Raw genomic sequence first — 144,179 nt, 5'->3', positions numbered from 1 at the left:
CAGCCGCTGCAGATCTCTTGCAGGCGAACAAATTGAAGATCGAGGGGAACAGAAGCAGTCCAGATCCTCCCCCCCAACACACACACACACACACACACACATTCCTTGTATCCCACAAGTCCCGCTCCCTAAAGGTGTGGGGCTCTTTCCCAACCAAAACGGAAAACAATAAATATTTACCAGTAGCAGAGCAGAGAGGCTCCTCGACGTGAAGAGTCGTTAATATCAGCCAATGAGGGCTGCGGAAAGTCACCTACAGCCTGATGGATTTGGCTAATTAAATTGGTGGAAATTGACAGGATAAGACTCGGGGAGTTCAGTTGGTAGCATGCAAATGGAAACCCCAAGCTTGGAAAAATCTCTCAGGGAGTCTGTCTGCCTGCCTGCCTGCCTGCCTGCCTGCCTGTCTACCTACTGCCTCCATCCATCCAAGACACAGAAAAAGAAAGATCAACGCTATCTATGCCGACGTACACATGTTTGTTATTAAAATCTCCATACAGATCTCGCCGGAGCTGTGTTTGTCTATAGGAAAATCTGTGTATGTTAACAAGAGAAACGGAACCCTAATAGCTTCACAAAAGTCTCAATGAAAACAACGTGTCTGTCTTGACATAAGAGATTCGTGATTACAGCCACGCTGGATGGTTCACCTTGTTGCTGTAGTGGTGGTCCCAAAGAAGCACAGAATAGGGGTTACAAAATAGTTAGAGTGATCTCTTTTATTGGGACAGTTTCTCCGCAGGAGTGTGGGTATGCAAGCTTTCCAGCCGCACTGAGTTCTACTGCCTCATGAAGAATCTTGAGGCAGAAAAACTCGTAAGTTGGCATAGTTCTATGTCATTTGAAGTTGGGACCAATAAAAGAGATCATCTCTCTCTGTGTGTGATGTGTGGTGTGTGTGTGTGGTGTATGTGTCTATTAGGTCAGTGATGAAACAGAACAGGTAAAGGATATACATCTTGCAGAACATTTTAAACAAATACAGTTCAATTCAAAACAGGCGGATGAATATATTTATAGAAACGATAATTCTATACACATTTCCATATAGCGATTGGTTCACATAGATATTACAGACTCGCAAAGAAAGAAAGAAAGAAAGAAAGAAAGAAAGAAAGAAAAGAAAGAAAGAAAGAAAGAAAGAAAGAAAGAAAGAAAGAAAGAAAGAAAGAAAGAAAGAAAGAAAGAAAGAAAGAAAGAAAGAAAGAAAGAAAGAAAGAAAGAAAGAAGGGGGACAACAGTTTATCGACCAATATGTTTTGCTTATGGGTCTAGCAGCCCCTTCCCCCACCCCACTCCATGCCCTCATTTCTCTCCTCAGTTTAATTTCCTTGCAAACATCGGTTGACAAATGTCACTGTCAGATCACCTGCTTTGAAAGACTCCAGGTTTGTCTGGCAAGACGTATATAAACCCGGCCTGATTGTGTGCATATTTTACTCCGAATTAAGTGCCAGTGAGTTCAGGTAAGACGTACTCCCGGATAAGTGTGCATAGGAACTATAGTCCTAGGAATGCACAAAACAGAGAGCTTGAGAGAGCTTGAGAGAGAGAGAGAGAGAGAGAGAGAGAGAGAGAGAGAGAGAGAGACAACTGGAATTCTCCCTAACCCATCGTTACTTCGCTTTCGGGTTCTGCACTTCCCAAGCAAAGCGAACGCGGGCTGTTCCTGGCACCTGCAGAAAACCGCTTTCCGGTTATCGTTAACAAGAATCTGGAGGGTATAAAGCAATAAACCTGCCAAATGTACCTGTGCGTTAGATACACCCTAGAAATAAAGTCTCTTAAGAAAGTGGCAGAAGGACGGTAGATGGACCTTGCTTAACTTTCTCAGGCGCGCGCACACTCGCCAGAAACACCTCTCTCCCCCTCCCCAGCTCTTCCATATGACTAGGAATATAAAAGGGTTTTTTGGGGGTATATTTGTAAGTGCCTTTCTCGGGTTACTCTTTTCTCGTGTTAGAGTGGAACTCTTGTTAAAACTAGATGAACAAGGCAAGACACTTACAGCGGCATTCGGAGTTGCTGAACCGACTCCAGAAGCTCAAGAAGTTAAACGCTGAGAAATTAAGCCCGGGTGAGGGGTGGGGGGGGAAGAGAGGGGGGGGAAGGAACCCATCAGCTTCGAAAGAGGCACCCAGCCCGCCCCTGCCCCACAAACAGGTTGCCCTACAACAGAGCGGGCGTCTCTTGCCTTACCAATCTCAAAGCGGAACCCAGCCCTGTGCTTGCTTACAAAGCTCAACGTGTAAAATGGCAAAATCACGGGGATTCTTAACTATTTCCAACTATTTTCTTAAGGTTTATCGTGACCTGGCGAGAAACAAACGGAGGTGGAGTGAGGGGGGAACCCAAAGAGGGAGTCGGGAAAAATGACTTCTTCTTGATCCTTCTCAATGGAAGGCCTTATTTAAAAAAAATACTTGCCAGATATGGAAAAAAATATTCTCATAGTAATGTCATGCCACACGTTCTCTGGGTCTGCATAGGATCCCCCCCTCCACCAGGGAAAGTTGCTGAAATATTGAAAGCCAGTACGTTTCTCAGCGTCCCCAACTTTCTGTACCCCCCGCAAGAGGTCTCTTTTCCTACCTGACTCCTCTTCCGCAGATCTCCAAAGATCCTAATGTTTCTCTTCTCAGTGGACGCCAGATTTTAAAATATATATATTTTAAAAGAAAAGATAGGCTGACTTCCCGCCCCAAAGAGAATACGATAGATCCGCGGCAGTGTTGGTTCCACCTTAATGTCTTTCCCCAGTCCATCTTTGCGAGAGATGTGGCGATACCACCTGGATGTTCAGCTATAAATCCCCTTGCAAATAATAAATGGATTAATAATAACAAGGTATGAAGTTCTTTTTATAGAAAAAATGGGAGAGAATTGAAACTAAATGCGGCAGTTAGACAACCATTTTGATAAGAGGATAATTGAGGCGACACTGGTGTATAATTAGAGGATAATTTATGCTATATCCACTTTTATTCCACCTCCCAAAATAAACCCAGTCCATAATCATTACAGGCAAATTGTTCTGAATTTTATAGCTGCAATTTGAACAAAGTAGTGCAGTTAATCACGGGAGATTTTCCCCCCTTTTTGTGTATTCCTGATTAGAAGTCTAATTGCCTCCTTTCGGAAAGTAAAAATAACTACGAAGCGACTCTATTTTTATCATTAACAATGTTGACAATAAAATAAAATCAACTGGAATTGTAATCGAAAGGCAAATTTAGGGCAAAGGCACTTTTTCCTCTGGTAGTTTATATTGCAATCAAGATTTGCCAAACCACTAACCGCATGTCTCATTTGCATATATTTGAAAGCATTACAGGAGCTTCTGTTTTCAATAGGGGGGATGTATTACTGACAGATCTCTGAGGATTCGCCCTCGGAGCAGGATGCTTAAAGCAGACACCATGTCCTGATCCAAGGACGATGCTCCTACGACTGAGTTTTTACTGAATCCTTTCCATGGGCACATCCCATCGCCTGGAAATGTCTCAGGAAAGAAAACTGCTGATTTTGTTCAGAAGAACTCTGGGTTATTATCCAGAATTCTGGATGATAATCCACAGTCATCTTTACCGGGCAAGCGGTTAGGCTTTGGCTCTGAACAGGACGGCTGGACGGTGTTGTGGATCCTAATGGACACGTGTGAAGCAGACGGAGCGTTAGCTTGTGATGGAATGACAGTATGGAAAATAAATATATTCCTTTTTTAAAAAAGAAAAAGTCTGACAATTTGCGGCATATCTAATTGAATGGGTGCCTGGATCTGTGAGGGTGCTGCTTCAGAGAGCATCTTTGTTGTGGTGTGGTGTGGTGTGGTGTGGTGCAGCACAGCACAGCACAGCACACACACACACACAAACGCCTGCCTAGCTGGTTGGCTGGCTGGCTGCTTCTCGCCCGCTCCAAGCTCTGGAGTTGTGCAGAAGGTGGGCGCGCGCAGACGCCAGTAGAAGTGCCCGGGCTTGGTGACGTCAGGGGTTGAGTGACCAATGGGAAGGCGCTGCCCTTTGGAGACAAACCATTCGACTTGTGGCGTTGTTGTTGTGTGTGTTGTTGTGTTTTCCCCTCCCCCCTTTTCTCCTCCTGCCTCAAGTCTAAAAGCAGAAGCTCAACTTTAAGAGAATCCACCTTAAAAGGGGGGGGGAGGGAAAAAATCTCTGCCTTAAACTCCACCAGCATTTGAAAAAACTAACCAAACCAAAACCCTAATAACAAACCCCAACCAGAGAGACAGGGAGGAGGGAGAGAAAGCGAGGAGGAGAGAGAAGCCCCCAAATGGAGGGGGAGAAGAGAGAGGCAAAAAGCCCCAGGAAGGACTAAGTCTCTTGCTCTCTCTTCTCTCTTCCTGGCCCCCCTCCTTTCTCTTCTCTTCCCTTCCTTCCCTCTCCTCTCCTCTCCTCTCCCTCCCCAGCGCCTCTCACACTCCTCCCCTCCACCCCTCCCTCAGTTAACAAGGCCCCTCTCCCCCTATTGCTCTCGCGCGCTCTCCCTCTTTTCTCCCACCTCCCCCCTTTCGCTTAAAAAAAAAAAGAGGGGGAAAAATAGCGCGCGAGCCCCGTCGCTAATTCCCGCCCGGCGCAGGCTAATAGGCTCCCTCGAAGGTGGCGGGAGCGCGAGGGGGGCGACAAGCCGGGCAGAGGCGCTCGTCGCTGGCTGCCCAACTTGGATGATGACCATGACTACGATGGCTGACGGGCTGGAAGCGCAGGACTCGTCCAAATCTGCCTTCATGGAGTTCGGGCAGCAGCAGCAGCAGCAGCCGCCGCCGCCGGCGCCCCAGCAGCCTCCTCAGCCGCCGCCGCCGCCGCCGCCGCCTCCAGTGGCACAGGCGCCCGGCGGCTCCTCGCACTCGGCGCAGCAGCAGCAGCAGCAGCAGCAGCAGAGCTCGCCGGCGGCGGCCATGGCGGGCGCCCACTACCCGCTCCACTGCCTGCACTCGGCGGCGCCCGCCTCGCACTCCCACCCGCACCACCAGCACCCGCACCACCATCACCACCACCACCACCACCACCACGCCGCACCCTACCCGGCCGGCCCCGCCGGCGCCAACTCCTACAGCCACCGCTCGCTCGCCGCCGCCGCGGCCGCTGCCGCCGCCTACCCCTACGTGAGCCACTCGCAGCACAGCCCGTACCTCCAGTCCTACCACGGGGGAGGCGGCGGAGGAGGGGGAGGCGGCGGCGGCGGCGGCGGAGCGGGCAGCCAAACGCGGCCGGACGACGCAGGTGGGTGACACGGATACGCGCGCGGATCCCACGCCGAGGCCCCCTGCCACGCCCCGGCCCCGGCCACCCTACCGGCTCCCCTGCCTGCCTGCCTGCCTGCTTCCCCTTTGTCTCCTGCATTCCCTTTCCTCTCCACTCCCTTCTTTTTCTGCTTTCCTTCTGTCACTTTCCTCCTGGCTCTCTCTCGCCATCGCCTTCATCTTTCTTTCTTTCTTTCTTTCTTTCTTTCTTTCTTTCTTTCTTTCTTTCTTTCTTTCTGCCCATCCCGCTGAACGTTTCCTTGGAAGTAAGTTCCCAAATCAGTCAGCGGGACTTTGCTTTCAAGTAAAGGCTTCGGGCTCAGTGTTTGGATGGCGGGCTCCAGCCACCCCCGACTCTTCCCCCTTGAGGAGCTCCTTGCGGAATGACATTTCCGCAACCCGGTCCGGTGCGTGCTTAATTCGCCCCGTCAGCCCCACTCGGTTCAATAAAGGGGCTTGCTCTCAAGGAAGCGCGCCGAAGATTTGCCAGCCTCCTTCCCGCTCTTCTCTTTGCTTGTCCCGGATCCCCAGTTCACGGTCTTTCGCTCCCGGATCCACTCGCGGGCCGGCGCCGATGTGTGTATGGGGATGCTCAGGCATGTGTGCTATGTTTCAGGGACTCCGAGGCGCTTCCCTTCGCTTGGACGCTGCCAGTGGACTGTGGATTCCAAGACAGGGTTCTGATGGACGCCTTAAGCAAAGACCGTAGAGGCCTTCTGCGATTTAGCCATCGGGAAGGAATGTTGGCGGTGGTTTTTTTTAGGATGTTTGTTCGCATAGCCCACGGATACCCTCTCCATGGCGGTGGCCTGTGTGGGCAGCAATGCTCTGATTAAAAGAGCGACTGGGCCATTCCCCTTCTCCTGCCACGGCAGGCTGCTGCAGCAGTTTTGGGGCAGCCATGCCAGGCTACTTTTGAGAAAGAATTCCTCAGCAGCTCAAGGGCGAAGGGCCACGATCGTCGCTTCTTTGTTGCTTTACGCAAGGTGATAAGAGAGCAAGAGAGCCTGAAACAGGGTTAGCGCCTGAGGGAGCAAGGTCAGACACAGTTGACTCTACTGTGTCCTGGTGCATCGCAGATACTACAGAGAAGAGGTGTTTCTTGCACAATTTCATCACGTATTAGTTCAGCCACTGTGTATAGGAAATAACATAGTAAATTCCATCCTTGCATCCATTGGCTAGCCATCTGTCTACTGGGCTGATCTGTAGCAAATTTATCTCAAGAAACAAATGAAAAGTTGCCAAAGGAAGGAGAAGGTGCATGTGTCTTCGTTAAATCTTTTGCGAGCTGTAGGTGGCTGTGGAGACAAGTCTGTCTAAGCAGATTCCAGCGATAAACGCTACCCTGCATTTATTTATTTATTGGGAAAATTTGAGATTGGAGATAAATATTTATCTCCTAGATATGAATCTATCTGAGATAAAGTACCCTCTGTGTGTGTGTGTGTAATCCATGCACACGTAAATATTAAACGAGACATTTAGATAGTACTATATGCGTGTCATTGTGTGTATAGGGAGAAAAATATTTTTGATCAGAGAGATCAATGCAGTAGCCACAAACAAGTTAACAGGGTGCATTTCAGGTTCTCCGTTGAAATTAATGAGATTTGCCATGGACGAAGGACTTCTGGAAATAGCAGTAATTTTTGTCTGAACAAAGTACTGCTTGTATGCCGTTTACTAGGCGTCACAAATTTCCTAGCATACCTAGGTAGCGAAACTGTCAGGAGAGCGATATGGCCAGGTAAAAGAATCCTTCACAACAGAAGACTGGTTGAATGACTTGTAGGCGGCCTGTTCCTCTTATAACCCCCCACCCCATGGATTTTAGCATTTAAATAACGGCATGGAGATGCCTTTGTTGCTGAATGCTCTTGATCTCCCTCCCCAATATAAAAGCTCCCGCACCACCACCTGGATGTCTCTCAGAAGGAATTTACTGTGTTGGGCATCTCCCTTCAAATGTTCCTTCCTTTTTTATATTGCAGATCAGCAAAAAACCACAGTTATTGAAAACGGGGAGATCAGATTTAATGGGAAAGGGAAGAAGATTCGGAAGCCTCGAACCATTTACTCGAGTCTCCAGCTGCAGGCTTTAAACCACCGCTTCCAGCAGACCCAATACCTGGCGCTTCCCGAGAGAGCAGAGCTGGCAGCATCATTAGGACTAACTCAGACACAGGTAATTCCCGGGAAAGTCCAGATCGCTGCGATCCTGGACGAGACAAGGACAGGACAGGCCAAAAACAAACACACAAACCATTACTTCCGTTGGCCAAAAGACTAGAACTAAAAGTGGAACTCAACTCAGCATGTCAGCATATTGCAAAGACTTGGCCAAACATGCATAGGTGAAATATCCCTCGGAATTTTTCTCTGTTTTTTATCCAGTCTACTTTGATGGTGCGTTTAGCAAGGTTTGGGTCTACGAAATCAGAGTGTGGGCACGTATCTATTTTATTACAGCCCAAATGTGAAGGACAGAATAAATACTGAGATGGAAGGGTCAGAAGACAATTTATAAATAAAACCAAAAAACGGATGCTGGAGTGGGGGGGGGCAGAGAAACCTCTTATACAGTGGAAACATATTACATAAGATGCACAGCCTCTAGGCCCGAAGAAAGCGCACCTACCCTAGTAATATTCAGTAGTAAATTATCCTGGATGAGTAACTGGAATTCAGTGCTTGCCCTTAGGCAAAATGTACAAAAGATGATGATAGAGCTGACGATCAAAGGGAAGCGTGTACAAAATTAGAGCAAGTTAAGCCACAGTTAAATGTGGTTGGTGTGTTCTTGGTTTCCTGGCAAATTTAAGCCTGAATGACACACGAGGCACGAAGCGATTAATTGGATTCCTGAATGCAAAAAAAGAAAGAAAAAGAAAAACTGGCATTTGTAATCTTCAGAAAATAAAAATAAAAACAATAAGCCATAAGCATGAATCCACTGGTGGCTGAAAGGAATGTGAGCAAAAGAGAGAACAATATATGAATTTGGGATTTGGTGCGGTGTGGTGATAGGGGCAATCTTGATGGCAAAAGAAGGCAGGGAGGTGCATTTGAATAATCACACATTCACATGTTTAATGGGAATCCGGGTCTTTAGAGCACCTAAAGTGTGGCAAATAAAACTAGACCTGCCAGAGAAAGGATGTTGTTCTTTGCAAAACGCCCTTATTTGAATGGCACCGGGCTCCCCTTCCTTGTTGCAGAGGTTTAGTTGGGGTTAAAAAAATTAAGTTCATCTTGTGTTGATGTTTTGAAATTTTCCATTGTGTAAGGCTCCGTTTTGTTGGTTTTATGCCACTTAAAAGACGCTGGGATACAGATCATCATCAGGTTCAGAGAAGCAGATCAACTCTCCTGGCCTTTTCTGCACTCTACAAAATGGACTGTTGGAAGGGGCACCTTTCCCCCCCCTTTCCCTTTCTCTTTATTTTTTTACTCACATATTACTTCTTTATAGGCCAAGCTGGAATCCAACAAAACTGACGCGTTTGGGGATTTAAGCCAATTTAGACCCCTTGAAGCCAGCTGCAGACCGTTTTAGAGCCTGATCTTAAACTCGTTAAAGTGGAAGTGGCACCCCTTCCTAAGCACATTTACTTGGAAGTAAGTCCAACTGATTTCGGTGAAACTTCTGAGTATGTGTGGTTAGGATCGCGCCTTGGTCCCATTGAGATGAATGGCGCTGATGACCTCATCCTCAGGGGTTTAGCATCGGATTGGAGTGTAGGATTATTTTGAACCGTGCCATAGGATGGTTCAAGGGATGGAGGAATGGGCTGGGGCGGGGGAGGATTCAAAATACCAAGGGAGGTCGTAGGGAGATCACCTTCACTACACTGGTCTCCTCCCCTCCCCCACTCCAGATAATAAAACGGTAGTTGCGTACTTATAATTATGCAATACCTTGCAGGTCGATGGGCGTCATATCCGCCACGTACGCAGGTTGTCTGCGTGCGTAGTGCCCTAAATGGACGCGTAAAAAATGCAGGGGCGAAATGAACAAGGGCATTGTAGCTGCCCACAGAAGGAAATGGCCTTTTAAAACATTCTCAGCGCAGTTACCTACAGTAAATAAGTCCTAATTGTAGGTGATTTAAACAATGAAAATAAAAAAAGTGGGAGGGGAAGAAAGGGTGGGTTATAATGAAGTTTGTGGCATAGCGGTAGCTAGGCCATATTGCCACACAGAGGAGGAGGGGGGGGCAGGAGAGAAAGAAAGAAAGATTTCAAACTGCCTCTTCGTCTCCTTCTCTTAAGTTGGCCCTCTGCAGACCTCTCAAGTCTTCTGCCTTTTGATTGCAGGTGAAGATCTGGTTCCAGAACAAGCGCTCCAAGTTTAAGAAATTGCTCAAGCAAGGCAGCAACCCTCACGAGAGCGACCCCCTGCCGGGCTCTTCCACTCTGTCCCCGCGGTCTCCAGGTCTGCCTCCTGTCTGGGACGTTTCAGCCTCTGCCAAAGGAGTCAACATGCCTCCCAATAGCTACATGCCTGGTTATTCTCACTGGTACTCTTCTCCACATCAAGACACAATGCAGAGACCACAAATGATGTGAATGGGCCAAGAGAAACAGCTAGTCGGAGAAGCCGCGTCTCCAGAACGGCCTTGCCAAGGGGGAGGAGGAGGAGAGCGGCTCGCGGGGCTCTGGGCGAATCTGGAGCGTGTGGCAAGGAAGAGAGACTGGGGCGGCTTCGCCTTCTCCTTTCCTTTAACCTCAGCGATTGATCTTGAGCAGAAAGAGACCATTTGCGTTGTGGCCCACGTCAGATGCTCCTCTTTAGGATATTTCCATTGGGACTCGGAGGCACCAAACCTCTCTGGGAGTACAAGTCAAAGCAAAAAACAAAACAAAAACAAAACAAAAATTACAGACTTTTCCCACCAGTCCACGCAGCAACTTAAAAAACAAACACAACAACAAAAACAAAAGCAAAAAACCAACAAAACCCGTTTAATGGAAAAGAAGCGATGGAAACGATCTTATTTTTATTCACTAAACCGAGATTGACAGAATAGATTGGAAAGGGGGGCCGAGAAAGGGATTTATTATTATTATTATTAATATTATTATTATTACTTTTAAAGGGAGAAGAAAATACCGTTTGGGGCAGGGTGGCGGGGAGGAAAGCTTTTCTAGTTCAATTTGGACACTTCCGCGAAGTCAAATCTGCATGCTTTCTCGGAGTGGAACTGGCGGCTGCGAGGGCGGATCCATCATCTCTCCCGCGGTCAGAAAGTCACTTGGAACTAAGGCGCCTGAAACTGACCAGAAGGTCTCCTGCGCATGCCCCGTTGCAATGAACCGGAGCTGTGCCCTCATTCATTTCGGTGGCGCTTATAGAAGAAAACTCCACCGTGTGAATTATGCCGCAGGAGAAGGACTGGGGGAAAGTAACATACATAGGAAAACAAAACAAAACCACACCTGATCCTAAGGCTAAAATCTCTCCCAACGCCCCACCCCCTCGTCGGCAGTACTCTCTCGGTCTCTCAGCTGCCTACCCAGCAATCTTGTTGTACATATTGTTGAATTTTAGTTGTATATATACTTTGTATGTTTTGTCTCCTTTCATATATAGAGTAAAACCCATAAAACGTCAAAAGAGTCGTGCATTACTCTACGCTTTAAAAAGATTTTCTCTCCCCCCGCCTTCTCGCGCATCACCCAAATTTAAAGAGGGAGAAGGAGATATTAAGCACCTCGATCCTAAACACAGCAGCTCGGCATTTATTACTCCTCAGTAACTGTGCTTAGGATTTCAGCCTCATAGTTCACATACAGAGCACCACCTTCTTCAGCCCGGCTGCTCTAGAGTAAATGAGTTCTGCATCTGCTGTTTATCTAAGATTAATACACGCAGAATGAAACAGAAGTAATATATTAAGGGATGGAGAATAATGGACAGAGAGGTACACCCATATCCACGTAGCAAGTAGTCGTCAGTGACAGATAGGTGCGTATTATGTAACACACCACACACCAGTCATAAAGTCGACTCTATTTTGTGACTGTCTACCTACCTACCTAATCAGTAAAAAGATATTGTTTAAAGGAGACTGGTCTTGATCCATAAACCGGTGAGTTTAAGCGGATTTGCAACCTCTGTAGCCAATAGTACTAAAGTGGCTTCCCACTCTGTCTTAATGGGCTACAGTCCTCTCCGCTTTCTCTGCATTGTAAAAAGAATGCTGGCTTCCGAAAATCTCGCGGAATTTTATTTTCCGTTGAAACACTGGCTTCGTGAAAGCTATCCTCGACCTGTCTTTAGCAGATTCGGCAAAAGTCAAGGAGTTTGACTGTGTGAGTGGGGTGGTGCCCCCCCGCGCCCCCTTCCCAGCAGCAGACTACCTAATGTTCAACAGGGCTCTCTATGAGTGCTCCCTATTCCACAATGCAGAATCCAGGACGAATGATATCCTTCTTAGGGTTGCGCAAAGGCGAGAAATCATGAACCACGAAAAGCCCCTTTCGTCACACAAGCAGGATGCCCCATACTGCGAGAATTAATGGCTGGAGCCCTGGGCATCCTTCAAATTATGAACCTTGAAACCACTGAGCCATTTATCAGAAGTCAATGGAGATCCTCAGAGTGCTCCATATAATGACAGCTACATACAGTCGTGCAAAAGGACAGTCACTATAATTAGACACAAAAGCCAAGACTACTTACCAATATACCAGCGCCGTTTTTTTGTTGAGCAACTTCCACGCTCAGTCAGTCTTCAGAATGGCTTAAAACCGATCAAGTCTTGTCATTTTCTACCATTCGCATTGTTACATTAGGAGGAAAAAATGTTTTCTTTTCTTTTCCCCCCTTCTCATTCCTACTGTGAAACTTTGGGTTCAGCTCTCCCCAGGATCAATTGTGAACAAAGCCCCCAGCTGCAGTGCCATCCAATTTGAAGCAGACATTGGGGACAATTTAAGGTTTTTATCCATAAGAAGGTTTTTTCCCCCATTCTCTTAAATGCAGCCATAATTAGAGTAATTTTTCATGTAGCCCGCTGATTACAGCGTTTTTACCGTCAAAGATAATTACCTGTAATTTTCTTCCACTTTTAATACTAAAAAGCCATCTTTATTTAGATTCAGGAACAGGAAAGGCGAAACAAAAGAGGGAAATTATTCTGTTATTCATACACAAATTGCAGAGACGTAGGGCCTAAAATTGAAAATTAACCAAAATTATAATGCTAGGAAGAATGGAAGAGGCTTCTGAGGTACAGCTGGTTGTGGGGTTCGCTGAATTATTCAGATGCGGGTTAGAGAGAGAAAGCTATCATACATTTAAACCGAGGGTAGCCCTTCCTTTTGTAGAGGAGCCAGGCTATCCAGTCCCCATAGACTTCCTGATGAAGGATAATTCTCAAAACCAGTGAAACCACAGCAAAATGGGGATGCTGCAAGCGAAGCCACAAGCCAGTCAATAGGACTAAGATCCCAGCTCCCTGCACGCTTTTCTCAGAAGCATCACTGAGATGAATGGGCCTTGGTGCGAAGTGAGTAAATATCTTTAGGATCAGGGTAGTGTAGGGCTCACGCTACTGAAATCAAGGGCAAATCTTTCATGGTTTTCATGGTATTGGACTGCACACCGAAATCCGCTGAATGTCTAGTATATCGGCTTAACTGCTGGGTCCTGCAGGGGGGTGCTTGATATATCCAGCCTCAAACACTACCTCCCCCCATCAAGAGCAGCCCATCTCGAACAACCTTCCCTATCTCCCCTTCCAATGGAGCAGTGCATCCTGAATGACACATTAACCTTTTCTCGGTTACTTCATCTCATTTCACTAGAGCGCGATGACTTTGTCCTCATTAATTTGCCATCGATGCCCAGCTTGGATAAGATAGGCGGACGTGGAAGTTGACCGGGAGCGTCCTCGCCTTCTCTTCCGCACTCCCCTGCGCAATCCTCTACAGGTCTACTCAGCGGCCAGTCCCACTGGTTCAATGGGACTTCACTTTCAGGATTTGAAGTCACTGGTTCAACGGGACTTACTTTCGGCAGAATGGAACGCACTGCGTCCTGTTTAGAGGCTAAGATTTGGAAGGCGATGGACGCAGTTTTTGAAAGGGGCGATGCAGGAATGGGTAAACTGAACTTCTTGCAGAGGGCCTTTGTGGCGGCGAGCTGGTGAGCCAAAAAGCATTGCCTGACTACAGTTAAGGGGGGGGGGAGAGAAAGACTCGCGAAACAGCGTCATCTATAGATAGGAGTGGGATAATTGTGCCATAACGTAGAGCTTCTCAAAAAGGAGTTCCTTTTAGGGGTTCACCAACAACCTCTTTACAGTGAATTGGGTTAACAGAATACTCCCCTCCCAGTAAAGTTTCTGAAAGTCCTCGCGATTGTATAAATAATAATACCGATCCCACTTACAGAATTCTAGTAAACAGGAAGAGGGGGGTTCCTGGGAAGGTAATGACGGTGTGGGGAGGGGGACACACACAGAGACACAATGGCTTGTGTGTGTGGATAATCCACCTCCCATTGAAATCGAAGGCAAAACGCCCATCTGACCGGGATTGTTCCTGAGCAATCGGGACCTCAAAAACAAGCCACAAACCCACGCAGAAGTCGAGACGGGGCAAGAGGTTCTGAAGCAGAACATTGTAAGCAGCCCCCTTCAACTTAGTCAGGCCGGATTCACAACCCCTTAAAACCGAGAAGAGGTCTCCAGTCTCTTTAAGCAAGCAACCTGGATTTTTAGACCACTTCACACACACACACACACACACACACACACACACGATTGACAGTCAGCTTGTTTGGAAAGTGAGGTCAATTAGAAGGAACGGATCGCTTTCGGGATGATAACGGTGAAAAAGGCTCGCAGAGGGAGACGCAATACGCCGCTCCATTGAAATACACCGGATTTGTTTGGATGCATTTAGGCATCCAAGTTGCTGACTGGGTGTCCAGCTGATCATTTGGAAAGAGGCTGCTTGAAACGACCCCTCCCCCCAATAAACACACACACACACACACACACATATATATACGCAGAGCCTTGTCCTTGGGAAAATCGACCTAGGAGAAATCCCCAACTAAATTTCAACAGCCCGGTTCTTTGCCTGTCTGCTCCGAAGTGTTCCACTACACTCAATGGGACTTACTCGTGAGTAACCGTGCAATGTCATTTCAGCCTTAGGAAGATTCAATAGATACATACCAGCTAGCACAGTGGACTGAACCCCTTACAAGCAATGGGACCACTCTGTCTTAAACTTGGAAACCGATTGAGAATGACATGCTCCGCAGAGTATTTCTTTGTCATTCTGAATAGTGAGTCCTCAAATGACACCTCATTGATGTTGACATTCCCGGTCCGTTTTCAGACTACCCCCCCTTTCAATACATCCCCCCCATTTTTGATCCTGTGAGTCACTGAGCACGCGAAAATGTGGCATTCCGGTGCCACCCACCCAAACCCCAGAGCCTCCCCGAATAAGGCTAGAACGCAGGCAAACAAACAAACAAACACATGCTCATCCTCGGTTATCTAGAAAAGGTCTAGTAAGGAAAACTGAGAAATTATAAAGAGCAGGGTTTTCTTCTTTCTGTCTTTTTTTGCAAAAATAAAAAGTAATCATCATTAAAATGTGAAGAGGTACAGCTGAAGGGATATGCAGCAGTCAAGGAGGCTTAAAACCAAACCAGACAAAAACTTACCCCCGTGCAAAACCTGTTAAGCAGAGATGAGGGTCTAAGGAAATCTATAGTGAAGAGAAGCAGTGGAGAATATTTTTCTGAGACTCAGGGCAGAAGCTCTTTCTCTATATTCTTGGTTGACTGAGCATATCCAGGTGTGAAATTGTTTGCACACCCCGGCACCTCTTATATTGCCAGCAAAATTAGCTGTTATTACTGTCACTGTTTAGTGATGGTTAGCTTGATAAAAAAAACCCGCTGTAATCAAGACCTGGCGCATCTTTGCAAATTACAGATAATTGTAAACGTCCAGATTATGATAATAGCATCCTAATCCAGACTGCAATATAATTATTACAGAGTGTTACATCTGAAACTGTCCAGTAGGGCTAATTCGGCCATTATTTAGACCTTTCCCCCCCCCTCTAGCTCCTCCACTACAAATGGGTTGCTGAGCTGAAAATGTACGATTGTAATTTCACGGGGCACTCAATGACTAATGATAGAGGAAGAGGGGGGGAAATACAAAAGTGAAATGTGAACGGGAGCGATCAAATCAAAATCGGGAGAGGGAGGGGAAAAGAAGAGAGAGACTTTGGGTTGATTCGGGGGGGAATCAGAAGAGCGGTAAGGAAGAACAGAGCAAATCAGGGGGCTGCATCGTTACGTGTCCAAACCTGGGCAAGCGAAGGGAGGCTTTGGGGGCTATTCAAGGGCTGTAGTCCCCCCTCCTCTCCCTCTGTGTGTGTGTGTGTGTGTGTGGTAAGCGCACGCGTGTGCGTGAAATCATCATCCCAAGGCCCGCTCGTCTCTCTTTCGCCGCTGCCAGAGATTCCCGCCCACCCACCCCCGCTCGCTTGCTTTGCCCGGACCGGACTGGAAAGCGACATCGACAAGAAAGAGGCCAGTCCCAGGCTGGAAGTGCAACTGAATCATTCTTGGAATCAAACGCCATTGATTCCAGTTCAACCGTCATTGATTTTTTTTTTTTAAGTCAGAGCCCTGCAGGATCAGACTAAGTGTCCATTAAGTCCAGCACCCTGTTTCCAACAGCGGACGGCCAGTTGCCCCTCCGGAAAGCCCAGGAGGAAGGCATGGAGGCAATCTCACCTCCCGTTCCCCAGAGCTGCTTGACCCTAACTAAGCCCTGGTCTTCAGAGGTATAACTGGAGTTTCCAGTGAAGTATCAGGGTTTGCCATAGATCCCAAGAGAACGTTCCCCATTGCTTTTTTTAAATTTACAGCCAGATCCTAAGCACATCGGGTTGTGTGGACCCATCTATTTCATTCAAACGGGACTTACTTCCAAGAAACCACGCCTATGGAAATCTCAGGCTTACTCCTAAGTAAAGTGTTTAGGATCAATCTGTGAGCCTCAGAGGTTGTGCTCTTCATTTATTTTTATTTTTTAAATTAAGCTGCAGTATCCATTGACATTGCTGTTGATGCAATTCTGACAAGACTAAATTTAATTTCCTTTTGCATACTGTCTCTACATACCAAAGACTTCTTTTCCTCGTTCACATTTCCTCAGTGGACAAGCCCTTGGGAACCCCAAAGGCAATTAGCCGGGCAGGTTTTAATTGCAATTAATTAAACAAAGCAGCCTGTCGTAAGTTAAAGCTCTCATCTATTGTCTCTGGCGTCTGGTAAATACACAATGTGGGGACTCGCTTTGGCTGTTCGGTATTCCAACCGTCAAAGGAGGTCCTTGATATATAACCATTCATATTCACTTATGCATATTCACACATACACCTTGATCCTAAGCAGACACTCATACTTGGAAACAGCTCAATTGAAATAAATGGGGAAATTATTTATCACTTTAAAGTCAGGGTGGCGTCTAAACTCACGGTGAAATTTAACTTACTTACTGGGAAGTGAAATACGTTTGAAATCAACAGGGCCTTTAGAACGGCTACAGTCCTACACCTACTACCTTGGGAGTAAGCCCCTGTGAATCCAGTGGGGCCTACTTCTGAGGAGACATGTACAGGATTGCACTGTAGGCTGGTGGCGATAGACACTGGGCAGAAACGCAAGGCATATCACAACGGGGAATCGTGGAAATGATTTGTGGAGAGTCAAACGGGCCGGTTTGTGAACAGCGGACAGTTTCAGTAAAGGAATCGGTATGTCTCCCCTCCTCCCTCGCCTTCAAACCTGGTTTTGTACTGGCGTTCCCACCCACTAAACCAGGAGAGGAGGTGACCCACTAGTAACACAAAGAAAGTCCCAGCAATTCCTCGGGGGGCTTTTGTGCTTTGTGGACTCCCAGCTTCCCGGATCGAAGGGGATTTCTTTGTGTTCGTTCCCATCTGGGTGTTCTTTGAGCTGCCTTCTTTCTCGGATGGTTGGGAACAGGGTTCTTTGAATGTGTGGGTGTTTGTAGTCGAGAGGGAAGGGATCTCCCCCCAATCAGGGGGAAGAAGGTGTAGTCGAGAAGGAAGGGATCTCCCCCCCATTGGGGGGAAGAAGGAGAATTTCAGCTCCAGAAGGTGCAAGGGAGCACCGAGTAGTCCTGTGCATATCTACGCAGAAATAAGACGCACTGTGTTCAATAGGGAAACGAAGTCATCATGAACAGGATTGCAGCCTCAGGGAAGAACTCTTCAGGATGCAACTCAGGGAAGTCAGAAAAATCGGAGCTTCCACTGAATGGAGTTTCTGAAAACCAGAGCTGGTGTCCCCCCCCCCTCCAAAAAAAAATCCTGGCGATTTTTTTAAAGCACCTTTTCCCCATCCCCCATTCCTGAGATCAGGTTAGGGAGAATGAAGGGTTAAAAAAACACTACCCATCAAGGAACCCACGTATTGCAGGCCACGAACGCTGGAAGAAGCTGGCAGAGCTCAGCTTCTGCACAGGAACAACAAAAAGCCTACGGGCTGGTTGAGGTGTTTTCACTTGGTTAAAGGCCGTAATATATGGCATTTGGCGGCTGGCTGTAAACACAGCTCTTCGGGACGGGGAAAGAACCCCAGAAGACTTGGAGAGCTGGGGTAGACGTTTGATGCCATAATAAATAAATAAGTAAATAAATCGCAGCACCGGAAAATTTCTGAAAGCACACATGTACACACCCATCCATCTCTTCAATGTTCAGGAATGACTTACAAAGCAGGTTCCTGCGTTCATACAGGATGGGTTGCCTACAGCGAAGATGTCCCCCCCCGCCCCTCCTCTTCCTTTCTGTGAATGTACCAACGTGCTATAATTACGTTCATTCCACATACCTCACTACCACTACCATGTGCTAGGGATGTGGAGGGGGGAAGGAAGATGTGCCATATAGTTACATCGATTTCCCGGTAGGCCAGGAGGCCCGATTGTCCTTGCAAAAGGTAGAAGAACTAAAGCGGGGCGGAGGCGCAGCCTCTCCCAAGGCCTTATAGGTCGGTGGGAGAAGGAAGTTCCTGAGTGAAAGCAACTCTCCAAACCGCAGGCCAGCGAAAACGGACTCCCTTGGAGTTTAACCGATGCAGAGGTCCCCAAGTGAAGCAAGCCCGAGGGTAGCTCTGTTGCAACCAACCAGACTAAAGGGCTTTTGTTTCAGATGCGCTCCCGGGGCGAAAGTGCTTGCGTTTGTCTGGATGGGTTTGCGTGGAGCAGCTGTGCTTCAATGGACAAGAAATATTGGACTCGAGAGTCCGCTTTCACAGGTGGAATTCTAGAGGGTCCACCACGGAAGAGGAGGAGGGAAGTTGTGCAGAAAAGCCGAAGGAGAGTTTCTAAAGCTCTCTTGCGAGGGAGACGCAACAGAGCTGGTGTGTGTCACAGGGGGAGAGACAGAAAGACAGACAAACAGCTGTTCTCAGGATCCGGAGGAGAATTATGTCTCCTGAACTCTGGAGAGCCCTCCCCCCCAAATCCGAGCGCCTCGATCTTTCCTAGCTGCATGGTGGGCGGTGCAGACAGAGCGCGCCTGACCTTCCCTTGCCCAGAGGGAGAGCGAGCGAGCGAGCGCGCAGGGTGGATGCTCCTGTGGGTGGCTGGGTGGGTAAACTCCCGGGTGGAGCTCTAGCCCAGAGGAACCAGATCAAGGCCGGCAAAGTTAGCGGGCTGCTCACTCTCTCCAGTCTGGGTTCCTCTCGAAGGCCCTTGTGGCTGAGCCCTGGAGCCGTTCGGCACCCACAGGAATGCGTCTCCTCTCGGCTTTCTCTCCAACCTCCTCCCCGCCCCCCTGCGGCTCCCCAGCGGCTCCCCAGCTCCACTTGAAAAGGAGGGCGAGGAGAGAGGAAGAAAAACGTCTTCAAAGGTTAAGCCTACCAAGGACAGTAGATTATATCCTTTCCTTAGGAAAGGCACAATGCAGCGATTTCTCACCCCCCCCATATGTCTGTGCGTGTACGTGCGTGTAATGCGCGCGTGCACACACACACACACGTATGTCTGGGCACTTTGCCTTACATTTGATTACATTTATGTCACAGGAACAATACTTTATGGGGAGTCTGCGTGGAGACTTCCCTAGATAGGTACCAGCGCTTGGCGACTCGGAAGAGCTGAGTTTCTTCTAGATGATCGCACTGTCTGTCTTCAGGGAAAAAGGGGAGAGATCATGAGGGCTAGTGCCATTTTTAGACAGGAGGAGGCGAAAATGAACTCCCATGTAGAGGAAGAACCGTGGATGCCAATGAAACTGACCGGCGCTAAGCACACGGCGGTCTTGATGGAGAAATAACTCCTTTGCAACACAAACTCAAGAACCCCAGCCAAAGCAAGCATCAAGGGCAAGATGAACCAGATCAAAAAAGGGTGTGTGTTTTTCTATCACGCCATAAAAATCATTGCCCCCTACCCAGGAGACATAGCCCCATTTGTCTATAAGCTCCCTCCCCCACACACACTCCAAGGTTTCATGCATACAGGTTATATAAGGCAACTGATTGAGCAAAGACAAAAAGAGAGAAAATGACATTTGCAGGCGAATTTTCTGTTAGAGGAAAAAAAGAATCCCAAAGCATGGAAAGGGTTATTTTAATGGAAAGTAGGCCACAGAATAGGCCAGAGTTAAAGTTTTAGAATCAAGGAAATCCTCACAGCCCTCCACAACTCAGAATGCTTAACAGATCAAACGCTGCAGAAGATATCCCTGTTCTGCTAAATACCCGGGGAAACAACCACAAGAGCGAGAGAGCGCATATTGAAAGACATCTTTAGGGGGGGGGAATCCAGAACAGCCTCCCCTTCCCCTCCGCACATACACCCAGAAAGGGTAAATTCAGCCGTTGAGGGGGAAGGAACAATAGAGTGAGACATGTATGGCTTTGTCCATTTTTACACACACACACGTTTCAAAAGAGGAAAGATCTTATTTTAATTTTTATATAAATTTAAAAAATCAAATATTGTTCTCCCAAATCTCTTACAAAACAACCAGGCTCTCTCTCTCTTTTAGATTAAATTAAAATGGGAAACAAAAAGAGAAAGAAAGGAGGGGGGATGGGAGAGGAAAAGGGCTAGAGACAGGTAAATTTGCTGGAGGCTACAAAGCGTGCCTTTTCAGGTTTTGTCTCCAAACCCTGGAACATCTCTTACTGAAATCATCACATGACAGGATGTAAATTTTTATGGGCTTTAAAAAAAATGTTCTAACCCTCTTTTTTTTAATAAATAAATAAATAAATAAATCCTAACTAAAAAAAACCCACTGTTATTCTCCGCGGCTGTTTTTATCTCCCGTTTATGGCTCCTCGTCACAGACTGGATAGTGGTTTCCAACACAAACTATGAAAGGGGAATTTAAAAAGAAAGGATCACAAACTACTTCCCCCAGGCATGCTCTGAACCCTTTCTACATTTCCTCTTGCGAAGAGAACCAGACCGGCCAAAACGCGATCCAGAGAGACATAATTTTTTTGGGGGGGGGGAAAGGGCGGAGGGTTTTGTTCTGAGGTCGGCACAAAGAAAAAGACAGCAATCAGTAGGAGACGCCACGCCATATTCCCACGTCTCCCTGTCCATTTTGCACACCTCGTGCAGCTCCAGGATTGGAATGCCACGTGTGGATGACCTCCCGCGGGTGCCCTTTCTCTCGCCAGGTGCCCTCTCCATTGGCCTCTGGTGGTTCGTCCGGAATTGAATGGTGGGATTGGGTGGGTGGGGGGAGAGGGCGTCCTTAGGGAAAATATCCCGATCGCCGTTGCCTGCCCGTTTGCAAGGCTTGCTTGACTAACAACCCGAAGCCCCCGTTTAGCAGATCGCCTTTGTTCCCAACCCAGAGAAACGAGATGAGTGCTTGTGGATGGTCCACATTTTAGTCTTCTGCCTTATTTAGGAGCTTTTTTTTTCTTTTTTGAAGGAAGTGTAATTTGTATAATTAGATGATGGGATGCTTGCCTTTCTCCCGGATAATTGCCTTTTATCACAGAATGCAGAGAAAGAAGCACACAGAACGACACCCCCCCCCCGCTGCCCACCGCCCGTTTCTTTTCATCTCCAGGTCATTCTCGTTCGAGTGTTAGTCGCCGTTTGTAAAGCTTGCTAGCCTTACTGGGGGAGGGGGGGAGGGGGGAGAGAAAGCAGGCTGCCCTTTAGTTCATAGATGCTTTAAACTAGAGGGGTATCTTTAATACAGACCCTTTCTGTAAGGTCAGTACAGCTTTTCATTGGCTATCCGAGCCTGAAGGCAACCCCCCCCAATAAAATAAATCCAAAAGTTGGGGAAGGAACCTGAGATAACATCGCCCCCACCCTGGGTAGTCCCTTTTGACAAACAGAGGAGGGAACAGTCTCCTTTTCTTTTCCTGTTCTCATGGTGGAAATAATTTTATTTATTCAGAATATACAGTTTAATTCCTTCTATCTACACTTATGTACAGGGTTAAAATGATATCGGGGAGGAAAAAGTCACTGGAAAAAGGTTGAGGTCATCAGATTTCAAGGCACCATTGAAAGTGTCCACAATTGATGAAAAAAATGAAATAAATCACAATCCCACCCCCCCAAAAAACAACAACCCAGAAGTCCATCTGTCTTTTTTTTAAAAAAAGCAACAACCCCAAAACAAAAGAGGTTGAGAAATTTCCTTTGAAATGCAATAAGTTACATGCAAAAGCTTTACACATTTCATCCTGCAGAGTTCCCTTTCCTTTAAAAAACAGTCCCCTGTATGCATTTTTCCCTTTATCAACAAAATGACAAATGTCCAAAAGAAAGAAAGGAAAAAAAGTAAAGGGTTTAAAGCGAGGAACGGAGGGTCTAAAAAGGAATCCTATTCTAGTAGATTGTCCCAGAAGCCAAAGCCAAGGGGTGCTGTAGAGAAGTGTGGGGCTGCAGGTGGCCATTGAGAGCGTTACCACTGGGATACCAAGAAGAGGTGTTCTCCAGGTAGGTGGAGGCAGGCGAGGGGTTGGAGTTTGCCCCATGAGCATGAGGATGGTGGCTGAGAGACCTGGCGGCGCCCTGCGGTTCCCACACCGCGGGAGACTGGGGAGAGTTACAAGCCATGGGGTCGCTGGCGCTGGGACTGTGTTCCGGAGGCATCTCGCCATTCTTCATGATCTTCTTGATCTTGGATCTTTTATTCTGAAACCAGATTTTCACCTAAAGGAAGAAGAAAAGAGCGAGCAGAAGTGAAGAGGTGGGGATCCAGATCCAAGCAGGCGACAAGAAAGAAGGAAACGAAGCTAGCTAAAACAAAACGGAACATTGCCGTTCTAAAACCCGTGTAGTTGGAGGCCTTGATTTCAGTATCACTTGACTTCCTAAGTAAAAAGGGCCCAGGGCCTCAGCTGGGTACACCCTAAATCTTTGCATGTTCTCTGCCTGCAAGTCAACGTGGGGTCTAGCACGAGGGTGACTCCCAAGGAAGCGGTTTCCATGGAAACCAGTGGGATTTGCTCCCGAGTAAACGCGTTTGTGGATAAAGGTGAGGAGGAGAAAAAAATTCAAATGACCCTTGCAGAGAGATCCTGTAGCGTGTGATATGCAGGGAAGCCTTCAGCAATGAAATCCAGAGGACTGCCCAGACCCCAGTGTTCAGTTATACGATATATATATATATTTATAGTAGCGACCATCGTGCTCACGTGCTAGATCTGGTCTCCCTTGAGCCACCAGATGTTAGAGGGGCAGGATCGGGGCTCTGATGATGCCACTCCCACTTCTCTTATTTTTGGACAGGAGGCCTGACTTTTCCCACCCTGCGGTATTTTTTAAAAAAAGGGATTTAAAAAAACCCTATTTTAATGAAAGAAAAGCAAGCAGAAACAAAGGCTAGAAGGGGGTGGGGGAGTCCCGTTGACACCACTCGTTGCATGATTATGTCTGCCAAGGAAAAGGAGCCGATTCTAGCTACAATACACCCTCCCTCCCTTGCTTTTGTTCCTGCTGCAGCCGGTTTTGTGCTTCCAACACAACAGCACCCCCAGCGCCCCCAGTACCAGCCCGATACCGGGGACACAAAGTAATATTTCCCCATGAGCCGAAATTGCCTGACAAGCAGCCCCTCCCTCGACCAGCTGCACTTCGCCAGCTCCTAACGCAGAAGATCCACCCACGTGCACTCGCTTTCCCTCCCCCCCCTTCTTTTGTGCAACAAGGCCGAAAAGCCTCCAACTACAGTTAAGAAACCAAAACCAAAACCTCCTGCGCTCTGGAAACAAGACGGATTTGGAGTGAAGACCGAGTGCCCAGATCCCCAGCATTCAGTCACCCGCCAGTCAGTGTAGTTTCAACAATCCACGAGGCACGTTTCAAACTCTCGCCGGATCCTCAGCAAACCCCTCCCCCATTTCGGCTGGTGGCGTTCAGTTGTATTGATTTTGAAAACGTAAGCGCTCTCTCCCCCCCCTCTTTTTTGTTTGTTTGTTTACATGTTAAATGTCACTACAGTCTCGCAAACCAATACAAGCAGGATTCGGGGATCTAGAGTAAAGCGAAGGAGAGAAGCACAAGGAAGAAGAAAAAGAAAAACCTCCTTCATCGTGTGCCCTTTTGACCCTAAGGCATACCGCGATCTCCAAATGAGAAATCATCTGAATGTGAGATTTTAATTTTTTTAAAAAAATAACCAGGGAAATCAGCTCCCTCACTGCAGAACGAGGCCCTTAAAATACGACTGACTGCAAAAGGAGCTGGGTCTATTTATACTTAGGACAGAGAAAAAGACAGCGCCCCAGGCCCTTGGCCTTACCTGTGTCTGTGTCAGGCCTAACGAAGCGGCCAGCTCGGCTCTTTCGGGCAGGGCTAAATACTGGGTTTTCTGGAACCTCCTCTGCAAGGCCGCCAGCTGAAAACTGGAGTAAATAGTCCTTGGTTTGCGAACTTTCTTTGGTTTGCCGTTCACCATCCTCACCTCCGGCTCAGCTACCTCTTTTTCTGAACAATGGCAGAAAAGGAAAAACAGAAAGAAGGCTTAGAATTGGGTAAGAGGACGCCAGCCGCAGAAGACAGGAAGACCCCAAGGCAGGTGGGTGGATAGGCCGGGAGCTAAACCGCTGACCCCGACGTGGCAGCAGCCAAGTTTACAAACAAACGCGAGATGTTTTGGCTGCAGAGAAAGACCCCTAGAACATTGGGAGAGGGAGGGCAATGGACAAGATAGGAACAGCCGTCCTGGCTATTACTTGCCAAGGGTGTGTGTGTGTGTGTGTGTGGTGTGTGTGTGTGTGTGAGAGAGAGAGAGAGAGAGAGAGAGAGAAGAGAGAGAGAGAGAATTTAAGCGGCGAATTTCCTTTCCACCGAAATATTGTTTTATGCTTTATTCCCTAAAGGGGGGTGTTTGGCTAATCGGTTTATAGTAAAAGAGGCTTATGGAGAGACAGATTAGATATTACAGTTTGGTCTTCTAGCAATTAAAAACAAAACAAGCAAGCAACAAAGTTCCCAGGCGTTTTTTATTTTTAAGTCCCAAACCAGCGTCTATTGATTTTTCAGGCATAGAGGCAGACACACAGTCGCGCTCTCTCTCTGTGAATTGAAGGTTCATGAATTCAGCCTAACCCAGACTCTGTAGACTAAGGACACGCAATGTCGAGGTCTAGGGAGTTCAAGACCCCCCCCCCAACGGTTCTCCTCGGTTTCAGCCGAAAGTAGCCAAATCCGGTCCAAACAGAGAGACGATTATTCAGAATAATCTCGCCGCCGATCGGCCGCGGGGAAGGGGGGGAGGAGGAGAGAGAGAGAGAAGGCGGCACAGATGCGTCTGGTTCCTTTTACAAATACTAAACGCGCCACTGGCATTTTTCCTCCCCTTTGATGAGAGCGACAAACTACGCATCTCAAGCACTGCACGCTCACACTCAAATTGCAGAAGTGCTGCTGCTGGTGTGATGGAACCAATCTTTAATACCTTTAAAAAAACAAAGTCTGCGAAATTGGAGAGTTTGCAACAAAACAAAATATGTCAGAAAAGGCTTCCCTGCCTTAAGCTGAAATTGCTCCAGTATCGCATCGGATGGGCGACGAGTCTGTTTCACAAAGGTTGTGTGTGTGCGCGAGGGGGAGGGAAGACTTGCTGCTCCAGCCTGGATCTGGATTTCCCTGAGTTTGCTTCTTGAACCCACAAGGAAACAGTTTAACCGCGCTTCTCGGTGTGTGGGATTCATCCCTCATCCGACCTTGGAAGCTAATATTAGTCCCACACTTCAGGAGAGTTTTAAAAAAAGTGGGGGTGGGGAGAAAGAAGGCGTATGAAATCATATCCTTCCTCTGCCTCTCCCTACAACGTTTGTTCTCCCACCCAAATCGCCGAGTGAAGATAGGGGCGATTTTTTAGGGGCGGGGAGAGAGACACCCCACCGAGTTTTCAAGTCCTTTGCAATAAAATCTTCGCGGGGAGGGGGAGGGAATGTTTAGATATCTGGCTACTTAGAAATCCCAACGACTTATCACGCTTTTCTACTACTGCAGCGCCGGAAGGGGACATGCTAGGTCGGCGCCTGTCTATCCATGCCCCTAATATCTTGCCTCCCAGCCCGGAGTTGAAGACAACAAAGAATCCAGATTTGATGGTCTCTTTCTCAGTCGGGAACGAGGCTTTTGCAAGGCAGCCGGGAGGCTGAACGTTCTTCACCACCCCCAATTCGAAAGTGGCTGATGGTGTGTGTGTGTGTGAAGACTGCACCCCCATCCGAAGGATCCACGGTGATCCAGGATCGCGAGGGGATTCTATTCCCCGATGTGGCACAAAACGCTCTTTCTTATTGCCGCACAGCCGGCGCCCGGCTGCCCACCACCACTAACGCTGCGCCCCCCCCCCGCAGCCCCCTCCCCGACGCTTCTCACCTGGCTGGCTAGCTGCGCTCTGTGCCCTGTTGTAAGCCCCGCCGTACTGGTGATAAGGGCTGGCGTAGCTGTAGTCTGCATAGGCTTTGGCGGGGTAGCTGGCGGCGGTTCCGTTCATGCCCTGGTACTGGTACTGGTAAGGATGGAGCGCTTTGCCGTAGGAAGCCGAAGAAGGCGAGCAGTAGCCGTGCGGGGCTCCTCCTGGGGAGTTGTAATAGTCAGGATCCGTCGCCGAGGACTCGGGCAAAGTTGGCGACTCCTGAGGCGGGTGCCCGTGCATGGTGGCTGCAGCCGTCTGGAAAGGGCCCTGGAAATCGCTGGATCGGATGGCTGGGACTCTTCTGTCAAACACCCCTGTCATAGTTGGGAAGCAGGAAAGCAGGCGGGCGGCTGGGTCTTCTAGGCAGCCATGGCGGGGGGAGGGAGGGGAGGAGGAGGAGGAGACGTCGGCGGCGGCGGCTGGGAGCTCTCTGGGGCTGGTTATGGCTCTGGCAGACTGCTAGCAGGGAGCGTAGAGGCTTGGTTAAATCCTTAATTGCGCTCTTACGCACAGCAGGGTGGATTGGGTTCCATTGGCCAGAGCACTCAGGAGCAGCGACACCCTAACTTGTCCAACTAGTTTAGCACAACAAAGCTCTCTGCTTTCTTTCTTTCCTTTTTTTTTTTAAGTTCCATTCAAGCTCCTTCTTTTAAAGGGAATGCGAGCAGCACCATTATCGCGGGGTTCTCTTCTCTAGCGGAGGGTGGGAATGGGGATTTTTAGGGCGTTAGGAAAAGAGAACTGTCGAGGTTTGTGCAATACACAGAGAGCGGTAAATAGCGCCCTAGAGGCCAAGTGACTCTCCGCGATGTGTGAATGCTTGGCACCCGTGTTGCAAGATTAAGGTGCTGCAGAAGGCTGGAAAGAAGGGCTTATTTGGGCCTTTAGCGGGGTTGGATGTTCTAGGAAAAACAGACAACCAGCATTCCCCTATGAGGCGATTCTGTGCAATTGTTAAATGTGGGATACATGTGATATATGTGTGTGTGTGTATGCATATTATGTGTGTGTGTCTGTGTGTGTATTTCAATAATGCAGGTGCCAGGATATAATGGATGTAGAATGGAGACAGAGCTGAATCCGTATTTTTACTCAGCCATAGATAACCTTGGATCTGACTCGGATCCTCAGTTTCCCCATATGCAAAATGGGGATAATAAAAGACCCACCTGGCAGAACTGTCACAGATCAAGGATTTCTGCAGGCTAAACATGCTCAACATTGGATTGTTAGTGGTAATAAAAGCAACCATTTTGGCATACAAGAGGAATATAAATGAATAATATATGAATAACAACAACAATATAGTGGGGATTGAGCCCCCGTTGGAGTCTTGGGGACTTTAACTCCGGATTTCAATGACAATCTGGAGTGATCTTTGTAAATGCAGGGAAGTTCTTTGAAATCAAATCAAGGCTAGATGAAGACCATATTCTGAACAGAGTAAGCACCATTTACTCCAATGGGACTCATTTCTGAGTAAGCACACATAGATCCTAGTAACACGCATGGATGTAACTGGGGAACCCTCCCCCAATATATTATACAGAATATGTTAGGCTGTTGGGAAAGAGCGTGTGTGTTGGCAGGTCAACTGATAACAGTCCGCGTGTGTGCGTGTGGGGAAGTGGTTCAAAGCGATCCATTGACTTCCGTGAATAAAATACGTTATCCCCCCCTCCCCAACAAGTGACAGGCTCTGCCACCCATTCCCTATGATTTGTGCAAGACTAGTGAGGCTGGCAATCATAGTCTGCCCTCAGCCAACGCCCACCAGCCTGCCTTCTTACTGCCGTCCGTCCAGTCCAGGGAGACGCACTGCCTGTCAGCACGCCCTGTCTCAGTGTTCTCATTATAGAACTTAGTAGGGGCAAAACCAGCATAGCTGCCTCTGCCTGTCACGGCCTCTGGCTCCACCTACTGTTGGGCTCTCCGTCTTCCGCCCTATCAGTTCCAAAGGGCACCGGCAACCACTAGGAACTACAAGGAAAGATCTGGGTGGGTGTCGGCGCTCGCGGGCGAGTTTCCATGGAGAAACACGTTGGATCCCCACTTCCTCTTCAATATTCTCCCTCCGCCCCGTAAGATTCATCCTTTTGGACTGCCCGGAATGGACTATTTAAGCAGGTCTCTGGCTGGATCTCGCTCTGAAGAAAGCACCTTGTTTTTGCTAAGCTCGGTGGCGGGGAGCTGGTGGCCTTCTTAGACTCCACCTCCCATCAATGACCAGCCAATGGTCAGGGATGAGGGGCGCTGGAGTCCAGCAACACGTGGAGTGCCGCAGGCTCCCCTTCCCCGCTCTAAGGAGACCTCATTAATCTTAATCGCCTCCTGAATTCGTTTAAGAGATCTGGACACAGGCTCAGGCTGCTATTCCGCAGGCGCTGACTTGGGAGAGAGGGTCAGGGAAGCGTCCTTTGGAACAGCCAAGCAGAGTCCATCAGCTGCGCCGGGCCTTGCAAAGAAGGTCCGTCTCAATTTCTCCTGAAAGCTATGAAACAATCCAATCCTACTCAGAGTAGACCCAGTGAAGTTAACAGACACGGCTAACTTAGCTTCATTCATTTCAACGGGTCTGCGCGGAGTAGGACTTACTTAGGTGAATGCAATCCATTGCCTTTAAAGACGAAGAGGTCTAACAAAGCTTGCTTGGTGGCAAATATTAATTTACAGTAGGAACTCTTCGAGATAAGACCAGGTGGGGAACCTTTTTCAGCTTAAGAGCCTCATTCCCGCCTGGTCAACCTTGAGGGGAGGCGCATACCAATGGTGGGCAGGGCAAAAGTGGGCGTGGCCAGGCAACATTGCTATCTGTTGTCCATCAAGGTAAGCAAGATGTATTAGGACACATTTCCAGCCAGGTACAATCAGTAGAAGAGGGCGCAAAACATGGCCCTTGAGCTGTGTGGCCTGGGCAGGATCCCACGGCCGAACGGCCAGGCCTGGAGGGCCGCATTGCCTCCAGCATCTGAAGTTTCCCACCCGTGGAGTAGGCGAGCCCACGGGGTATCTTTTTTCCAGGAATAACATCAAAGGCCCTTTACAATTGCAGGAACTGATGTTTTTTAACAAGACATCAGGCAGACAAATCCAAAGCTGTTTTTCAGCGGCCTGGAGCTACCGCTTGTTCTCCACGCTGTTTGCCCTCCAGATTTAGACTGTTTGCTCTCTCAAGATCTCGCAGCCAGCTGGGTAACTCTCGCGCCTCTGCCGTGTCTGTCTCTGTGTGTGTGTGTGTTGGACACCAGTGTCTTATTGGTTTTGGAAATGGCCGCTCCTCTTCTAAAATCACTTCAAGCAAATCCCTCACCGTTTACCCCTTTACCTAAATCAGTGGCAAATAACTTTTTTTCACGCCCATCTACCGCTGGTTGGAAGGGGGATCCATTTACCACGGGGGGTGATGGGTAACGGGGATGAAAAATGTCCACTTCGGCGCCATTTAGTCCGAAGGGCAGGCTTTTGAAAGGGGTTATGTGGGCAGGCGATGGGTCGGGAGAACTGTGGGTGCCATAAAACGGGGAGGGCGGGGGACCTGTGGCCCTCCAGATGTTGTCGGATTCCACCTCCCATCATCCTTGAACATTGGCCATGCTGGCTGGGCCTGATATGGGAGCTGGAGTCCAGCAACTCCGGGAGCGCCGCGGGTTCCCCCCACGCGTGCCATAAACCCTCATTAAGCGTATACATGTTGAAAAGGCCTGGAGGAGAGAACAACCTTGGGAAGGCGGAGAGAAGAGAACGAGATAGAGATCTACAACTCTACCAGATCTATACGGTGCCTGTTGGAGACACCGTCTATTTAATCCAACAGATTCAAAACAAAACATCGCTGGCCACCTTTCTCCCAATGACTGGAACTTCAGTCTTCTTGAATCGCGTCAGCCCTCTTCATTGCTTCAATGCGGTACCATCCCCATTTCAGACCGATGCACTTGGCGTTAAATTCCCTTGACTTCAGCAGCTTCTTGCCGTGTGCTTAACAAGTCCGAGCATCCCTTGGGACTCTCTCAGATGTAGCCTACAGCCCTAAACATCCTTACTAGAGGAGCCTTGATATAACAGGACTGACTTCCAAGTACAAGATTGTATTGGATCGCGCGTGACCCTGGTTAGATGAGCCTTGGATTGAGGGTAGTTTTCAGGCTGCAATCCTGCATACACTTACTTGGGAGTTAGTCCCACGGACCTCCGTGGCGGGGCTTAATTTTGAGTAGACATGTGCAGGGTTGCGCTGCTCAGAGGGAAAAGCAGCGCAGTCTGGATCCAGTGGACGCAGTCATTGGCGAGAATTTCGTTCTGGAGGTTGCACTGGACGGGGATTTCCGTGTAAGGGTTGGAAAAGTCCAAGTTTAATTTGGCTTTTATTTAAAATGGAGGTGGGAATCACTCTTTCAGATGATGATGATGATGATGATGATGATGATGATAATAATAATAATAATATCCGTTTGTAACAGAGATGCTTAGTTTGACACGTATCATTGACCCTTCCCTCGGCGACTCGCCTGCTGCCTCTTCCCCAACCCGATTTCTCTGGACTCCCTCGTTTGCTTTACTCGGTGGTTTATATTTGGCACATCCGGAGCCGAGAGTCCAGGGAGCTTGCAGCGAGAAAGCGGGAGCCGGTTTGGTCGCGCACAATCTGCTCATTGTTTAGGGCTCGGGGATCGCGGACTGAGGGATGGAGAGTGGCAGGGGGCGCGGGGCGGGGGGCTGGCTGAAGTGGTCACGGCAGGAGCCTGTGGCGGCGGCGGCACTGTGGGCTGGGGGTTAAAAAAGCATTCAAATCAACCCCAACTGGTGTTCTGCTGAGTTTGTAATTTGCGTTATTGGAGCAGCCTCTCTTTTGCTACAAATAAGAATCCTAAACGGGGCAGGAAGGAACCTCGGTGCAATCCCAGCGGCATGACACGTAGGAAGAATGGGAGTCATTCTCCCTCTTTGCCCCCCCCCGTCTTTTTTTTCTTTAGTAACTTATTTTCAGCATCACAAAAGGCAGTTAAAGAGCGGCTGAAGTCTTTACTAAGAGTGCCATCTTGTGGCCCAGAGGCGTGTTGCCTATATGCAGGCCCCCGCAGAAGGAGCCGGAAGTCTGGAGTCAAGGCACAAGAGAGGATTGTTGAAGACTCTTAGATCCTTTCTTTGCATGCTAAGTGTTGCCGTCTTTATCCAGTGGCAGGTGCACCCATTGACGGCCTGGTAAGGTAATCGAATCTCATGCAATTACACGGACAAACAAAGCCATAGGAAAGCTCAGAAAAGGCCACCTCCATTTATGCCCCCCTCCAACGGACGCAGCACTCCCAGGAACAACAAATGGGGCATGCAATAAAATATTTATTTATTTATTACATTTATATACCGTCCCATAGCCGAAGCTCTCTGGGCGGTTTACAGCAATTAAAAACATTAAATAATAATAATAATATAATAATATTTAATTTGTTTGTCGCCTATCTGGCAATTAGCCACTCTAGGCGACATACATTAAAATGAGATAAAATACAACAATTTCAAAAGCAATCACATAATAACAATAAATAAAATATTGGACAGTCATCGATACATATAAAAACAGTTATATTAGCAGCATACGACAGATGACAAAATCATGTAGATTTACCCGTCCCAAGGACCTCATAGGCCTGTTGGAATAGCCACGTCTTCAGGGCCTTGCGGAATACATCTAGGGAAGGGGCATGTCGGAGATCACATGGGAGGGAGTTCCAGAGAGTGGGGGCCACCACAGAAAAGGCTCTCTCCCTAGTACCCACCAACCTAACTGTTTTGGTTGGCGGGATTGAGAGGAAGCCTTGTGTGGCTGATCTAGTTGGGCGGCATAGTTGGTGGCGGTGGAGGCGCTCTTTCAGGTAAGCAGGGCTGAAACTGTTTCGGGTTTTAAAGGTTAATACCAACACCTTGAATCGGGCCCGGAAGACAACCGGCAGCCAGTGTAGATCAAGTAATACTGGCGTGATGTGGTCCCGGCGGCGGCTGTTGGTAAGTATGCGCGCCGCTGCATTCTGTATAAGTTGTAATTTCCGGGTCGTTTTCAAGGGCAACCCCACGTAAAGCGCATTACAGTAGTCTAATCGAGAGGTGACCAGGGCATGTACCACGAGTGAGAGCTGTTGAACAGGGAGGTAGGGTTGCAGCTTACGTATAAGATGTAATTGATACCAAGCTGTCCGGCTCACAGCCGAAATCTGAGCCTCCATGGACAGCCTGGAATCAAGAACAACCCCGAGGCTGCGGACCTGGTCCTGTAGGGGCAACTTCACCCCATCAAACACCAGGTCAACATCTCCTAACCCTCCCTTGTCTCCCACAAGTAGTACCTTGGTCTTATCAGGGTTCAACTTCAACCTGTTCCTGCCCATCCATCCACTCACGGATTCCAGGCATTTGGACATGGTCTCCACAGCCCTCTCCGGTGAAGATTTAAATGAGAGATAGAGCTGAGTGTCATCCGCATATTGGTGACACTGCAGCCCAAATCTGATGATCTCTCCCAACGGCTTTACATAGATGTTAAATAGCATGGGAGAGAGGATAGAGCCCTGTGGCACACCACAATTGAGAGGCCAAGGGTCTGAAACCTCCTCACCCAATGCTACCTGTTGGTGCCTGTCAGAGAGAAAGGAGTGGAACCACTGTAAAACCATGCCTCCCAATCCCAAACTCTCCAGGCGATCTAAAAGGATACTGTGGTCTACGGTATCAAAAGCCGCTGAGAGATCGAGGAGGACAAGGAAGGTGAATTCTCCCCTATCCAATGCCCTCCTCATATCATCAACCAGAGCGACCAAGGCTGTTTCAGTTCCATGTCCAGTCATGAAACCCGATTGGTATGGATCAAGATAATCCGTTTCATCCAAGTGTGTCTGCAACTGATTTGCCACCACTCTCTCAATGACCTTGCCCAAGAATGGTAAGTTTGAAATTGGGCGGAAGTTGTTTAAGATCTGGGGATCCAAGGAGGACTTCTTTAAGATGGGTTTAATAATAGCCTCCTTGAGGGCTAGTGGCATAACACCCTCTTGCAAGGATGCATTAACCATTGCCTTGATCCCCTCACCCAATTTCTCTTTACAGCTCATAAGGAGCCATGATGGGCAAGGGTCATTTAGACAAGTGGTAGGCTTTACAGATGAGAGCACCTTGTCCACATCCTCAGAAGAAAGAGGCCGAAATCGCTCCCATTTGACCGGTTTGCAACTGGTCAACTCTAGTTCACTCACTGTATCCACGGCGTACGGAATCGAGCTCCTCAGATGCTCGATTTTATCAGCAAAGTGCTTTGCCAATTTGTCACAGGAGGCCTTAGACTGTTCCAAGGGTTCCTGAGCAACTGGACCGACCAGGCTTCGGACCACTTGGAACAACCTCCTTGGACAGCACTCTGCTGACGCAATAGAGGCAGCAAAGAATTTCCTCTTTGCTGCCCTTACCGCCACCTGGTAGGCAGCTATTGCTGCTCTGACCTGTGTTTGGGCATCTTCGGAGCGCGACTTCCGCCACCGCCGCTCTAGTCGTCTCACCTCCTGTCTCAATGTACGCAACCGTGGTGTGTACCATGGTGCTACTTGAGTTCTGTTCAGGGGGAGAGGACGTTTCGGAGCCACTCGGTCCAAGGCCCCGGCGATCCTCTTATTCCACTCCATCACCAGGGCTTCGACCGAGCAACCTTCAGCAGGTTCCAATTCCCCAAGCGCTGTCAGGAAACCATCTGGATCCATCATGCGCCTGGGGCGGACCATTCTAATAGGACCTTTACCACTGCAGAGGGCATGCAGCATCGAGAGATCCATCTTTACCAGATAATGGTCTGACCATGACACAGGGGTAAAAGAATTAGCCCCCAACTTCAGCACACTACCCTCCCCCCCCGGGACAAATACAAGGTCAAGAGTATGACCGGCTACATGGGTGGGCTCAGTATTACTAAGGCACAGTTCCCAGGAAGTCATGGTTTCCAGGAAATCCCGAGGAGCTCCCATGAGAGTGGTCTCAGCGTGTATGTTAAAGTCACCCAGAACTAACAGCTCTGGGGACAACATTCGCACGTCCGAGATCACCTCGAGCACCTCGGCCAGGGAGTCTGCCGTGCAGTGGGGCGGGCGGTACACGAGCAGGATCCCTAAACTGCCCTTAGAGCCCAACCTCCAGTACATACAATCAACGAAGCTAGTCCCACGAAGGGGAGGTCTAGCAAAACAAATATACAAATTTAAAAACAGAAAAACAATTTAAAAACACAATTTAATTTTTTTTAAAAAAACAATTTAAAAACACATGCTAAAATGCCTGGGAGAAGAGGAAAGTCTTGACCTGGCGCTGAAAAGATAACAGTGTTGGTGCCAGGCGCACCTAGTCAAGGAGATCATTCCATAATTTGGAATGTTGCAGTGCGGAGTGCTCCTGCTGGAGATTCCAGCCACTCTGTTTCGTTCCCCCTCTGTCACCACCCCCAAACAGCATGTTGAGGCCTCATTAGGCTGTTTTTGGTTTCTCCTCCCCTCATATATATATTACTTTTGCAAACCTTGGGGGGTTACTCAAGGCTGCTGATACCTACCTCTGTGGTGTTTGAGTGGTGGTGTTTTGGTGACCTCAGAAATGGCACTCACACCCTGAACATCAGAAATAAAGGCAATGATGAGGATGCATTGCCATCTGTACATGGCACTTTGTTGAGTTACATACTGGGCAACAGTAGACAGTTCCCTGTCCCCAAGGAGCATACTGTCTAAACTAGACAAGGGGGGGGGAGAGAGAAATAGGGAGGAGGAAGGCAGAGATGAGGCAAGGGAGGGAAGAAAATATGTGAATGTGTTTTGCAGGTGGGATTCAAGGGCATATTGGGAAATTTAGGTAAATGCAAATAGAGTGGATTAAAGCACTCTGTCACCCTAGTGCAAGTGTGGGAAACCTTTGGTTGCAGAACTACAGCTCTCATCCTCCCTAGCTATTGCCCATGCTCGCTGGGGCTGATGGAGGTTGTAGTTCAGCAACATCAGGAAGGCCAAAGTCCCTAGCATAACAGATCCACTTTTTTTAAAAAAAGGAGCAGACTTTTGTGGTCAGGAAAGTGATGGGGAAATGCACTGAAATGTGTGGAATGACTGACTGAATGAATGATGGGAAGATATATATGTTGGAAGTGGAGCAAGAGCAACTCCTGTTTGGGTTCTTTTTGTTTGGGTTCCAGAAGGAAGATAGAGTTACGGTCCTCCAGCTGGCTAGGCTTACCTACCTTTACCTGTGCTGTGCTCTGACTAACTTCCTTCCTTGTAAACTGATATGCTCAGGGAAGCTTATCTGCCCCTCCTCCTTCCACCCTTTCCTTATTCTTCTCTTCTGCGACTGTCTGAGAGAAAGGAGACATCTTTGTCTTTGCTCTCTCTCCTGAGCCATGAGGGCAAAACCCACATCTGGGCATTGCACCTCTAACTTAGTTAGTTAGAACTAGGTATGCCTTTCCTATCTACTATGTATTTCTATAAATAAAGTAGCTTTTCTTATTTTACTAAGTCTTAAGTCTCAGTGATCCTAATGCAGGATAAAAGCCTGCCACTTAGGTAAACACGCACACTGGCACACACACACTGGCACACGCGCATGTCAGACCTATGATCTCTGCTCATTTATACAAATTTACATAACAATATAAACACCCACAAGCAAATCATGGTGAATGCAGGATGAATGCTCATTGTAGTATAACCTCCCCGTAAACAAGTCGGAATGAGTGAGCAGTAAAGACTGGATATGGTCTAAGCTCCACGTAAGATTTGCGTGAGCATGCCTAATAAATGGGTCATTTGGAGGAACCCCTATTGAAAGCACAACTGGGAATGAAGACAGCACATAACCAAAGACCATGTGAAAAAGTTGGGTTTTGAAACTGGATTTGAAGGGGAGAGAGGTAGCACTGCTTGCATGTTCAGAGAGAGACATTTCTATGTGTCAGTGGCAGCCAGGGAGAGTGGGTAGAGCTGTTAAAGGGAGCAGGAGACTACTGGGTGATCAAGCTGGAGGCGTGGATGGTCAGGAGCATCGTAAACTAACACTGCCCAAGAGATCAGGTGAGGCAAGTTTGTGGAGAATGTTAAAGCAGGGATGAGGAACTCCCCAATGTTACTGGACTCTGTCAGCTGCAGGTAGCATGGCCAAGGGTCAGGGATGATGAGAACTGTAGTCCAGCAACATTTGGAGGACTGGAGGTTGCCAACCTCTGCTTAAAGGTAAGAAGAAGGAGTTTGTGATAAATACAGGAGAAGTTAGGTAGCCAGCGAAGGGAACTGCCTGTGCAAACCAAACCACAGAGTGCCATGAATGAAAGGAAGGAGATGCTGATCATAGAGTAAACAGCTCCAGATGATAGCTTGAGCTATCTAGACAAAATAGGTTCTGTTGATGAAACAAACAAACAAGCCATCAAACAATAAAAGGCAAATTATCCTTAGGGGGACTTGCTAAGCGATGTTCAATTTGCAAAGGACTGGCATTTCTGGAAGTCACATCTTCTCTGATTTGGTATCCCATCATGCTCTAATCTGAGAGACTGTGGCTATTACGACAGGGATGGGCAGAAGGTAGATCAGGATCTACTGGCTGACCTCTGGGTGATTTGCAGTAGAACCACAAGGATTTCTGACTCCTGGTAGTTTTAATAATTACAGCAACAAAATAGGAGTGCATTTTTGTGTAAGAGAACTGTGAGCTCTATTCCATTTTTGTACTCACAACAAATTTCTGGACTCAGAATTCTTTAATTCTAAGTGTATACTTTACACCAGTTGGTGTATCTTGGGGTTCTAGCAAAAAAACCAAAGGAGATCCCACAAGCCTATAATCTACTCACCTCTTCTTTAGGATAGTATCAGGTTCAGGGATAAATTCTGGTCTGCCACCTGGTCCACATTAAACATCTCCCACAGTCAATGAACTCTGTGTTGTCCCCTTGGGTCTTTCCAAGCCTGATTGTGATTTCTTTCTCTTTTGGGGGGCAATATAATGTAATTGCAACACTAGCCTGCCCAGAGTGGATAAGCAAAGTGCTATTGAGGTCTCCTGCATCTTTAGTTGAAAGCTTACAGTTTGCTGGTCCTGGCCATTTTATTTCTTCCTGTTGATCATAGATTCAGTGGAGAGAGGCTTTAATTGCTAGCAACCTCTCATTTTTTCTTTTTTACAGCAAGATAGCACTATTTCCCTACAAAAAAAATGAAAATGATTTTTTGAAGGTCAGGAAATAAGAAACAAAAGCTTTCCTCCAGAAGAAGAATAGAAATGGACACAGGTAAAAAGTGAGGCTATTCAAAGGCAAGTATGGGCTATTCATCACTAAGGCTGCAGTCCAACTGATACTTAACTGGGAGTAAGTCCCATTGGACCAAATGGAGCTTACTTCTGAGCAGACATGTATTGGATTGCAGCCTCCATCTCCTGCCCCTTAACAGGAACAGAAAACAATAGGCAGGACCAGCAAACAGGAAACTTTCAATTAATCGTGGAAAGGACCTTTGCTAAATGAGTCTTACTTGTAAATAATCATTACAGGAGGAGTTTTTCCATGGGAAAGGCATTGCTGGAGAACATAGTGCTGCATTAATTGCTATGTAGAACCTCTTAATTCCACTTCCAGTTTATTACAGAAAAGCAATATCTCAGCATCATTAGTGTGGAACAAATGTCAAGATCTATGGAATCACTTTATAAATCTTACTACAGACATCTCTCCTGCCCAGTCCAGTCAAACCTAACTGCAAGCAGCTCTTGGAAATCTGTATCCATAGATAGAAACTCTTTTCTGGATCTCAGTAGCTGTTGCCTTTAACAGTCTCCCTCCATATATTCTTTGCTTGTTTCAGATATCACTGCACACTTAAGCCCAAATGAAAACTCAGGAAATGTGTCATGATCCTGCCAAATGTTGACATTTTTAATGAAATCCTCTGCCAGATTGCCTCCTTCTCAGTCTCTGTTGCAACACCCTTTTGATTTTCCCAACCTCATTTCTAAATGGTGTTTACACACTGTTACAATAACATAAGGCTCCATGGGGGGCTCTGGAAAGCTGAGCTGTTTTGCTAAAAGAGTAACAGTACAATTCTAGACATGTCTGCTTGGATGTCAGTCCATTGAGTCCAATGGAACTTGCTCCTAGGTAAGTGTGTAGAGGATTGCAGCCTATATTTGGATATTGGAGTTTGCTGTATGTGTAGAAATAATCAATTCTTGTTTACCTTGGAACAGAACATGTAATATGTAATACAAATAAAACAGTAGCAACATTTAGGTGTACTTTTTCCTCATGTGAGGGAAAGCGGGGCATACTGGCAAGCCCTGCCACCTCTAGCACATCATATCCCCTTGTTTACATCACTGCAGTCTAGGGTTGCCAGGTTCAGGGCCTGAGACTGATCCTGTGTCTTTAGGAGAAGAGAAAGTCAGCCAAGTGCAGGTGTTCTTGCAACCCTGTAATGGGAAAAACCACAAGGTGGAATTCTCCCTTCCCCCTGCACAACTTTTAAAGATACAGAATACCTCTTGGGGGCCGGGCCTGGCAACCAAGAGGTCTTCTGTATCTTTAAAAGGTGTGCAGGGGGAAGGGAGAATTCCACGTGGTTTTTCCCATTACAGTGTTGCAAGAACACCTGCACTTGGCTGACTTTCTCTTCTCCTAAAGATACAGGATCAGTCTCAGGCCCTGAATCTGGCAACCCTACTCCTAAGTCCCATTGACAGCAGCATTATACCACTTTAAACTGTCATGGCTTCCCCCAAAGAATCCTGGGAACTGTGGGTGCTGACAGTTGTTTGGAGAACCCCATTCCCCTCACAGAGCTACAGTCCCCAGAGTTGGAAGATGGATTGACTGTTAAACTACTCTGGGAATTTTGCTCTGTGAAGGGAATAGAGGTCTCTTAACAGCTCTCTGCACCCTTAGCAAACAGCAGTTCTTAGGATTCTTTGGGGGAAGCCATGACTGCTTAAAGTGAAATAATGCTGCTTGAAATGTATAGTGCAGATGGGGCCTCCATGACTTGAAGGACCAGCGTCTGTGGTACAGAGTCTCCTGTACTTTTGTAGGCTTTCTGGGCAATTTAGAACCTTGATTTTCCAGGGTTCTGTATTGCCTGGGAACCTATATGAGTAGACCAAGCTCCCTGCATCAGAAGCTGTCCTCCAACTCGTGGAGGACAATGGGGACACAAGGGAGAGAGCTAGTGTGCTCATCTCCACTCTCCCCCAGCTGCACCCCTCACTGGGCCTTGCTTTACACTTGAGCTGTTTTGCCTGGCTGGAATGCATCTTTCACTTATGACAGTGCTCCTTCCTTCCTTGCCTGGATGATGGAGGTTAGAGAGGGGTGTGCAAAACTGGCCTGTTGTACAAAGGTTAAATTCACATTCATTGCTCTGCCCACTTTTGTCTCTGGCTTCACCTATCATTGGCATGTGGCCCCTGAAAGGTTGCCCAGAAGGGAAGATGGCCCTCAGGCTGCAAATGATTCCCTACCCTTGTGTAAGGGATTTGGAACACCTGAATAGGGCTATTGATTCTTCAAAGTATAAGCAAATATAAATATGAAATACAGCATCATAAGTATGAGAACTCTTTCCTTGCAGTCCTTCATATCTTTCCTACATTTTTTTAATTTGCTAAAGTATGTGTGTGTGTGTGGGGGGGTTGATTTGACAAATGATCTTGCACATGTGATGGTGTGGCTTCTGAGTAACTTATTTGAGTTTGCCAGGCTTAATAATGCCTATTAGAATTTCTCTGCAGTTTATTTTGCTTTCATACAAACTTTTGGGCTGATATCAGACAGAATGCAATTTATTTTCCCCTTAAAATGACTCCTTTAAATAATAATAATACTAAAACCCATGATCACAAGCTACAATATGCACTGCGGCCAGTAGCTGAGGCTATAGCCATTTCAGTTTAACTTTATAAAACTTCCCCAAAGTTTTAAAACTTCCCCACAGTTGCAATGAGAGTGAAAGTGAGCTCAGCCATTCAGATACCACTTTACCTCTTCTCCATTAAGGCATACCCATTGGCCCCACAACCCCAAAGGCAGCATCTGAATGGCTAAGCTTGCTGCCACACTCATTGTGCAGCCCTCCATCCCCAACAGATTGGTAAATTTCCTCAATCCAGCTGTTTTACCTCAGTCATAGGGTGGCCAGATGCAAACAAAGCTTCTGTACCTTGTGTATCGTACATAGATTGTATATTGACAGTGTAATCCTATGCATGCTTATCCAAAAGTAAGTCCCATTGACTTCAGCATAGGATTTCAGTCACTTGTTAACAACTTCCACTCCTGTACTGGCTGTTAAAACAGGTGGGGAACCTGTGACCCTCCAGATCTTGTTGGACTCCAACACCCATTGGCCCCACCCAGCATGGACAATGATGGGGGATGATGGGAGTTAGAGTCCAACAACATCTGGAAGGCCACAGGTTCCCCATTAACACTGAGTAATAGCCAAGTATGCCATACTCAAAGCAGACCCATTGGCATCAATGGACATAAGTTCCTTAAGTCCATTGCTTTTGTTGGACACATTCTGCATATGACTAAGGCTGTGAACATACACTATACCTTTAAAGCACATGGCCTCGGGAGCTGTAGTTTGTTAAGAGTGTTGAGAACTGTAGTGTTGTGAGGCCTAAACTATAGTTCTCTCTGTTTCTTCAGGGAACCCACATGCTTTAAATGTGGTTTTAATGTATTATGTGTATGCAGCCTAACACTGGATATCAACCATTACAAGAGGATGTACAGTAGTATAGTGGCAAATTCAGAAGTGCAGGGTCCCATCCGGATAGTCATGCCATGCCCCCTTCAAGATTATACAATAAAGTGAGCTTCCAGTCTCTTACTTTCTTTGGAGTTCTGCTGAGTGATGAGTGCAGGATGAGGGTATGCCTTTTTGAGATTCAGCAAGAAGAATACCATGATAGCTTCCAGAAGACTCTTCTCAGTGGCCACCACATTCCCCTTTCATGCTGATTGGTCCGTAGGATACTGGAGACATTGGGACCCTGCTCCCATAAAAGTAAGGGGTCTATGGAATCTTCCCCATCCCTCCATAGTTCTGCATTTGTATAATTTTGGAATATTAAGGCAAAACAAAAATGAAATAATAATAATAAAAACTTCTGCAGCTGTGTTTTCTACCTTACATGTGTATGTCTCCCCACCGCAAGCAGGGCAACCAGACTTTGATAAGAGGCATCCCTGCTGCGTAACGCAGAATAATCAATTGCGCACACAGGACGCACCTGGTGTATTCCTGAGCCCAGTAGAAGGCAGAAGCGGTACAGTGGGAAAGTCAATCGTTTTTTCAACAAGGGGCAACTGACAGGGCGACAGGCACGCTTGTTTCTTTAAAGATATAAATGTATGAAAGACCTTGAAGTGTCAGTTTTCTGTGGGAGTCTTGATTATGCAGGAAACAGAGAAATGGGTGATCAACTCTTTAAAGAAATCACATCTGTTTCTTAATACATCTGTGACCTGAATAGTAACGTCAGTCTTTGTTGTTACTTTGTATGTGAATTTGGCATTTGCAAAGTTGATGACTCAAGGCACCGTATAATTCAGCTGGGGAAAGATGTTGTCACAACATTGACATTTTGAATATTTTGTGTTTTTTAAACATACTCTTTTTTTTGGTGTGTGTGCACAAGAGAAATACTCAGCTACTTTTTTTTTTTTTGGATGGAGGAAGGAGAAATCGCATTTTAAAAACCAGTTTCAATAATATGGAGGTTAATGAAGTATTTTTAATGAGTTCCACAGTGTGGACCTTTTTGACATTACTCATGTTTGGATCGTAAGATGAAGGCAGAACACATTTCTGTGGAACCACTTCCCTGAAAGGAGAAAAATTATATGATTTTATTTTAAAGCCTGTTTTTTATTCTTTCCTGTTAGACCAACAATCCTCCTCTCCAGCTTGTTTTTATTCCTTAGTGGTTCAGGCAAACATTTTCAGAAGCCTCTAACAAATTACATGCTCATCCTTCACTGAAATTCTAGATGGGCTAGGAGCAAAACTTACTTCAATTTCTTTCTTTCTTTCTTTTTTAAAACCCCTGCCTGCATAAATAAGATTTCTTCTTGATTTAAAGCTGACTCCATCTGAAGGAAAATGACTTGAGGCACGAGAAAGGGTTGTTTCTTCCAGTGTACAGAAAGTTGAAGTTCTAGAGATTGGCATGGGAGTTGCATAATCCACTCTGGGATCATGGAAATTATGAAGGGTGGGATAGAAATCTAAAAAATAAATAATCCTGATGGGCTTCAGAAGGATAACAGGTAATTGAAACTGCAATCTTACATTTATGTACCTGGGAGTAAATCCTATTGAACTCAATTGGACTTAATCCTTAGTAGGGATGGGGGAGAAATTCCATTCAGTTTTCGTTGAAAGGTGAGCTTACCTAATTCCCACTTTCTGAAACAATATGTGAACCAAAACACAGTCATCCTTAAAAATTTGCACTTCTCTGAATTTTGCAAGTAATGTGTTAAAAATTGCACATACGAGGGTAAAGCGTACATAAAATACACAGATGAGTGAAAATAACATACAAAAATGCATTATATTTGGGAAGATTGCCTTGGGAAAAATGTGTGTATATGGCAAACTTGCATACAAAAATGTGTATATCAGGAGAAATTTGCACTAAAATGCTGATAAATTTTCATGAAGACTTTTTTTAAAAATGAGGACTGATGTGGAAATGTGGAGAGCTGAACTTAAGATTGAAAAAATGAGAAACTGAGAAACCAAAATGGACACATTCGCCTATTCCTGCTTCTGCATCACACACATCTATGGGATTGTGCTGTAAGGCTACAATCCTATGCATAGTTTCACATGAGTAAACCTCATTAAACCCAGTAAATATGCAGTGAATTGGGTTGTGCATCTGAAAACATGATTGCTGCATGCATGCAAAGTTCTCAATTTCATTCAAGGATATTGCACAGATGCCTGCTTGAAATAAGGATTCACTCAGGGATTCATGCACATCTGAGCATGCAAAGGAGGTCTGATTATGAGTCTCACTGTGCTTTTTCCTTTGAGGAATTCCTGTATCTCAGGCTACATGCACACTAGTTGTCTCAAAAGCAGCGAGACTGTTTTGTCTGGCTGCGGTCTGAAACATATTTGGCCACGGCTGGATACATCTCCCTTTCCCACTGCTGATGTCAGACCTTTTCGGGCAGCCTACAGCAAAGCGTTGGGCCAGATCATCTCTGCCTGAGCCTACAGCAAAGTCTTGCAGTCAGACACACAATGGGGTTACTGATCAGTTTTGGAGTCTGTGTGAAGCTGACTTCAAGGTAAAGCACATTCAGTCTCCAATTTCCCAGGTTTTGGAGTAAAAAGGGGTGGAGTTTAACTAATGTTCTGTGCGCCTGATTTCAGAAAACAGAGGTGGAGATGTGCTGAACTCAGGACAACTGCATGTGTTTCTCCAGCCTCAAATGGGCATGTCTATGATTAAAGATAAATTCAACAGCTATTTAGGCTGCTTCCACACTGTCACTATTTTGCAGATGGGATTCTGTCACACACCACCAAATTCACTTTGCACAATTAAAGTGGATTTTTCACAACAAGCCCGTTCTCCCCCCCAAAAAACTTCCCCAGACTTTCTGTGGTAAGAAAGGTGACAGGAAAATGCACCAGAAAGTGTGGGACAACAATTGCTTGATGTGATGTCATATAAGTTCTCTGGGGAAAAAAACCCAGAATGAATGCTCAGTTTACATGTTATCTGGAAGCGACCTTTTTTTAGTAAATCTACTCTGTAAAATTTTGTACCATAACTTTTCATGTGGAGGACAGAATATGTCATTAAGAGTTCACCACTGGGTATTGCTTCTCAGAGACTTCTGTTATGCGTGAGACAAAAAAACAACAACCTCACAGTAGGTGCTTCAATAAAACATGCATTCAAACAAACATGGATAATAGCATATACGTTTTGATGTTCAATTAAGTTTATTCATTGGCATGTTTAGAAACGGGTGTAGTGGTAAATCTGGAAGAGCAGGAGCTCATCATCCCAGCCCTGATAGCCACAACCCCAAGGAGATTCCATAGCTACACTTCCTAGGCGAGTAAAAAAATCTAGGCAACTTTGTTGATCTATTATATACGTATACATGCACACATACCCCTACATGCAGCAGCACATAGCACAATAACCAATTTATTAGGATCAGCATGATTGCAATCCAATGCATACCTTCCTGAAGGTAAGCTCCATTGTACCTGGTGGTGCTTACTTCTGGCAGCATAATTTTAAAAGCACACTGAGCTTCAACAAAAGATCTTCAACCAGCTGAAAGCTTTCAATTAGAAATGCAAGCAATCTTGTAAAGAAATGTTATAATTTAAAACTGTTAGTGTGAAGTAGTAACCTCATCAAAGGAAAGGAAAGAAGTAGCCAGCCTCAGTTTAAATAGTCCTCATTCTCTGAAGTTTTCTATGCTAATCTGTTCTGAACAAACTTGAAAGCCTCATTGTCATATCAGTCCCTTGCCAGGGCAAGGAAGGTCTGTCAACTATCCTGGGGCTGCAGGAGATGCCATAACTCCTTCTCTAAAAAAAGTCCTGTAGCTGTGTTCCCCTGCATTCCTCCTCAACTATATCCTTTTGTAGAACAGGGGTAACAAACATTGTGCCCTCCAGATGTTGCTAGATTAAAATTCTCATCATTCCTGACCATTGGCTATTTTGGTTAGGGTTGATGTGAGTCCAGTCCACAACTTCTGGAGGGCACTCTGTTGGCTATCCCTGGTTTAAGAGAACACCATTACTTTGCTGCCTTTCCCTTACCCTGGAAGATTGGGAAACAACATAGTAGAGAAGTCCAGCCAGGAAACTGAGGCCACAATCCTATACCTACTGAACACAGTGGGGCCTATGACTGAGTAGTAAATACTTTTAACGTTGAACCTCAAGAGAAATCTAGTAGTCTTCAATTGTTTCTTAAAGAACTAAAGTGATTGTATAGGAGTGTCCTCAGATTCTTACACTAGAAACTGTCTGAATAAGCTGCTTTATATATGGATGACCTGGGTAAAGTGCCCCATTGGTCAAAGTAACAAAAATAAAGGAGCTTTTGAATATAATTGAATATGGCTAGTCACAATTGATTAATTTGTAGAAGAGGGACAAAAATCACCCCCAAATCATTAAATTACCTCCCAAAAGGAAGAAAAACTTTAGAAAACAATATTCCTATTCTCATATGATGAGAACCCAGAAAGCCATATTTTCAATTAGCAAAGAACGGATCAACTCATGCTCTTCTAGATAATGGCTGGAAATGGCAATCATCCATGTTTGAGCCGAAGATTCATATTTTAACAGAAAGCATATTTCATCTGCAATCTCCTCTCCATTTCCTCCCAAGCAGTCTCTTCACTGACTTTCATAAAACTATTCTGCAACAAATGGGCTATGAATTGCAAATCAGTTAGTGAGGCAGATTGCTAATCAATCTAGGGGATTCTCGGTAAGCTGGGCCATTTGAACCACTCCCTGTGAATATAGAGTGGCATCAGTGGAGACTGGTCCATTTGGGCAGATGGGGCACTCCCCCACCGACCTCAGTCTGTCCTCAGCCACCCCTGGCCTGCCTACTTACAACCAGTCCACTGCCTAATTAGTTAGTTGGCTCTGTCCGTCGTTGGTTCTGGCTCCACCTACCGTTGGGCTCTGTGCAGCCACCATTGAATAGCATCCTGGGGGCCCCACAGTCAGAATCATTTTGCTCTCCAGTCCTATGGTCACAGGTTAAATTCTCAGCTGGGGAGGGGGGAGCTTGTGCTGGAGAAAGTCCATCGCTTGGTGACAGAACATCTGCCTTGCATGCAGAAGGTCCCAAGTTCAGTGCCTGGGATCTTCAGGTAGGGCTGGGAGAGACTCCTGTCTGAAACTTGGAGAGTCGCTGCCAGTCAAGCCCAATTGCCACAGGGAGGGGGAAGGCTTGGCAGGGGGTTGCAGCTCACCCTCCACTCCCCAGCTGTGACCCCTACCAAAAATGGTGCCCCCTTCCAGCAATCAGGATTTTGAAAAGCTTCCGTTTGCACCCACGGAAGCCTTTTCAGAACAAGCCTCAACAGCTTTTGAAAGGACAAGCCGTTGTTGTGGAAAGCAAGGTGGGGTAAAGAGGAGAGATTGGGGGTCAGATGGGGCAGCCCTATGGGCCACATTTCACCCACGGGCCAGGGGTTCCCCACCCTGTTGTAAATAATACTGAGCTAGATGGAGCAATGGGCTTACTTGGTGTGCTCCTATTTCTGCTTGGGTAGCCAAAAGGGCTGCTCCTGTACCTTTGAGTTGGATCAAAGAGGGAACCCTGCTAGGTGCCTGTTACAGTGGTGGAAAACGTTTTTCCATGGAAATGTCCTCATCATCACCAGTGTTAGGTACAGGTGCCCTGTTCCTTTGCATCTGATCACCCAGGGACACCCTCTCCAGAGGTTGTTGGACTACAATTCCCATAATTCCTGACCATTGGCCATACTGACTGGTGCTGATGAGAGCTATAATCCAACAACTTCTAGAGGGCATCACATTGGCTACCCTTGGTTTAGTGTAACATCTGAATGTCTTCAGTATAATTGAAGGGTAGCCAGTCTAGTGCCCTCCAGATGTCATTGGACTCTACCCTCTCATCATTCCTGACCAATGGATATTTTGGCTGGGCTTTAAGTGAGCTGGAGTCCAACCACAGGACCACATAGTTCTCAACCTTGCTTTAGGGGGGGATATAACCCTTTCCAGAACAGGTTGAACACAGCCTCTTGATCTTATTGGAGCTGAACTTCAGGTATTTTGGCCCTCATCCACCTCTTCTACCTATAGACATATAAGCAACACATTATGCTTAAACAACACTTTGTAAACATTAATACTTTATAAAGAGAGCCAACAGAATTGCAGAAGCATGGACACTATTTATTTATTTATTACATTTATATCCCACCTTTCCTCCAAGGAGCTCAGAGTGGTGTACATGGTTTTCCCCTCTCCATCTTATCCTTAGAACAACCCTGTGAGGTAAGTTAGGCTGAAAGATAGTGACTGGCCCAAGGTCATCCAGTGAGCTTCATGGCTGAGTGGGGACTCGAACCCTGGTCTCCCAGGTCATAGTCCAGTATGCTGACCATTACACCACAGCGGCTATAAAGTTCAACTATCATTTTGATTCTGATCTATTCAACAAGTTTCTGGAAACTTTTTGAAAGCAAATTGTTCTAAAACAACTGAAGGCTACATTTCCCCCCTTTTAATGATTTTGTAAGAGACATAATTTTATTCATTTTAGCATGTTTCCAAGGAGTTAGACCATTTAAATATTCTGGGAAGGTTGAGGCCTCCATATTTATAAATCATTCTGTCAGATTTCTTTTCTGTTGCTGAACAATACTGATCATCCATGATGTTCACTATTGTGCTGAAATCTATAATTGGGTGATTGAAGCACACTAAGATTCTCTCTCTCCCTCTCCCCCAAGGGTGTCAGCTTTTCTAAGTTTTTTTGTGAACAACGGTAAGGAGAATACTAGAGGAATGACAGGTGGAGATTGATCGTACCAACAGTGCCATATAGGCTTTCACTAAGGATAGAGTGTCATCTTATCTCTATGAAAGACAACTTCCGTGCCTTTCATAGAAGAACTGAATGCGGTGGGGCTTCACTTTATACAGCTTTTCATATTGCCCTGAAGGAGAGGTGACCATTATCTTAAAATGAATCACAGACCTTAAAAGGAGATCTTGAGGAAGAAACAAAAAGATATGACTAGCTGAACACTGGGAAAGTGTTTTTTTAAACATACTCTAGTGTCCTGTGCAAAAAAGATACCCATTTGGGATATGAAAAAATAATTTTGATTGATGTATTGGGGAGAAAAAGAGCTATTTGGCTGCTGGAAAATGCCAGTTTCTCTCTTTTTTTAAAAAAAATATGTTTGAGCATTTCTGTCATAACAAAACAGTGCCCTAAATTGTGGAGCCTTTCCTATTTTTACAATTTGTTGAGTGGCTGTACAACACACATTGATATAATTCCCTTTCATTTCTGACATCCTTATGTCATTTTTCTACCTAGGTACTGACAGCGTTTCATCTTGACATCATTATATTCCCTCAATTTTTTTGTGCACTGAGAATTCCAGGAGTGTGTTGTGATAGTAATACAGAAAGCACCATTTGAACAAATAGGCAATTGTGATTACAGAACAAAATCTTGTGGAAATTAATGATTCCCACATAGTTTTCTTGAGTAGTTGAGGCATTTCAAAACTTTCTTTTCATTTACAAATGCTGAAATAATAATAATAATAATAATAATAATAATAATAATAATAATAATAATAATAGATGTTACTATTGACCATTGGCATGCAATACAATCATTTCAGCACTGAGGGTCTTGCTGGAAACATACCTCTGGGGGCTCTGATAACCTACCTAGTGTATTGACCCATATTTCCTGACATTTACAACAGTTTGAGTAAATGTGATGAACTGCAGGTCCAATCTCTTCCGTTGAGTCTTCCTATTACAGCCAGGTTGACCAAGCCACTGGTACTGCTCATTCAACAGTATCATCATTTGCCCCATAAAACAGCTTAAATCATATGTCATAACTCTAGTTTTTGAAGTGCTTTCCCATCCCTGAAGTTCATCCCTCCCAACTCTGGTTGGGACTAAATAAATTGTAGGTGCATGGGGGAAAGAACACTGTACATACAGTTTGTTTCTTGTTTTAGTGGAAGCTGTTTCCACTGCTGAAGAGACATTCCTCTTTTGAAACTGAACAGCAGCTTGTCTCTTCAGCATTAGAAACCACTGCAATCAAAACAACAGAGTCTGCTCGCATCTTTAATTCTCTTCCCATTCTTTGGATTCTGGCTATATCTCTTTGGGATCTGAGGCACAGCTATATTCATGTATCCTATGTGAGTTTGTATAACTTGCCTGAAGAAGGGCTTCTCTTGTTCATAAGAAATCAGGTTTTTTGTGTGTAAAAAAATACACCTTCTGCTTCCAACTGGGAAACAAAACAAAGACCGGATGTTGAAATGAATGTTGTGCTTGATCATTTCTAACAGGGTTACTTGTGGTGTGGATCAATTCTGAGAAGGGTAGAACTTAATTGAAGACCATTTTTTCCCCTAGTTTGGGAGCTGTTAGACCAAAAAGTAGTAGTTGATCTATATGGATGGAGATGTGATCTAAACTACGCTGACATCAAAATCACCCTTCACATAGGCTTCAGGGGTTTCAAGTGGACAAATGCTGAAAGCTTACCAGCATCAAATAATTTAATATTTTCCATGTGATGCCAGCAGTTGAACACGTGCAAAATACAGAAATTGTTTACAGGTTAAATTGGTGTATTTCCATTCTTTTCCACTAGTAGCAGATGGCAATGTCATTTGCTGATGGGGCAGGAAAAGTCTTGTCTCTATTAGTAAATGTTGGCATTCAGCAATAGAGATTAAGGGTGTCTCAGTGAGCATCATGCAAGACCCTGGTTGCTAAATGGCTAGTATTGTTTACTGACATCAGCAGCCTGCAGCCATAGCAGGCTGCTGACCAGTCGATTATGCATACATAGTACTGGCTGAGATGTTCCCTGCTTCCATGGCCTTCTCTGAATGATTATTACTAGTAAGGATTATCTTTCCCATTAATTGCTGTTGAGCAATTACCTGCAGTTCTCACCAGTAAACTGCCTCGCTGGCTGCTGTTGGCTACAGTCTTCCATTGCCTCTGTCATGAGTGGTCAATGGATATTGATCTCCCACTTTGACATGCTGAAAGTATTTATTATTATTATTATTATTATTATTATTATTATTATTATTATTATTATTATTATTATTATTACTTACTTACTTACTTACTTACCTGCCCTTCACCATAAGGTTCTGGGACAGATTATACCAATTTAAATTCAATATTAAAAACGTTTTAAAACAAATTACAATAGGCACATTCTTTAATGTAGTAAACTGGAAAAATATTACATGAAATTCAAGATCCTGATGACAGTTGCACCAGGAATGAGTTTGATTCTTAGCAATTTTCTCAGCCTAAGATTTCATTGTGTGCTGGTCTTTACTTTTCAGATTCAGCTTATCTATCTATCTATCTATCTATCTATCTATCTATCTATCTATCTATCTATCTATCTATCTATCTATCTATCTATCTATCTGTCTGTCTGTCTGTCTGTCTGTCTGTCTGTCTGTCTGTCTGTCTGCCCATACATACATACATACATACATACATACATACATACATGCATACATACATACATAATAGATCACCAAGACAACTAACTAAACATATTTTCCTCCCAAGCTTTGCAAGATTTTTGTGAATTTCTGTTCATCAAATAGCTGGATCGTGTTGTAAAACCTAAATCTGGGATCACTGCCAGATGTTTGCTTCTGAATCACAGTACATTTTGACCTTAACTGAAATGGGTTAGATATATTATAGATACTTTTATATACTGTATGTTAGGAAAGCCATAACATTCTTTAAGATATGATAATTGGAAAAATAATAAAAAGGAACCCCCTTCTACTTTCAAGTGTTCAGTTAAATTGCTTTAAAAACACACTTGTAGAGCATAACCTCAATAATCTTGATTAAAATGGCTATAAATTATTTTTCAAGGAAGACTCATGGCAGTTCCATGACAGAAAGCGTCCTCCTTGACAATTTTTTTGGTAGTAATTGTTATTACATTTTCTTGACCATTATATTATGTGAAAGGTGGCATTGCACTTGTTAAAATGAAGGACATTCAAATTATTTGAGTCACTTTCATGAGAATCACGCAGGACCTTTCCATAAGACTAACAAAAAAATTCATATATATTATTTTGACTAAAGATGCCTCTCTCAGTATTCAGTGGGAGAGATTCAAGTGGATACTGGAATTTTAGGTTTGCATGACTGAAGTGGATTAAAGCTCTCTGTCACCCTAGCACAACAAATCCACTTTTAAAAAAAACCCTCAGCCTTTTTATGATTTGGAAAGTGACAGGGAAATGCATTGAAAAGTGTGGAATCAACAAATCATGATTGGGAAGCCATGTAAACATGTTAGCAAATCAGGATGAATGTTCATTGCCATATAACCTCCTCAGTAACCAATCAGAACTCTCCATAATGACCAGATATAATCTAACTACTATGTAAACTCTTTGCCCCCAAATCAGGATGAAAGCTGAATAAACAGGTCATCTGAAGTTACTGTAACTGTAGTGGTGAACCTGTACCAACAGGCTGATACATCCATCATAAGGACAGGCTTGCTGCCATAGGGAAGTTCAGCTGACCACCATGCAACAAGACTTTTTTATTTTTATAAGGAGCCATCAGTTAGTCTACAATGGAGAGGAAAAATTCATAGTACCAAGTTTTATATATACCTGTTTAACATCGAGGGTCACAGCCTGTTGGACTTTTCCATTACAGTGATAGAGATGCCAGCAGATCCAGCAGCATTGACTAAAAGGGAGAACTTTTGGATTTACTCTCTGGACACATTGACACCACATGGCCTGAACCTGGAGGATAGTACCACCACCACTTAGCTTCTGCAAATGAAGCCCCTCTGAGCATTCCATCCTCACAGCTCTATAACTGCCACCTTGGTAACAGCATTTGTATGTTAGCAGCTGATGAAGGCGGAATGTTTTGTTAATACAATAAAAACCTCTGTTTTGTTAATCACAATTACGTTCATACGGAATCCTTATAGGGATCCAGAGCAAGCTTGAGTGAAGTTCTGTTTGTTGCTTTCAAAACTGTCTTTTATATATATAATATGTATATATGTATATGTATATAAAGGCTGGAGGTGATGGAGATCCTGCTCTTTAAAAAGGGTAAAAAAGAAGATCCGGGGAATTACAGGCCGGTCAGTCTGACTTCAATACCGGGAAAGATAGATATTAGAACGGATAATAAAAGAGTCCATTGGCAACTATCTAGATGACAATGCTGTGATTAGTAGGAGCCAGCATGGGTTTGTCAAGAAAAAATCCTGTCAAACTAATCTTATTTCTTTTTTTGATCGGGTCACTAGCTTAGTAGATGGTGGAAATGCTGTAGATGTCATCTCTCTAGATTTCAGCAAAGCGTTTGACAAAGTCCTCCACGACCTTTTGATTAGCAAACTGGTCAAATGCGGACTACATGGAAATACTGTCAGGTGGATTCACAACTGGTTGGAAAACCGTACTCAAAGAGTGGTCGTCGGTGGCTGTGCTTCAGACTGGAAGGAGGTTTCGAGTGGAGTGGCACAGGGTTCTGTCCTGGGGCCGATACTCTTCAACATTTTTATCAATGACTTAGATGACAGGGTGGAGGGAAGCCTTATGAAGTTTGCGGATGATATGAAACTGGGAGGGATAGCTAACACAATGGAAGACAGGAATAAAATCCAAAGGGACCTGGATAGACTAGAAAATTGAGCTGAAATTAATAAAATGACATTCAATAAAGACAAATGCAGGATTCTGCATTTAGGCCACAAAAACAAAATGCACGGGTACAGGATGGGAAATACCCGGCTTAGCAGTAGTGCGTGTGAGAAGGACCTTGGAATTGTAGTGGATCGCAAGTTGAACATGACCCAGCAGTGTGATGCTGCGGCAAAAAAGGCAAACACGGTTTTGGGATGCATAAACAGAGCTATAGTTTCCAGGTCGAGGGAAGTAATAGTCCCACTATATTCTGCATTAGTCAGGCCTCATTTGGAATACTGTGTTCAGTTCTGGGCGCCTCATTTTAAGAAAGATATAGACAAGTTAGAGCGGGTTCAGAAGAGGGCGACGAGGATGATAGCCAGTATGGAGAACAAGTCTTATGAGGAAAGGTTGAAGGAACTTGGCATGTTCCGTCTGGTGAAGAGAAGGCTGAGGGGTGACATGATTACACTCTTTAAGTACCTGAAGGGCTGTCACATAGAGGAGGGTACAGATTTGTTCTCTGCTGCCCCAGAGGGTAGGACTAGGTCTAATGGTTTTAAGTTGCAGGAGCGTCAGATTGGACATTGGAAGGTACTTCTTGACAGTAAGGGCAGTTCAGCAATGGACCTGACTGCCTAGGGAGGTGGTGGGATCTCCTTCGCTGGATGTCTTCAAGCAGAGGCTGGACAGCTATCTGCGGGATATGCTCTAGCTCTAGATTTCCTGCTGTGAGCAGGGGGTTGGACTCGATGGCCTACAAGGCCCCTTCCAACTCTATGATTCTATGAGATAGTGAAGGATAGAAAAACTAAAAACCAAAATGGAAAAGCATGGCTAAAGATACTTTACTAGTATTTGGGGTTTTGCTTTTTATTAGCTTTATAAGCCCTCTTATGTTGGGGATGGGGAACCTTTTTCAGACCAAGGGCCATATTCCTACCTATGCAACCTTCCAGGGACCACCTGCCACTGATAGGCAGAGCCACAGGCAAAAGTGTGCAAAGCAACAGATGTTGTTGTTGTTGTTGTTAGCAAGATCAGTGATATCATCTGCTGGAGTGCAAGGTTCATCGACAGGCTTTTCCTTAATCTGCCAATTTAAGAAGGTGAAAATGAGGCTTTCAGGTTTTACTATTGTTTGTGACAGATTAACACAGGGCAAGGGAGGCTAAGCCTTGTGCCAGGTCTGGCCTGGGGAAAGTGGCCCAGCAGCCCCACAGTTTTATCTCTTGATCTGATCAGGAGACAAAACACTCTGATTATTGGCAAAGATAGCCATTTGGATTTTGAGGGTTACCTGCTGTAAGTGGGTATGTGTATGCGTGTGTGTTTTCCTTTCAATTTCTGTGAAGCAGAAAAATAGCTGATAGAATACAGAACATTTCTGATGGAAACCTTTGTAGTTGGGAGTGAGCATGCTTCTGATGGCATTTAGTAAGAGTAGCTCCAGTCCATACTTGGTGTGTGTGTGGTATTCTTTGATTGTCTGTGTCATTTCTTTTAAATACATTGGCATCAAAAGTATATTTTCAAGGGTCTGGTTGGCCTTTGGGATCTCTGCATATATGTGTGGGAGCCAGCATTGTTTTTGCTTGACGTTTATAGAAATGGCAGGGCAACAGAAAAGGGAAAAATGTACTGTGTAATGTAGCTTTCAAAAGCCAACATGATTTTACTGTACAATACTGGAAATATCAAACAAGCAGCATGGTAGCTTCTGTTGGGCAAATTTGTAGCATGATCTCATTCTGGCACATAGTTTTGTGTACATGGGAGGCATCACCATAGGGCAGGGATGTGGAACCTTTGGCTGTCCAGATATAGGCCCTTCTGTATATAACTATATATAACTCACTCACCCCAAAAGAGCAATAGTTCATAGCATAAAACCCATTTTATTAGGATCAGTTGACGTGGCATGGCTGCAATACTTGGGAGTATGTGCAGAGTAAGACTCAGAGCCAGCGGGTGGCCAGGTCGGGCACTGGCTGAGGGCCTCTGCAGCTGGCTGAGGGCCCCTATAGCTGGGAAGGTGGAGCGAGATGGTGGTGTGGATTGTGGAGGGGAAGCTCCACTCTCCCAGGCAACACCACCAATGCATGTGTGCACAGCTGGTGCACACTTAACTACACCCAGCTGTACCCCTGTTGCATCGTCGCATGCCTGCCATCACCCAAGTTGACGGCAGGGGCATCACTGCATCAGTGCGCATGTCTGCCATCACCCAGGATGGTGGGTGATAGCAAGCATGTGAGCTGATGTGGCGATGCAAGAGGTAGTGCACACATTAAATTAAAGTGAACACATGGACTCACATGGAAGAGGGAGTTGTCTGGTACCCAAGATCCCATGCCAGTCTGGCATTGGCCCTGTGCAGAATGAAAGGCAGTGCTTCAATCTACTCCCACCCCAGTACTGGGATGGAGGTGGGGTAAAACGCAGCCTTTTACTGTTAAAGTCCCTTTCTCTGTTGTCATCATGGAAATGCAGGCTGCTAGATTCTTAACGTATATACAGTATGTATTTGGAGGAAGGGAGGGATATAAATCAAATAATAAATAAATAATATACATATTTCTATGTATAGTGTCTTCTACTGAGAAAACTGGCATATGAGGGGTGGAATGATCCATCCCTCCTCCACTACCTGTCTGCATTTCCACACTGATTGTGGTGAATGGGGCTTTGCTTCCTCTGGGGTTAGTACGGTTGGACGCCCAGCAAGCTAGCAGAGATTATTCCATTTCCCATCCACCAGCTCACTCATTCAACTGCATGGACTTCCTTGTCACCTATGGCTACCTGCTGATTTGCTAAATTCAAGGCTGTGTTAACATATTAGGTATAACTACTGACTCTTCCAGATGACCTGTTTATTGAGAGTTCATCCTGATTCGCTTGCACAAGCTAACAGGGAGGTTAGACTATGCCAAGTTTTTGTTAAGCATTTGTTCTGACTTGTTTGCAGGGAGGAAATACGATAATGAGCATTTCATCCTCATTTGCTTGTGCAGTGTTTATACGTCTTCTTGTTAACCATTCCTTCATCCCCTACTTTTCACTATATTTCTCATCGCTTTCCAAACTGCAAAAAAATCTATTTTTTTTTAAATTTCAAAATGTGGGTTCATTGCGCTATGGCAACAGAGCACTTTAATCCACTTTAATAGCACAATCTGAAAATTCCAGTATGCTTTGAATTCCTCTCGCAAAACACTGAGAACCTGGAAACGGCCTGCAACAAATGCTCTTAAAATGCTGGTGGGTTTTTGTGTGTGCAAATATATCCAAGACTGGGCTTTTAAATCTTGCTGAAAATCCTGCCCTGAACCCTTACTTTGTGTGCTTGAAGGCAAGGAGATGGAGAACTGTGGCTGATATAATAATATCACCTAACAAAGCTGCAAGAAGAGTGAGAAAGACAGAGGGCAGAAGGGGGAGAGAAAACAGGACATTCTTCTAGAGATGTAAGGTTTATTGATACAGAAATAATAAAACAGAAATAAATGGTCACCATTCTGGAAAGGCTACAGAGAATTCCAGGAACCCTGGCGCAACATGTGAGAGTCCATTCTCCTAACACATGCCTCAGGCTTGGAACTGGACTTGAAATCCTGTTTGTAGCTGCAACAGTGCAAGCAGCGGGGGAAATATAAAGCAAAAAAGAATCCCTTCAAAGATGCTCACCCTCTGATTCCTTTACCACAAGCATTCTGACAGCTGAAGGACACTGCAGGAATGTGTGCACGGATGTATTCAGCTGGGGCAAACATGGTCTCTTGATATTTTTATGTTGAATGCCTGTATTGTATCTCAGGGGATTAAATACATCTTCATGGTTTGTCATATTTATGGATATGTGGAAGTTATTCTGGAAACAACAAAAGTTAGGGGGCATGAATTTTCATGTGGAATACATGGTAGGTAAGCTTTTGCAAGACCAGGGTAGCAGGATATGACATAGAACCTCCTTGGTGGTGGCACCCAAGACTATGGCACAGGAAAGATCTGGATAATACAATCTCTTTCTCTGCCTTTAGAAGACACATGACAACATGACTATTTAGATGGGCATTTGGACTGGTTGGGTTGTGGCTCATGTTTGCAGGCTCACCAGGTGGAATCTGTGGAAGGGATCGGACCCTGTTATGTTCCTGGTGGCAGTTCATTGAGCTCAGATTTGGGCTTGGACTAAATGAAGCTATATGCTGAATTTTTTGGGCAGGGGAATAGTTTGGTTTTTTGAGCACACTTCCATGCCTGACTAGGCTAGTTCACCCCATCACTACCCGCTCCCTCCCCATAGCTGCAGTAACATCTTACTAAGTTGCAGAGAGAACTTAAGGTCAGGCTGGGATTTTGCCCGGGCAACAACAGTACTCAGTTTAGACTTTTGGCTAAAAGTCAGTCTATTGTTACAGTCTATTGTTGGGATGAAATAGCTGCAACTCCTTCCACTGTGCTGTTATATCCAGCAAAGGGGTTGTAGCTACTTTATCCCAGCAATAGGCTGCAAAATAGCCCTTAGCCAAAAGTCTAAACTGAGTACTGTTGTTGCCCAGGCAAAATCCCAACTTGACCTGGATACCTTTAAAATCCTTCCAGACCAGGGGTAGCCTATAGCCAGCCTGGGTGGGCGGAGCCACTCCAGAGTCTGGAAACACTTTCCAGCTCAGAGAACATTCCCATCTGTAGCTATAGCGCAGGGATGGGGAATCTGTGGCCATTCAGATATTGTTGGACTTCAACTCCCATCAGCCCCCTCTGGCATGGCCAATGGTCAGGGATAATGAGAGCTGTAGTCCAACAATGTGCCACAGGATCCCAACCCATGCCAGAGTGGCTCATCACAAGCTGTCATGAAAAATTTCCAGTTTTTATGTGTGAATTTCTCCTACTACACACATTGTTACATGTAATTTTACATAATATTACCACATGTAATGCATTTTTGTATGTTATTTTCATTTATACATAATATATAAATTTATATATATATATATATACACACACACACACATACACACACACACACACCCCTAGGTTCAGTATCTTGGACAGCTCCTTGACAGTTCTGACTAAAACCTAGAGTGGATTCCACTGCACCGCTGACATGGAGTCACCAGCTACCACTGCTCTGTGAGCATTCCTGGCCTGAAGGCAGGTTATCTGCCTAGAGAGACAAGTACCTTTTCTCTTGAAGTGCTGCCTCTCCATGGGAGACATTCCTGGACCCCCCTCCCCCTCTGAATCCTCTGACATGGCAAGCCATGTCCCTGAGCCCTCCTTATTCTTCAGTGGGGAAATGGCCTTCACAGTCTCTAACAGTGTCCCCTCCATGGGTGGGAAAGCGGCAGCCTCTGGAAACAAAGAGGAGGTGTTTTGTCAAATGGGCTCTGCTCCATTGTCTCATCCCCTCCTTCCTCCCCCTAAGAGCCCTCTTTCCACAGTGCCTCCCACTCTTGGTCTGAGTCACAGTACTAAGAGGGGATCATGGGTCCCTTGAACCCTGGAAGCATCCCTGAGTCTGCCTATTACTAGTCACCGCCTGCCTTGCTTCAAATAGCAGGGACACCGGAGAAGGGCCTCCAACAAAATTTGCAACACAAGGACAGGTCCATGTTGGAAGAAGCAATTCATCACCTACCCTGAATCCCAAGCTGCTTAGGGCTTTATTATTTATTTATTTATTTATTTAATTTGTATCCCGCCCTTCCTCCCAGCAGGAGCCCTTTAGAGGCCAGCATCAGCATCAAGGGAGGCTGGTCCATTTGGGAGGATGGGGCACTGCCCCACCAACCTTACTCTACTCTCGGTGTATCACCACCTGCTTGCCTTCTTACTTGCAACTAGTCCAAAGGGCAGCCCTGCCTGCCAGCTTTCTTCTCCTCCTTAGTCCCAGTGTTGTCCCTTGTAGAACTCTGCATAGAGAAGGATGGGGACAACACTAAAATTAATTGGCTCTGCCTGTCATTGGCTCTGGCTCCACCTACAGTTGGCTTCCTGCCCTCCACCCTACCAGTCCCAGCGGGCACCAGGCACCACCAATCTGCATTTTGCCATATTTATATTTTGATAGAAGAGACAGCATCCAGACCTTGCCGAGCAGCAAACAGTGAGGCATGAACAAGATGCCTCTTTCTGCCAAAAGGATGAATGGTTTTTCCTTCCTCAGTCCTGCAGTGAGCTGCATCAGAGGCAGCCGCTTGATTGTCCTGAAAAGACAGAGCAGTATGCACAGAGACAGATGCCCACCGGAGCTACACTTTCGTGAGTGTTTCGGCAACTCTGGGGAAAAGGACCAAAATAGATATTATGAAGGATATGTGGCTGGTTGAGGCTCTTATAAGATGCATGATGTCATTGCACTCAGACTTTCCTCACCACCCACAAGTGGCAGCCAATGAACTGGAGCAGGGATGTGGAAAGCTCTTGAGTACAATGACATCATGCATCTTACTTGATGTACCATAGCAGGAGATGTGCCATCCAATGTGGAATGTGGAAGAGTCAGGATTAAGTCCCTTTTCAGCTATGAAACTTACTGGGTGGCCTTGGGAAAATCAGTTGCTCTTTGTCTGACTTATATTGCACCGTGATAGGTGATGTGGTGGGGAAATAAATCATTCCCTCTCTTTCGAATGTTTGGGCTGTGAGTGACATTCCTGTATGTAGCCAAAATGGCTCCACCCACTTACAAGAGGAAAGTATCAGCAGGCTTCTTTTGATGTTTGCAGAAGCACAAAAATAGTATTTGGGAGGGGACCATAAAGGGCCCAGGAGCATGCTCAGTGGCCACAGAATGCTGTGTGTGTCTCTGTGTGTACAGAAATTCAAGAAGAGGGGGAATTGAATGGAATGGCTAGAGTCCTGAGCAGGGAGCACCCCATACTGCAACATTTTGTGGCAGGTTCCACTTGTGAAATCTGAATGGCCATGTCACTCTGCACTGAAAAATGAGGAACACTGAAGAATCATAGTAAATCTCCCAGATCCAGAGTTGGGCAATCCCTTTAGTGGGACAATGCAGTCAGCTTGTAGTCTTAATTCCAAGATGGAGATCCCAGGCTGAATAAGAACCTCCCCAGATATCAGGTCACACATCTAGGATGCTAGGATACAGAAACAATGGCTGTTCCCCATCTCCGAGGAAGTCTATTTTGTAAGCCAGAACTGTCCCAAGCTTTAAAGGAAGCACGCAGGCTCCAGGGTAGACAGAGAGCTGAAGGAAAGAGAAACATGGTAGTCAAGCAAAGCCAGGGATTAATTTTGGTTGCTGGATGTAGGTCACCATCCAGACTTTCACTATTTTGTAGGAGGGATTCAAGTATGTTCTGAAACTTTAGCTTTGTGCAAAAAGTGGATTGAAGGGCTCTGTCATCCTAGTGCAACAAACCCACTTAAAAAGAAACAGATTTTTTTTTGCAGTTTAGAAAGTGATGGAGGAAATGCACTGAAAAGTGTGGGATGTACAAATGATTAAAGAGAAAATCTTTAAACCCTGCATGCAAATCAGGAAGAACGCAGGATGAATGCTCATTGCCATATAACTGTCCTGCAAACAGATCAGAATGAATGCTCCATAAAGACTATGCACAATCTAACCACTGTGTAAGCTTTGTGCAAGCAAATCAGGATGAATGCTGAATAAACAGTTTGACTGAAAATTGTGGGCTGTGTTTGTGTAACCTGACATCTGTGGCAGCTGGGAGGACCATATTCAGCCTGTAATCTCCATCTTGGAGGAACACACATATGTACATTTAAAGCACATCATTTTCCCCAAAGAATCCTGGGAACTGTAGTTTACCCCTCACAGAGCTACAATCCCCAGCACCCTTAACAAACTGCAGTTCCCAGGATTCTTTGCGAGGAAATAGTGTGCTTTAAATTTATGGTGTGAATGCAGCCTGAGGCCAGAAGCTGACCACATGGCTATAACATTGGTCCAATTTTAGTACTTTTTTTTTTTTTACAATAATTTTTATTCAAATTTTTATAAAACAAACAAAACAAAATCATAAAACATTCAAAGACAAAAAACAAAACAAAACAAAAATGATTAAACAAAAAAAAATAAAATGTTGACTTCCCATTTGTCGCAGATCAGTTATAGGTCTACAATATATAACAATCCTGTCTCTTAAATTATATTATAAAATCACTTTCCTCCAGTAGTTATCTTAATTAATCATCAAATCTCATAAACATTACTTTATTCTTTCCACAAAAAGTCAAAGAGAGGTTTCAATTCTTTAAGAAATATATCTATCAATTTTTCTCCAAATAAACATGTCGATTAATCCATCTCATTAATAATAATAATAATCTTATTGTCATAACCATAGTCCAAATAAACATATCGATTAATCCATCTCATCAAAATCTGTTAGGTCCAATAATTTCAATAGCCATTATTCCATTATCCATATTAATTCCATCTTCCATCTTCAATAGTCCTGTTAAGTCCAGTAATTTCAGTGTCCAATCCTCCATTATCAGTATTCCATAATAATCTTGCTGTCATAGCCATAGTCATATAATAAGAGTCTGATGGGAATTTCTTCTATCCCAAATATTTTCTTGCCATCGATTCTGAATAAGTTGCTGAAATATTGTTGTAAAGTCATATCTCTGTTCTTCTTTTTTACAAAATGCACTGGCTCATCTCTTGAGAGTTTTTCCATTGTCACATGGCTGCAGTTAATTCCATAGATTTTCTCTATATCAAGCTCCATCACGTCATTCCAGTCCAGAAAATTATCCAAGCCATTGATAACTTTATCTCTAATATCTTCATTAATTTCTTCAGAGATAACGTTTAATTCCAAACAGTAGATTTTATTTCTAATATCCATAAACTCCAGATCTTTTTCCAATTCCACATTTGTTCCAATCTCCAGGGCTTGTATTTTCCCTTTATTTTTTCTTTTCTTATCTCTGATCTCATTCTCCTCTCTCACAGGATCCCCTATTTCTTTAAGCTCCTGCGTCATTTTGCTCAGTTCAATTTTCAGCTCCTTACTGCCCTGTCGCAGGGTTTGTTTCGTTATCTCAATCTCATCCATTATTTTCTGAAACATAATTACTTCCAGATTCTCAGCCACTTTCTTGATTGCCATTTTTAAAACCACAAAAACAAAACAAAACAAAAATAAAGAAGAACCACTTCTTATTTCAGCAACAATTGGGTTAATATTCCAGGCTTGATGACATCACAGTATAAACAGAGCAGCCTGCCTTATCTCTCTATGTTCAAGAATACAAAACAAATTTAGTTCCCAGCATCAAAACAGTTAGTGGCGTCGTGAAGAAGCAGATTCGTCAAAATAAAATAGACCAAAAAGAGAATAGTCCCAGACAGTATAATGTTCCAAAGTTCATATTTTTTATTTTTTTCTCCTCGGAATAGAAATCCCTCTTCTGTTTATATCTTTAGAATGCACTTCCAGGACAGCTTTTTGCAATAGAAACAGAGATAAGCTGTTAATTTCGTGAATAACAGAGAAGAGTTATAGCTCACCCAGAAGTTCTTTAAAGCTGATTTATTTGACAAATCTCTTTTTGCTGCAACAATTTAAACCAAGTAAAAAAAAGAATAGAAAGAAGGGTGCTTGCCTGTTAGTCCGTTTTCTCTTTGAAGAAAAGATAAACGTGTCGCATTAATCAGATAGAGCTTGTTCGGAAGTCCGTCCGGCATTGCTGGCTGGACCTTTTCTCATAAATTAATGAAATCCAGTCCTCCCAACAAAAACAGGCTTTTGAGGTTGATCTCTACGTTTCTCCCTACCCGGGAGAAATTTCATCAGTCAAAAAAAAAATGTTCTGACTGATTTATATCTGAATAAGCTTCTTCTGAGGCGGGAGCCCGTCTCAAAAGCAGGCACAAGCGAAGTCACCCTTCCTGGAAGTCCCCAATTTTAGTACTTTTTGTTGGTTATTTTTTTCCTTCACCCCCTTGCTTTGTGTAACATTTTACCCGATAAAGACTTCTGGAGAAATCGAAGGCTTGCCACACTTTTGTGACATTTTGGTTGATTCACTCACATGAACCAACATAGCTACCTTTGCTTTTTAAATAAAATCTCATAACCATTGTGCTTATTTTATTTATTTTTATTTTGTTCGATTTATATACCGCCCACAGCCCAAGGGCTCTCAGGGCGGTGCACAACATGGATATCCTTTGCCCTAAAAATATGACACATTTGCCATGGTGATTTCATCTCCAAATTCTAATTTTATGCAGAGAAACATGACGGCCAGAATCTGATTTCCTGGGACAAACTATAAAAACCTCCTCCATTTGTTACATCCCCTCCAAAAACAGCTAAACCTTCTGTCCAGAGGCCAAGCGAGAAAAAAATTCCTGGCTTCTAAGAAATGTATTTCTAAAGGTCTGGATTCAGAAGCAAGTGAACATCCTCTTATTCAATGGTGGTGTTCAAGCTATTTTTGAACGTTTCAGCATGGTTTTACTTTGATTCTCCTGAGGTTATATGGGCGGTTACAATACTGGCAGAGTTACACAAATACCGTGTTCACAGCTCAGCAATCTTTGGATCCACATTTGGAGTTCAAGGTGGGTGGCATGTCAGTAAATGCCAATAAAGAGGCTTCAGCAAGGTTGACGCAGAGACTTGGTGACTCAGAACAGACCCTATGCAAACTTTGAATTAAAGGGCCAGAAGTATTTTTCTAATTACAGTACCAAAAAGAAAAAGAAAAAAGCAACAAGCAAATCTCAGTCGAAATGTAATTTTTTTCCAGTGGCTCTCTTCATCTTAACTTTATAATACATAACACAATATTCAGATGCAAATGACAATCAGAGATGTCCCTTTTATAGTGGTTGCTGGTACTAGGGATGGGAGGGAAATTTGATTCAGTTTGCATTTCCAGCTGAATCTATCAAATTTCACTTTCTGAAACAATATGAGACCTGAAACACAGCCATTCTTCAAAAGTCACACTTACTTGAATTTCGCAATGCAGTTTGGCAACCAACCAATGTTTACAAAAATGCATATATTAGGGGAAAGTGCATAAAAATGAGTATAGGAGTGAAAATAACATACAAGATGCATTATATGAAGAGAAATTGCTTGTAAAAATGTGTACATCAATCAAAACTGCCTGCAAAAATGTGTTTATTAGGAGAAATTCACACTAAAATGCTGGAGAATTTTCATGAGGATTTTTTTAAAATCGCAAAATGCTACAGAAATGTGAAGAACTGAATTTAAAACTGGAAAAACAAGAAACTGAGAGAATCAAAACTGACAGATTTTCCCATCCCTAGCTGTTACCCACTGGGACTATGAGGGTGGAAGGCAGGGTGGCAAAAGGAAGCGGAGCCAGAGCTGAATCTAGTTTTGCTCCATTCTCCTCCCTGCTATGTTCTATAAGGTCAAAATTGAGACAAAGGAAGAAGAAACTGACAGCCACTTCCATCCCCTGTATGGATGCCTTCAGACTGTCAGTATTTTGCAGGAGGGATGCAAGCACATACCAGAACTTTAGGTTTGCACCTTTAAAGTGGATTAAAGTGCTTTGTCATTGTAAAGCAGCAAATCAACTCTAACAAAACTCCCTGGACTTTTGCTGCTTGGAAAGTGATGGGGAAATGCCTTGAGAAATGTGAGATAAATGAATGACTAACAGGAAGACATGTAAACACTCTGCAAGCAAGCAAGATGAATCCTCATTGTCATATAACTGCCCCATAAGCAAATCAGTAAAGACCAGACAAGTCTAACCTGCCACATAAGCTTTGTCTGGAGGACTCCTAAGTAAGAAGACAGGTAGGTGTAGGCTGAGGCCAGACTGAGGCTGATGGATATTTATTTATTTATGTTAAAAATTGCAATTTCATTAAGGAAGAATAAAAAAGACAGAAAAAGACAGAAAAGAGGGGAAACCCCCGTCAGCTCATATTAACAGAATATTTAAACATCTATACATCAATTTAGTTTGCACATATAGATCAATATATGACATCCAAATGTCTAGATATATATCCAGATAAAGTTGGTGTTTATAGAAGGTACACTCAAATGTAGCAAGGGCATTTAGGTAATCAAATCACTGCATAATAATTAGCGGGTGTTTGTCCTTCTAGGCTCGCCGTATTGAGTCTCTTAGCAACCATTAGGGCATATATTGGTATTCTGTTGTCCCTATAAATTCTTTCGGGACTCCTTCCAGCAGTACGAAATGTAAATGTACTGCCTTCAAGTCCATTCCGACTTAAGGCGACTCTATGAATAGGGTTTTCATGCGGCTGAGAGGCAGTGACTGGCCCAAGGTCACCCAGCAAGCTTCATGGCTATGTGGGGATTCAAACCCGGGTCTCCCAGGTCGTAGTCCAACACCTTACCCACTACACCACACTAGCAATACATAAATTGAATTGAATTTCTCATCAAACTGCTGGACTGCAGCTGTCCGTGCCATGCATGGCAGCATGGGGCTAAGTAACCAATTAGCACTAAAGAACAGGTTGGAGGAACTGTAAGGCCATTACTTGTATTGTGTCATTAGCAACCACATTTGATTTTTTTCTAATATAATATTTGGCATGGGGATGGTGAGTGGACCTCACCTGCATCTTCCCCTCCCTTAGCTACAATCCTGATGAAACTCACCCAATGTGCTTCAATTAACATTTTTATGACACTGATTAGGTTTGGTATTTGGCTTGTATAGCTTTGACGTCCGTTGTTCTTCACCTGCAGCACATAGAGCAGTGATGGGGAGCCTCTGGCTGTCCAGATGTTGTTGGACTCCAACTCACTTCAGCCCTGGGTACCATGACCAATGATCAGGGATGATGGGAGTTGTTGTCCAACAACATCTGGAGGGCCAACAGTTCTCTGTCTCTGGTGTACAGCAACTTTTTTGTATCTGAAGTGGCTAGAAAGATATATCAGTGTGTGGTACCTTAAGTGCACTTTTAAAGGCTCTCACTGTAATGCAACCATCTAGGTCCCATTCTGTTACCTGAAGGCCTCAACGATGGAGGACTGAACGTCATTCATTTTGGTGGTTCTCTCATTTGTGCCTTTCTACTGCAGAAAGATTATGGCTTATCTGTGATTAGATGACTTTAAAAAACAAAAATCCTGAACTTTTTCAAACTCCCCCCCCCAACTTGATGGTGGTTACCAAAACTGAAGAAGCCACACAGAGTGGTAAGGAAAATATAAAAAAACTAGAAAGGAGAAAAAAGTAAACAAACTAATATTATAGTATTTACTCAGAGCAGCATCCTTGCCAAGGAAACCACATAACTTGCACCTACGCATGTCTTATAAGAACACATTTAATTAGAACAAGAGACTGGGCAATGAGCTTTCCTTTAATTTTACGTAAATGTATGTTGCTGTTTTGTTTAATTTTCTTCTAGAGTAACACAAAGTTGAACTTAATGTTTAAAACTAGGGCCGCAACCTGGAATTGGTTGGACAGGTAGACTAACCTATCATGAGTGCAATCCTCTGAACCCTTACCTGAGAGTTAGTCCCACTGAACACAATGGGACTTAAATTCTCAGTAAAATGCATAGGATAGTGCTGTGAGGCTGCATTCATAGGAAGCTGTTTTATCCCAAGTCAGATCACTGATCCATCTAGTTCAGCATTGTCTTCACTGACAGGCAGTGACTCTCCAAGGTTTCAGGCAGGAGTCTTTCCAAGTCCTACATAACCAGGGATTGAACTTGCAAGCAAAGCATGTGCTCTCCTACTGAGCTATGGCCCCTCTTCCCATTTCTAAACCAACTCCTTTGTAAGTGAAGATTTACTAATGGGAAAATGTGCATTAGGTTTTGCCATAAAGGTTGATTTTAGAGAGTCAATTTTAATCAGTGGGGAAGAGAAGACAGGACACACTTGAAGACAACCTCACTTGTTGAAGCTATACTGCTTCTGGTGTGTTACTGCTAAGGATGGGAGAGAAATTCTATTCAGTTCGCATTTCAAGCAGAATCTATCAAATTCTCTCTTTCTAAAATAATATGAGAATTGAAACACAGGCATCCTTTGAAATTCACACTTATTAGAATTTTGTGATGCAGTGTGCCAACTAAACAATGTTTACAAAAATGCACATTAGGGGAAAGTTTGCGTAAAAATGAATATATGAGTGAAAATAACATACAAAAATGCATTATATGATGAGAAATTGCTTGCAGAAATGTGTACATTAGTCAAAACTGCCTACAAATATTGTGTTTATTCGGTGAAATTTGTGCTGGAGAATTTTCATGTGGATTTTTTTTAAAAAAAAGCTCTGCAAATTGCTGTATAAATGTGGAAAACTGAATGTAAGACTGAAAGAATGAGAAACTGAGAGAATCAAAATGGACAGATCTTTCTGTCCCTAGTTACTGCTACTGCATAGCTCTCACGAGGTGACATACAACAACTAAAGAAGCGTCAAGACATTTGAGTGGTTAAAAAAACCCCTAATAACCCAGAATCATAAGGAGGAGTCACCAGCTGGGCTTCCAGATGAGGGCTTAATACTGTAAACAGGTTGTTGGCAACAGACTTTTCCCCGAAAGGGTAAATCCAGATTGCATGGGAGATGGGGGATACAGGCTGTCGTTTTGATGCCAATTATGTTGTGCGGCTGCTGCAAAACATTTGCTCATATGAGGAGTACCCATCCCACAGTGATCACCGGTCTGGAAGCACCCCAAGTCTCAGCAGTCAGTGGCATAAAAACATTATACAACGAAAGCAGACTCAGTCTTCAAGTCATGTTTCAAGGCCTGTTCTGATGGGAATGTTTGCTGCTCCACCAAAGTGGAAGCCCATATCTGTTGTGCCCGCCAACCTAATTCCCATTTTCCGAAACAATAGGAGAACTGGAACACGGCCATCCTTCAGAAGTTGCTCTCTGTAATTGATCTTAATGAACAGGCAGGGTCATGCAGGTGAAGGCAGTCCTTTAGATCAGCCAGTCCCAAACTCTTCAAGGCTTTCAAGGTTAAGCCCAGCACTGTGAATTGAGTTTTGAAATGCATACATATATTGAAGACTTTGTAATAGGTAACATATCCTGGAGCTCATCTCTGGGAGCGGCATGTTGCAACCGCTTAAGACAACCTTCACCTCCTTTTGCCTCTCTCATTCTCTTTTTCTCTCCTCTCCCTTTTGTTCCATTTTACATTGCAAGCTCCTGTTGTTGTTAGTGCAAAGTGCCATGCAGATGTGATTTTAGCATTAGTGGTCACTCAGTAGGCTGGGCTGGTGGAGCTTACCTGATCTTCGTCACCAGAGTCACTGTAGCTTACCAGGAGGAAAAGGGAGAGGGACAAGGTGATGGCGAGGTCAGCGCATTGCAAATGCACCCAGGGACCCAATCCGGCACGCCTGGCAGTGTGTTTGCCCTGTGTCAACCTACCTCACTTCCAACTTGTCCTTCCTGCTCTCATACACAGTAAGCTGCAGCGACGCTGCAGACAGGAGGTCAGGGAAGCTTTGCCATCTCGCCCCACTGGCCACTGCTAGATTTTTTTGTCCGAGCTTTGCTGAACTGCCCATAAGGCTGGATGATGCTGGTTGTGTTTTTATTGCCTTCCACTGCAGTATGTGGCTTGTCTAATTTGCTTGAATCGTACAGAGCTATTTCCTTTCAGGGCATCTTTCTTAGCTGCTCATGCTGTGGTCTGGATTGAGAGCAAGGGAAGTGAGAAATACTAGATAGCCTTTTCATACACAAAATTGCCAGACAGATGCCTTGAAGCTCACACACTGGGCATTTGGGTGAATTCTGGCATTTCCCCTGCTGTTGCTGAAGGCAAAAACATCACAGATGTCAATAAAGCCCTGCAACTGCTTGCTAACAGGACACGGTCGTGCAGAACGTGCCTCTGGCTGATTTACCCTTGTTCACGTTCCCATAGCACGACTCATGAACACAAGAACCATTTTGAATAAACTTGAACCAACTACAGAACGAATGTTTCTGATCTGAGAAATATTCATGAAAACAAACCAGGTTTCAGCTATTTATTATGCTTGGAGCTGAGCTTGGCATTATTAATCACTCATGAAGTCACTGATATTTCAGTCACAGGCTTCAGATCCACAGCTGTTAACATCATCCAGGGGTCGCCAGTGTGGTGCCTGTGGACATACATGTGCCCAGAGAGGCCTGCCCTGACTTCCACAGGATCTCTCCCCTCCCACCATCACTAAAATTAGGCTTAAAAGAAGCATTCTACTTAGCCAGCAGAATAGGTTGCAGTGTCTCTCTCTCTCTCTGTGGTGCCCATGACAATTTCTTTGGTAAGCAAATGTGCCCATGGGCCTAAAAAGGCTGATGACCCCTGCTTCAGAAGAAGGGACAAGTTAGATCCGAAAAGGGTCCATATACCCCTTTCCAACCACTGTTAAGGGCTTGCTTACAAACTGCCCCTTGTACAGGCTGATCATTTTCTTATAACGACTCCATGGATCATCAAACCACTTTTCTGATGTCGATTAAGAAAGACACGTTTTACTGAAGTGAAACAGAGTCAATGTATACATTGCTAGCATATCAAGTATCTATCTTGCAAATTGTTTGTCTTTAATGTCTCCCTTTCCTTCTCTAGGATGCACACCTTAACGTGGTGAGGGTGTTTGAGAGTGTCAAAGAAGCTGAGATCAATGCCATCAGGAGTCTAGGCCTAGAGGCTAGACTCCTCGCAGGGTAACCCAAGGCAGAATGGTCAAAACTGAGACACCAGACTAAGATGCATCCAGACTCAGAGGAAGGGAATGGTAAATCACCTTTGAATACTTCTTACCACGAAAACCCTATGAAAAGAGTTTCCAAAAAGCTGTGAAAAACAGAAGGGAGTAGAAAAAGAGGAAAACCAAACAAAAGATGGATTGATTCCATAAAGGAAGCCAGAGACCCGAATTTACAAGATCTGAACTGAGCAATTTATAACGGATGCTATTGGAGGTTGCTGATTCTTAGGGTCTCCATAAGTCAAAATTTACTCGAAGGCACATAACAACAACGTCTCCCTTTAAAGGTATATAACAAAGGCTGGAGGGGATAATGCCAATGGAGGGGTGATTTTAATAAATAAGAGGGGTTAACCTAATATACGGAAACTTGAAAAAGGAGGAAGAGAAGAGTAAATTGTTGGAGAAAGTTACATGTATCTCAAAAATAAGAGTCTTTGAAAAGAAACTAAAAATCAGATGGTCTCTTCTCCTATAGTCTGTCAATTTACAAGATCATAAGCTACATTCTACCAATACTCTTCAGTTTCTTCTTACACTGTTTTACTGTCCTAAACTTGGTCTATAGCAGTGGTTCCCAAACTTTTTCTCCCACAGGCCACTTGAAAGTTGCTGATGGTTTTAATGGCAGTTGTAATGTGCTGTGCTCGATGCTGTATGATTTTAACTGCATTTTAATTCCTCCTTTCATCTCTTATGTATTATGTATTAAATATGTTGTATTTTATTGCATTACACGTTGCATTCTATAGAATTTAAATTGTAATACAAGAAATAAAAGATGCAATAAAAATACAATAAGAATCAATGTGAATATTTAGTGTGGACATGCCACAGACCACTTGAATGAAGCTCACTGACCACTGGAGATTCATAGTTCACAGTTTGGGAATCTCTGGTCTATAGTACATTTGGTGTATTGTATCACTATCCTTTCTATCAATGCCCTTTATTCCAAAGTTGTACTTTTAATTGTGACTGTAAAAAGTTGCATATGTGTAAGCCTAGTTGGGGTACAATCCTATGGTCCCTGGGAGGGTATTTCAGGGGCCATAGGATAGATTGGATCTATCCCTCAAAGCAGTGGAGGCTGGTGGCTCCAATGTCAGTGAGGCAGTGAATCCACACCAGTTTTTAGTCTGAACTTTCAAGGGGCTGAAACCTTGTGCCAGAATAGGTTCAGATTCACTGCCCCATTGACATCGGAGCCATAAGTCTCCACTGCTTCCAAGGTTAGTGGGAGAGCTCTGATGTTGGAGACGGGGATCTGATGTTGGAGCCTTCCTCTCTTAAGATGTCACCCCTTCTGATGCCCTGGCCCAGTGGATGTTGGCACTCTGATATCAGTATGGCCAGAAAGTGGGGTGCAGGAGACCTGGAGGTATTCCAGGAAATGTCTTGTCTACAAAGGGTTGCTGGGAAATGGAAAGGCTGCAGCTGCATCCAGGTCCTCCTTTTTCATAGTTTTTCATAGACATCTTGTTGGCCACTGTGAGACACTGGACTAGATGGGCCTTGGGTCTGATCCAGCATGGCTCTTCTTATGTTCTTATGATCCAAAGCTTTTCTGGTCCCCTGACATGCTCCCAAACCAGGTGAAATTTTAGATGTCTTTTGTCTAAACCTTTCCCTCAAACTCTTTGGAAACAATGGGAGAGAAAAGGATACTTTTTTTTTTGTAAGGCTAAAAACAGATGGAGGACCTCTGAGCATTCCCCTGCCCTCACTTTCATCTAGGGATGGACAAATCTGCCAATTTCATTTTCTCCACTTTTCCCAGTCTTAAGTTCTCTGTGGACTAGAGAGAGTTCTGAGGGCTAGAAAGAGAGGCCTGGAGGGCTGCAATTGTCCCCTGGGCTTGCCCCCCTCATCTAGGATGACCCCCCAATAGAATTTAAGACAGAGGCTACACAGATCAGGGTGGGATCTCTCTGAGTTCTATGGGGAAAATATGCAGGCCGCAATATGAGGTAAAACTGGAAGGAGACAAAAATGATACTTACAACACTAGGATCACCAGGGTTTGGCAATTATGCGGCACTGAAGGCATTGCACTATGGCCTATGGCCTATAATTAGGGAGGGAAATCTACCCCACAACACCAAGTGACCCGGTCATTACCAAGAGAGCACACTGCATCCCCATTCACACACAGGGGGGCCTTTTAAGTGTAAGGGTCTCCTTCCACACACCCAGAATTTGACAAGGTCCAGATAGTATCAACAAATGCTCTCTTTTGCTGACGTAATAAAGAATGTCCACTAGGTGGCAAAAATGGACACTGTCGAGAAAGAATGTGGCTTTCTTTCCTTCGCTTCGTCTTCTGAACGCTTGGGTTCTTGTATCAACCCTGGCACTTGTCGACACTGCAAATGTATCAAGATAAGATGTTGCTATCCATCTCACAGCTGATCTTCAAACGCAGCAAAGAGCCTTGTGGCACTTTAAAGACCAGCAAGATTTATCATGGCGTCAGCTTTCATGGGCCGGAGTCCACTTTGTCAGATGCACTGACTAAAGTTAACCCTCTTATGCCTTTCAGATGCTGCTGATCTTCAGAAACTCTCTTGAAAACTGGCATAAGCGCCACCACCTGAAATTGTATTGGCATAGCTTATACAGTACTGCACTGAAGAAAGGCCAAAAGTTAATATAGTGCATAAATGGAAGAGCAAATAAATAAATATTTTAAAAACCCTTGTTAAAGCCATAGGTGGCCATGCATAGGGAATTATGTCCTCCCTCTTTTCCCTGATGCATATGTCTGTGCCAATATTAGCCAATACACCCTCACCAAGAATTTTATTAAAAATGTATAATACAAAATATTAAAATTAATATTAACCTTCATTATTTAATTTATGAATCACCTTCTACATGTGTGCCAAGGCAATTTATAAACATATAATAAAACAAGTTTTAAAAACAATACAAAAATAACTGAAGATAATTGAAAATCTATGGCAGAGAACTTTTCATCCAGCTGGAAATATTGTTTCTTATGCTTACTGCTTTAGATATATCTTGATGAAGCAGTGTATACATTTGTGCAATAAAATAAATAAATCAGTCTTCTGATAAGACTGAAATCCCAGTCCTTGTGAGATCTCACCCCTCCTTTAGTTTCATCCCAAGACCCTCAAGGTATCATGAGACCGAATATGCATCGTGCTGCCTCTGCTGATCACCACAGCTCTCCCTGCTTCCTAATGGAAAGTGCCACAGGTCAGAGTGAGGGACTCCTTTTTATACAGAAAGTGAGCAGTAACCCTCCAGTGAGCCTCTTGTACACTTGGTTCATGGAGAGATGCATTTGGGTGTTGTTGTTTTTAATTAAATATAAGAACTTGGGAAAAGCCCTGCAGGATCAGGCCAAAGGCCCTTCTAGTCCAGCACTCTGTTCTTCTCACAGTGGCCAACCAGATGCCCATGGGAAGCTTGCAGGCAGACACTGAGGGCAACAGCACTATCCCCACCTGCAATTCCAAGCAACTGGTGTTCAAAGGCATACTGCCTTCAACAGTGGAGGTACAACACAGCCATCATGGCTAGTAGCACTGAAGCGTTAACTTCTATGAATTTGTCTAATCCTCTTTCAAAGCCATCCAAGTGGGTGGCTATCAGTACCTCTTATGGGAGTGAATTTCCTAGCTTAACTATGTGCTGTGTGAAGACATACTTTCTTTTGTCTATTCTGAATCTTCCAAGATTTGTTTCAGCCTAATCTCCCTCATGTTATGAGGCCAAACTGGGAAAATGCCCATATATGCTACCTCAAGCTCCTGAAGAAAGGTGGCACACGATATGATAAATATATAACCAATGAAATGAAAGTCAACTCATTGATAAAGGCACATCAGAGCTGCCAGGAGCCCACTTTAATTTGCTTCCTATGGTGGTTGCCTCCATGTTCAGTCCATTTGTGAGCACTGTTTTATGTTTATTGTTACTTCTCTCTAAGGAGCTTAGGGTGATCTACACGATCCTCAACCTCTCCATTTCATCCTCACAACAATCCTGTAAGGTAAATTAGGCTGAGAGACAGTCACTGGCCCACAATTACCCAGTGAGCCTCATGGCAGAATGGGGATTTTTTACTTGGAGAAAATCCTGAGGAGTCACTTGTGGGGAGACAGCTGCCACGGAGATCTTTCTAAAGTGGCCCCATGTGATAAGATGTTTTGTAGCACCTTCACCCTACAAGGCTGGAGACCACCAAGACTTCCGCTAACAAAGTGGAATAAAAACAGACCAGCAAGGTTTAGGGACATAGGCTGCAATCCCCTATACCCACTTACTTGACAGTAGACCTCATTGAACTTAATAGGACTTACTTCTGAGTAGGATTGCACTGATAATTTCTGGTACAATTTTGGACAAATTCTTGGGTGAGCATAGGAATTTGCTTTAAATTCTGCAGCAATGCAAGCCATGAGAATAGCTGAATGTTAGGCATGACTCTCATTCCAAATGGAGCAGTGTGATTTTCAGTTTCGCATCCATGGCTGGTGTTGACTTTTGAAAATGTGAGTAGACTGAATGCGAGGCTAAATCACTGACTCAAATTGTATTTGGAGCAGCAGAGTTCAACTGAGGGCTATGTGTGGGAGGTCAGTAGAAAGCAAAGGCAGTGTAGTAAGCAAAACAAGCCAGATCCAGCTTCCCACCTACCCCGAAAGGTAAATAAACTAGATGTAAATATAGACGTGTCAGTGTGTGGAAGGGCAATGCCAGCATTCCATATTGTTCCCTGGTGTCACAGTACAAGCACTCTTTGGGCTGCTGGTACTAAAATAATTAAAATCAAACCATAACTGTGACTTCTGATATTTACTATACAGTGTAAACTTTGTATAGCAGCTGGCCATAAAGGGTCTGAGGAGGAAAGAGAAGGCAACAATTTTTCAAAATACCAGAACATTTTCAAGCGACATGTTTTTTGCAAGGCTGGGCCAAGACATTCTGCTGCCCCCAGTGGCTGCAAGGCACAATCTAGAGTACACTGCAAGATTTCATGAAATGCATTTCATGGCTTATTCTGGTCGATCAGCACTGATCCATACAAAGGGCTTAGAAGAAGCATTTGACCCACTGAAACATCAAACTCAGGTTATGCCCTCTTATGTTTACCCCTTTGGTTGCCAGATAAAACACCATGTTTATACCAAACACACACTGCTTCTATGTTCTTGCCAAACATTACCTAAATAGCTAGCCTGTGATTAAAAGTCACATGTTAAAATGGGAAATGGCTGGTGCAGACAAAATGTAAGTATACTGCGGGCACTATAAAATTACCAATTACCTGACTTTGGTACTTTTCAGCCTGCAAAGTGTGCCCAAGTTCATTTTCTTCTCCTCTGTGCAAATCTCACCATCGTTTCTCAGATGTACTTCTATATCCAATCCTGCAAATCAGGCTGGGGGTAGGGCCTGGGAAAGGAGAATAGGGCCCTGCAGAGCGTTGTCACTTTCACTCTCAATATGGATAGATAGAAAGTGAAATGGATAGTATTCTTATCGGGCCTTTCCTCATTCAGGGTAGATGAGTGCTGCACTGCTGGAGTGAGGGGGATACAGAATTCAAATAACTAAGTACATGATTCATATTTTTCCTTTTTTTTCTTTAAAGGTGTGTGTGTCTGTGTGAGACAGAATCCATGAAATGATGACGACAGGGGATGCAGGAATACTTCTTCACACACAGGGCATGATTAATTTATGGAACCCACTGTCTCAAGATCCAGAGATGGCTATTTTATTTATTTATTACCTGATTTATTTATTATACCTGAAATATTTATTTAAAATGTATTTAAAAGATACATGAAAGATGGTCTCACCCCTTATATATCCAGTCGATCATTGCGCTCTGCAAGTGAGGGCCTCCTGCAGATACAATCTCACCAGGAGGTCCATTCCACACAACATAGGAATCAGACCTTTAGTATTATGACTTCTACCCTTTGGAATTCCCTCCCCTTAAATATTAGACAGGCACCAACTGAAGACTTTCCTCCTTCAACAAGCCTTTTAAGTAGATACCTCATCCCAGTCTGCATCTGTATTGTAATTGCTTTTAAGATGGTTTTTAAGATTTTTCAAAGATTTTTGTTTTATGATGTTTTAAGTTGTTTTATTTTGTCACTTGTTTGCTGCCCTGGACAACATAAATTTGCAGCATGCATAACTCGCTTTTACCCAGTTGATCTGGAGGCGGGGTACATACATAAATAAAACAGTATCACATTAGTTCTAAAATACACAACATCATAAAACATTTAAAACAATAATAATGGAGACTTCTGTTGAAATACAAATCAGTATATGTACAGGTTAAACAAATAAATTAAATTAAAGCAACATTCTGCAGACGGAGCACACATGGCCACAACCTCATCCTTCCTCACAGAGTGAAGAGGTGCATCTTTACTTGTGAATGAAAAGCATATGTCAGTGTGAGACGCATCTTGGCAGGAAGAGCATTCCACAGACTGGGGGCCACCACAGAGAAGGCCTACTCTTGTGCCACTACCCCCTGAACTTCATTTGGTGGCGAGATCGCAAGCAGGGCCTCCCCTGCCTATCTTAACACCTGAGCAGGTTGATATGGGAGATGGTGCTTCTTCATATATTTGGGACCTAAGCCATGTAGGGCTTTATGTCAGCAATAAGCACCATGAATTGGGCTCAGAAATGAACTCGTAACTAGTGCAGATCTTTTAGAACTGGTGTTATATGTGTCTAGCCAGCAGTGCCCGTCAACACCCTGGCTGCTGCGTTCTGCAACACTTGCAACCTCTGGACCATCTGCACATTCCAATAGTCCAATCCAGAGCATAAGTTACTATAACCAGGCTTTCTCTTTCCCAGAAGAACTGTAGCTGGCAAACCACCCATAGCTGGAAATAGGTGCTCCTAGCCACTGAGGCCATCAGGAGCCCCCCCCCCAACCTACACACCTATTATTTCAAGAGGAGTGTAGCCCTGTCCAGAAGAGGTTGTCTCCTCAATTCCTGGACCTGAGAAGTTGCAACACATAGCACCTCTATCTTGTCTGGATTCAGTTTCAGTTTATTGCCCCACAGCCAATCCCATTATCAGCTCCAGGCCGCACCTGAACTTCGTCCTGGATTCAAATAGATGACAGCTCGATCCTAATCCCCCAGTGACATCTCCCAGTGGCTTCATATGAATCAGAAATGGGGACCCGCAGGCCTTGGGGCTAGAGAGCCAGTGTGGCGTATTGGTTAGAGTGCTGGATTACAATCTGGGAGACCAGGGTTCAAATCCCCACACAGCCATGAAGCTCACTGGGTGACCTTGGGCCAGTCACTGCCTCTCAGCCTCAGAGGAAAGCAATGGTAAACCACCTCTGAATACCACTTACCATGAAAACCCTATTCATAAGGTCGCCATAAGTCGGAATCAACTTGAAGGCAGTCCATTTTCCCCAGGCCTTGGGGCTAAATGTGGCCCTCCAAGCCTCTCTATCTGGCCCTCGGGATTCTCCTAGGCCACACCACTTACTGGATCTGATTTGCACTCTCCTTGAGTGTTTTTCCCTGGCTGGAACAGGTCCTTGAAGTCTGATAATGCTTCTTGCTTGCCTGGATGGGGGATAAGAGAGGGATGTGTCAGTGTGTGTAGAAACACGTCTACTGTACAAAGGTAAAATTAAGCATTTTTTGCTCCACCCACTTTGGCTTCTGGCCCTGCCCATCTCTGGTATGTGGCCCCCAGAAGGCTGCCTAGAAGGGAATGCCAAGCCTTTGGATGAACATTTTGTTCTCATCCCTTATTAAAAATCATGACTTTCAAAGGCCACAGACTTAGATGGCTTTAAAGGGGGATTGACAAATTCATGGAGGATAATGCCTCAGATCCAGACAATGGTGCCACCAGGACAGGACTTTAGGGGCAGAAGTCTGGGGCCACACCCAGCGGGGGAGGCAAACAGAGCGGGCCTGGCTTACCACATTTTACAGTAGGTGATGTTACATTACCATCCGAAGAGCTCTGCAATCTCTAAAGACCATTTTGCCTAGAGTAGGCGTGGCTGGTTGGTCCATGTCAGTGGGTCAGTGGAATCTGCTCTGGGCTTCAGTCCAAACTTTCAAGGAGCTGTCCAATGTGCTTCAGTGTGGACCACCAGCCACTACTGGTCCAGGCTCCAATATCACCTAATTGTATCACTGGGTCTAGATTGAGGCAGGGCACCTGTGAACACCAATTTCTGGGGGGCAACAGACCATTGGCTTCATGGTCTGGTTCCTCGGAAGAATTTGGTTTGCCGCTGGTAAGAAACAGAATCCTGGACCAGACAGACCTTTATGATTGCAGGAGGAAGTCATTTTGCCTCTTTTTGTTCCTAAAGTGGTAGAAAATCAATACAATACTCCTATGTTTTGGAAGCCCAACAACAGATCACTCTATTTATTTATTACATTTATATCCCACTTTTCCTTCCAGGAGCTCAAGGTGGCATACATGGCTCTCCCCTTCCCATCTGATCCTCAGAACAACCCTGTGAGGTAGGTTAGGCTGAGCAGCAGTGACTGGCCCAAAGTCACCCAGTGAGCTTCATGGCTGAGTGGGGATTTGAACCCTGGTCTCCCAACACCTTAAGCATTGCACCACACTGGCTATCAGCACAATCCTATACATTGCTACCCACAAGTCTCAGCATTTTCATTGGTACTTCCTCCCTGGCAAGTGTGTATAGTATTGCAACATTTACCAGCGGAAACGACTGCAAGCAAATGTTATGTTCCATCATGGAGCGGAGGGCCTTACCAGCCAGCCAGGTCCTGTTTCACAAGACTCCATTCCCCCTCCTGTTTTCCAGTCCCCCTCCCCAGCAGTCAGCCTGCATGCCCAGTGCTCATTGGCCTGTTTTAGGGTCCCTCTTTTCCCCGTGTAGTCCGCAAATGTTGGAGCTCCCCCAAACCGGCTGACACCTCCCTCTTGCGTGTGAATGGGCGGTGGTGCTGTTTTGTGAACATAATACAATAAGCAACGAGCTTCATGATATTTGGAGGGGCGGGGAAGGTTCTCAACGGAGGGGTGGAGGTGTTAGTTTGTCGGTGTCCGGCTCAGCTTTGCTTGGGGCGGAGCAAAAGGCGCCATACCGCCCCCCGGTGCTCCCGCCTCAACGCTCCGGCTCGGAGCCCCACAACCGTGCTGCCTGTTGCTCCTTCTTCCTTCTGCCCTGCGGGTAACTAACTCGCGGCCCCGGGATCCGTCGCCTTCCCGGCCCCAACGCGGACAAACTTGGCCGCGCTAGTTTCCACCACCGCAACGTCCGATCCTTTCCTTCGCGCGCGGGACCTCCCATTGCCCCAGCTGCCAGAGGGGTCCGGCCCTTCGGGGTCGCTCCCGCCAGGCCGCAGTCTGCATGGGTGTCGTTTTGTTTAAATAGCGGCGATTCATCTGGAAGAACCGCCTGCTGCAGAGCGGTTTGCTGCTCAAGGCTCTGGAAAAACGTGCTCTCGAGCATGTTTCCTGGGAAGTATGGGGCTTACTCCTGAGTCAGTGGGCATAGAATTGCAGCCCTTTATTATGCGTGCCTGTTCGGAAGTAAGTACCATCGAATTCAGTGAACCTCCCAATGTTGTTGAACTCCAACTCCCATCAGCCCCAACCAATATGGGATGATGGGAATTGTAGTCTAGCCACATCTGGAAAGCTGCAGCTTCCCTGTCCCTCCGCAACCGGATGGTACTAATTCCAGTTTTAATCGGTCATAGTTATAATTAAAATTGTGCAAAAGACAACCTTTTACCACTATTTGATCAAGCCCTTTAAAACAATTTTATATACAAAAGTGGGCTCGATTCTGTACTCCCTTACCTGAGAGTACATAGGAAACTGCATCATACAGAGTCAGAACGTTGGCCCATCTAGCTCGCTGTTGTGTCAAGGGGCTAACTTAGTATTGAGTAAATCCCCTTAAACATAAATAGGGCTTACTTCTGAGGTATATGTACTGGAAAATAGCTACCCTTAAACCTATCTTGTGTGTCCTCTCAAACATGACTGGGTTGGCAGTGGTACGCAGCAAACTATAACACTTATTTCACAGCCAGGACTGTGTAAGGAAACATACAGACCACCAAAAACCTAGTTCTCCCAGACAGCAAGTGGAATAGTAAATGTGTGCATCTGGACTGTACTATTTCAGGATGCAGGTAGAATGCTCTTGTACCATTTTAGCTGTTTTTAAGAATATGTCTGTAAATCACTTTGCCACATATAACTGGAAGGCAGTTCACAAATTAATGAATGAATAAATAAATAAATAAATAATACATAATAACAATAATAGTAATAATAATAACAGTGGTGGCTGGTCACTCCATGTCAGTGGAGCAGTGGAATCCACATCAGCACTTTGCTGACACACTGCTGAAGCACCATGGATAGCTCTTTGAAAGTTTGGACTAAAATCCAGAGTGGATTCCACTACTAGTAGTAATAATAATACTGGACCCCCCACCTTTAAGTGGCTGCTTCCCCACATTCCTAATACCTGAAGCAGGTACTAGGAAGAAGTACTAGGTCCAAAACGTCAGCTAACATTGCAGAAGCAGTTGCAGTTAGTCTTTTATTACTTCCATGGACAACACTGCGATGGCATGCAGATTGCATCTGGTGGAGTGATGAGATTCAGGCTGCAACCCTACATACTCTCTATATTTTGATATTTTTTGGGTCCACTTGTTTTTAACTTTTACCAGTAATTTTAATGTATTTTTTTTATCATTGAACACAAATTCTGTTCAAAACAAAACAGAGACCTATATCATAATGCCGTTCTGCAAATCTATGGTGCAGCCACATTTGGGGTACTGTGTACAGTTCTCGTCGCCCCACCTCAAAAAGGGTATTGTAGAGCTGGAAAAGGTTCAGAAAAGGGCAACTAAAATGATCAAGGGGATGGAGCAACTCCTGTATAAGGAAAAGTTGCAGCATTTGGGGCTTTTTAGTTTAGAGAAAAGCTAAGTCAGAGGTGACATGATAGAAGTGTATAAAAGTATGCATGGCATGGAGAAAGTGGACACAGAAAAGTTTTTCTCCTTCTCTGATAACACTAAAACACGTGAACATCCAATGAAGCTGAACGTTGGAAGATTCAGGACAGACAAGAGAAAGTACTTCTTCACACAGCACATTATTAAACTATGGGATTCGCTCCCAGAAAAGGCAGTGATGGCCACCAACTTGGATTGCTTTAAAAGTGGGTTAGACAAATTCATGGAGGATAAGGCTATCAGTGGTTACTAACCATGATATGCTCTGCTTCATAATTGGAGGCGGTATTCTTCCTAATACCAGTTGCTGGAAACCGCAGGAGGGGATAGTGGTCTTACACTTAGGTTCTACTCGCGGGCTTCCCATGAGCATCTGGTTGGTCACTGTGAGAACAGGATGGTGGACTAGATGAGCCATTGGCCTGATCCAGCACGCTCTTCTTATGTTCTTACATACCTATCTGTAGATGCTGATCTACTTTCTGTCTGCTCCTGCTGTATCTTGAAGATTGGATATGCTAGTTCAAGGCTTCATTCATATGCAGCCACTTTCACACCAAGTTCAGCAGTGATATTTGACTAAGGTGCCTCTTCCCTCCTGCCGTCCAACTTACTTGTCTTTGAAATTGTTTCCCTAGGGCAAAAATTGATAGAAAAGCAACCAACAACACTCCCATTGTTCTATTTAGCCCAGTGGTATTTCTCGTGGGTTATGCCGGGCAGCCTAAGCCATCATGTGTCCCGAGTAAGGACTTTATACAGGAAGATCCTGCAGTTGCATCAAGCAATGCCACTGGAGCTGAAGGCTCTGGGAGATCAGTATGTGAAAGATGAATTCAGGAGACACAGATCTGTTGGCCCTGAAGAGGCCGAGCAATTCCTGCAGGAATGGGAGGCAAGTATCTTTCAGCATCCCTTTGTCTTCCGCGGCACTTCCAGTTACCTTGCTTTGACTTTATGGGTTGTTTGAGTCTGTCTTCTTCACCGTGCATCTATATCTTATCATGTGTGTGTGCGTGCATGTAAAGCTAAGCCAAACCATGGTTTAGTGCGAATGTGCAAACATGCAGGCTTCCAGGGAGGAGATTGTAGCCACTTGACTCCTCCCTGGTACTTTTAGCTCAGTGCAGCACAGCAGCTAAGCCTAGATTTGGCTTAGTGTGTCATCTGACCCCAGGCTTGTGCTTAAGTGCTTTCCTCCTTAACCATGAAGAGGAGACAAGGCTTCCCATGTTGTGTAAACCATGCCAATGTCTGCTGGCCTTTTGAGCACTCCTGGATTATAGGGAAAGGCTGTCATAGCTCAGTGGCAGAGCATTTGCCTTGCATGCAGAAGGTCCCAAGTTCAGTTCCTGGCATCTCCGGGTAGGGCCGGGAGAGACGCCTGTCTGAAACTTGGAGAGCTGCTGCCAGTCAGTGTAGACAGTACTGAGCTAGATAGACCCAAAGTCTTACTTAGTATAAGGCAGTTTCCTGTGTTCCTGAGCACCCTGTATCTTTTGACATTATTATTTGCTGTAAGTTACCTAGCACTTTTAAGCATGCTGCATGCTATAGTCCCTACTCATTTTCCCATAGATGACTGCTTATCCAGGGAGTTTGTGGGGGTGGTGAGATTTGTACATTGACCCGCCAGCCCATCCTTCATCCTCTTTGGTTTGAGACAGCATGGATGTATCATTTGTCCCCACCCCACTTCCCTATTGTGTATTTTGGTACATGACCATGGGGGGAGGGGGAGGCGTTGGCATGGAGAAGTGGATCCTCTAGTATAGGGTTCGTGAGGTGCCCTCCAGATGTGGTGGACTGCAGTTCCCATCATTCCTCACAATTTCCCATGCTGGTTAGGGCTGATGGGAGTTGTAGTCCACAATGTCTGGAGAGCATCAGATTGGCTAGGCCTGCTCTAGCGTAATATATGTCAGAGGCGGAGAACCTTTTTTTCAAATGAGGGCTCCGTTCCCTCGTGGGCAGCCTTCTTGGGACCACATACCACTGGTGGGTGGATCTAGGGGCAGAATTGGGTTGACCTTTGTATGGGAGGCTACATTTCAGCCATGTGAAAGTCAGAGGTTTCTCTGCATACCCCCCCACCTCTCTATCCAGGCAAGCAAAAGGAATTATTATAGTTCAAGGGCACATTCCAGCTAGGCAAAAACGCTAAAGGAGGGCACAGAGCAGAACAGTGAGGAGTGTGGCTTGGAGAGATCTTTAAGGAGGTCCCCAGGGTCAGACAAGAGAGACTTGGACGGCCACGTTTGGCCCTTGGTCTTGAAGTTCCCCACCCGTGTTGTAAATGGAACTGCAAAACGTCTATATGTGTGTGTACACAGCAGGGGTGGGCAGCCTGTGGATATACAGATGTTGTTGGACTCCAGCTTCCCTCTGTCCCAGCCAACATGGCCAACGGTCAGGGATATTATAAGCTGTGATCCAGCAACTTCTGGAGGGCCACAGGTTTCCCCGTCTGAAGTATAGAGGATATAAACGGAGGGGTTGTACCCAGTGCTAGTTTTCTTCTAGGTGAGTTCTACTTAGAGTGGGTCCATTGAAGTTAATGGGCATGATTAAGTGAGGTCCATTAATTTCAATGAGTCTATTTTGACTTGGATATTTTAATGGTGAACTCTTGTATTTCATACCATTCTTCCCATCTTTGATTTTGTTGTCGTTTTTACTTCTGAAATAGCCGAGCATCTTGCTTAGTAGGCTTATTTTTATGTATTTGCTCTGAGATTAATGGTTCCTATCTTGAAAACCGCAGGGAAGTGTTCACACAGGAGGGAGGTGTACAAACAAAGTATTCTTTGTTTATGAAGAAGTACTGCTCTTCGAGTAGATCCAATCAGCCATATGTATTATTAGCGCATGCTTTTTCCAATATATTAAATGTTTACCTTTTAAATTAAAATAATTGGTGCTCCTTAAAAAGAGGCAGTTGGTATGAATGGTTTGATCACGGTTATTATCTAGGAGCGTTATTGAATTAATATTAAGCCATTTAGCCCAGTCATTAAAAAAAAACACAAAACCCTATGACTGATAGCTGTGCTTTGTTTAGAAACTAATAATAATGATTAAAGGTAATATTTCGTTCTCATTGACTGTGTTTGGGTGTTGTGATAAATTCTGGTTTATCTTTTATGCTGTCCCTTCCCCTCTCCTCTTCTGGCCTGGGTCCTTTTGCTTCCGTTTTTGATTAACCACAGTTTAGCATTACTTCTGAACCCTAGACTGTAGTTAATTTTAAAAAAATGAAACTGGCCACGCTGGAGATGGGGAGGGGGAAGCCCGTGAGCCCAAGGCTCATCTAGGCTCCTGCCCATCACAATAAACCAGGGATGAGGAACCTCTAGCCTCAATGCAGATGTGGCCCTTTGAGACTTCCCATCCAGCGTTTGGGGCCTCTCATCCTTGGCCCCTCCCCTTTGACATCATGCTAGCTTCTCTTTCTCCTGGGAGAAGTAGCAAATTGCAGGTGCTGTCCCCCCCAATCTCTTTGTCTTCTGCTGTGGTCTCCCCACCCACCACACCTACAATCCGCATTGCCAAAAAAATAATCCATTGATACTTTTTTGGCAATTCAAATTGCAGGCACGTGGTGTCTGACCCCGATTGGGAGTACACTGGGGGAAGAGAATTAGTGCTCCCCCTATTCCCCCAACCAGAGTCCTGATCCAGATAGGGCCCCCAGTGCCTGCTATTTGTATTAGGAAAATATCTTCTCATTGGGGCGAATGGGGAGGTTTCCCCACAGTGTAAATGAGAGTGGTGTGTGTGTGTGAAAGAGAATGAATGGGTGGATGAATGGGGTGCAATGTGTGTGAAGATGTGGGGTGGCCACAGGGCCGGATTATCCATTAGGCTTAGTAGGCTGAAGCCTAGGGGCCCGGAGTTCTTGGGGACCCATGCATAAGCTAAAAAAAATTATAATATAGATTTTTCATTATGTACAAAAAGAAAATGTCGTGGGACAAGAGCTTCCGAACCGCCCGCCATCCCCCCGCTTCACTTACCTTTTTTCCGCTGTTTTTTGTGGTTTGCCATCAATCAAGATGGTGGCTGAGGTTTCCCTAAGGGGCTGAAGCCTCTGCCGCCATCTTGGTTGATGGCATGCCTTGTAAGGGGTTTGAGAAAAATATTGCCTAAGAGGAGAAGAGCTCCCCAAACATAAATCAGCCTAGAGGCCCTCCTCAGCTTAATCCGGCCCTGGGTGGCCACACCCACTTTTGGCTCTCCCCACCCCAGTAGCATGTGATTCTTGACACCTTACTCCTGAGGGCATGTGTAGCTCTCTGGGGGTGGGAAAAGAGCTCACCATGGCAATAAATCATGGTTTATTGTGACTTCCAAATGTAGCCAGTACCTGTTGAATGAGTAGTATAAACTTTAGAGCAGCCTTTCCCAACCAGTGTGCCTCCAGATGTTGTTGGACCACAACTCCCATCAGCCTCAGCCAGCATTGCCAATGGTCAGGAAGATGGGAGTTGTGGTCCAACAACATCTGGAGGCACACTGGTTGGGAAAGGCTGCTTTAGAGGGAGGGAACTATTGGAGAATAAAGCTGCTGTCTTCTAGGTTAGTTCGGCTACTTCTCAAGTTAGCAATCCTGCATTTATTTCTACATAATAACATAGTTCAACACCTGATTAATATCATTTGCTTAACTTTGTTATAACTAAGTTAAATTGCTACACCTCATCCCATGCCAGGTGTTGTGTGGTCCTGATAAGAAGAGCCCTGCTGAATCAGGCCAAAGGCCCATCTAGTGCAACATTTCTGTTCTCACTGTGGCCAACCAGATGTCTATGGGAAGCCCACAAGCAGGACTTGAGTGCAACAGCACTCTTCTTACATATGATTGCCACAACTGGTATTCCATTGACATGGGAAGAGTGTGCTCCTGAGGGATGTTTCCTCAGAAGCAAAAATAATACATGAATACTATTAATAACAACAATAAATCACTGTCAGTTTACATTACGGATACAATAACTATCCATACATGCATCTTGACTTAAGCATATGAGTTAATATAAGCCCTCCAGATGTCCAAATAGGTATACACTCAAAATTGATGTCTATATAAAGTATGTTCAAATGTAGCCAGGGCAGTAAGGTCTTTAGTCCATTGCATAATAGATGGTGGATAAGGGCTTGAAAAAAATCCACTGTTGTTGTCCTGCTGTTGACCCCTGTGCTACAGGAATATAATTGAAAAGTGCACAAACATAAACAAATATCAAGGATTTTGCCATTACAAAATGAATACAGAAAACAGATTCAGATCAGAAAGAATATATCACTGGACAAGCCCACAATAGTAATGTGTGTTACCATTTTGAAGTTCAAAGTGCAAATTGCACTGTTGTTGCTATAGTGATCTGTTCCTATTTAATTTCTGAGTCAACAATTCTGTGCAAGCCTTTCCAAGATAAGAAAATAGATGGGCTTCCCCCCCTTTTCCTTTCCTTTTTCTTGCACAGTTTATTTGCTTACCATTCCAAACTGAAAATTTTGTCATTTTCAGGAAACGGTTCTTTGTAGTTCATGGAAAAAGGACTCTGCATAAGACGGAGTTAGATAAAGTGGGTGTAATGCGGAAGTGAGTGTACTGCCTAAAATTCTGTAATCAGACCGTTACATTTCATATTTAATATAAATTATGTTGACTGGTCTGGTTGCACTCATATAGGTTGTATGCATTATTTGCTTTGCAGATGTTTAGTGTTTTCTTTCAGAATTAAGAAGCTTCATAGTCCATGTTTTGTTAAAGATTAGGAAGGCAGGCTGGAGGCTTGCAGAATATCTGAGGAGAGCAAGGTAATCAAAATGTGTTAAAACAAAAGGAACTGGCGGTCATTTATACAATCCAGGACTTGTGCCGAGTGAAGAAACACAACCCCTCTAAACAGCAGAAGTGCTGCTCAGACTTGCTTTTGTTTCTAAGAATTTCCTGAAACCGGCCACATGTTGTTATGGTTTTCTATGAACCAATGAGTACTGGAAGCTTGCTTGTTTTTTTTTAAAGGCTCAGATCTCTTATGTTGGAGGTCATATTTATATGTTTCATGGTACACCTGTCAATCATGCTGCTATTTAGACATCCTAGCTATGTTACTTAGCATTAATTGCTGAAAATGTGGAACTGAAGGTGAGGATACTTTATTTGTTGCAGGATCATAGGTAGGCCTGATTGGTTCCTGAAGTGGACAAATGGGAGGCATTATATTAGCAGATGGAGTATCTGACAAAGGGAAAGAAAGATACCCATAGATCAGGGGGAAAACAATATGGCACCCTCCAGACGTTGTGGACTACATCTCCCATCATCCCTGACCGTTGGACCTTCCAGCTGGGACTGATGGGAGTTGGAGTCCACAAATATCTGGAGGACATCATGCTGGCTACCTGTGGCATAGAGTCATCATGCTTTAAAGCAGTTGTCTTCAATCTTTTTCAGATCCAGGACCTGTCTTGACCCAAACATGCATTTGGGAACCCACTTCTTAATTAGTATTTTTTTACCATATTGAATCGTTGTAGTGTTGTTGTTGTGACACACCTTAGCTCAAGCTATGACACCCAGTAGTGGATCCTGACCCACCAGTAGACGACCAATACTTAAGAGTAGTGTTCTTCAACTGTAGGTCCCAGAGCTTGCTTGGACTACAGCACCCATCATTCCTGACCATTGGTTAATATGGCTAGGAATGATTAGAGTCACTGTGGTCCACCAACATCTGGGGACCCAAGGTTGAAGAGGACTGCTTTAGAGTACTACTGGTGGTCAAAGCAGGGAAGCACAGGAGAAATTTGTCTGGTGGTCTTGATGTGGCCACTTTCTGTTTCCATAGAGGCGGCAGATGTTCTGAGGTCTCAAGATTAAAGAAGGAATTTTTGAGCAGCTAGGACCCTTAAGACACGGCCCAGGAGATGAGAACCACAGCTCCAGAACAATAGGAAAGTGGATTCTTAATAGTAGCCATGCCATTGCAGCTGACTGATCAATTTCTGTTAATGAAACAAATGAAATAATGGGTATTTTTGGGTTAATGTTGCAATGTTGTCCCATCAGCTTGCAGCTTCTGGGTTTTCCCACACGGTGGCACCAAACTCCTATGCTAAGCTTTTCATGGTGCTAATGAGTTGCTGCATCCGGACAGAAGTGGCCAAGGCGGGTCACGGCAAGAGCTGCACTGGTCTGTTTTCATGATCCATGGCGCAGCAGGGTTGATTAGCACTGCTATGACAGGAAAAGCATCACCAGCCAGTTTGTTGTTGCACAGAAATGGGAAAATGAACAAGAAAAAAAGCACAGTGCGACTGGACTGGAAATCCCCCCCCCGTGTTTTCATCCTAGATATGCTGGACACAGCCTTAGACTAGATCAGACTTTTTTCCATCTAGCTCAGGCCACATCTGTACCACACATTTAAAACACTATGATACCCCTTTAAACAGTTATGACTTCCCCCATAGAATCCTGGGAGCTGTAGCTTGTTAAGGGTGCTGAAGCTACAATTCCCAGTGTGGTTTAACATGCAATCCCTCTTCCGAGAGAACTCTGGGAATTGTAGCTCTGTGAGGGGAATAGGGGTCTCCTAGCAACTATCAGCATCCTTAACTACAGTTCCCATAATGCTTTGGGGAAGCCAGGACTGTTTCAAGGGCTATAATAATGCTTTAAATGTATAGTGTGGATGTGGCCTCAGTGTTGTCTCCTCTGATTGGCAGTGGCTCTCCAAGGTCTCAGGCAAAATAAATAAATAAAAATAAAAATTTTATTTATGAGTCGCCTATCTGGCTGAATTAACAGCCACTCTAGGCGACGTACATCAATACAATAAAATACAATATAAAACAATGAGAGCCACAATCAATAATTAGACTAAACACTGCAATTCTGATTAATAACAGTATTAAAAGCTAACCCACCCCAGGGATCCCATAGGCCTGCCTGAACAGCCAGGTCTTCAAGGCTCGGCAGAAACCTATCAGGGAGGGGGCATGGCGAAGGTCGAAAGGAAGGGAATTCCAGAGGGTGGGGGCCACAATCGAGAATGCCCTCTCTCTAGTCCGCACCAGCCTCGCTATTTTAACTGGTGGGACCGAGAGAAGGTCTTGTGTGGCTGATCTCGTCAGGCGGCATAATTGGTGATGCTGGAGGCGCTCCTTCAGATAAACTGGGCCGAAACCGTATAGGGCTTTATAGGTCAACACCAACACCTTGAATTGGGCCCGGTAAACAACTGGCAGCCAGTGTAGATCTACTAACACCGGAGTGATATGATCACGGCGAAGGCTGTTCTTAATCAATCGTGCCGCCGCATTCTGTATCAGTTGTAGTTTCCAGACCGTTTTCAAGGGTAACCCCACATAGAGCGCATTACAGTAGTCTAAGCGGGAGGAGACCAGGGCATGTATCACCCGTGGGAGCAGATGGACAGGAAGGTAGGGTTGCAGCCTCCTTATCAGATTTAATTGATACCAAGCTGCCCGGCTCACAAGCTGCCCGGCAGAGAGTCTTTCCCATTACCTACTACCTCATGGGTGGAGAACCTGTGACATCTCCAGTTAAAAGGGTCAACTAGCACAGAGGTGAGGACCTTGTGGCCCTCCAGATGTTGGTGGACTCCAGATCTCATCAGCCCCCAGCCAACCTGACCATTGGTCCAGGATGATGGGAGTTGTAGTCTGCAACATCTGGAGGGCCACAAGTTCCACACCTCTGTGCTACTGATCCTTTTAAGTGGAGATGCCAGCATTGAACCTGGGATCTTCTGTATGCCAAACATATGCTCTCCCACTGAGCTATAGTCTATCCCCTGATGTTTTTAGATGCTATTTTAAACAATGAGTTTGCTATTAATATAGGATCCTGCATGCAAAGCATGTCCTCTCCTACTTCTTCTGGAGTTGTTAGTCCCTTTCCTTTGAATATAATTTGTTATAACAGGAATTAGGATAGGAAATTTGAAGCTAGGTGTTCAACATACGACCTTTAGGATTTTGGAATCTTAATAATCATAGCTTTATCCCTTGCTAGTCTGTGTAAAGGGATTTCAACTATGGGAAATGTTTTTAAAAGCTTTCTAATATGAAATGCTGCAAGGCATCATGAAAACGTCTCACTGAGATTTCACTAGCGTGGTGGAAAATTCAGTTGTTGCTCTGAGTATGCATGTCTAATGCATGTTGAGAACAGTTTCCATTTAGTGTATGTAAAGTTTATATATTCATTGCTGGCTCCATTTTGCTGAGATAATGTTCACTATTTCCTTTGTACGGCCTCTTTCTCTCTTTGATGTTGCCATTATTAAAATATTAATCCAAGCGAGTCTGTCGGGTAAGAGGTTTTTTTTAATTCGATTTTGAGCCAGTTACATATGATTATACTTTGAGAGAGAAAAATTGTTTTTTGTTTTGGACCAGGCCTGTATTGTGGTTAATTCACAGTGTTGGAGAGAAAAAAATATTAATGTCGTTAATAATTTAGCCAATTATCATTTTTTGGGGGGGGGGGAAATTATCAGTGTTTTACATATTACCTAAGAAAAGGGATGTTTTATTCAGGGTTTTTTTTCTTTTCAAACATACCTGTTTGACTAAGAGAATCGAACTAAAAATGATTCTTCCCCACGTAGTGAACACAACTGAATACTCAGTAGTTTTCCTTCATATAATGCTTTTTCTTTGGGGAAAATAAGGGGGATGAATGTGGAAATGGGAAAAGTCTCACACTTTAGAAGAAAATAATGACTGGCTAGCTAGGCAGTGTATATCATTTCAAAAGATTGATTCTGGTGGTTTTGCAAGTTCAAAGCTAGGGACACTGGCGTGTGATCTATGGGTTGGACCCAGAGTGTCCCTTCTGCGAATGGAAGTGCGGAGGCTCCCACTGGAGGACAGAAGGCAATGCCTTCAGATTTCCCTACTCCCTTGTGTCACCTTTCATGCTGCTTTGGAGGGACCCCAGCCCTCTGAAGCAGCTTCTCAGGGGGATGCAAAGGATAAGGAATATTTTGAGATGCTTTTAATATGTTGGTTTATTTTTAATTTAATTGTTTTGACACTGATGTGTTTGTTATCCTGGCCTCCTTTGGAAGGAAGGATGGGCTATGTTGTTGTTTTGTCAGTAGTTGCGTTTCTCTTCACCGTATGCCTTCCTTCCAGCAGGAGCATAATCTGTCGGAATCCAAGCTGTATAAAATACTGGTGAAATGTTTTAAGATCCATAGACCAAATATTACTTATCTGAGCATTAAAAGAACAATTGCTGAAATTACTCACCTCTGACGTGGTTATGAGAGTGCTTTAGTTCTTGTGTCTATACTAGAGTCTTCATAATATGCAAGTGCTTATGGGGGAAAGAGACTTCTCATTTGGAGGCAACCATTACACTAAAATTGGACTTTTCTACTATCAGTGGCACAACTGGGCTTCAGTGAAGGTATGAGAATTTAGTTGTCGGTTCTTTATGCCATTTTGTCAGATGCTCCGATCTATTCTCTCCCTGCCTCATGCTATCAAGTTCTCAAGAGCTGTCACTTTTATGTAGCCATCTTCAGATTAGGGAGTGCTCTCCATGGAATCTGAGTGCAGTCCTAAAAGCTTTAATAGATACCTTTTTCTGAACTTCCTTCTCTGGTGTCAGGCTGTTTCCTGCTTATTAGAGCAGTAGCCCTACAAGCCATTACTTTAGCAAAAAAAAAAAAAAAGCGATCTCCGAGTTAGCAAAAAAAGTGATCTCCGAGCAGGGCAGTCTAGCTGTTATAAAGATAATAACTCTTGACTATTCCATAGAGAACCCCCACCTCCATATTAACAACTGTGATTCAATTTCACTTTTCAAGAGAATTCAAGTCTGTACAGCATCAGAAATCTTCCCAATTGCTGCCGGTGACAAGTAAATGTAATGGTGGAGCATTTTATGTGCGAACTATAGAGTTTCACTTTAGCTGCATTATATTCCAGCCCCCCAACCCCCGCAACATGGTACTACTGCGTGTCAGCGAGGTCAATGGAAAGGGAAGCTAATATAGGATGAGATTCTATTTTGTATGAACATTAAGAAAAACACATCAGACCACTGCTCCATCCAACCCAGCTTTCCTAATCTTCCCCAGCAGTCCCCAGCAAGGGCTGCAACAGGGGTGAGGAGCATGTGGTCCTTCAGATGTTGCTGGGCTACAGCTCCCATCATTGGCCATCCTGGCTGGGGGTTATAGTCTAATAAAATGTAGGGACCCAATATTGGGGAAAGCTGATTTAGTCCACGTGAACACATGACGTTGATTATACTGAGTTAGTCCATTGGTACACTTAGCTCAGTGTTACCTACTCTGTCTGGCAGTGGTTCTCCAGGGTCTTAGGTAGAGGCCTTTCCCAACACCTCCTGCCTGATATCCTCTTAACTGGTGATGCCAGAGATTAAACCTAGGACCTTCTGCATGCAAAGTACGTGCTCTACCACTGAGCACCAGCACTGACTATCCAGTTGCTTGCTGGGAGCTTGCATTTGTAACAAGATGGAGCTGCCCATCCCCTGCATTGGGCAGGCTGTTAAATCTCTAGATATAGAGATATAACCTCCTTGTGTTGAACACATTTAATTATCTTGTTTCTTTTAAGCAAATGGGTTGCTAACGTGTCTTCTGAATCCAACCCTGTCCTTCCCACTGACTTATATGGTTTTTGGAGTTACTAGACCTGGTGTAAAAGAAGGGCTCTGAATGCCCTGTACATTAACTGTGCTTAATTCTGTGCCAAGAAAAGCATGATTTATACAACAGGGATGGAGAACTTGTGGCCCTCCAAATGTTGTTGGACTACATCTGCCATCATCCCTGCCCAATGGCTAGGCTTTTTGGGACTGATGGGAATTGGAGTCAACAGCTTGGGGCCACAAGCTCCCCACTGCTGCTATACAGACTTATCTGGGAGTAAGTCCCCTTGAACTCAACAAGACTGACATCTGAATAGGAAAGTGTAGGAGTCTGCCATTAGCAACCTGTATAAATTATGCAAATCATGCATGTTTTCCTGTATTCCTTTGCATAATTTATTCTATCTCTGCTGATCTTGGAACTGGACAAACAGCTATGCGTAGCATTGGAGATGTGTCCCTTGATCATAAGAAATCTTGTTTAATTCCCTGTTCACGTCTGACTTTTTTTCCTTTTTTTGGTCCACATACTTTCAAGACTATCTTTGCACTAGAAATATTTTAAAAGGTAATTTAATTCATTTTATTACATTTGTGTTCTGCCTTTCATCCATCATGGCACTCAAGGTGGTGTATTTAAAGTCCTTGGGCAATCTCCCATCCAGGCACAGCCCAGACACAAATCCTGTTAGACTCAGCAACATTGCTGCATCATGTAGCCTCCAGTGAGTCCATGACTTGCATTCTCAAGGAGATCACTGGTAAAAAATGCATCTTGCATACAGAACATCCGAGATTCAATCCATAGCCCATTTACCGAGATCAGTGGTGGGGAACCTCTAGGCTGTGGGCCCGATAAGGCCCACTGGGTCTCAGAGGTTGACCTGTGAGGTCATTTTGGCTAATCACACCCACCTTTCCTGAGCCTGATGTTATATATTTCTGGCTTGAAGTTTGCAAGCTCTTAGGTGCACTCCTGAGTCTTCTCTTGCAACCAAAAGTTGGCAGTTTTTGAATCTGGCATCTTTTTCTGTTGCCTTGCATGGTGGCATAAAAAGGTGCCAAGTTAAAAAAAAAAACCCGAGTTTTGGCTTTAATGAAAGACTCAGGAGTGCTCTTAGAATGCACTCCTGATTCTTCCTGATGCTTCCTAGATGTCGCTTGAAGTCCTCATTCTTCATTTGCAGATGCGGCTTGAAGTCAAGACAGCGATGCAAAGGAACAATGTGGCTTGAAGTCAAGCTGCATCTGCAAAGGAAGAAAGGAAAAAACTGGGAAACAGTTCCAGGACGCTCTGGATTATGTTGTTGAAATTGGATCATCTGATGCCATGATGGCAATGGGTGATTGACTGCTGTGTGGCCCCAGTTGGAATCAGTTCCTCAACCCTGACTTAGGTGGAACTGGGAAAGACCTTTGCTTGAGACCCTGGAGGGCTCCTCTTGACTGAGCAGACAATACTGATCTGATGTACTGGTATATACATATTTTCAGGATTCTGGCCTCTGCTCTCAGTACCAATTTCAGTGCATGATTACAGTGTATATATGCAATCCTCATTATATCAGCTCAGACCAACTTGTTCCAATTTTTGTCCATTCAGAATGAACGGATAAAAGATGTATCCAGTATGTTTGGTGAACCCTGTGGGCATATTTTCTGCCTGTTCTATCTTTGTACTGCACAGAGAAGTGAAAGATGATAATGAGGGAAACTTACAATTCTAACTCACCAAAGAAATTCCCTTCCAAGATGTAACTTTATTGTAGCAGTCTGAGGGTTTGTACGTTTTTGTGCAATCTGGTTATCCTTTGCTGCTTACAATGGTTGAGATTTGCATTTATTGGGCATTTATTTTCCCTCTTTTCTGTGGTAAAATAAGGCAGCTTACAAATGATTTCCAGTTCTATATCCAAAGTTCAGAGGTGAGTGTAGACCCTTATGAAGCCAAAATGGCGTCGTCCTTGCACAAGAGTATCAGCAGGCTTGGAAAAGTGAAAAAAAAATTGGAGGAGAGAAACCATAAGGGGGAGAGCAAAATTCTCAAAATAGTTCAATGATGTCTGAACATTAGTCTTGAAATTCTGATCGATTGGGGCAGGCAGGGACAATAAAACAGCATAATTAAAAACATATCAGCAAAAAACAAACCCATATCAGAAGCTCAATTAAAGAATAAAGTAGCCTTGCTTGTTTCAGAGCAAGCACTATTGGGAGATGTTATTGGGATATTCAAGTATAATCCTTAGAAACCCAGTCATGCATTATAGAGTACTGGAGCAGAGCAGTTATTTCTAGCGAGTTACTTGTAATTCACTACTTTTTTGCGTAACGAGAGGGTAACTTCGTTATATTTTGCTTGTAACAGAACGAGTGGTAATTTAATTACTTTTCAGCTGTAACTGTAATGTTTCCAATGTTCCATTTACCGTTACTTGGGGGGGGAAAGGGGAAGTCTGCTCCTGTGATTGGTGGACAAAAGAATGTGACTCACACTGCGCTTCTGCGCAGTGTTGCTCTTCCCTCATGCTCTGTGTTAGGAAGCACGAGGGAGGATGTGGAGAGCCAGACCACAGAAGCAGAATGGAGGTGAAGAACTGAGGTGAGTGGCGATGGTGTGTGTGTGTGTGCGCGTGCGTGTGCCTCCACTGCTTGTCCTGCCGCCCCCTTCCTGCCTGCCGCCTCCTCTCCTCTCGTGCCTATCGCTGGCTGCCTCTCCCCTCCCTGCGTGTCATTGCCTCTCCCCCCGCGCCTGTCGTTGCCTCTCCCCTCTCTGCGTGTCGTTGCCTCTCCCCTCAGCACAGAGGAAAGGGTCCCCAAATTATGCAAGAACAGACAAAGTCAATAGTACAAGAGTGAGTCATTGCATTGGTAGAAATTATGATAGTACATAAGAAACAAAAAGTACACAAATATATATATGAAATAAAGCAATATTAATAAAAGACATGCAAAAAAGACTAAGGGAACTTCCAGAAGATTTGTTTATTGAGCATTCAACCTGATTTGTTTGCAGGGAGATTTGATGACATTGCATCAAAACAAGCCTTGTCCCTTTCCAGTGCATTTCCCTGTTACTTTTCTCATTGCAAAAATATCTGATCTTTAGTGGAAGGTTTGTGGCGCAAGACCCCCTCATCAACTACAATTGTATAACCTGAGTTTGCTGGTATGTGACTGAGTCCCACCCAAAACTAGTGGCGGTCTGAAAGTGCCTTCATGTAGTAGCCAAAAAATAGATTGGAAATGCAAATATTCTTTTCAAGCTGAAGCTAAGAAGAATGTATTACAGCGTTGTTGGATGGGATCTCCAGATTACATTCTGTTCCTTTGCTTCATCAAAACCAATTCAGAAATGAGTGTGTAAATGTAACTCACATATAATAAATGAGTTCTACATATCTTAGAGCACTATCACTTCTGCAAATATATCTCGATGCCTACTATGCAGGAAGTGAGGGGACGGCAGAGGTGAAGAAGCCTAGGCCAGGGAGCTTGTGCCATCAGCTCCTGGGGTTGGCCTGGAAAATATTCTGTATTTGTTGCTTATTCAAAATATTTTAAATGCCTCCCACCCACCCCACCCCACGTCTGTATATTGATTTTTAAATAGTAGCAAAAGACAATTGGGTTGCATGATGAGGATCAAAAGTTCACAACACTCTTCACCCCTCCATAACCCCAAGAAATTGGTCCTAAATTTAAACTATAAAAAAGAACAAATATGACACATTGGCTGTACATATGCATGCATGCATGTCCTCACACACAGAGTTAATTTTCATTTAGGCTGCCTATCTAATGCAGAAACATCATACATTTTGATTGTTATGTCCTTGAATATAAGAATCAAAACTGGTTATACAAACAGCTAGCAGCCCTTGTTTGTGATCAGGGTGGTGGTGGGGAAAAGTCAGTGCAGTTATGAAGCCAAAATTCCACAGTGCAGTCCATAAAGGTGGCAACAACAGTGGGTCTAGACATCAAGCAACCTTCTTCTGATGACAAGTACAGATAGGCAGAAACAAGTGCCATCCAAGAATTATGATCTGCACTGGCTGAGCTACATTCCAGTATTACCATGTACAACTGAATGTTTACTCCTGTTGCAAACCATTGTTGTTATGTGCCTTCAAGTCGATTACGACTTATGGCAACCCTATGAATCAGAGGCCTCCAATAGCATATTTCATGAACCACCCAGTTCAGATCTTGTAAGTTCAGGTCTGTGGCTTCCTTTGGAATTAACCCATCTCTTGTTTGGCCTTCCTCTTTTTCTACTCCCTTCTGTTTTCCCCAGCGTTATTGTCTTTTCTAGTGAATCATGTCTTCTCTGTTGCGCTGTGTGTGTTTGTGTGCTTAATTTAGTTTAAAACAACACAGCAGCAGAGTAACAGCAGATGTTGAAATGCAAGTGTGCCAGCGTGTGTGTGCGTTTACCTAAGAAAGCAGGCTTTTACCCTGCATCAGCATCACTGAGACTTGAGACTTAGTAAAATAAGAAAAGCTAGTTTATTTATAGAAATACATAGTAGATAGAAAGGCATACCTAGTTCTAACTAACTAGCTAAGTTGGAGGCGTAACGCCCAGGTGTGGGAGTTAGCCCCATGCTAGGAGAGAAAGCAGAGACAGAGAAGGAAGGAATGGAAAGGGCAGAAGGAGGAGGGGCAGGTAAGCTTCCCTAAAGACTTAACAGTCTAGCGACAGAAGGAAGTCAGTCAGAGCATCACAGGTAAAGGTAAACAAGCCTATCCATTTGGAGGACCCTAGCTCTATCTCCCTTCTGGAACACAAACAAAAGAACAGAACAGGAGTTGCTCTTGCCCCACTTCCAACATTCTCATGATGTGTCCAAAGTATGATAACCTCAGTTTCATCATTTTAGCTTTTAGTGACAGTTCTGGTTTAATTTGTTCTGACACCCAATTATTTGTCTTTTTCACAGTCCATGGTATGCGCAAAGTTCTCCTCCAACACCACATTTCAAATGAGTTGATTTTTCTCTTATCCACTTTTTTAACTGTCCAACTTTCACATCCATACATAGAGATCGGGAATACCATGGTCTGAATGATCCTGACTTTAGTGTTCAGTGATACATCTTTGCATTTGAGGACCTTTTCTAGTTCTCTCATAGCTGCGCTCCCCAGTCCTAGCCTTCTTCTAATTTCTTGACTATTGTCTCCATTTTGGTTAATGACTGTGCCTAGGTAATGATAATCCTTGACAAGTTCAAAGTCCTCATTGTCAACTTTAAAGTTAAATAAATCTTTTGTTGTCATTATTTTAGTGTTCTTGACGTTCAGCTGTCATCTTGCTTTTGTGCTTTCCTCTTTAACTTTCATTATTGTCATGATCTGTGGGTGGGTAGGAGGCGACAATGGAGCAGGTGGAGAGTGAGATGGGGTGGAGTGGAGAAAACAATTTTAAAAAATGGAGCGGAGGGGAAAAGGAGCCAGAGGACAAGAACATGGATAAAGGAGGAGAAGGAGGCAGAAGCAGAATGGAGATAAAGAACTGTGGAGGTGAAAGATGACAACGTGTCTGTGTATGTGTTTGCACTTGGCACATGAAGTGGCCTCCACCACCCTCTCTGGCTACTGTGCTGCATTTGCAGTATTTTAACTTTTTTGCATCTCAGGGGAAAATGTTTGCTTGGGTGAGTGTCCCTTAGTTGGTGGCAGGGCAGGGTCCGGGTGGTGGTTAAGTGAGAAAGATTATGCTTGCTGACTGAGTGGGGGGGGGTTACACTTGGTTTGATGTGCAGAGATCTGAGTAGTAGCCTCTGCCTCCTTCCCCACCTCCCTTACCAGCGGAGAGACCACCATTGCTATCTTATGAATAAAAATAATTATTCTACTACCTCTGTATGTGTTTGTTTATTTTTAATGTTGTTTAAGGCTACTTAGATATGCAGCAGCCAAGGCTTGTAGATTTTTTTTAAAAAAGTAACTGAAATGTAACTGTAGTGATTACTTTCGAGAAAAAGTAAAGTAATCAGTTACTTTCAGAGCCATTATAATTGTAACTGTAATTACTACTTTTTTGGGCCATGTAACTGTAACTGTAATTTATTACTTTTTAAAAGTAATCTTCCAAGCTCTGTACTGGAGGTCATCTTGATACCCCTAATTGCTTTAGTTCCTGTAACTCTTCCTCAATGTTTGCGGTTGTATCAGAAATTTACTTTGTTGTTGAGCAGCCCAGCATAGAGCTTGGTGTAGGTTTCTTGAAACTGTTCTTTTTTGTTTGTTTGCTGTCTACATTGAATTGATTTTTGTTTTAATAATTGGTCCCAAATTTAAATATCAGTGGAATTTTATAGAATTACCTTGCTTGATATGGTCCTCCTAGCTGGGGCTCTTGATTTGATATAGCTGAGAATATAAGAACATAAGAACAGCCTTGCTGGATCAGGCCAATGGCCCATCTAGTCAAGCATCCTGTTCTCACAGTGGCCAGCTACATGCCTATGAGAAGCCCCAAAGTAGGACCTGAGTGTAACAGCACTCTTCTCACATATGATTGCCCGCAACTGGCATTCAGAGGGTTACTGCCTCTGACAGTGGAGGTAGAACATAGCCATCATGGCTAGTAGCCATTGATAGCCTTATCCTCCATGAATTTGGATTTTCTCCACAGTAGAATAGAGAATTCTTTAAAAAAAAAACCTCCACTCAATTCCGTATTAGACTAGAGAAAGATGTAATGGATTGACACATTAATTGTTTCCTTAGCGGATAATAAATATTTAATAGGATAGAGAATTACACTCTTGCTGCTTTGAAACAGATTAATGTCATGTTATTATTCATTTTGATTTAATTCATAGGTCTGAATGTTGCTCTTTTTTTTAGGCAAAAGTTTAATATTATTTACCTGGGTGTATTACTCCATGTTTGGCAGAAATATGCTGTACATCAAGGATGAGCACTGAAAGGCAAGAACATACACCAGCTCTCTCTGCCCTTGTTCTCGAAAAGCTGATGCAGTTAGCACAACATCCTGATTGGAGGCACTTGTTTAGGTTTGGAGAACCTGTGGTCCTCCAGATATTGTTGGACTCCAACTTCCATCATCCCCAGCCAGCATGGCCAGTGATGATGGGTGCTGTAGTCCCAACAATATCTGGAAGGCCACAGGTTTCCCACCCCTGCACTCCTTGGTGCTCCGCTCTGGGGTTTTGTGGTGAAAAAATGAGGTCTTCGTTAAAAGAGATGTTTACTGCCTTGCACTGTTCTGCTGCACCATGTCTGGATAGGGTGGGCATGTAATGCATCCCCAAAACAGAGGAGCCATTTTTGCATAAAATGTGCATGTGCAAATTTAGCAAGAGTAGAAAGAATTACTGTCATTTAAATAGAAATACAATAAATTTCACCATCATGGGGAAGATTGTGACCAGGTGACCCATGTGCCTGCTCAGTCTGCTGTTCAAGTACTAACTACTGATGGTCAACTTCAAGGCCCCTCCTGCCCTCTATTCTTAGGGATATTTAACTTTAAACTCTATTCCTTCAAATGGGGTCATGTCCTCTGTAAAGTAAGACACATGGCCTTTGTATAACTGGTATATCCAAACTGATGCTACTGGAAGGCATGTCCCCCTCCAAAAAGCCTCTTCTGAGGCTCAGGAGACCCTGAGGATGACCTGGAATATCCTAGTGGGAGGAGGGATAGGCATACTTGTTTAGGAAACATGAATTTAAAAATGGTGAGTTTGATTGAAATCATTGCGTTAGATGTAGGTTAAATTAGTTATGTTTAGCATCCATTTAAAACAGTGGGACTTGAGTTGGCCCTAACTTTTCACATTCATTCAGTGGGACTTAGTTCCTTGATGATTTTAAAATTGTGATTGCTATCAGTTATTTAAACCTCCTTGATATTGAATCAAACCATCTGGAAACCCAAAGACTTCATGAGCCCCTTTCAGCCTAGCAGGGTCGGGATGGGCCAATCATAAGCTTCCACACTAAACATATCCATGTCAGTTTGTGATTATTACTTTTTTAAAAATCCTCATGAAAATTCATGAGCATTTTGTAGGCAGTTTTGCTTAATATACATGTTTTTTGCCAGCAATTTCCCCTTTTTATGTTATTTTTTCACAAATATATGCAGTTTTATGCACACTTTACTGTATATGTTTGTGGACACATATAGCTGGACAACTGCATATATGTTAACTGGACAACTGCACTGCAAAATTAGGAGACGTGTGACGTTTGTGCAAGCAATTTCCCTTAATGCATTTTCGTGAGTTCTTTTTGCTAAGATAGGCATTTTTATGCACACGCTACCCTAGTATATGCATTTTTGTACACATTACTTGGCTGGGCAACTGCAGTGCGAAATTTGGAGAAGTGTAAACTTCAAAGGATCGCTGTTTCGCGGTTTGTTCATTGTTTTGGACAGTGCAAATGTAAATGTTCTGGTGGAAGGGCAGGATATACATTTAATAAATAAATAAATGTGAACTGATCTGAATTTCTCCCCCATCCCTGTACCAGGGCCAGGTTTGTGCCTGGTCTCCCTGATCCTGACCTTTGCCAACTTTCTCATCTTCTGAGCCAAGCGTGTGGCTTGTGCACATGCTAGATCTCTTGTGTGTTTTGTACCTGCATTTTTTGCTGCATGTGTAACACTTCAGATGTGGACTCACACCTGTTGGGAGGTTTTTGTAGTCGTTGCTAGATAGAATCCATTAGCAGCTCAATTAATAGCTGAAAGAACTGTGTGTGAGCTTAATATGGAAAATGGATAGCATTGTGCATTAGGTCTTAGCTGTAGTGTGAATAGGTGCTTAGAATTTGGTTTGGGGTTTCTGCTTAGTGCCTTTGTTCTTTTGTGCCATCAGATGTGTTCAGAGTCTGCTCTGTTGCTGGAGTGGTGATGTCCTCGTCCTAATTGGTATATCCCATTTGTTAATTATAAGCTTTCTGGATTGTAGCATGCCACGCTGTGCCTGACAACATCCATAAATGCACAAGGGACGTTTTTCTTCACAATGTGTATATTTGTTTGTATTTCTGTCTAAATAGTTTCTAAACAGTTCCTTAGAAACTGGAATGAAGGAGGTAATTTTGGGAGCAGTAGTGATAAATATTTCCCTAGGAAAATGATGAAATAAAAAATTGATGACACTTTGCCTTTTTAGATAAAAATGTTTTACAAACATACTCAAGAGAAATAAGTAGTCTTATTTTATGGTGTTAAGCACTTCAATTTGTGTGTGTGCGTGTGTACATCAGTAAAACTAATTCCCTGCAATAGTATATATTTGTTTCCAATCCTTTCCTCTTTTTTTTCTTTTCACAGAGAAAAGAAAAAGGAAAAACCAGACCTAGTTCTGCAGCATTCTGAGGCATTTAATTTTATATGTATACAGAATACATTTACTTGGAAGTAAGCGCCATTGATTGCAATGGAATATACTCTTTCAAGGATCTGTGCTTAAGGCCAGTTCCTAATCATCTGCATGTTTACTTTGAAGGAAGTACCATTGTGTTCATTGTCACTTATTCTCATTAAAGCCAGGGCTGTGGAGTAAGAGTCGTGGAGTCGGAGTTGGAGTCGGTAGAAATGTACTGACTCCGGCTTCAAAATAAAATAAAATAAATAATTTAAATTTTTTGTTTTAATGTATTTTAAGGTCTTTTTATGATTTTTTAAAATGTATTTTAAGGTCTTTTTATGATGTTTTAAAGTGTTTTTAGTGTTTCTGTTTGCCATCCTGGGCTCCTGTTGGGAGGAAGGGCGGGATATCAATCAGACAATAAATAAATAAATAAATAAATAAATAAATAAATAAATAAATAAATAAATAAATAAATAAATAAATAAATAAATAAATAAATAAATAAATAAATAAATAAATAAATAAATAAATAAATAAATAAACATTTGCCATTTATGAAGGCGTTGGAGTCGGACAGTAGAAAAATAGAGGAGTTGGAGTCGGAGTTGAAGGTTTGATGTACCGACTCCACAGCCCTGATACACCTGACTCAGGCCATAGGTCAATGATTGTGAACCTGTGGTCCTCCAGATGTATTTGGACTACAGCGCCATTGGCCATGCTGATTGGGGCTGATGGGAGTTGGAGTCCAACAGCATCTGGAGGACCACAGGCTCCCCATCCCTGCTATAAGTCGTCTCTTTGGGAACTGATGGCATGAACTCCCTGCGAGCTTCTGTTTTTCCTCAGGCGACACTGTTCTTTTAAGTAGTTCCTGGAAAGTTGAGGAAGGCCTGAGTCAGCTGTTGGTAGTCTCTTCAGGAGCTGATGGCACGAGATCCTTCAATGGCCTCGGCTTCTGCCCTTCCCTCAGAGGGCATGGCTCTATAAGTCCTTGAGAAGGTGCTCCAACAGGCTATTGGTGGTCTGCTCAGGAGCTGGGCTTCTCTGCTTCTGACTTCCTTTCTGGGCATATATGTCTTCAGTTGCCCCTGGGAATGGAGGGCCAATCCTACATTCTTAGAAGGAATATCTGATTGGTAGAAAACTTGCCTTGCATGCAAAAGGTCCCAGGTTCAATTCCTGGCATCTCAAGGTACGGCTGGGAGAGACTTCCTGCCTGAAACCCTGAAGACTTGCTGCCACACAGTGTAGCTATACTGAGCTGTAGACCAATGGTCTGATTCAGTATAAGGCAGCTTCCTATGTAGGGCAGGAAATGCCTTAATCCCTTGTGTCCAACACAGTCACTGCTCTCCCCATGTGGTGAAACAGCTATTGACCTGTGGCAAATTGGTGCTTTATTTGTACCACCTATTTTTTTAAATAAAATTTGTCATAAAATTCTTTTATATATGTACCACTTCAAAAAAAGTGTCCACCCTCCACCCCTGACAATCACTGATTCATCCTTGGGTTCTATACTTTGCAAAATGCACTTGCACTTTTCCGATTTTGAAAAGTACAGATTTTTTTTTTAATTCATACACGATCTATCTCACTTTGACATCTACAATTCTCAATTATCTCAAGACCGTCTGAGGCTTCTTTCAAGACTGATGTGATTTTACCTAAAAGCATTTAGGCACCTTTTCAAGACTGATGTGATTTTACCTAAAAGCATTCAACATTTGAAAGATTATTCAATTGTTATGATGTGGACTCATATTTTAAATCAAAATGAGATTGTGGTTCTAAATATAGCTATTCCAAAACTGTTTTCAATTTTTGGTTCAATATGGCTCTGCGAATCAACCTTTTCTGCAGTAAAAATGGTGAATCAAAATATAGGCCACATATATTGGATGGAAATTTGGAGGCAGAGTTGAGATGTAGTCTAACTAATGTTATGCCTGATTTCCCTGCATTACTTAATGAAAAGATATGTCAGATTCTTCACTAATTCTATCAATAAATAATTCAGAACATTATTATGTATTTTTCTACCCTCAATAGCATAGTTAATTTTTTTTGTCATGTGCCACAATTTTGGTAAGTATGAAAAAACTGTTGGACACCCCTGCCTTAATCTTTGCGGAGAGTTCCACTTTCGTAGTTCTCTCTGCTCTGTCCCTTTCCCTCAGAAATCATACTTCAGTATTTCTTTGAAGAAAACTCTGGGCTGTGTAAATTCTCAAAGGGAAGAGGAAGAATGCCAATAAAACACACCTGAGTGTAGATTTGGTAACATAGCAATAAGCACTGTATTCTTCCTTTAAAGCTTGGCTTTAATGTAAAAACATTCCCTGTGATACCTCTATCTCTCTGTGTGTCTTAAGCTTGAACTTATTCAATTTAATTGTTTTACTCAGTTCTCACATTATAAAATATGATCAGGATTATTAAAAAAAAACATTTCTGGCTATCTCAAGCCCAGTTGAATTTTGCCTGCTGAAAACATTTCTGTTTCTCCAAGTGTTCTTAGAGAATTGATTTGATTCAGTGTTGGTCACTTGTTCTGCATTTTATTATTTAATAATTTTATGACGTTTTAAAATTTTGTGATTAACTCAGAATTTAAAGGAGGTTGATATAACTGCCACACAGCTGATCAATGGTTACAGTAGTCTTGTTTGAACATGTTCTTTCAGTGCCAATCAGATTACTACGACTGCACCTTCAAAGAGGCTTGCTGTAACTGCTGATCAGCTGATTGGTGGTTACAGTGAGCCCCTTTGAAGTCTCTGCAAAAGGAAAAATGCTCTGTTTAAAAATGCTGGAGGACTTGCTTTGAATCCCCCCTGGCTGAACTCTTTAGTGTAGTCAATCCCAGTGGGTCTCCCTGTTGGCGCCTGATGTCAGGTGTAGGGCAGGTGGGCATGGTTTCTGGGACATAGCCTTGCGAGCCAAATTGGAGCCTGTGCGAGACCTAATTAAGCCAGCAGGCTGGAAGTCCTCTACCCTTGCTATAAGTAATAGCCAAAATGTTTCTTTCTATGTGAATCAAAGCTCATTAACATGACTTGCCATGCTTAACTTTTCATTATTCAGGGCCATAAAGGTAAAGAACACATTATTGTATGAGGAAAAGTAATGTTGCTATGGCAGCCAAAACAGAAAAAAAGAAGAAGCTGAGATTTCTATTTTATTTCTAAGAAGATGTATTCATTTTAAACACTCCTTTATTTATGACTTCCAGAGCAACATATTTTTAAGGAAGCAGGACTGGCACATTGTTTGATTGCTGTGAAGAGCTTGAAGAGGATTTGAAAGGTTTCCTTTTGTAAAATAAAGTGAAGGGGGGGGAAGCTTAACCCTACAACTTTGTACTGAAACCCAGATGTGATGAATGGCCTTCTGCATATAAAAGAATTAACATTTACATAATATTTTATCTCTTTCAGCATTTCCGTGCTTATTTATAAGAGTCATCACTTTATTTTCTGTATATTGAGTTGGAAATTAGAAATATTCATAGAATCATAGAGTTGGAAGGGGCCTTGTAGGCCATCGAGTCCAACCCCCTGCTCACAGCAGGAAATCCACAGCTAGAGCATCTCCCACAGACAGCCGTCCAGCCTCTGCTTGAAGACATCCAGCGAAGGGGATCCCACCACCTCCCTAGGCAGTCGGTTCCATTGCCGAACCTCCCTTACTGTCAAGAAGTTCCTTCTAATATCCAGTCTGAATCTACGCTCTTGCAACTGAAAACCATTAGACCTAGTCCTACCCTCTGGGGCAGCAGAGAACAAATCTGTACCCTCCTCTATTCAGTATTTAACTGCACAATCCTCATGTTTCACTCGGAAATTAATCTTGTTTTGTTCAGTGGGGCTTACTCCTTGGTAAGTGTGTATAGGACTGCAACCTTAATAGTGTATACTGCAAGAGCATATTCAGACAAGGTTGCCGTGACCATCAGTTGGTGGCTTAGGACCTCCTTTAAACTCTGAGTCAATCATAAAATTTTAAAACATCATAAAATCATAAAATACAGAACAAGTGACCAACCCTGAATCAATTTAATTCTCTAAGAACACTCGGAGAAACAGAAACATTTTCAGCAGGCAGAATTCAGCTGAGCTTGAGATAGCCAGAAATGTTTTTTTTAAAATCCCTGTCCTGTTTTATCATGTGAGAATTAATTAAAAAGTTCAAGCTTCAAAAGACACACACAGAGAGACACACACAGTTATCACAGGGAATGTTTTTACATTAAGGCTAAGCTTTAAGGGAAGGATACAGTGCTCATTGCTATGTTACCAAATCTACACTCAGGTGTGTTTTCCTGGCATTCCTGCTCTTCCCTTTGAACAGTTACACAGCCCAGAGTTTCCTTCACAGAAATGCTGAAGTATCACTTCTGAGGGAAAAAGCAGAGAGGACAACAAAAGTGGAACTCTCCAGAGAGATTAAGGAATTTCCTGCCCTACATAGGAGCATAGGAAGCTGCCTTATACCGAGTCAGCCCATTGATCCATCTAGCTCAGTATTGGCTACACTGACTGGCAGCAGCTCTTCAGGGTTCGAGACAGGACATTACCAGCCCTACCGGGAAATGCCAGGGATTGAACTTGGGACCTTTTGCATGTAAAGCAGGCGCCCTACCACTGAGCTATGATCCTTCGCCATAGGGCAAGAGCAAAGTCACAGGAGCATAGGAAGCTGCCTTATCCTGAATCAGATCATTGATCCATCTATCTCAGTATTGGATACACTGACTGGCAGCAGCACTCTGTGGTTTTAGATTGGAATGTCTCCCAGAATCTGAAGATGCTAGGGATTGAACCTGGGACCTTCTGCGTGCAAAATACACGCTCTGCTACTGACCTCATATAGTCTGATTCAGTATAAGTCAGCTTGCTATGCTCTTATGAGGGAGTGTAAAAAGGGCCAAACTATGGCCCTGGATCTCAGTTTGACAGCGGGCCCAGTGTCAGTACATGGCATCCCTGGAAGCAGCCAGTGCCTTGGCAAAGCCTGCTGCTGATGTCTGCCCTCACTTCTCCTTTTAAAATGCAGTGGCTGGGTGTGAGAGCCACCATGTTGATTTCCCACAATGCCCCCCATACAGTTTTGTGCAAAAGAATATGGCAGCTTCCAATCACCCTGCACTCATTCAGCACTGCTGCTGCCTCCAACAGGCTATCAGAGGCCACCAAGGTAGAAGGAAGATTACCGGGTAGTATTTTACCAAGCTCTGACCCCCTCAGATCTGGAGCCACCCTATTTGCCACCCTTTTTACTGCTCAGATGCCTTTAACAGCCACCTGACATGCAGAAATGCAGCAAGCAAAACTTCTATTTTCCTGGCAAGGAAACTGGTGGTGGAAGAAGCTTCCCCTTCAAAAATCCTAGGGCTGATATTCAGCTAAAAAGTTGCACTAGCGTGACAGGATTTCCCCCTGTGCAGGCCCCAGGTCTGCTCTGGAGGATTGAGGGAACCCTAGAATGGATGTAGGGGGTGCATGTTGGAAGAAGAGGGAGAGATTCTTCCGTTGCTCAAGGAGTAATTCTTGTGCGGATGGAATGATCTGCTTAGCACTATGTTGAATACAACTCACTATGTCAGGCTGTTATTAGAGCTGCAGGGGTAAGGTCAGAAAAAAGATAAGTGACAACCTTAGTAGGAACACTTAGTGGCAAAGCAATAAGGACACATGTATCCACCAGGAAACACTCAGTGGAGATTCACCTGATCATAGGAAAGTCCATTGAAAGAGCCAGTGTGGTGTAATGGCAAGAATGCTGGACAAAGACCTGGGAGACCAGGGTTCAAATACCCTCTCAGCCATGAAGCCATTTACCGTCTCTCAGCTTAACCTACCTCACAGGCTTGTGATGAGAATAGAATGGGGTGGGGGTGAGGAGAACCATGAATACCACCTTGAGCTCCTTGGAGGAAAAGTTGGCTATACATGTAATAAATAAATTTATATTAATATGACAGCCATTTTTCCCAAATGAAGGAAAATCTATTGGGAGAGTACAGAGCACTTGCTTAGATAAATTGTGTTTTTAATGGCTATTTTATGATGCATAGTGCAGAGAGGGAGAACCTGTGCCTCTCCAGATGTTGTTGGACTACAATTTCCATCATTCCTGACCATTGCCAATGCTAGCTGGGGCTGATGAAGTTCAACAGTAGCTGGAGAGGCACAGGTTCCCCAACTCTGCTGTATAGGTAGCTGGCCACATTGTAACCTGGACACTGGGCATACAACTAGTGATGTGGTAGATGTGACAGCAGCACCTCCTTCCACCTGGTCCCTTTCTGGTCTTGTAATCTATCCCATTCTTCTTCATCTGCTATGTTTCTCTCAGCAAGTTAGGTTGAGGGGTAGGTGACAAGGATGGAGAGGAAGAATGTCAAAACAGTTGCAACAGCTCACCTCCTTCAGCACCAGCAGATTTACAGATGTCTTGGTAGCAGCCCTACATCTGGGTTAAAATATTGGACGTCCAATTTTTCTATAATACTAGTTCAAGTTTACATTTCCCACAATTGGAAAAAATGCTTCAGATCAGTCTCCTGGTTATGCATATTGCAATATAAATGGAGAACACGCAAGGTTTCTGTAGGCAAAAGGGTTTTTTCCCTCATCCTTTCTCTTTTTAAAGAAAAAGTCAGTGTTACAATTTGATTAGATATCCTTTGCTGTGATTGCTTCTCATGTATCTGGCTTCTCCTTGCAATGAATCTTTGTGACAATAAAAACAGAACTGAGTCTTCCATGGAAATAAATATTTGTTCCTGAAGAGGGAGACTTACTGAGCCAAAACAATGTATGGAGTATGTGATTTGAAAGTGCCACCTGGAATTAGTAATGTTTATGTTTTTGATCTGGCAGTTGGGAAGTGGTGATGTTGGCTTGGAAACAGTATTTTCTTTGTGCATTTAAAAACCTATTGGAATGGAAAATGGGTGCCTCCAGATTCAGGCACATATCTGAAAATTTAGGTTTATGCAATTAAAGTGGATTAAAGTGTTCTGCCCCCCTAGCACCACTTTAAAAAGAAATGGACTGTTTGTGGTTAGGAATGTGATGTGGAAATGCATTGAAAAGTGTGGGATAAATGCATGATTAATAGGAAGACTTAAGGTCATGATTATGTTTATTTATTACATTTATACCCCACCTGTCCTTCATCATAGAACCCTATGTGGCATACATGTGGTTCCCAGTCGGTCTCCCATCTAGGCACTGACCAGACCCAGGCCTCCTTAACTTCAGCAAGATGGTGAGCTCATCTGCCTTCAGACCATAGGTTGGGACCTTACACAGGAAATGGATGAATTGTCTCTTGACTTAAGAACATAAGAACATAAGAAGAGCCTGCTGGATCAGGCCAGTGGCCCATCTAGTCCAGCATCCTGTTCTCACAGTGGCCAACCAGGTGCCTGGGGGAAGCCCGCAAGCAGGACCCGAGTGCAAGAACACTCTCCCCTCCTGAGGCTTCCGCCAACTGGTTTTCAGAAGCATGCTGCCTCTGACTAGGGTGGCAGAGCACAGCCATCATGGCTAGTAGCCATTGATAGCCCTGTCCTCCATGAATTTGTCTAATCTTCTTTTAAAGCCGTCCAACCTGGTGGCCATTACTGCATCTTGTGGGAGCAAATTCCATAGTTTAACTATGCGCTGAGTAAAGAAGTACTTCCTTTTGTCTGTCCTGAATCTTCCAACATTCAGCTTCTTTGAATGTCCACGAGTTCTAGTATTATGAGAGAGGGAGAAGAACTTTTCTCTATTCACTTTCTCAATGCCATGCATAATTTTATACACTTCTATCATGTCTCCTCTGATCCGCCTTTTCTCTAAACTAAAAAGCCCCAAATGCTGCAACCTTTCCTCGTAAGGGAGTCGCTCCATCCCCTTGATCATTCTGGTTGCCCTCTTCTGAACCTTTTCCAACTCTATAATATCCTTTTTGAGATGAGGCGACCAGAACTGTACACAGTATTCCAAATGCGGCCGCACCATAGATTTATACAACGGCATGATGATATCGGCTGTTTTATTTTCAATACCTTTCCTAATTATCGCTAGCATGGAATTTGCCTTTTTCACAGCTGCCGCACACTGGGTCGACATTTTCATCGTGCTGTCCACTACAACCCCGAGGTCTCTCTCCTGGTCGGTCACCGCCAGTTCAGACCCCATGAGCGTATATGTGAAATTAAGATTTTTTGCTCCAATATGCATAATTTTACACTTGTTTATATTGAATTGCATTTGCCATTTTTCTGCCCATTCACTCAGTTTGGAGAGGTCTTTTTGGAGCTCTTCGCAATCCCTTTTTGTTTTAACAACCCTGAACAATTTAGTGTCATCAGCAAACTTGGCCACTTCACTGCTCACTCCTAATTCTAGGTCATTAATGAACAAGTTGAAAAGTACAGGTCCCAATACCGATCCTTGAGGGACTCCACTTTCTACAGCCCTTCATTGGGAGAACTGTCCATTTATTCCTACTCTCTGCTTTCTGCTTCTTAACCAATTTCTTATCCACAAGAGGACCTCTCCTCTTATTCCATGACTGCTAAGCTTCCTCAGAAGCCTTTGGTGAGGTACCTTGTCAAACGCTTTTTGAAAGTCTAAGTACACTATGTCCACTGGATCACCTCTATCTATATGCTTGTTGACACTCTCAAAGAATTCTAATAGGTTACTGAGACAGGACTTTCCCTTGCAGAAGCCATGCTGGCTCTGCTTCAGCAAGGCTTGTTCTTCTATGTGCTTAGTTAATCTAGCTTTAATCATACTTTCTACCAGTTTTCCAGGGACAGAAGTTAAGCTAACTGGCCTGTAATTTCCGGGATCCCCTCTGGATCCCTTTTTGAAGATTGGCATTACATTTGCCACTTTCCAGTCCTCAGGCACGGAGGAGGACCCAAGGGACAAGTTACATATTTTAGTTAGCAGATCAGCAATTTCACCTTTGAGTTCTTTGAGAACTCTCGGGTGGATGCCATCCGGGCCCGGTGATTTGTCAGTTTTTATATTGTCCATTAAGCTTAGAACTTCCTCTCTCGTTACCACTATTTGTCTCAGTTCCTCAGAATCCCTTCCAGCAAATGTTAGTTCAGGTTCAGGGATCTGCCCTATATCTTCCACTGCGAAGACAGATGCAAAGAATTCATTTAGCTTCTCTGCAATCTCCTTATCGTTCTTTAGTACACCTTTGACTCCCTTATCATCCAAGGGTCCAATTGTCTCCCTAGATGGTCTCCTGCTTTGAATGTATTTATAGAATTTTTTGTTGTTGGTTTTTATGTTCTTAACAATGTGCTCCTCAAATTCTTTTTTAGCATCCCTTATTGTCTTCTTGCATTTCTTTTGCCAGAGTTTGTGTTCTTTTTTATTTTCTTCATTTGGACAAGACTTCCATTTTTTGAAGGAAGACTTTTTGCCTCTAAGAGCTTCCTTGACTTTGCTCGTTAACCATGCTGGCATCTTCTTGGCCCTGGCGGTACCTTTTCTGATCTGCGGTATGCACTCCAGTTGAGCTTCTAATATAGTGTTTTTAAACAACTTCCAAGCATTTTCGAGTGATGTGACCCTCTGGACTTTGTTTTTCAGCTTTCTTTTTACCAATCCCCTCATTTTTGTGAAGTTTCCTCTTTTGAAGTCAAATGTGACCGTGTTGGATTTTCTTGGCAATTGGCCAGTTACATGTATGTTTAATTTAATAGCACTGTGGTCACTGCTCCCAATCGGTTCAACAACACTTACATCTTGCACCAGGTCCCGGTCCCCACTGAGGATTAAGTCCAGGGTTGCCGTCCCTCTGGTTGGTTCCATGACCAACTGGTCTAGGGAATAGTCATTTAGAATATCTAGAAACTTAGCTTCTTTGTCATGACTGGAACACATATGCAGCCAGTCTATGTCCAGGTAGTTGAAGTCACCCATTACTACCACATTTCCTAGTTTGGATGCTTCCTCAATTTCATATCTCATCTCCAGGTCTCCCTGAGCATTTTGATCAGGGGGACGATAGATCGTTCCCAGTATTAAGTCCCTCCTGGGGCATGGTATCACCACCCACAACGATTCTGTGGAGGAGTCTGCCTCTTTTGGGGTTTCGAGCTTGCTGGATTCAATGCCTTCTTTCACGTATAGAGCGACTCCGCCACCAATACGTCCTTCCCTGTCCTTCCAATATAGTTTATATCCAGGGATAACCGTATCCCACTGGTTTTCTCCATTCCACCAGGTCTCCGTTATGCTCACTATATCAATGCTCTCCTCTAAGACCAAGCACTCCAGTTCTCCCATCTTGGTTCGCAGGCTCCTAGCATTAGCGAACAGACACTTGGAAGCAGTGTCTCTCTTCAAGTGTCTTTGGCACTTGTGGTTAGGCCTGTGGTAATTTTGCTCTTCTGAATTTATATCCTGTGCCCCTGCTCTCACAATGCCTACTTCTAGGCCTACCCCTTTTAAAATTTCATCATTTCTTTGGTTTTTACCCCAGGGGGGAGGTTTATTCCAAACCGGACCTTTCTCAGCTCCTGTCGGGTTTCCCCCCTCAGTCAGTTTAAAAGCTGCTCTGCCACCTTTTTAATTTTAAGTGCCAGCAGTCTGGTTCCATTCTGGTTCAAGTGGAGCCCGTCCCTTTTGTACAGGCCCGGCTTGTCCCAAAATGTTCCCCAGTGCCTAACAAATCCAAACCCTTCCACCCGACACCATCGTCTCATCCATGCATTGAGACTGCGAAGCTGGGCCTGTCTGGCTGGTCCTGCGCGTGGAACCGGTAGCATTTCAGAGAAAGCCACCTTGGAGGTCCTGGCTTTCAGCATCCTACCTAGCAACCTAAATTTTGCTTCCAGGACCTCACGGCTGCATTTCCCCATGTCGTTGGTGCCAACGTGCACCACGACCACTGACTCTTTCCCAGCACTGTCTACCAAACTATCTAAATGACGGACTTGTTTTTAAAATGAAAAGTGAACACAGAAAGCTGCCACTTTCAATGGAGGAGTGCTCTAAATTCTCCCCTCCTCAAGCAAATCATCACCACCAGCTTGTGTCAAGACTAAGAATGGGATTCATAGGCCCGTGCCGCTTTGAAAGCATTCTGTTGACCTAACAGGCAGTATCGATTTGAGTTTATTCTTTGTCTGCTATCTGCTTCTTTTACAAGTCCGATTTTTCCCCTCCCCCAAAATATTGAAATATCAATATATTCAAAATATCAATAGTTTCAATATATATATTGATATTTTCAAAGGAAGTATCCATAAATGAAAGAAAACATCAGTATTTTTGAAAAAAATATTTTGAAAGAACCTTGATAAAGGAAAGCGGTTTTGCCTCCTCTGCTGTGACTGAGGCTGGTCAGTTTTCACCTTAGCAAGCAGAGACCGGCTGTTTGCCTTTCGGGGAGGAAAGCAGCTTTCCATACCCTCACATCCTCCTTGGCAAACCCTGAGACCCTGATATGGGTGAAACTTGGCTTGCTTCCTTCCACTTGGAGCTTGGATTATTTGAGTGGTGGGGGTATGGCACACAGAGAGAGGAACCTGTACTGCTGGACTGTGAGTAAAATCAATAAAAGAACGATATATTTGAGGGAATATTAAAAGGGGGAAAATCTGGTGTTAGGGGAAAGCCACTGAGGTTTGGAGCAAACAGGTTTGCTCCTCAAAGATGGACCATTGAAAAATGCAGTGCTAATCCGAATTCAGCGGAATTCTCACCAATACATAGTCAAGACAATATACATGTTTACATGAGATGTGTCGACTTCAACTGAAAAATAAGGAGCGATAGTCAAACTTTCAACAGGTCCTAAATTAAGTTTAATTTATTTATGTTATTATTACATTTATATCCTACCTTTCTTCTGAGGAGCTCAAGGGGGCATACATGTTTCTCCTCCTCCCCATTTTATCTTCACAACAACTCTGTGAGTTAGGTTAATTGAGGCTTTCTTATTCTAGTTCCCAATGCTTGTGGATTTGTACAGTGGAAATATTTTAATCTGATTTGGGAAAGTTCTTTTCCCAATAAGCATGTGCTTATTCCTGTGGGCAAACACTCTGGATTTTCTGTCAGATATGTTTACCTCAGTTGCTGTGGGGGTTTTTTGGCACTAGTATGTGGGATGCTTTGAAATACCCAGAGTGCAGAAAAGGCGCTTTTCAAAGGCCCAGCTATCTGAACTGCACAGGACATTCTATCAATGGGATTTTTAAAAGGATCTCCAAATTAGTCTGGTACTTGATTCGTGTGTTTTTTCAATGAGCTGGGAGCACCGGATCCTCTTTTGGTTTCTTTGAAAATCCTAGCCTACAAGCATGCCATTCTTGCTGCTTGAGCTAGGAGAGCTTCATACATGTTTATTTTAGTTCATGAGTATGGAAGACTAAGAACTAACTTTCCTTCAAGGCACTGTTGTAATTGACCTCCATTGCTTGAAGACTGAAAGGAAGATGCACAACTCTTCGAGGCACCAGCAATCCTTGCACAATTACTGAGTCCTGTGAAAGGACCTGGGACTGCCTGGATATGAGAAGTTGTTTGATACTTGAATTTCTGAGTAGAGCCACACATTTTCTCCAGCTGCTTTCTTGGAGGCCCTGGTGTACTGGATTCAGACACACACCCCCCCAATATGTATTGACTTTTGCAGTTTCCCAGAGGAAGGAGTCAAGTGAAGTTAGGTTGTCTGAAAGGCTGCCTGTAAATGCATTAATATTTCCATTTCCACTGCCTTGTGTCTGCAAAGGCTCATTTTGAAAGTCATTGTCAACTGCGCTTTTGTTTATAATTTTTCAAAAGTGGCTCGCTGAATAGGGCAGAGCCACTGCACTAGCTTCCTGGCAAGTGGGTTGCGGTTCCTTATCCAGAGCAGTGAGGAGCTTGATATAGCGCAAGTTCACTAATGGAGCCAATCTGCTGTTCCCATTCATGTATTTTCACTGACCTCCTTGAGTGGTAAGCAACAGCGACCCACCTGCAGGGAAGGTAGCGTAGTGGTTCTGCTCCACCCATTGAGCAGGTTCCGATAATTTTATCTGTATGTTGGAGAATTTCTTCTGATCAAGTGATTTATAAATTCTCTAAATAAATATATAATTGTCACAGGGTAGGGCCTGAACCTGTGGCTTCCAATTACAAGAAAAAGGAGTTTAGCAAAAGCTTCTGTACCGGAGAAAGAGGGGAGAAGATGGAGCAGATGAGTATAGGAGGTTAGACATCGATACGTCCAAATGTAATCAAGTAAGAGAACTGAAATTCATCTCTGATTACTTCCACAGCATTATTTGTGGTTGAATGAGAAAATGGTATTCAGCAGGTTCCCCCTTCCCATCATGCCTCATTGTTGATCCTGGAAAGTAACTGTATGAGATATGCTCCTGCTATCTACATAGTTCCCACATGGTCTTAACTGATAGGATCAATGAATCAGTAATGACACGTGTGACACGATGTGATAAATACTGTCTAAATACAATGAGATAATCAAAGCAGTTGGCAAATCGCCACACTAGTACAAAAAGAAACGCTTGGAATTGAATACTTGTTTGCTTAAAAGCAAAGGAAGTAACATGTCCTGAAAAGCATTTCATCCTGTGTTGAAGCAAAAAAAACCACACACCTGTGAAAGAAACAGAACTTCACCTTATGTTTGAATTAGATCTGCCAGAGGCACTTTATTAAAATACAGCAAGCAGCTGCTCGAAGAGAAAATTCAGACGGGCATGGAAACAACATGCAAGTCCAAAAGTTCTCTGTCCCAAGCAGTTTTTTGCACATTCTTATAGGGATTTTCAAAAACACACATGCAGCAGCATCCTGTCTCTTAGAAAACAGAATGTCCTATCATTGTGCAAACATCTTTTATCTGCTTGCAGTTAGAAAGTTTGAACATCAGCAGTTTCTCAGAACATTCTGTGACATATCCTCGAAGCATGTCCTTCCAGCATGCTTCAATGTTACTCTTTCCCATCACTCTCTTTGTACTTACAAATTCTGAACCAAAGTTTGAGGACTACAAATTTTTATTCCACACACCCTGTGCTGTGATGTTTAGTAGATTCATTTCAACAACAAAGGCAGCTTGAAATAGCCTGATGATAAATTGCTGTTGGTGACTTGGTACAGGAGTTCAAATTGAAACACAAAGTAATTGTCAGTTCAAATTAGCTCTGTTAATTGATTCTATAATTTGATCTACTTAAGTATTTCATTTGATATTTTAATGCTTTCTTTTAAATTGGTTGTGGAGTGAAGGTTGCAGTGAAGTTGTAGCCATTGCCAAAGTGAAAACAAAGTTTAAGATAGCAAGTGAAACTGCAGGGCAGTTTAGTTTTTCAAAATGCATCCGTAAAATGAAGGGCAACAATGCTTATCAAGATTACCGAGTAATAACTTTGTTTAAAATAATTGCTTCAAATGCCATTTATTACAGGATATATGAGAAAGTTGAAATGAAAAGAAAATCAACATTGTAGGAAAGAAAGCAGATAATAAAATTTCTTAAACATGCATCTTGAGAACGTACAGGCTGAGCATATTGGTATATAAGGCATATGACGAATGTATTCCTAAAATGGCTGGCTTTGTAGGGTGGGAGGGGAAACTTTTTTCAGACCAAAGGCCTCATTCCCTCATCATGGATGACCTTCCAGGGGCCACATGCCAGTGGTGAGTAGGGCTGGGGCAATGGATGTGATTCTTATCTTCTACACAATACATGCATATCTCCATCCAGACAAGCAAGAGGCATTATTGTAGTTCAAGGACCCATCCAGCCAGGCCAAAGCACTTGAGAAGGGGATGGAGGAGGGCTGCAGAGGGGTGTGAGCTGGGGAGAGTCACAAGGGCGAGATAGAAAGGTCTGAAGGTCTGTGTTTGGCCCCTGGACTTGAGGTTCCCTACTCCTGCTGTAGTCTGTTATGTTGGGATTTTATATGCTAATTCAACACTCCCAGCCCTCTGGAGCAGATGTGGAGAGGGCACGGGGCAAGCATAGGGGGAGGAGGGGGAAAGTCCTGTTGCACAAGTGGAAATCCTTGTGCTGATGGGATGCATTAACTGGATATCGCCCACAGAGTTTAAGTAATTGAACTGTGAAGTTGTTTTCAACATATAGAATGGCAGCAGAGAAAAGAAACATTTCTACATGCTTTGGACAATTGATCTGTGAAAATCGCCAATAGTTCCTGCTTTTTAAATCAAACAAGTCAATCATTACCTTAATTGCTTCATAGCTGCCATAGCAACATACAGGAATATGAACACAAAACTTTGCCATACTACAGTTGGCATTACAACAACGCCATGTCCGTTCAGTGTTATCTATTCCCATTAATAAATTCTAATCTTAAAAGCTGCTGGAGCAAAGTACATAACTGCCTATGTAGATATGACATATTTATCACCAAGGAAATCAACAATTGTATGAACAAAGGTGAGATCCTGCCTTAAGTTATATGAAGAAAGAATATGAATAGATCTTCCACTGTCTCTGACTTATAAATAAACTAAATGGGTTGTGTAGTGACCATCAACCATTCTGAATGCTGTAAAGGATTTTTTTTTTAAAGTAGGCTATAGGTTGCATGTGTAGTAAGGATGTTAAATACATAGAGACAAAAAAAAAACACCTAGAATGGGACAAAGTTCCAGTGCCAAATTGAAAAGCCACACCTGAATTGCAGAACTGTGATGGAGATTGGGAAGTTGACTTGCTCAATTCTTGCTCACCACATCTGTGTGGTGCAGGGCTTATTTTCCAAACACGAGAAATTCCTCATTTCTAGGTTGGTTTTGACAAGGTCATGAAATGAGATGTAATCTGGACATCTCATCAGTGATTCTTCAGTACATTCATTCTAGGTTCAGCTTCACAAGGGAATTTTGTTTTACAGTCTATACCATGTTTTTTTGGGTTACAACAGGGGTGTAGAACTTCCAGCCCGTGTACCAGTCTTGGCCCACCAGGGGTTCCAGTTTGGCCCACGAGGCAATTTTTTCAAAATCACGTCTATCTGTAAATTAGTTGACAACACTCCAGTGACGTCAGCTGATGGGCAGGGGGGTGGGTTCAATTCCGCTGTGACTGGCGTACGCAGCCAAGGCAGCAGTATTTAACAACCTGTGCATCAGCTGATGAGCAGGGGTTAAATCCTGCTCAGTTTGGCTGCACACACCAGTTCCCTGTTGTTGTGAAGTCAGGTGATTGACAGGTGGATGGCCTTACTCACCTGTCAAATTTGGTCCACGAGGCCAATCCTGATAAGAATCTGCTCCATGGAGCCAAAAAAGTTCCTCACCCCTCAGCTACAATGCAAGTTTATTTCATATATGTTTGAAGTATTTCTTGTTGCAATATATTGATGAGACTATACATACTGTTGCTTGTATTGTTTTCAGGTCCCACTGACTTTGCAATTGGCTGTGGCAGGAAATATTAGGGTGTCTAGGACTGTTTGTAAAAATTAAAAAAATGTATACCTCCAAATCATTGTCTTGTAGTCTAAGAGAAAACTCAAGGGGTTCATGGAAGGAAAGTTTCCCCTCGTTTCCTTCCCTTCCCTTGCAGCCATCAAATATACTCTCCATATGGATGGGGGGCCTCTTGAATGATGTTGGATGGGGCACAAAGTGCTACTGAGAATGAGGAGAATGGCCACTGAATCAGGCTTGGATCCTCAGATGAGAAAGCTCATGGAATGAAAATTGCCCGTTCTCTCCTCTGACACTGCAGTTCTCTCTACCCCATCCCAGATTGTTCAGGGGGGTCCCTGACCTTTCAGATAAGCTTTGGGGGAGGGATCAGAGGGGAGAAGGGAATGGGAAGCTTTCATTCCTTGAACTTCCTTCACTTATCTGAGGAGCCAAGCCATCAACTTTCGTTACTGAAGTGTTTTCTCTCTCTTTTCTAATTAGAATTATGCAGCGATGTTGCAGCAGCAAGCTAGCCAAAATGCCCAGAACTCAAGCCATCAGCCTCACTTTGGATCCCCCCTCTCAGAGGAGGAACTTAATGCCCTGCGCGGTGAGCAAGTTGGGCAGCTGCAAGAACTCATGCAAGAAGCTACCAAACCCAAGAGACAGTTTAATGTTTTGAATGACACAGATTACAAAAACTAACATGTTCACTGTGAATGCATTTTTAGTAGGGATGTGTTTCTGGTGCTTCTTTTGCTATACGTCTGAAGAGAGATTCACTCTGAAGAATAAATTAAGCTTCACCCTTTCTGTTTTACTGTAACCTCCAGGGATGTGCACGGTGAATATTTAGAAATAGATGTGGTCCCATTTATGTTAATTATGGCCTAACTAGCACTTAGAATAGTGGGAAAGTTTGGTTGTGTTAAATTAATCAGATGCATTGGGGGTGGTAGTGTGGGGATTGAAATGGGAGTCTTTGTGCTACGATTGGATTCTCTGGGTAAAGTTCAGATCCCGTTAGTGTATATTATTATTTTATTTTATTTATTATTTATTTCCATATATGAATCACTTCCTGTAAAATATCTTGAAGTGGTTTAATAATGGAAACAACGAAAAATAATGAAGACATTTCATATATAAAACCAAGTTAGGATTCCCTTGCCCCTCCTCCGCCTCTTTGTAACAGTTTGGAAAGATTATTTGGGGTCTCTTCATAGTCTGCTTGAGTTTTCACCATACTGAGCAACTGGATGTCAACCGTAGGTGTGGCTATCTTACAAATCACAAGTTGTAGCCAAGGTTTTTCCTACGGTTTACAGCTTGTGGTTTGTCTGAAGAGACCTAAACCAGGAATGTGGATTTGGATTACATGTTAAACCAAACCATGGGTTATGGCTGTACATCGCAGCAGCTAAATGACTGGGATGAACAAAGCAGCCACAGTCTCCTTTCTGGAAGCCTGTATGCTTCCTTTTTTGCACTAAGCTATAGTTTGTGCTTTGTGCAAATGAAGGCAATGTCAGTGTTCTTTTTTATTTTTCTCATTTGGTAAGGCTTCCACTTTTTCAAGAAAGGCTTTTTGCCTTTAAAGCTTCCTTGACTCTGCATGTTAACCATGCTGGTATCCTCCTGGGCATGTTTGTCCCTTTCTTAATTTGTGGTATACATTTTACCTGAGCTTTCTAGTCTACATGCCTCAAACTACAGTGCCTGTTGTGTTAAACGTGATTGCATTTAACGAGTCTGATAAAAAAATCAAAATAAAACACAGTTGTAGGGGGTCCCAGTTGGGGTTGAGACTGCAGGGTGTGCATGCGTTGTAAACCGCCCAGAGAGGTTCAGCTATGGGGCGGTATACAAATGCAATCAATAAATAATTTTTTCCCATGCCACAGTCCTGATGAAGGCTGCTGTTTGTTGCAGAAGAGAAGCTCCTATACCCACCGATAGCAACTTCCTTCCCATGGCACATATCTTTGGAACTGCGATTTTCATGAGGACCTTGGTACAAGGGGAAAGAGTCAACCCCTGTGCATCCCATACTATGGTCTCAATCCTGGTCAGCCCCCACACCCAGCAGCTGTTACTTAACAACAAAGCGCAACCGGCATGTTAAATACATCATGTGTTTAATGCAGGGGTAGCCAATACTGTGCCCTCCAGATCTCGTTGGACTCCAGTTCCCATCATCCCTGACCATAGGTCGTGGTGGCTGGGGCTGATGGGAGTTGCAGTCCAACAATATCTGGAGGGCACCATGTTGGCTGCTCCCAGTTTAACTGGCTGGCTACCCCTGGTTCAGCCCCAAGTGTCCATAAGAGATTACATCTTAATGACTTTCCCTTTCAGCTTCCTTTTAAAGTTGTTACGATTACTATTTCTTATAAACCTTTTAAAATTTTGTAAGTGCTGTCCAGAGATTAAAAGTGAGGATGGGCTCACAATCTGATAAGACACTGTACAAAAGCAAAAGGAAATAAGGAAGAAAAAGTGAAGCATAAGCTCAGTGGTATCATCAGATCTGGATAGAGGAGCCTCCCTACCTTTTAAGTACACAATGCATGTGCCCTTGGTGAAAACAATCTCTTCATATTAGAGGAGTTTCCTCATTTGAAATTAAATGTATCCAGGTTAAACTCTCTGGGACAACAACACTGCAACAGATCTTGCCTTTTAATGCCTTTCCTGTTGTTCAGTTATGAATATTCACCACTGTTCTTATTTTGTAAGGGCTCTCTACCTTCTGTCTCTTGGGGCACAGCAAAGCACCGACATGAGTTTTCAGTCACTAATTGTGCAGCACCACCAGCTGGATTATTCCCTCTATTACCAAAGTTCACATGTGAGCATCATTGCTTACAGGGCTAGATGGCACCATCCGTCCACAAGGGGAAAGTATCAGCAGGCTTGTGGGAGCTCTTAAAGTTTGCAAAAGTATTAAAACTAGGAGGAAAACAAACATCTTAAAGGGGTGGGAAACTCCAAAAACAGCCTAATGAGGACTGAAGGGGAATGGAAAATCAGGTAGGAGGGGAAGTGGAATGGAGTACTACATAGGAGAGCGTGGATGACTGACTGGAACAGTAGCACTCTACACTGCAACCTTGTGTTGCAGGTCATACTTGTTACCTGCCATATGGCCAGCGGCATCAATGGTTGCAATTAAGTCTCTAGCTAGGCCTCGGAGGGGAGGGCTGGGAAAGCTGCTGTGTAAGGGTAGGATTTCATTGTTGATGGGCCATTAAGGTTGGATACATGGTGTTGACTGCAAGGGGAGCATGTGCCATTGTGAACACAACACAAAATACATTACTTGGATATTGAGGCTCCCTGCATTCACAGTGACACAGATACATCACTTAGGGCTTTAACTCAGTCTTCCTCAGCTTGGTGCCCTCCAGATGTTCTTCAAGGTGCTTTGGACTACAACTCCCATAATCCCTGACCATTGGCCATGTTGACTGGAGAGTGATGTGAACTGTAGTCTGAAATACCTGTAGGGCACCAGGTTGGGAAAGGCTGCTTAAAGTGAACATTATGAATGGTGGTAATTGCACAGGGCCTTTTGTTGCTTTGTTTCCACAGCTTTGCTTCTGGCACTTCCAGAAACTTTGGATGGATGTCCGCATGCTGAGAGCAGGGCCTGTGGCTAGCATTGGCTGCTGGTTTGCTGGAACAGATAAAGTCTTAGCGACCCACCCTTGATTCATGTGTTACCACAGTACCATGAGAGATGTCTCCCCATAGTCTGGCCCTGTGATTCTCCAGCAGCCTCTCAGTGGAGAAATCATGTGGGCAGAGTAAATGTGTTCCTTTCCGTGCAAATGTGACTATGGAAATATTGGGGGTAAATTTCACAGATGAATGTCTCTACTGATCAGAATTTCTGAGCCTTCTACTCATATGTGTCTCCTTCCCTTGCCCTATGTTCTCTTACATGACCTGACATTTGAACAGCTTGACTTGTTCGACTGGGTGGGCACAAGTAGATCATAATCTCCTGGTTGTTCACTGGATGGTATGCAGTAGATCACCAACAGTTTCTAACTCCCAGTTGTTTAATAACATCAGTGACAAAAGGTGTTCCCCCCACCAAATAAACTAGGCTAGGGATGTAGATCCTTAGGCCAGGGAGCTAAGTGCGGCCCTCCAGCCCTCTCAATCAGCCCTATGTCCCTTCTGAGGCCAAATTCCTTATTGGCCTTGTTCCACCCCTTCTGTGACTTGCTCTTGCTTGGCTGGATTGTGTTCTTGGATTTATTTATTTATTTATTACATTTCTACCCTGACTTTCTTTTCATGATTGAAACCCAAGGCGGCTTACATATGGTTCCCAGGCGGTCTCCCATCCAGGCACTGACCAGACCTGACCCTGCTTAGCTTCAGCAAGAAGCTGGTCTTATGTGCCTTCAGACTATAGCCTGGGCCTGGATTGTGATAATGCCTCTTACCTGGCTGGACAGAAAAACCTCTGATTTTTCAGGGCATGAATTTGGCCTGTTCAACAAAGTCAAGTATCAATGAGTTGCTCCACCCACTTTTTGCCTTTGGCCATGCCCAGCACTGGTATGTGCCCCCCATTGCCCACCAGTTGCCCTTGTGCTGAAAAAGGTTCCCCACCCCTGAATTAGATGGATCACTATCTTTGATCTGTAGTTAACTCAGATGAGGATAAATGCAGTATATAAATAAGCTAGTTACACAGCCCACCCCAGCATATGGCTGGCAGTGTAAAATAGACAATAATTGGCTCTGCTTCCTGTGCCGCCATTTTGCATCTGGTTCCACTCTCTCAAGCCTAATGTCTGCCTACCCCTGTTCCAGGAAATAGTTGGTTTGTGGATGTATCTTTTTATGGAAGAAATGGTGTCATGGTGAAGTGCTCCCTTTCGTCTAGTGTTTGTTGCCTTGGAATCTACCTTGTACTTGGCTGATTTGCTACATGCCTTCAGGAGATATTACACAACCTGTGGAAAAGAGAAATGCCAAGTCTCAGATGCCCTGTTTGTACCCAAGTATGGTCCAGCTTGTTTCTGCTTGAATCTTTTCAACATTTGTATATGAAAAATTATTTTGCCACCTAACATAGCAGTGTCTTTAATAGAATCAGTTGTCCTTCAAATATTTTTTGTCTCTTCCTTCTCACTATGCCCTTAAATTATTTTTTCCCTTGTTCAAAAGATATGTTTCTACAATGAATTCATAGTTAAAAACATAGTGATGGGGTATGCAAACAACTTCATTAAGGTGTTATAGAAGCATCACTGAATAGTTGGATATAAAATTAATTTCCATTGAAGTGTCAAAAAGTGCAAGGATTCAGAAAATTAATAAAGTCTGTATGTTCAGTTTTGAATTTACTTTTAACTTTGCATGTTAGCTGAATAATATTCTTTCCTTAAGATGTTTTCAGATTATTGTTGTTTGTGGGACAATTTCAGTGTCCTTGTTTGTTGATGTATTTATATATTTATTTATAAAAGTATTTATATATCATCAGTTCATGCAAAATAATGAGGTGGTATAAGAAGCTGCCTGAGAGCCAATGTGGTGTAGTGGTTAAGGTGTTGGACTACGATCTGGGAGACTAGGGTTCGAATCCCCACACAGCCATGAAGCTCACTTGGGCCAGTCACTGCCTCTCAGCCTCAGAGAAAGGCAATGGTAAACCCCCTCTGAATACCGTTTACCATGAAAACCCTATTCAAAGGGTCGCCCATAAGTCGGAATCGACTTGAAGGCAGTCAGTTTCCAAAAAATAAGAAGCTGCCTTATATTGAGTCAGACTATTGGTCCATTTAGCTCAGTATAGTCTACCCTGACGGGCAGTGACTCTCCAGTTTTTCAGGCAGGCTCCTCTCCTAGCCCTATCTGGAGATTCTGGGGATTGAACTTGGGAACTTCTGCATGCAAGGCAGATGCTCTACCACTGAGCTATGGCCCTTCCCCCACCACACACACACACACTACATATATGTATATGTACAATATACATAATCAAACATAAAACACCATTAAAGCGGTACTAAATGACAATTAAAATAACTGGTCTAATCAAGAAAATTTAAAAAGCTGCATAGGCCTATCAGCATAAAAAGGTCTTCAAGATGTGCTTGACAGTCAATAGCGAAGATGCCTGCTGAATTTCTGCTGGAAGAATATTGCACAGCACAGGATCGGCGACACTAAATGCCCAACTTTCCATTGAGGCCAGCTGGGCCTCTGTAACAAGGGGTTCCCTAATCTCAGTGATTGAGCTGGGATATAATGGCTCCAGAGGTCCTGAAGGTATCCTGGGCCCAAGTTTCTTAATAAAGGCAAAGGACAGTTCCCAGGAATGTTAGACTCATGCTAAGTAAGGAGATAGGCCGGTGGAGGCTGGGTGAGAGCTGGCTGAGAATGGTGAGACAATGGTTTATTTTCCCTAATGGACCAACCTCTACCGCACTATATTCAGCTAAGTGGTCCAGTGTTATGACTTAGTATAAGGCTGCTTCATGTGTTCAAACCCCTAATCACTGAGCAGAGGGAAGAAATGAACCCGAACTAAATTTAGATTGAATGCAAAAGTGCGAAAGGACTCATCAAAACAGAGAGAGCTGTCGGGATGGTTGGGAAACTAGGCTTCTGTATTTTCTGCATTTGCAGTAAAGTAGTAGGCAATCCCAGTGATCTGACAGGTGTTTTCACCGCACCACCTCCTCCCCCACCTTTGGCAGGACACCTTTCTGTAGGATGCTGCAGGCATGCATTCATTTTGAACTCAACATTTCTCCAGCTGGTTGCTGAGCAACTGCAAAGTGTTATCAAGTAGGAGGGTGTAGAGTGATCCCCTTGAATCTTCATGGCACACTTAGAGTGGAACAGAATAGTCATTTCCAAACGATGGCTAGGGTTATAGTCAGCCACAGTGAGAAATGTCACAGATAAAATTGTATGATTTCCATGCACACATCCCAAATGGGGAAAAGGACACAATCAAGCAAACAGCGGTTCATTTCTTTTTAAAAGAATGCTAGAGAGGTACTGGGATTCCAGCCAGCTACTTACCCGTCACCAAAGAAAAGGGTTCTATTTGCATAAACTTTACATATGCTAATATATATGCTGCAGGCAAAGCCCCAGGGAGGGACATGTTACCACTTTTAAGTTTTTCATATTGACCCAGACTGGTGGGCTCCAATTTTAGCCTCTTTGTTTACAACAATTGATTCAACTGGAATATTGCCAGTGGCTGGACTTCTAGAATTTTTGTTCCAATAATTAAGAAAAGCAATTGGGATGACCCCCCCATCACTCTGTAAGTTCTTGTAAAAATATGTGTACATTTCTTTGATACATTTGCACAGAACTAGGTTTTATCCCCTATGCAGGCTGGTTTTTGCAAGGGACATAGTACAATTGATCAGTGTTTTGTTTTGATTGATTGTATTCAGAAGTATGTGAGCAGTCCACCAAAAAAGCTGAATTTGTTTCAAAAAGCACAAAATAATAATGTGTTTAAAAAAGCATTTGTTGATTCTCATCTGCTTTTGATGGACAATGTTTATGAGAAAAAAGTAGCAGTCACATCATTGAATAAACAACTGCAGTTTCTTACACAGCAGCTCTGCTCTAATACTGATGTTGACATTAAATTTTAGGGCATAACTGATATAAATTCATGCAAATTTAGAAATAATGACTGTGATTTAAATAAAAATACAATGCATCTCACTGTTGAGGGGGAGACTGAGCAGGTGACCTGTGTGCCTGCTGTCTTGGTGCGAATTGTTGATGGTCAATTTCCAGTTTCCTCTTTTCTATTCATATAGTTCTTCATCTTTAAATTGGACTTGGACTAAACAGCCATTCAAATAGAGGACTCTCTTCTGTAAATTAGGACACATGGCTACTCTGCTGGTGTATAATATCTAAAAGAGAGAGATAAGAACATAAGAGGAGCCTGCTGGATCCGCCAATGTCCTATCTATTCCAACAACCTGTTCTCACAGTGGTCAACTAGATGCCCCTAGAGACCCTGCAAGCAGGATCTCAGCACTTTCCCCTCTTGCAGTTCCCAGCAACTGGTATTCAAAGGCATACTGCCTCAGATCACGGAGGTAGAACATACCCATTAAGGTCAGTAGCCATTGATAGCTTTAACCTCCTGGACTGGCTCCATGGAATGGAATTGGGGGCACCGTGTTATAGTGGTTCCAGTCCTACCTACAGGACCAAGTCCAGACAGTAGTGTTGGGTGATTTTTTTTGTCCCCCTGGCAGTTGTGATATGGGGTGCCACAAGGTACCATCGTATCCCCAATGCTATTTAATATCTATATGAAGCCACTGGGAGCAGTCATTAGGAGTTTGGGGGCAAGGTGTCACCAGTATGCTGATAACACCCAGCTGTACTTCTACATAACATCCGAATCAGGAGAGGCTGTGCGGGCCTTGGACCGGTGCCCGGATGCACTGGTGGGATGGATGAAGGAAAATAAGCTGAGCTTGAATCCTGGCAAGATGGAGGTACTGTGCGTGAGTGGTTCCCATGTCCAAGAAATTGGCCAACTGCCTGCCTTGGACGGGGCTGCATGCCCCCTAAAGGAGGAGGTATGCCTTCTGCGGGTGCTTCTGCATCCAGCTCTGTTACTGGAGGCCCAAGTAATCTCAGTGGCTAGAAGTGCTTTTTATCAGCTGCACCTGGTGAGACAACTATGTCCATTCCCGGACTGGGAGAGCTTTGCCACAGTAGTTCAGGTACTGGTGACTTCAAGACTGGATTACTGCAATGTAATCTGTGTGGGGCTTCCTTTGCATTTGACCTGGAAACTGCAATTAGTGGAGAATGCTGCTGCCAGACTGCTGATGGAGGTGAGACCGTGTCAGCATATAACACCTCTGCTCAGAGATTTGCACTGGTTGCTAGTAAATAAAGCCCTTGACAGTTTGGGACCAGTTTACTTGCGAGACCGCCTTATCCCATATGTGCCCACTCAAGCACTTCACTCTGCGGAACAGGCACTGTTACAGATGCAACATAATGCTTGTTCTGCACTTGTAAGAAATAATTCTTTTTGTGTGGCAGCACCTACACTTTGGAACTCCCTGACTATTGACATCAGGCAGGCACCTTCTCTGTATTCCTTTCAGTGCCTGCTTAAAACCTTTCTGTTTAGGCAAGCCTTTCCAAACATAGAAGTTGATCTGTATTAATCTGTTTAACTAGTAGCTGTTTTAATTGTTTTAAATATGTTTTAATTACTCGTTTTTAACTGTTTTATTGATAATTTTAATGTTTTTCTTGTAAGCAGCTTAGAGGTCTTTATATTCAAGCAGCATATACATTTTGTTAAATAAAAATAAATCCTCCATGAGTTTGTCTAATCCTCTCTTAAAGATGGTGGCTTCACTGCCTCTCTTGGCAGCAAATTCCATAGTTCAACTGTGTGTTGTGTGAAGAACTTTATTTTGTTCAACATTCAGTTTCATTGGATGTCCATGAGTTCTCATGTTATAAGAGAGAGCTCCAATACTTCCAGAGCTCCATACTGCTCAAAGTAGAGTGTGATTCTATCCCACCTCTTTTTTTCAAGCAGCCTTCATTGACCCTGGCCTAGCTACCCCACTTCCTTTTTAATCCCTGGAAAACCTTTCCAATCCCCAGTGTGTAAGGCAGGGCTGAGGGCCTGTGGCCTTCTAGATGACCCCGTCATCTCTGACCATTGGTTGCTGGGACTGGTAAATAAATAAACAAGCTATTGCATGCATGTACATGCAGCTTTCTTGCAAGGAGCTCAAGGTGGCATATGTATTTCTCCTCATTTTATCCTCATAACATGTGAGGCATGTAGACTGAGAGAGAGTGATTGGTCCAAGGTAAACTTCATGGATGAGTAGGGATTTGAACCCTGGTTTCCTAGGTCATAGTCCTCTCTCCACTACTGACCTGGTGTTAGCAGCGGTGACTGGTGGCTCAATGTTAGTGAAACAGTAGAATGTGCTCTGGGTTTTAGTTGGAACTTTCAAGAAGCTATCCAAGGTGCTGAAAGTTTAGACTAAAACCTGGAGTGGATTCCACTGCCCTAGTGGCATTTTTTATTTTTTTATTTAATTTAATTTATATACCGCCCTAAGCCCAAGGGCTCTCTGGGCGGTGTACATAACAATAAAACAATCAGAAAATATATAAATACAATAATACAATGGAATCAAACCAAACAGATGTAAACAAAAATCAAAACAGCAGCAAAATACATCAATAAATATTAATAGTATACATTAAAATGCCTGGGAATATAAAAAGGTTTTCACCTGGCACCGAAAAGATAGCAGCTTCTGTGCCAGGCGCACCTCATCAGAGGAACCATTCCACAGTTCGGGGGCCACAACTGAAAAGGCCCTATTTCTAGTCACCACCCTCCGAGCTTCTTGATGGGATGGTACTTGGAGGAGGGCCTTAGATGTTGAGCGCAGTGTACGGGTAGTTTCATATTGGGAGACGCGCTCCACCAGGTATTGCGGTCCCATGCCGTGTAAGGGTTTATAGTCAAAACCAGCACTTTGAATTTAGCCCGGAAACAAATAGGAAGCCAGTGCAGACGGGCCAGAACAGGTGTTATATGAGCGGACCTTCTGGTCCGCGTCAACAATCTGGCCGCTGCATTCTGGACTAACTGTAGTTTCCGAACTGTCTTCAAGGGCAGCCCAACGTAGAGCGCATTGCAGTAGTCCAATCTAGAAGTTACCAGAGCATGAACGACTGAGGCGAGGTCGTCACTGTCCAGATAGGAACGTAGCTGGGCTCGAAGATGGTAGAAAGCATTCCGTGCCACTGAGGCTACCTGAGCCTCAAGAGACAGGGAAGGGTCGAAAAGAACTCCCAAGCTACGAACCTGTTCTTTCACGGGGAGTGTAACCCCATCCAGAACAGGGTGAACATCCACCATCTGGGCAGAGAAGGCACTCACTAACAGCGTCTCGGTCTTGTCTTCAGTCTGTTAGCTCCCATCCAATCCATTATCGCGGCCAGGCAACGGTTTAGTACGTTAACAGCCTCACCTGAGGAAGATGAAAAGGAGAAATAAAGTTGTGTGTCATCAGCGTACTGATGACAGCGCACTCCAAAACTCCTGATGACCGCACCCAGCGGCTTCATATAGATGTTAAAAAGCATGGGGGACAGTACCGATCCCTGTGGGACTCCACAATGGAGAGTCCAGGGTGTCGAGCAGTGTTCCCCAAGCACTATCTTCTGTTGACGACCCACCAAGTAGGAGCGGAGCCAATGGCAAGCATTACCCCCAACTCCCAACTCCATGAGTCTTCCCAGAAGGAATGGTCGAATGGTCGATGGTATCAAAAGCAGCTGAGAGATCAAGGAGAATCAACAGGGTCACACTCCCCCTGTCCCTCTCCCGACAAAGGTCATCATACAGGGCGACCAAGGCTGTTTCGGTACCAAACCCAGGCCTAAAACCGGATTGAAACGGATCGAGATAATCAGTGTCATCCAAGAGCCCCTGGAGCTGGCCGGCCACCACCCGTTCCAGAACCTTGCCCAGCATGGAGCTACCAGCTACCTCTGGGTGTAAGAACTGGTTGTAGCCATCCATTATTGAGAGAAAGTCATTAAGGGGTCAGTTCAAAGCCCTGGCTAGCAGCTGTGAGACTTGATGGAGTGGTGTAGCCACTGGCATGTCCACAGCCCCACTGCTCAGGCCAGCCAGGGCGGAAGATAGGGGAGCAAGGAAGAATGCCTATGTGATGCACATGTTCCAGGCTGGAACAGCAAAGAGGTCTGGATTGGGCCTGCTGCTGTCAAATGATGGCAGCAGAAATCAACACAGGACCCAGAGGATCCTATGCCAGCCCAGCCCCAGCCCTGAAGTGCTCCATTTCAGGGGCTTCCACTGGCTACCACCAGTAGGGATGCTATCAGTAGTAGCTTTCATCCACCATTTGGGTGGGCATATTGGGGCCCTCCCCAATAGGGTGTCCCTGTTGATGGTGGAGCTCTCCTGACCCCGGAGGCCAGCAGAGACATGCGGAACTGGGCAGAGGGACCCCTCTGCTCCATGTCAATCACCTCCAGCATGACAGATCAGAGGTTTGGATAGCTCTGCCCATACATTTTCAGAAGCAAGCTTCATGATCAAAGTTTCAGTATAGGTGCATCTTTGAGACACTGAAATGTGGCTCAGTGGTATTGAAGTGGCTGTGGCATTCTCTGTAAGTCTCAGTGGTAGAGCATCTGCTTTGCATGTAGAAGTTCTCAGATTCAATCCCTGGCATCTCCAGGCAGGGCTGGGAAAGACTCCTGTCTGAAACCCTGGAGAGCCTCTGCCCATCAGTGTAGACAGTACTGAGTGCTCTCTGACTCAGAGGCAGCTTCCTGTGTTTCTATGTTCTTGTGTTTAGTGGCTTGCCTTTTCCCCTTATTAATGGGCTTCCACCAGATGGCTAAAGCCTCCCTGGTTAGGAAGGCTTTTGGGATATGAATGGTTTTAAGATGCCACACTGAATTTTTTTTATCTCTGGAGAATGTTTACTTTTTGAACGGCTGCCTTTTATCTTTTTGAATTCTGCTGCTTATTGTAATTTGGGTTTTATTTGTTTTTAAGTTATTGTTATTATTAGCTGCCTTGAGCTTTTTAAATGCAAACGTGGGCCTGCATCTAATGTAACATGTAGTTTGGTTTATAGAAGACACAGCCATTTTTAATCTTTTTTACGACAAAATTGCCTGCCCATAGCTCCGGAACATAGACAAGACAGTAAATGGGTTGAACAATGAGCCGCAACTGTATTAATTTACTAATAAGATCTGTGCAATGTTTTTCACTGGGTAAAGCCAACTAGAGATGGTACCTCCTGTGGCTTATTGTATGCTGATAACCTCAGTCTGGTTCCCAAGAGTCAGATCAGTGATATAACCAGTCCTTACTCATCCCTGCCCACACATCTTATGTAGTGGAGGCCCTGTCAGCAGCATCAGTCCTTGATCTGTGGCCAATGGTTAGGGAGGATTGGAGTTGTAGTTCAACAACATCTCAATGGCATCACATTGGCTATACATGCCTTATGACGCTTTCAGGCCCATGGGAGGCTCTTTTCTCCAGGTCCCTCGGACTGGTACACCACGAGAAGTTGTTTGGGAGTAATAATTCTTTCACCATTCCAATGCCTCAGAATGTTCACTAACATCCACTATAATTCTTCAGCCTCAGCATACCCACAATGAACTTGCCAGCTGCAGCCTGGCTAGTTGTCATTTTATATGAGAAAGTCTTAGGCTAGATGAAAACAATTTTGATCCCAACCGATGCAACAATGCCGAGCAGACAAAACAAACAAAAGACCTTCCCATCCTGCAGGCAATTTAGGATGGGAAGCAAAAATTCCTGCTTGGCATCAGTGGTAGCTCGCTCATCCTAAACTGCTCGCAGTCTGATGGTGAGATGGGTATGGACACAAATGCAGCTTGCATGCCTTGCCCTCATTGACTGAGCCTCTTCCTTGTGTTCCATTTCTTCTAAGAGGTGGAACCTGAGACAACTTAGGTTCGAATGAATCCCTGCAAACTACAGTAAGTGCAATTGAAGGCTCTTCCTTTACACTCCAAGCAAAGTGAGCTCTTTTATCTCACCTCATCCTTCAGATCAGTAAAACCAAAGTTGTTTTATGGACCCAAATCTATTCATCTCGCCATCTTAGTTTGTACAGCACCTATCTACATTACTATACAGTATAGAAGGACTATATTTTTACACGATTGCATCCTCATTTTCAGTCGTCTTTGAAAGTTCTTTTTAAAATTCTCCAAGAAATGACAATACACACACATACACGAACACAAAATCACATTATCACCCTATGTGATTTTTGTTGGGCATTCGCAATGTGATTTTTGTTGCGTATTTAGTATAACAACACCAAATGCAATTAAAAACAGTTAACAAAACTCATATATAATATTATATAATATTTCATATATAATATTATAATATCAACAAAATATCAGCAATTGAGAGGAAAACAAGAAACACTCATCAATTACAACAAATCATTAAATGATAAATAACCAAAACAAGATCAGCTAATACAATACATAAATGCCATAGACTATGCAAAATTGTCAATTGAGCAGATAGGAAGCATTTTCCCCCTTGTTCTGTAGGATTTGTTTATCTACAGTAGGAATGGAAGGAGCTATCAATTTAGGTTCTTTTAGTTTCTCATTTTTCAAATCTTAAATTCAGTTCTCTACATTTCTGCAGAAGTTTGTATTTTTAAAAAAAAGCACTCATGAAAATTCTTTAGCATTTTAGTGCGAATTTCTCCTAATAAACACATATTTGCATGCAGTTTTGACTAAGGAACACATTTTTGCAAGCAATTTCTCCTAATATATGCATTTTTGTAAACATTGGTTGGTTGGAGAACTGCATCACAAAATTCGGATGTGTGAATTTCAAAGGATGGCTGTGTTTTGGTGCTCATATTGTTTCAGAAAGTGCAAATTTGATAAATCCAGCTTTAAATGCAAACTGAATCAAATTTCTCCCCCATCCCTAATCGACGGGGGGGCTATGTTACCCAGACATCTCTCCTCTTGATGAGCTTAGAATTTTTGTTCCATAAATTCAGGATCAAAACAATTTTGAGTTGGAACTGCGGATATCAGTGATCCTCTGCCAGTTCTATTTCTGCTGCATTGCCCAGAGCGTAGTTTGCCTCACTGCAGGCAAACCATGAGCTGTAACCAAGGTTTGTTCTTGGTTTATCACTCATGGTTTGTCTGGGGGAGACAAACCATGAGCCTGGGTTTAAATGTAACACTAAGCCAACCCATGGCTTAGGCCTGGATAGTGCAGCAGAAGCAGGGCCAGGAGAGAAGTGCAGTAGTTTTGGGAAGTCACACATTAGCTTGTTTGCACTTACCCATGGTTTGGCTTAGCCTTAAATTGGGCCAGTGTTTAAGCATCTACTTCCTGAGTTTCTTGTCATAGGCTCCATGCCACAATGTGGTACTCTTCAGTTGGACTCAACTCTCATCATCCCTGATCATTGACTATGCTGGCTGGGGCTGATGGAAGTTGAAGTCCAACAACAACAACATTGGCAACGCCTGTTCTTTGCCAGCCAGTTTTTATGCATCCCCTCCTAAAAGAAAGAACATTTATTAGTTAATAAACTGAACTTACACTTGTTGTTGTTGTTGTTGGTCTGCCTTCAAGTCGATCCCAACTTATGGCGACCCTACGAATAGGGTTTTCTTGGTAAGTGGTATTCAGGGGTGGTTTACCATTGCCTTCCTCTGAGGCTGAGAGGCAGTGACTGGCCCAAGGTCACCCAGTGAGCTTCATGGCTGTGTGGGGATTTGAAGCCTGGTCTCCCAGGTCGTAGTCCAGCACTCTAACCACTACACCTATAACATTTTTAATCATTATCTTCTTGAGTAGCTAAGACTCCAGCCTCAAAGTTTGGAAGGAAGAATCTTTGGGTCACAGTTGTAATTCTGAAGTTTTATGTCAGGGAAGGCAATGTTGGTATTAATTCTGTCTCTTCCCTAATTACAAAACTCATTACCTCTGTACTTTATTGGTCTTATATTTTTGCAGTAATTGCTTTCACACGTCATTGACTGCTGTTATGCCATTTCTGAATGATGGCAAATGCCAACGTTTTTCACTGATCATATTCAGTTCGACTAGACTTTCAGCCTCCTAAGTTTGTAACACAATCCAGTACGTTAAATACAGCACAGCATGAGCCCTGTTCAGGCATTCTATATCTGTGGCTACCAAATGCATGAAGGGGCTAATGAGAATGAGTGGACCAGCTCTGTCCCTAGATGCCATTGCACATGCCTACCATCCCCCCAGCAGATGTGTGATTGGCTTCAGTCTGAAGGGGATCTGCATGCATATGTGAGGATAGGGAACATGGTTAATCTGGGATCCCATCCCCATGGCGAGAGGCCTACTCTGGACACACCGGATATATGAATGATATTGCTTTTACAGTGTTTTACAATAAATGTGCATTTGTTTTTAATTTTGTCCATGTGATTTCCCTGAAGATCACACTTACGCTGTGAAGGTATTGCATCTTCCCAGCACCCAGAACATAGGGTCGTCTCCAACTACATTCTGTTCAGAGTAGACTCATTAAAAATAATCAATTGAAGTTAATCATTTCTATTAATTTCAGTGGGTCTACTCTGAGTATGACTAATGTTGGATACAACCCATGCTATTTGGATAATGTGATGCTTCCCAGTATGTCTGTGGTCAATGTTTTGTTGGAGACCTTTGTACCTGGCAGCAAATACCCAGACTGGATCAAGACCTCAGCTTTTACTTGCTAGTATGAATATGTAGAATGTTTCTGTTCTAATCATTCTTAAATCATTTGTCTGCAGTTGTGTCCTTTGTTAAAGAACACAGAAAACAGTGAAATTAAAGTGGTGCATATGTGTGAATGTAACATATCATTTCATGACAGTTACAGATACTGAGATCTTTGGTATCAGATGTGAACAGATCAAGACCCTCGTCAACATTTTTTAAGACCAACAGACAAGGCAAAATGAACTCTTCCACTCACTGTGCTGAAAATGAAAAACAGCTGTGGGTTGGCATGCTTTTGGTCATGATGACTGTAACTTTGAAGTGTTATTTTATTGTTGTTGTTGTAGTTGTTGAGAGATCTCTGTGAATTGTACTCCTTTCTCCCTGATTCAATTGTCCTTTACATTACATTACAAATCTTTGTGAACTCAGCTGTGGGAAGATTTAACCAAGGTCTTCACCGTATGTTTTCAGTGCTTGCAAAATTGCAGTTAGTATGAAAACATAGGGTATAGACTATGGTATAGAACGGGTTTGAGAAATCTTTTTGGGAGTCAATTTTGGCAAGTGGGTGGGACAATCCACCTGTCAATCATGTGATGTCACAATCCTTCACACCTGTGCTGGGTTCCCAAGCTTGGGAACAACAGCGCAAGAGATGTTGGCAGCCCTATGCTTTACAATCTTCCCCGTGCTTCTCATTTTCATCCCCAACGTTGGAGGAAAAAAGGAGATGTATGGGGTGGCTCACAAAGAGCTCTGCAAGCCCCCCCCCCACATAGAAACTTTCCACCTCTGATGTCAGAGATGGAAATGAGCCACACAAGATGGCTTCAAAAAGTAGAACTGGGAGGGAGAAGCGGTTTCCAGTCAATGGAAATGGCTTCCTCCTCCATGAGTAAGGCATGCGCCTCCCACCCATCAGCTATGGGTGGTTGGCAGTGCACCTTGCTCTGGCAAAGGAACAATCAGGAGCCCACTTTAAGCTCCCAAATATTCCTTTAAAGCCCTACCCTTCACCTTCCCACACGTGATGTGTCTAGGGTGGTTGGGTGTGGCTCCCCCTAAATGGCCATGTGGACCAAAGGGAGAGGCCTGGTGTGCCACGTTTGTCCCATGGGTCAGAGGTTCCTCACCCCTGGAACAGCATCTATACCCTATCAGTGGCAGCTGGTGGCACTTTGACAGTTCATACTAAAACCCAGAATGGATTCCACTGCTCCATTGTCACGGGGCCACCACCCATCACTGTATCCTTTTGTTTTTGTTTTTGTAGTATCTAAAAAGTCTATACTGGAGGTAGCCAACCTCATACCCTCTAGATGGTGTGGATTTCAGCTCCCATCAACCCCAGCAGCATGGCCAGTGATCGGGGATGATGGAATGGTGATTGTAGTCCAAAAGAACGAGAGTATATCACATTAGCTATAGATATAACTGAGACTTACAATACACATGACAGCCACAGGCACCCATAAAAATAGATACTTGCATAATCTTCACCCATGGAAGTAATAACATCAAAGTAGATATTGCCACTACACGGGCCAGCATATTTCTCTCACCAGTGGGCAAGCATAGCTTAAGCCCACACCTAAAGAGTTCCACATCAGGAATGCAATGATTTGCAGACTTATGCTCTGCCATTTCTTTTTGCACAAAGTGTCTGGGTCCCAATGTAATGTATGCTGAAAATATTGTTGACCCATTTCCTAAATCTGAGCTTAATCTAAGAAAATGGTGTAAAAAAACCCCCACCAAATAACAAGGCATCACAAAATATAAGCAATGCTTTTTCTATCCAAAATAATTGCTAAATCCAACAAGTCGAAACCAGGCGTAAGTCAAGTAGACCCATTAAAATCAGTGGGAATTAAGTTAGTCATGACTATTTTAAGTCCCATTGATTTCAGTTGGGTCTACTACCCTGAGTATGACAAAAACTAGATCCAGCCTAATATAACTATCATTGTGACTGAGTCAGGCATAAATGTTTAAATCAATGTACCTATCTTTGCAACTACGTTAGGCCCAAATGCAATCAGAAACATCTTGCTATCAAATTTTTGCGCTACTAGTAAAGTGCTGTTTTGTTTTGTGTTTAGAAAATTTGCGTGATATAAGAAGTCACAAAAAGTTCTTAAATTTGAAATCCATTCCCTCCCTTCCACACACACTTTGTCTTCATTGCTTCTCCTTAAAAGCCTGGCTCTCTCCCCCCCCGCCCCACCCTCTTTCATATTAAAGCAATGGGATTAAATAGACTCAGTAATTATGAAAAGTAAAGCGCATTCTGTAAGACAATAACAGTGCTGTGAAAGTGTTTCTATATTCATCTCAAAAGATTTCTCAGAATGTGTGGAACGTTCATTTTAAAATAAATTAACGAGATTATTGCATTTTGCTGGAGATGATGGCCTTATTCAGCGTAGATTTAAAGTAAGTGCAATGCGGCACCTTAGTAAGATGAGGCTGGCTGACATGACATGTATTTATATTATTTATAAAAATTTATAGATTGCTTTTTACTCCCAAACTGGTCCCAAAGCAGATTACAGCAAGATTTTTTTTAAAAAAAATCACAATAAAAGACAGTAACATCTCAAACATTAAAACCAATATTGTTGTTGTTATATGCCTTCAAGTCGATTATGATTTATGGCGACCCTATGAATCAGTGACCTCCATCTGTTATAAACTATCCTGTTCAGATCTTGTAAGTTCAGGTCTGTGGCTTCCTTTAGGGAATCAATCTCTCTCTTGTTTGGTCTTCCTCTTTTTCTACTCCCTTCTGTTTTTCACAGCATTATTGTCTTTTCTAGTGAATCATGTCTTCTCATTATGTGTCCAAAGTATGATAACCTCAGTTTCATCGTTTTAGCTTCTAGTGATAGTTCTGGTTTAATTTGTTCTAACACCCAATTATTTGTCTTTTTCACGGTCCATGGTATCCGCAAAGCTCTCCTCCAACACCACATTTCAAATGAATTGATTTTTCTCTTATCTGCTTTTTTCACTGTCCAACTTTCACATCCATACATAGAGATCGGGAATACCATGGTCTGAATGATCCTGACTTTAGTGTTCAGTGATGCATCTTTGCATTTTAGGACCTTTTCTAGTTTTCTCATAGCTGCCCTCCCCAGTCCTAGCCTTCTTCTAATTTCTTGACTGTTGTCTCCATTTTGGATAATGACTGTGCCAAGGTATTGATAATCCTTGACAAGTTCAATGTCCTCATTGTCAGCTTTAAAGTTACATAAATCTTCTGTTGTCATTACTTTAGTCTTCTTGACGTTCAGCTGTAGTCCTGCTTTTGTGCTTTCCTCTTTAACTTTCAACAGCATTTGTTTCAGATAATTACTGGTTTCTGCTAGTAGTATGGTATTGTCTGAATATCTTAAATTATTGATATTTCTCCCTCCAATTTTCGCACCTTCTTCATCTTGGTCCAATCCTGCTTTCCATATGATATGTTCTGCATATAGATTAAACAAATAGGGTGATAAAATACATCTGTCTCACACCCTTTCCGATTGGGAACCAATTGGTTTCTCCATATTCTGTCCTTACAGTAGCATCTTGTCCAGAGTATAGGTTGCACATCAGGACAATGAGATGCTCTGGCACCCCTATTTCTTTTAAAGGATTCCACAGTTTTTCATGATCTACACAATCAAAGGCTTTGCTGTAATCTATAAAGCACAGGGTGATTTTCTTCTGAAATTCCTTGGTCCATTCCATCATCCAACGTATGTTTGCGATATGATCTCTGGTACCTCTTCCTCTTCAAAATCCAGCTTGGACATCTGACACTTCTTGCTCCATATATGGTAAAGAGCCTCTGTTGTAGAATCTCGAGCATTACTTTACTTGTATGGCATATTAAGGCAATAGTTTGATAATTACTACATTCCCTGGGATCCTCTTTCTTTGGAATCAGGATATATATTAAACTCTTCCAGTCTGTGGGCCATTGTTAGTTTTCCATATTTGTTGACAAATATTTGTCAAAATTTGGACAGATTTAATTTCAGTAACTTGTAACTCTATTTGTTTGCCATCTGTTCCTGGTGATTTGTTTCTTCCAAGTATTTTAAGAGCAGCTTTCACCTCACATTCTAAAATTTCTGTTTCTTCATCATACAGTTCCTCTGTGAATTAATCTGTCATCCTGGCATCTCTTTTATAGAGTTCTTCAGTGTATTGCTTCCATCTTCCTTTTATATCACCTTGGTTAGTCAGTGTGTTCCCCTGTTAATTATTCAACACACTTACTTTTGGTTTAAATTTCCCTTTGATTTCTCTAATCTTTTGGAGTAGGGCTCTTGTTCTACCTTTTTTGTTGTCCTCTTCTGTTTCTATACAATAACTATTGTAACAGTTCTCTTTGTCCTTACGTACTAGTCGCTGTATTGTTGCATTTAGGGTTCTGACTGTGTTTCTGTCTCCTCTTGCTTTTGCTTTCCTTCTTTCTTTAACCATTTTAAGAGTTTCTTCAGTCATCCATTGAGGTCTTTCTCACTTTTTAACTAGAGGTATTGTCTTTTTGCATTCTTCCCTGATAATGTCTCTGACTTCACTCCATAGTTCTTCTGGTTCTCTGGCAACTAAGTTTAAAGCCTCAAATCTGTTCCTTATTTGATCTTTATATTCTTCTGGGATGTTATTTAAATTTTATTTTGGCATTATGATTGCTTTGTTGTCTTCTCTAGCTTTACTCTGATTTTTGATACAACCAGTTCATGACCTGTACTGCAGTCTGCTCCTTGTCTTGTTTTCGCAGAAAGTATGGAACTTCTCCATCTTCTGCTACCAATTATATAATCAGTTCAATTCCTATATTGACCATTTGGTGATGTTCATGGTGACAGTCGTCTTTTCGGTTGCTCAAAAAATGTTTGCAAGAAACACATTATTGGCTCCACAGAATTCGATGGCTTTCTCCTGCTTCATTTCTATCTCCTAAGCCCCATTTCCCCATAATTTCTAGTTCTTCTCCGTTTCCTACTTTTGCATTCCAGACGCCCATGATTATCAGCACATCTTGTTTTGGTGTGTGATCAATTTCTTCCCGTACTTCTGCGTAAAATCTCTCCAGTTCCTCTTCTTCTGTGTTTGTCGTCGGAGCATAGACTTGGATGATGGTTATGTTAATAGATTTCCCATTTAATCTCATTGATATCACTTGCTCAGACCTTGCATTATAGCTCTTAATTGCTTTTGCTACATCATTTCTCACTATTAAAGCAACCCCGTTTCTTTTTAATTTCTCATTTCCTGCATAAAATATTTTGTAGTTGCCTGATTGAAAATGTCCCATTCCCATCCATTTTAATTCACTCACATCAAGTATTATAATGTTGATACGCTTCATTTCTTGCTTGACACTTTCTAACTTTACCTTGTTCATGCTTCTTACATTCCATGTTCCTATTGTGTACATCGTACAGTTTTGGACTCTCCTTTCGCATCTTTGCGCATCAGCCACTGAGCTTCCATTTGGCTTTGACCCAGTGGCATCATTAGTCACAGCGCTACTCGTACTTGTCTGTTGTTCTTCCTCAGTAGCTCACTGAGTGCCATCTGACCTGGGAGTCTCATCTTCCAGCACTACCTTGTGTTGCATTTTGGATAAACTGTTCATAGGGTTTTCATGGTAAGAGGTATTCACAGGAGGTTTACTATTGCCTTCCTCTGAGTTTGGATGCATCAGTCTGGTGTTTTAGCTTTGACCATTCTGCTTTGGGTGCCCCTCGTTCATGTACAAACCCATGAATCTCGCTATTCTGCCTAATTGCACATGGCAATAGCTCCAAATATCAATCAAGTATCAAAGGAGATGTCTTGTCTCCTGTCTCTAAATGCACTCAAGATAATTCTATTTGCCCTCACCTCTGATTTAGAGGCAGCAACAAGTTTCCAATATGTAAATCCCTGAGGAAACCCAAACTTTTTCAAAGTAACAGAAATAAACTGCATCAAATATATTTTGTCAAAGGCTATTTACAGCATCAAGAGAAATTGTCACAGCCACATCAGTTCTTTTACTATTTAAAGCAACCAGATGTGCTACCACTTAAATTCTCTGCTTCCTGCCTTTGATGAATAAAACTCACCTGGTCTGGTGTACTAATGTTGCGATCGCTGCCTGAAGTCTGTTAGCAAGGATTGCTGTAGATACCTTAGCATCTACATTAATGAAGGAAATTGGCCTATAATTCACACTAGGATGGTCTTTACCAGGCTTGGGGATAACAGAGATATAAGCATCATACATTGAAGGTGACAGGGTACCTGATTCAAAGGCTTTTTGATGCAGGCAAAGTAATTTATGAACTAGAAAATCTGAATATGCTTTGTAGCAGGTTTAGCGAACATTTGGCCCTCCAGATGTTGCTGAACTGCAACTCCCATCAGCCCCAGCAAGCAAGGCCAATGAGATGATGCAAGTTGTAGTTCAGCACCATCTGGAAGGCGAAAGGTTCCCCACAGTTATATACCATTCAATAAGAAAAGCATTTGGTCCCGGAGCTTTCCCATTTCTCAAAGTATCAATAATTTTCTTGATTTATTCCATCTTCAAAGACTCTGCAAGAAGTTCCCTTTATTGCAAATATAACTGTGGAAGGACCAACTGAGAAATTTTCAAATTTACATCCCATAGGCTCTCTAATTTTCCTATACAACTTAGAATAGTACTTTTGAAACTCTAAACTTATATCCTTTGCCGTTGTGTATACATCATCCTTAATTAACAGAATATAATTCCATCTTTTTGTTGTTTTAAACAAAATGCCATAATCTTACCTGGCCTCTTTCCATTTTCCCAGTATCTCTGGTACAAACATGTTAATGCAAATTCACTATTAACAGAAAGTAAATTATTCAGTTCATATTTAGTATGCCGCAAATTTTGATAAAGATCTGGGGAAGGATATGCTGCAAATTGACTTAACAACAACATCACTGTTTTATCCAAACTGTCTTTCTGTGAAGCCCTAAGCTACTTTTTATAAGAAACATTTGCTCTGATCCTTCCCCCTCATACAGGGCTTGCGAACCCTCCCATTCAACAGTACAGGACGAACCTTCATTAAAAAAAAAAAATTTCTGAAGTTCAGCGCCCATCTGCATTTTGGAATTATCATTTAACAGTTAAACATTCAAGTACCATGTGCCAGAGGATTTAACCAAATTAGGCAGCTGCATAACAAGAGAAACTGAAGCATGATCCATATCGTATTAATATGACATGCTGCAACATATTGAAGTAAGGGAGAAAAGGGGGGGAAATCTAACCGAAAACAATTTTGATGCAGTGACAGGAAAAAAATAATGACCAGCTGGAATGGAGACAGCTCTGTCTCTGGGCCTAACTACACATCATTTTTTCGATGGCTCAGGGCATCAAATAAAATAATGTGCAGTTAAGCCAACAGACAGAGCTGTCTCCATTCCAGCTGGTCATTATAAGAACAATTAGTCCCTACATTTGCTTGTTTTCTACTCCACCCATCCCTTTTCCTTTTATGTTGTGTCTAGTAAGGGAATAATGGAAGGGCCATACTCAGTGGTAGAGCATCTGCCTTGCCTGCAGAAGGTCCCATGTTCAGTTCCCAGCATTTCCAGGTAGGGCTGGCAGAGATTCCTGCCTGAAATGCTGCCAGTGAGTGTAGACAATGCTGAGCTAGATGGACCAATGGTCTGATTCAGTGTAAGGCAGCTTCCTATGTTCCTAGTAGATTGAAAATGTGCAGGAAAGGACTTGTTTTTCAATCTTGGTACAGCACTTTCTAAATGCTATGTGCTTTATATTATTGTTATTATTGTTAATTGATTGTGGCCAAGGTCAGCTTGACCTGAATTACTAGGCGGCATTTTTTTTGTTCTATGTATACACACACCTGATGAATCCACCTATAGCAACTCTGATTAATTGTTAGTAAATTGAGTGTAGTGTGATTAATTAAAGTTCATTAATTTGTAAGTTACCTTGGCAAGAATGTTTCTGTTTTGTATCAATTATTACAATTACTAGCAGTGGTGCGTGCACCCACACACCCACATCAGGGCATTTTTTAAGGAATCATTACTGGGTGTCCATTTTTTTAATTCAAGTGGATTGCATGTGGAAGGCTCTCTGCTGCATACAAGCTCTGACATTTGGATTGAGGCAAAAATGGTTCAAACTAAAAACAACAAAAAATAACAGGGAGTGAATACAGCCTTGCAAATGCATCGACACAAGTTACTAGCCTACCGAAAGTCTTACTCGCCTGCCCACCCACCAGTAAATACATACTGTACATTAAAAAGCAAATTAAAATTAAAAACTGCTTCTTATGATCCACAACCTGCTGTAGCAGAATTCCTGCAAAAAAAAGAATGAAGATACAAAGAACCAGACATCACAGTGTACAGGGGGAGAGATTTTGTTAAACTGTTTCTTCAGAAACAGTTTAGGGCTTGCAAAAACCCTAAGAATGTTTGTGTAATGTGCCCCTATGTTCTACTCTTTCTGTTCAATTTCACTAAAATTTCATACCTCTAATCTGTTTCAGTGGCTTCCAATCTGTATTTGTGTTCTGTCCGTTTGTGTCCACTGGGTATCCAAAAGCTAGGACTGGGTGGCCATTTGGACACACACACACACAAACAGACACACACACTTTACAGAAGACAGGATCTGAAAGCAACCATGGTTCAAAGAATACCTATGTTTTCCTTTTATTTAAAGGTTGGATCATGGCCAATAGTACAGTTCTAACCAAGTCTACTCAGACATAAGTCCCACTGACTTCAATGGGTCTTATTCCCAGTTAAGTGGCATTAGGATTACAGCTAAATCACACTGAAATTAATGAAACAAATTAGTCATGATTAATTTAAGTCTTGCTGATTACAATGGGGTTAAAGCATGACTAACTTAATCTGGATCCAGCTCTACTACTTTCAAATTCTGGGACAATTTGCTGGTACCTCATTTGCATATATAATCTCTAGGTAAAATTAATGCCCAAATTAACCTAGTTAATAATTGACTGAAATTAGTGATGGGTGAGAAATTTGATTCAGTTCGCATTTAAAGCCAAATTTATCAAATCTGCACTTTCCAAAACAATATGAGAATACAGTAGGGCTCTGCTAATACGGTGGGTTAGGGACCAGGCCCCCGCCGTATAGTGGAAATCACCATAAAGCGGGGCCCCATATATTATAATGGGCCACGTCGTGAAAAAATGATGCCAAAACGTCGCAAAACATCGCAAAACGGCAAAATCGGCTTTAAAACAGGGAATTTCCCCTGCTTGAAAGCCACCGCATCAGCGGAACGCCGTAATGCGGGGCCCTACTGTACAGCCATTCTTTGAAATTCACTCATCAGAATTTTGCAGTGCAGTTCTCTAACCAACCAGTGTTTCTAAAAATGCATATGCATTATATTAGGATAAATTGCTTGCAAAAATGTGTACATTAGTCAAAACTGCATATAAAAATGTATTTATTAGGAGAAATTAGCTCTAAGATGCTGAAGATTTTTTTTAAAAAAAGTTTGCAGATTGCTCCATGGAAATGTGGAGAAGCAAATGTAAGATTAGAAAAATGAGAAATGGAGAGAACTGAAACTGACAGATCATTCCATCCCTAGCTGAAATTAATGCAAATGTCAGCACATCTAAGTCGGAGGGTAAGGTCTGAAAGCACAGGAGGCCAGAACCTTGTTGAAGGTCTGTGTCTGGTTGGTGTCTGTATGTGTTACTGCCTTGGAACAAATTCACACCACCTTTGGTTCCATGATAGGAAAAAGG

At 43.6% G+C, this 144,179-nt stretch overlaps 3 protein-coding genes across 4 annotated transcripts; 2 read left to right on the top strand and 1 right to left on the bottom strand.

Moving 5' to 3' along the window:
* The first annotated feature begins 4,684 nt into the window (after positions 1-4,684).
* Positions 4,685-10,346, top strand: DLX6 (distal-less homeobox 6). Its single transcript, XM_061586347.1, has 5 exons — positions 4,685-4,837; positions 4,883-5,177; positions 5,214-5,243; positions 7,258-7,451; positions 9,584-10,346. The coding sequence occupies exons 1-5, from the start codon at positions 4,685-4,687 to the stop codon at positions 9,833-9,835; spliced, it is 924 nt and encodes a 307-aa protein (XP_061442331.1). The 3' UTR covers positions 9,836-10,346.
* Positions 10,347-21,676: 11,330 nt separating this feature from the next.
* Positions 21,677-26,633, bottom strand: DLX5 (distal-less homeobox 5). Its single transcript, XM_061586173.1, has 3 exons — positions 26,170-26,633; positions 24,077-24,261; positions 21,677-22,485 (listed from the first exon to the last, which is right to left on the bottom strand). Exons 1-3 carry the CDS (start codon positions 26,528-26,530, stop codon positions 22,159-22,161), a joined length of 873 nt encoding a protein of 290 aa, XP_061442157.1. The 5' UTR covers positions 26,531-26,633; the 3' UTR covers positions 21,677-22,158.
* A 51,639-nt stretch (positions 26,634-78,272) lies between these two features.
* SDHAF3 (succinate dehydrogenase complex assembly factor 3) lies at positions 78,273-135,834 on the top strand. 2 transcript variants are annotated; one of them, XM_061587122.1, is made up of 3 exons: positions 78,273-78,327; positions 81,192-81,448; positions 134,522-135,834. In XM_061587122.1, the coding sequence occupies exons 1-3, from the start codon at positions 78,288-78,290 to the stop codon at positions 134,732-134,734; spliced, it is 510 nt and encodes a 169-aa protein (XP_061443106.1). In that variant the 5' UTR covers positions 78,273-78,287; the 3' UTR covers positions 134,735-135,834. The 2 variants fall into 2 exon arrangements, with proteins under 2 accessions (XP_061443106.1, XP_061443107.1); XM_061587123.1 differs by lacking the exon at positions 134,522-135,834 and adding an exon at positions 118,524-119,923.
* Positions 135,835-144,179: the final 8,345 nt, after the last annotated feature.

The sequence above is a fragment of the Rhineura floridana genome, chromosome 10 (assembly GCF_030035675.1).
Source record: "Rhineura floridana isolate rRhiFlo1 chromosome 10, rRhiFlo1.hap2, whole genome shotgun sequence".
NCBI lineage: Eukaryota > Metazoa > Chordata > Lepidosauria > Squamata > Rhineuridae > Rhineura > Rhineura floridana.
This window is presented reverse-complemented; position numbering and strand designations above follow the sequence as displayed.

Coding starts and splice junctions, on each gene's coding strand:
- DLX6 (XM_061586347.1), top strand. CDS start 4,685: ATGATGACCATGACTACGATGGCTGACGGGCTGGAAGCGCAGGACTCG. Junction 5,244..7,257: donor AACGCGGCCGGACGACGCAG/GTGGGTGACACG, acceptor TTTATATTGCAG/ATCAGCAAAAAACCACAGTT. Junction 7,452..9,583: donor TAGGACTAACTCAGACACAG/GTAATTCCCGGG, acceptor TTTTGATTGCAG/GTGAAGATCTGGTTCCAGAA.
- DLX5 (XM_061586173.1), bottom strand. CDS start 26,530: ATGACAGGGGTGTTTGACAGAAGAGTCCCAGCCATCCGATCCAGCGAT. Junction 24,262..26,169: donor GAGCGCAGCTAGCCAGCCAG/GTGAGAAGCGTC, acceptor GCCATTGTTCAG/AAAAAGAGGTAGCTGAGCCG. Junction 22,486..24,076: donor TAGGCCTGACACAGACACAG/GTAAGGCCAAGG, acceptor TTCTTCCTTTAG/GTGAAAATCTGGTTTCAGAA.
- SDHAF3 (XM_061587122.1), top strand. CDS start 78,288: ATGTTCCATCATGGAGCGGAGGGCCTTACCAGCCAGCCAG. Junction 78,328..81,191: donor GGGCCTTACCAGCCAGCCAG/GTCCTGTTTCAC, acceptor TTGTTTCCCTAG/GGCAAAAATTGATAGAAAAG. Junction 81,449..134,521: donor AATTCCTGCAGGAATGGGAG/GCAAGTATCTTT, acceptor ATTTCATGACAG/TTACAGATACTGAGATCTTT.